Source organism: Enoplosus armatus, chromosome 23 (genome assembly GCF_043641665.1).
Source record: "Enoplosus armatus isolate fEnoArm2 chromosome 23, fEnoArm2.hap1, whole genome shotgun sequence".
NCBI classification, from domain to species: Eukaryota; Metazoa; Chordata; class Actinopteri; order Centrarchiformes; family Enoplosidae; genus Enoplosus; species Enoplosus armatus.
The window spans coordinates 11,795,114-11,939,292 of NC_092202.1; the positions used below are offsets into that span (position 1 = coordinate 11,795,114).

Below are 144,179 nucleotides of genomic sequence, written 5' to 3' on the forward strand. Positions count from 1 at the left end.
GTATGTGTGGGTGCACAATCATGTCATTTTTCAATAATCAGCCTACATTAGAACCTACAGTTACCATCAGTACTGTAAGATAGGCAGTGTGTGCATGCATTCAAGGGCTATGTCCTTGTGTATGATGGAAATGAAACTTAGTTATCAGGAGCTGGATGAATCATGTAACAGCTTCTTACAAAACTGAACTGATTGTCTGAGTGAATGCTCATTTGTTGAATTGAGGCCCAAGGCTGAACTCAAATAGAACTTGCGAACATCATGCGGAAATGTTTCCAGTGTTTGCAGTGTATCACTACCCCTGTCATATGATGTTGTTTTCATGTCTGCAGCCTTTGATTCCTGTCAAATGGTGACAGATAGCTCAAATCGCCTTTCAGCGAACCCCGTGTTCTTCTTGACTTAGTGAAACAACATCTGTTCTGCCAGCAATTTAGTTATTACACTGCTATACTTGTGTATACTTGTGTTTGTTTGTGAGTTCAAAAGAGTTCATATGGCATGTGTGTGAGGCAGAATATGACTGTGTTTTGTCAGTTCATGCAACGTTATGCACTGCAACACATGCAGTCTCACCTGTTTCCTGTTTATCCATCGATCATCCGTTCTTCATTATGAGAGGCTGCATCCTGTCTGTAGCATGTCAGTCATTTCTGTACCAGTGTATCAGTGAGCAAGTCTGTTTATCTGACAGGACCTAGGAGCAGGGACTTATACACGTATGCACCTTTTTTGAAAGAATTTTAGATTATTTAAAATATTTATATCTCACTTGCACAGTCGAACATCTCACCAGTCATAACCCGATAAAGTCAGGGAAGAGAGAGCTACATCAAAATGTAATTTGCTGCAAATTTTTTAGGAAGAACTTCTAATCATTAATGTGATCCTCTGGATAATTTGAGAGTCAGATTTGTTTTGTATCAGCCAAGCTTTATCAACGTGCGAGGACTTAAGGGTTTCTGAAACATTCCCATTTTCCAGCAAATGTTACATTTCACATATTCACGTCTTGATTAAAGTATGCTCACAGTATAGATTCACCTTCTACAGCGGCGATTGTGGAATAAATAACATAATCATGTTGGTTTCAATTGCCTCCAAAATACAGAGAACATTCTAAGGCTAATTCCTTTAGCTCTATAAATGCAGAGGAGACCTGGTGTGAAAATCTGTGTTTTGAGTGTGTGTTAGGTACAGGCCTTTGACAGCCCTCTCTCCTGACTGCTACTTCTATTATCTCATCCTCTCTCCACATGCCGCCAACATCCAATGCAATAATTAGCAATCAGTCTCGCCCCGGTGGGTCCTTTGACTGACCTGGTACACACACACACGCACACACACACACACACACACATCGTGTCTGGAGAATGTTCTTATCTGGTGTGAAGAGTCCTTGTAGGCTCCAGCTTTGTGACAATAAAGCACAACAACGCTCTGGACGTAGTTCTCCCCCCTGACAAAAGCACAGCAGAAACACAAGGTAAAGGCACAGAGGGGAGACTCATCACAATGAAATGAGATTACAGTAGCAGGAACACACAGGAATAAAGTCTGCTGGTATGAAGTGGGGACAGATAGTTGTGAGACTGAGAGTAAAACAAGGTTCAGCCAAGTACAAAAACACATTAGAATAAATCAGGATAATAGAGAAGCCGGAGCACGCACACATTTGAACAAACCTCTGAAGATAACAGAAAATGGAAGAGGCACTTTAGGTAATGAGGTTTCTGTACATGCTCATTTCTAGAATAATCAGCTTTTCCTCTCATTTAGGTGCATCAAAACTAAAAAAAAAATCAAGTGCCACGAACAATAAAACTCACACAGCCTCTTTTAGTACAGTAGACGCAGAGATAAGACCCCGGTATTTTATTTCTTCCTTTGAGCAAGATCAGCATGTAAATAGGAAATGTTTCCTGACAAGTGAGGTTTTCAGACTCTGACAGCAGATAGCGAGTAACTCTCCAGTCCAGAGTGTAGTTATGAAGGGCATTCGCCACTGCAGAGGAGGGCGGAGAAAAACACTCTCAGATGGTCAGAAGAAAAAAAACCCCCACCTGTGCTGTCTGGGAGTTTTGAAGTCAAAGAGGGCTAAATTATGAAAAATCACTGGCATTGTCCCTTAAATGTTTCTTAGCAGACTTTTCCTTGACTCAAGAACAACCACAAGTCAGTAATGGGCTAACATTACCAGCCAAGCCAGGCTAGGGCTGGCTCAGTTGGGCAGTCTGCTGGTCCACCGCTTTGGTCCAGACTAAAAAATTACATTTTGTACAGACATTCGTGGTCCCCAAAGCATGTATTCCACTGACTTTGATGGTCCCCTGACTTTTCCTCTAGTGCCACCAGCAGGATGACATTTGTGGTTCACAGTGGAATATCTCAACAATTGTTCAACTGACTGTCATGGTCAACTCTCGTGATCCCCTGACTTTTCATCCAGCACTATCATCAGGCCACCATTTCAGTTAGTTTGATCTATGTAACAGTTTTACATGGTTTTCTTTACAATGAGCATCACAGCCTCACAGAGCTGCTAGTGTGGCAAAAGACTTTTAATCTTGTTTAAAAGAAACCTGCTTTGAACAGTGGAAAATGCTCTGATGGGAAGCGTACCACTGAAACAAACAAACTTGTATTTATGGCCTTCCCTTTTCTGGATTTCAACAATCGCTGTAGCCTCTCCTGCCGTGAAATATTCTCCCAGCCGGTCTAATCAGCTTCATTCCTCATCACCAGTGAAAGACCTAAAGCCTCAACTTCTGCAGCCGCCCGCTGACTGAGTTGAATAAGTCAAAAAGAAAGAGGGGTAAGAAAATGAGAGGGCGGGCGAGAGAGCACCTGATGAAAGAAAAAGAGAGAGAGGATAAAAAGAAGGGGAAAAAAAACAGACAAGGACAGGCTGCGCCCTCCGGTGCCTTTGTCCTATTGGCCAAGGGCCTGCCCGGCGCCAGCAGCAACCGATGACATCATTGTGTGAAACATGGCGGGGGAGGGTGGGGCCTCTGCTGCCTCTTGTCACCCTGGCAACAGGTCCTCGTGTGTGTGTGTGTCTGTGTGTGTGCTTGTTAGTTATGCAGTGATTGCCTCACCTCTGGCAATAAGTCTGTCGCCAATTCTCTTTTATGCTCTCCTTCTTCTCTTTCTCTGCTTTTTCTTGCTGTCCTCCCTCCATCCGTCCATCCTGTCATCTAAAAAGTGTTTTCTAATTTCTGAACATACGAACTAGATTCATTCTCTGTTTCTGTTTCCCCTGAACTCATATCCATCTCCTCTTCTCATCTTTCCTCACTCCATTCTTCTCCTGTCCTCCTGTCTCATGTCCTTTCATCTTCTATTCTCCTTCCCTCCCCTTTTTTCCTCCTCTGATTCCCCTCATCTCTTCCTCTCTCCTCCCCTCCTCTTCACTCTTTTCAGTATTCAGCGGAGTCCATCGTAAGTGGATTGGTGGTGTGCCCACTTAAAAGGAGTGGAGGAATCACACCACTAATCCCATTGTGAGAGAACAAGAGCTGAGGCAGGCCAATGTGTGTGCAAAAGAGAGTGAGAGTCCACGAGGGAGAGACATTATTTCTATATGGAGAAAGTGTGTTTGAACAAGGAAGATATTATATAGATATAATATCCTATAGATGGCGATGACAAAAGTCAGAGAGAGAGAGAGAGATAGAGGGGTCTTTGTGTGTGTGCCCTGTTAAATCAGGCATGTAACGCCAGCTTTTACTGGAAAGTCTCTCCAGACTCCTGTGATAAGTGGCAGGCTCCTCTGATCTGTACATGAAAGACCGAGCAAGAAAGGGAGAGAGAGAGAGAGAGAGAGAGAAAAGGTGGAGAGGAGAGAAAGTGGGAGAAGGAAATGAAGAGATGAGACGGAGTGGGGGATCGGTGTGGTCTGTCCAACGAAAATGTAATTTTTCCACTTCCTGGGGAGCTTCGTGTGCTGCTTTCCTAATGACAGAGATGAGAGGAGAAGGGAAGAAAAGGACAGGGTGACCAAGGACTTTACATTCACACATTCACATTATTCTCCACACTGTCACATCTGCCCTGTCTGTTTGATAATTTGCCTTTCCAGAACAACATCTGCATAAAACAGACAGAAAAAGAAAGCAACAAGTCCCCCAAACTAAACAACAAAACATGCTGTTTCTCTTTGCCTTCCAAAACGACTCACAGGGTTTTCTGACTTAGCGCTGCGGCTGTATCTTCAGGACAGAGTTACAGTCATGACAAAAATGATTCATAAGGCTGTTTTCGGGTCTATCCGGGTTAGTTTTAGACACAAAAAGTACGCAGCTGAAGCAGCAGCAATTGAAGAGCTTTCCACTGACACCGTGTCCTGCAGCATCTGCAGACAAGGTTGATGAGAGTGGTAAGACTGAAGCAGAATAATAAAGAGGTGGGTTTGCGAAACCAAAACAATGAGCTAAAAGACACTAAAACTTCCATAGAGCGTGGCACTGCACCAGATTTTCAGCGGATGATCAATGTGGGTTCGTCTCAATGAGCGACTCCTTTCACGTGCACATTGCTCATGTGAAAATATTGGTGAGTGCAGCTTTAAGGTAAAGCTTGTGATCATGCTTAAAATGTGTATTATAATGTATTGGCCCATATTTATTAAAGGCTTTTTTATTTGCTTAACCATACTTCACCGGAAGCGCCCGTCGTTTTCTTCAAAGGTAAAGAATGTTGACACTTGGTAGGAAACGGTATATGAACTTCCCGTGTCAAAGTCACCGCTCTGACACTAGCTAAGATTTTTTGCGGCACTAAAACAACGTTACACTACTTCCATTTAAGCTCTGACAGATAATGTTCATATTTCACTCATCCGCTATTACAGCATATTCCTTGTAAAGGCAAAAAAACAAAAAAAAGGAAAGATCACAGGAAGTCTGCGCCTCTTCTGATCGCTCCTGTAATAGTCTTTCTTCTGTCCTTACCAACCTTGATCTACATGCTTGCTCCATGCCAACAGCAGTGCTTCTTTCTTCTCATCTTTTTTTTCCCCTTCATCCCCCCCTTTATCCCCCTCACACACTCATCACCCACCAGGCGCAAAACACGCTTCTCTTTCATTCCTGACGCCTCTGTTTTCTTCTCTTCACTCCCACCCTCCTTGCCCTGTGGGAGGCAGAAAGAGATTTATAGAGGCTGAAGTGATATCATTGTTAACGGTTGTCCTCTGAGCTCCCCTTTGAAACACACACAGGCAGAAATGATGGGCGATTAAACGTAGGCAGGTGACTGAGCAAGCAACGAAGGGACACAACACACACTGTAACCCCCCCCCCCCCACACACACACACACACACACATACACTCCCTCTATAGCACTCTCTTGTCTGCTGTCAAGAGGGCTTGTTCCCACACCGTTGGGAGTGTGTCTCATGACCAGCCAGCTGTGTGTTTGCGTGTTTGTGTGTTGGAGGGTGTATTGGGACACTTGGAGCTTCTCCTTAGGGATTAAACTCGTGTTTTAAGGTCAGAGAGGGTTGCACTGCTAGTGGCTGGAGGATTTGCTCAGGCACACACACACACACACACACACACACGCACACGATCAGTTACCTCAGGACAGAATTAGCCGGTGTTACAGAATGCATTAGCTTATTTCAAATGCAATATGGTGTGTGTTAGCTATTGTCTTGCCAGCTAATCCATTAAAGCAACCACAGAGGTACCGACATCTATCCTCCTAGAGCCTCGGCTGGGCCATTACTGTGTGGGTAGGTCACTGGCTGTTGTAGAAGTGCCAATCATTTAGTATCTGAGGAACTTTGTGGCCAGTGTTTTTGAGATGTCTAAAGGTCAAAAGGAATTACAAGTCAAATTTCCATCTATTGTTTTATATTAAGAACAAATTCCCAGATTTCTTTATTACAAAACAAAACCATGAGCCATATTCCAATCCTCGTGTCTTGCAGAATAGGATACAGGTCATATTATTTTGTCTGTTTATATGTATTTTTCAAGGTCTCAGTTTGGTAAAGCCTACACTACCCTATTCAACATCTGAAGTACCACTTGCATTGCTTGTGCTGTTGTTTCCCTGTTTGTCCACCGTCGCCCTGCTCCCATACCAACAGCCCTTTATCCTCACATGACCTTGACTGTTCATGTTTTACTTGGATGGTATCATTTACATCTAAATTAGCATTAGTTACAGGTATTGACTGCCCTGACTGTGAATTAAATCAACCCCATTGATCCAATCTGAGCCCACGACAGATACAATTGGGACCGTGAGAGGGATTAATGTGAAACTATTCAAAGTCCAAACAAAAGGTAATAGGCTCAGATGGATTACAATGCCAGTGTTTGAATTAATGAAATGTAGAGGGCATTGTCAGTATGACTAAGTTCTGGCTGATTCATGAAAAATGAATTTCTTCTTGCAGAAGATGAAGTACAGTCTGAAAGACTGAACGGTAGACAAGGTTATTGAAAGTCTGATGTGTCATTTATAACTCTTAACGCTTAATCTTATAATTTTCTTAAAAGGAGCATGAATCACTGCAGTCTTTAATAGTGAACTTCAATAAAAAGCCCTCGTCTCATCTCTTAAGCTGATTATTTGGGAAGTGTTTTTGCTCTGAATCGAGGAAAAGGATTTTAGAAAGGGATATAAGGGTTTGAGAGTTGTTTTTGAACATGGGTATTAATGCTGTTTTAATCCCATTGTTATGAGACATCGTGGCTTTGAGGCATCAGTGTTTCTCAGTTGACTGGTTTTGGGGTGTCGCTGTGTTTTGGTGATTCTGTTGCTGTCTAGACAGATGACATTTGACGCCGTATGCTTGTTTGTGTCAAATGCACTAATACCTTGAAGCCAATTGTTATGTGTTTGATGTTGTCTGGATATAGTTTGAGCCACAACATAGTAATGGGTGGTGTTTCATATTCTAAACAGATTACGTCTTGGAACAATGCAGTTTCTCAACAGAGACCAGATGCTGTTTGACAGGTGCGTAGCTGAGATCAAAATGAAGGCCACGTTCGAAGATGGTCGGGCAAGGGCACCAGATATAGGGAAGGGGCCAACTTAATGTCCCTGGCTCACATTCGTTTTAAGTCCAGGATCACTGTTAACGGTCCTTCTTAATGGATGTTTGCACAAAATACTGTGTTAGTATGTGGGTGTGGCCCGTCCCATGAATACTAAGTACCCATGTAATAATGTCAACATGTTGACGGGTGTCGCGGCTGGCGTGATCCCATCACAAGATGGTTTCTAGTTCTAGTTTCCTCCATAAGCACAGATACATACAACAGTCTGCATACAATCTGCACTGAACTTGAGTTTCCTTTGCATATGTACATATTCATTTAAACACTCATCCAGAGCTTGCACTACATTTGAGTAAATGTGTGTGTTTGTCTGCGGGCCTGTGTGTGAATTAGTCTGCTTCAGTCGGCTGTTCTGGCTTCTAAATGATGGTGCAGAGTCATTTCCCCTCTGTTAAGAATCAGATTCTGGGTGACACACACAGAATTCATCTAACTTCTGACACAACCCTTCTGGGCAAATATGAACGTGCAGAATATTAGCAAAAATATTATTACATTACCATCTCCAATATAAATATATGAGTACTAGTAATAACGTAATAATATAATAATAATAATTAATAACGTTAACATTTTAACATCATCATTAGAAAAAGAAAATAGTGGCTACAAGACACAGGACAAAAGTATTATAGGCAATGCAAAAAACATAATAAAAAGTGGCTGAGATGGACCCTGCACTTTGACCTCCTCTGAATCAGTGAACTCAACCCCAGAGCAAATCCTGACCTTTAAGTGGTCGGCCTACAAAAACTCTGAGGACAGCCTGAGGGCTGTTTCCAAGAAAGAGCAGACTGGTTTGTGCTGTAAAAACAAAAAAAGACATGTCATTATCTGAAAGGTGGGTCTTTTCAACCTTAGATAGTAAACCAGCATGTTCTTTTATTGTGCAGTTTCTTTTTAAAATCCAGGAATGCTCTGACATTTTCTGTTCACAGTCCGTGTTGACGGGCCGCTGTCCTGAACCCACCATGACAGGGATGTTGATCTTGTTGGTTGCTGATCGAAGTGGCGTTCACAGTGCTGCGGTTGGACGGACATCAAATCATGCTGGTATATAATTAATCTCAAGCATGTCTGACATTTTGGTACACAGGGAAATGAGGCAACAGGGTGTCAGTGTGCACACAAATTAGGAAGAAGGAAAATGGAAAACACTCGGCCAGATTCACTTTCCCCGCAGGACGCCACAGAATTGCCTTTGCTTGTCAATTTGTACTCCTGTGCATGAGTGTGAGTGGAAAGGCAACCCACTGTTGATTCTTGACAGCGTTGCCTCTGCAGTGCTTTACACTGTATTGACTGTTCAGAAGGCCCATTCAATTTTCCAATAGGTCATGTGTGCTAACACATTTCTGTGCCAAGAATTATCCTCTTTTGTATCGGTTTGATGCCATAGTTGTAGCAGCTATTGCTTTAGTCTATGTTATTATCATTTTGAAGTGTTTCTGTGGGTTCGGTGGCTGACATTGATTCAATGCAACTGTACACATACTGACAATACTTTCAGCTACTTTGCCCTCCATTAGTTGGGATCGCTTGATCGGGTTTGTATTGATTTTGGCAGTGTACGGATTGTGATTGTATTGTGTGCAATCAGATGGCTTTGCAGCTTCATGATGTGGTCTCATACACTGTTTATACTCACACATAAATGATACAGGATTTGCTGGAAACTTGAGAGTGTTACAGCACACAAAAGTGCATTTTTAAAGTCAAGCAAAATACAATTTTGGACACTCTTAGAGCAAAATGGAGGCAGCCCTCTTAACAACCAATTTCACCACCTTGTTTTTGTAGAAATTTGACTGAAAATGATTCTCGACCTCCAAGAAATTGCACTGTTCAGAGCAAGCAATGGTACGAAATAGGAAAGTGACATCAAGGCTGTGTTTCATTAACTTTAATAAATGTAAGCAGGTGCTGGTTCCAACAGGAGTTTAGCAAAATTGACCTCACCTGTCTGTCTACTGGTGGGTGGTTTATACACACAAAATGCATGCACACACTCTTTGTACGCACATTTCCCCCTCTCCTCCCCCTCTAAATGTCAGAAAGCATTGATTGTGAGATTGTGAACAGGAGCCCACAGGCGATTTCAGGTTTTGTTTGCGTCTCAACAAAGATATAAAAAAACCTGACAGTGTATTTAAAGGTCAAAACTGAGGAATGGAAGGGCTCTGCATATGTGTGTGTGTGTGTGTGTGTGTGTGGCAGAGGAGGATGGAGACATTTGGAAAGTAAGAGAAAGTAGGGTAGAATTACTTTGTTTAAATGTAGAAAAATGACATTGCATGACATATGTTTTGATGCTCCTGAGAATGAAAAGAAAGCCATATTAACATAGGAAAGTTAAACACATTTTTAATAATATAAATATTTTCTAAAATAGCTATTTAGAGGAATGATTGCAATAATATTGTAATATTGTCTTCGTCTTTGCATTTGCTGAGGGTCAAGGTAGTGATGATGCTAAGCTGGATTTCGCTGCAGCAGACAATGTTTTTTGTTTTTCTTTTGCTTTTAGCGAGTTTCAATACACTCAGCCACTAATACATTTGGACACTTAAAGTGAATCTACTTAATTCTCAAGGACAATGTCCTCTGCTGCAGGACTCAGGCCATGAAATAAATTTATTTTTACAGAAAACTGCTGGTTAGTGCTACTGAACTAAATTAGGGTCCAACCCCTTTACTCACACCGAAAGTCAAATTTTAAACGACGCCTTTTGTAACTGAGGTTAGACAAAACTCAATCAACTTCAGAAACTTTACAGAAGAAGTTAAAGCGTTTTAAACTTGCTAGATAGCTAGCTACTTACATTAACCTACAGACTTTAGCAAGGACACGAGCCAGTGCAATGATGGGGGTGAGACAGGGAGCCTAAACGTTCAACTAACGTCAAGGTTAAGAAATGGTATGGTCCACTTTAGGGGTGTCTGAAATTGTATTATAAGATTCTTCCAGGCATGAATGTGGGAAGTATATTGTCATATTTACGATTACAGGTAAGAAGGATATATAAAACTGTTGTTTCCACCTTTATTGGGGTAGTCCAAGTCTTAATTAGGGAGGTCAGACCCCCCCAAGTTCCCTCCCTAATTCGAACCATGTTAATCTGTGCTACTGCAGTAGGAGCCCCTCCTTGGTGTTGAATTTAATCTCAGTCTCAATCCACAGGCACTAATCCTGCAGATTATAGACCCTCACTCCAGCACACACACACACACGCACACACACACACACACACACACACACACACACACACACACACACTGCGCGTTATTAACAGCATCTTTATCATATGTGACAATCCCCTCTGAGGGATACTGCCCCCTCAGCGTTTGCCCACATGACACCAGCTGAGACATGTATGGACACATATTATATGTGTAATACACACATGCTCACACATTCCCATAATGTGCAATAATGTACAGTATTTCCTCCCATCATTTATCGATGCTCTCACTGACACATGCATGCCCACACACACACAGATGTACCATCAATATGCAGCATTTGAACCAAGAGTTAACTCGCTTTACGTATGATTTTGCATGGAATGAGGCATTAGTGCAACTACACACACTCACACACAAATTATTAAGGTGATTAAGTGCTTTGTATTAATCTGTCTCAGTGTCTGTCATAAGACAAACAACTGAAATATGCTGACTTTCACCACATGTCAGAGGAATGATGTTCGGATTAAACAGATACACATGTCTCTGTGCGTTGTGTAATCACATGTCATCTGTAATTATATAGACACTGAACTCATGTAATCCCTCTGACCTGGTAAAGAGATAGGCCCCAGGGATGGAAAAATACATTTTCTCAAGTACTGTAAAGTACAGTTTTTAGGTATTTTTACTGTACATGAGTACTTATGCTAATTTATACTTCTACTACACTACATTTCAGAGGAAAATATTGTACTTTTTACTCCACTGCATTTATTTGACAGGCTGGAGTTACTAGTTACTTTACAGATTAAGATTTTACAAACAAAACATGTGCTGAATTTGTAAAATATGATACTGTGCTGTAGCTCCACCTCCACCAGTTGTAGCATTTAAATGCTGCTAATGTTATGAAAGCATCAGTCATAATATTCCAATAATATGATGTATATAATTCTGCCCAACAAGTACTTTTACTTTAATACTTTAAGTACATTTGGCTGGTTACGGACTTGTACTTTCACTGATAGGCCCAGAGATAAATACAAATTGTATCATCAGTGAGAACTCCAGACTCAAACGAGCAGGATTAATAACATCTTATTAACATGAAATGTACATAATGTAGCTCAGAGGGCAGGTGGGATGAAGGATTTTGACAAATGTGGGTCTCTATGTTCTGCAGAATAAGTAAATGTTTTCCTCTTGTTACTTTTTTTTGCATTCGGGCAATACAAATGCTTTACATGTATTTGCATTGAGGACATTGCTTCACTTTTACATTGTAACTTCTTACTTGACATGATCACAATCATTATAAAGTATATGCACACGTATTTTTTGGCATGTCTGCTTTATTGTGACAGTGATAGCTGGAGAGAGACAGGAAAGGCAGGAGAGAGAGGGGATGACATGCACCAAAAAGAGAAAAAGAGAACAGTGTAATATAGTCAATAAGCTTCCTCCATTTTGGACTCTTTGGCTTTCTGCCACAGCAAAGGTCAGCACTGTCAAGACGCCTTGCCATTGGCCAACAGTGCAAATTTGTGGGTCATAGTTCACCAAAGTTATACTCGAGCAAATCCATTAATAAACACACTGTATGGTCTCCATTTGTAAATAACAAAATATAGAGGCATAACAAATGCACACTACTGACTGATGGAGAGAGACAGAAACACACATCTATTTATTATAAATGGTATTGACTCCAACAGAGACATTAATTATTAAGTGAAGATAGTAGCAACTTGGTACCAACCTTGCAACCACCAGTAACACCATAGCAACCACCTAGCAACCACTCCTAACATTCAAGCACCTGCCTATCAAAACGTCCCCACTGCTTGCTCACTCGCCAACTGACTGTCAACTCTGTTCAATCAGTAGACTTACTGTTCTTCTTCTTGAATCGTTTAGAAAGTTTAACCTCTTTTTATACATTTCTGCTAATGCCTGTGCTTACACTTATTTTGCGCTCATTTGCTTTCACCCTTCCATCCTGTTCTTCGAGGTAGCACTCCCACTGTTATTCCCTTTCATACGGTCAGCTGCTCCTTCATTCACAGCTTTGCCAGTCAGTAGCCAGCAATCACGCCGCATTTTCTTCAGAAAATGCATCCTCTAGTTATGAATGGTATTGATTCTAACAGAAAATGTAGAAATAAATTCAAATATTTCTGGATAACAGGATGAACCTCAATACAGTTTCATTTTGAGGGGTGTTATAGTCTGGCCTCTGAGCATGTGGGTATGTATATGCATGAGAGGGAGTAGCGATTTTTATAATGGAGGACTGCCAGTAGAGAGTCTGTGTGTATGTGTGTGTGTGTGTGAGATGGATGATGCCAAGGAGTCTGGATGGTTCAGCAGCGTCGTGCCATGATCCCTCTCCAGTTCTATGTGTGTGTGCATGTATGTGCATTTGGCATGGTTAATCACTGTGATACCGCTAGCTCCTCTGGCTCTCTCCGTCTCCCCTTCCTGCTTCTGTTCATCATTCCTTTACCAGCTTTCTGCTCAGCCAATCAGTGGTCATATAAAGGGGTCACCAGCCATGCATACAGACTGCTACCAACTACACAAACCAGTCAATGGACGCCCGTTCATCTTGCTGCACCAAAGCAATGTCAGCTTGTGTGAACGCTCACCTCGTGTCCTCATTTGTCATCTAGAGAAAAAGTTGACTGTAGCTGAAGCCGTCTCATTTTAGCATTACATCCTCTTTTTTCCTGTAAATCTATTTCTAACCTATTCTTTAAAGAGTGCTATTTAAATAAAGTTAATGAATAAATAAATAAAATAATACACTGCTCTTACAGCATTGCATGTCAGCACACTATGTTTGCACCTTGCATTGACAAATTACATGATTTGTGATCTGTGTCCTATCCCATGTGTTCAGGGAGAACATAAAGCGAGTCCTTAGGTTCTTCAATGGAACTGCCGTGTCTGAAATGCCAGCAGTAATCTAGTTCGTAGTGCTGCTGTTAGCCCCTAAGCTACATCATTCCTGACACCTACGCATTAGTGTATCTACAATTTATATTTGTTGAGGCTTTCTGTTAGCTAAGTTTCATTTTCAGTTTCTTGCTATTTTGACAGCAGCCCTGTCATATCATTCAGACTGGATTTACCAGTGACTGAGTGGGAGAAACATTCGCGTTAGCCGCCAAGCCGGAATCTCCAAGAGGAACAAATGGGGAATATCTGACAGCTACAATATCTCCCGCTTAGTGAAGTGTCAACAAACTGGTGGAAGAAAAAGCCACCATGACTGGCAGTTACAATTAAATAAAACCCAATATAAACACCTAAATGTAACATGATAAAATAGACAATTCAGACTATTATGGGGATGACTAACCATCTTGGAATATTGCATCTCTGTATTAATCTAAACAGCTTCACAGCTGGGGATTTTTGAACATACACTAAACTAACTTTTTACAAACTGGTCTCAAAATGAAGTAACTAGTTTATTTTTCCCACTACATGAGCCAGAATAGCAAATAATGTACCTATAGTTAGGCTTTTGTCAGTCTGCGTGTCTTAGCATGTTATAAAACATGTCTTATTTGACTGTGAGTTTTGAATGTAATTCTTTTGAATGTGTGTGACTGGGTGCCATCTTGGCTCCACAGAGCAGCGTTGGACTGGAGCCAAGATGGCAGATGGCTGCTTGTCTGCGGGGTTTGGATTCCTACAGGGCCTCTAATACAGCAAACACAGACAACTGGGTGGAGGAAGATGCTGCCCGGACAAGGATGCTGATATTTATTGTCTCTCCCCTCGTTTCCATTTTTTCCCTTCCCTTTGATTCTCTCCCTATTCATTCATTTCTAGTTTCCCCCCACCCATTCCATGTTGTCCTCTTTTTTTGTTTTCTGTTCCCATTGTTATCATAAATAAGATGCTCTCGTGCAAAACAGACAATATGAGAATAAGAGAGAATAATAATACAGGAATTTAATTTAATGTCTATCTCCCTCCCCTCTTCCCATTTCCGATGATATATTTTGTACAAATTTAAGCTAAATCTATTTCTGTAATTATACGATTAAGACAAACAATTTTAAAATATAAATTTGATGAGTTGCTATGCCAGATGGGGGAGAAGGGGTACATCACTGGCTTGTTTTTCTCTACATTTTGCATTGTCGTTGTAGTACATTTTACATTTGAACTATTTTGCTGACGCTTTGAACCGGAGCATTTTGCAGTGTGTGCGACTGCAGCACAGTAAGCTTTAAATTCTTGTATTACAATCAGTCGCTGATATGAAACATGCAAGATGAGTTCCAGGACAGAAGATTAGATTAAAACTTTGCTGAAGAAAAAAAAAAAATCAATTATCTTCTGCCAAACAAATGGATAGAAAATGAAGAAATGCTGAGCCCTGAAATAGGAATTACATCTCTGAATTTGTTTTGGGGGTTGGTATTAGAGAGTCATTTCATTCTGAGGTGAAAACTCACTATAGCAGGGAAAAATACTGCTCATGCAGCTTTAAGGAAAATTATATCTGCATCATTCATTCATTTCTGTATCCCTTTTGTCCCCTCTTTACTTTTTCCTCTTTTTCCTTAATCACTCCATATTCCTACCTCTTTTTGTCAATTATTTCTCCCCTGATTCTGACTCCAGCTCATCAACCTCTCTCTCTCCCTCTCGCTCATATCTCTGCATCCCATTCTCTTTTCCATCTCGAATTTCTCTCCTGGAGCAACAGTATGTATACACCCGGTTACCATGGCAACCAGAGGAGGCCACATGAGCGGGTGGATGAACAAAAGACCCAGAGACCCTCATCCGCAGAGAGAGAGGGAGAGAGAGAGAGAGAGAAGGAAAATCAGATTTCATTTTTAGGCGAGGGGTTTGGTGTGTGTGGAAAATGAGGAGGTGGAAGAGAAGGAAGGGAGGGGGGTTGGATAGCGTAGGTGAGGTGAGTTCATAAATGAAAGAGAGAGAGAGTGAGAGAGAGAGAGAGAGAGAGAGAGAGGGGGAAGGGAAATGTGGTTAACAAAGCAAAAAAAGGGAAAAGGTTTCTGTGAATAAAAAAAGAAAAACCTTAAAAATGCAACAGTGAATTATGTAAAACTGCAGCTGTCACACCGTCATGGCCAGGGGTGGTGTCTCACAATTAGAGATCATTTCAAAATCACTTTGAGGTGAAGACGATTGGATGTCATTTTATTACTGTTCAGATGTTTTATTGCATTGTTAGAAAGAATAGGAGGTCATTTTGAAGGCAATTTGTCTGAAAAATATGTATTTTTTAAGAATATCTTTAAGGTATTTCACTGCATGTAATGGAAAGTTTCCTGCTTCTGTATCACTGGCTGCACAATACTCATATGTAAGGCAAGTAATACCCCAGCATGGTGTACAGTATGTGATGTAGGGATATGTGAGAGAGAGGTAATAACACTGACAGGAGTCTGCAAGAGTTGAACCCACATTGTTGCCTTTGAGCCACGAGCATGTTAAACACTAGGAGAGCCTACGAGAGCAGTGGTGCCCAACCTGAGGGCTGGAACCCTCCAAAGTGTCATAAGATAAATCTGAGGGGACATGAGATGATCAAGTAAGGAAAGGGGAAGAAAAGCACAGAATTGTTACAAATGTCTGGTTTTACCCCTCTAAACATGCCTCTAAAAAGTATTCAAATGAAACAATATGTTTTTTTCTCTCTATCATAAGTGAGATGTTCTAGCGGGAAAACAGACAAAACATTGACAAAATATAATGATACACTTTTATCTTTTGGTTTCAGAACTCATGCAATTATGTTAAATGCTCATTTACACTACAGAGGTTTAATTTTCAGTGGCTCTGTTGTCTAAAAGCTGAAAAAGTGAATGTTGAAAATATTTCTCCTTACACGCTGGGGGGTAGGGACCCTTCTAGGCCTTGCCAGATAGATTTGAGGCATCACAAGATGATTAACAAGCAAGGAGAGAGGAAGACACAACAATTCTGCCACACAAAATTGACTTTTTTCAAATGTTAGCTCTAAAAACTTTAAAAGTGAAACAATATGAGAGGGAACCATCACTCTTTATGTATGATTGTCTTTTCCCACACCTACAAAAGCATTTAGGCAGGTCAGTGGTTTTCTGTCTACTGAGTTTAGCATGCAGCCTTAGAATACAGTAGGGATGCAATGCATGATGTGATAATTAAATAACACAAAGGCACTGGTTTTTATCATAAGATATAAACATGCTGTATTGTATGATATATAATTACTGCTAGAATGAATCCCTCCTTTAACAGGCCACCTCAAGGCTTCCTCCAATTACTGCAGCTATAAAGAAAACAACTAAATGTCTCATGTAACTACTTTAATCAGCATCTTCAGCTGCATTGCTTAGCTGGTAATTATGTTGCCCTTGTTGCTGCTCATTCTGAACAAGGAGCAGACATTCATTCAGTCCCACATATTAAGCTGTAACCTAGTAATAATTAGGGGGGAAAAATTAGACTGAGGAAAAATGTCAAGTTGATTTCCACTTCAAGCCTCTCTCATTATTCTTGCTCTTTTTCATTAGCAGTTTTTTTTCCCAAAAGAGGCGCAGAAATAAAAGGTGCAGCAACAACTTTGTTACTGGACTTTTTCAATTCCGGTTTTTCAGTTTCAGTTTTACAGTGTCAGTTTTTTGGGCACAGGATGTTACCTCTCTTAAGTGTCTATAGAATGACGACCCCAAACGCTCCCGTCAAGTCCATTAACCTTTGAATATATATAATTAACAGCCGAGCTGTTGGCCTATTTGTCTAAGTAAACGTATAGAGTGCTGATCCTTTGCAGAGTATACAGATAGACCCTTCAGGGCACTACTGGGGGACCCATATTCAATTATCCTGCCTATTAAAACTTGTCAGGAGTGTGTGTGTGTGTGTGTGTGTTAGCTGAAACAGGACAGCCTTATGCAAATATAATTACACCAATTAAACCACAGTGGGGCCTCAGAGGGGGGTTTTGGATGGAAAGACTGGCAGCAGTTGTGTGCGAGTGTTGGTGTGTGTGCCAGTAAGGTAAGGTGGTTATAGAGCTGGTTCTCCTGTCTGTGTGTGTGTGTGTGTGTGTGTGTGTGTGTGTGTGTGTGTGTGTTTGTACATGTATGTAAGTCGATGTGCACATGTGTGGGTGCTGACATTCTGGGAACACTGCTCTCTTCACACCCTCTCCTCCATCCCCCATCAGCACCACCATCACCCCATCCCCCAAAGCCTGCTTCCCTGTCTGTCTGTCTTCAGGGAGTTGAAGGAGCTCAGAGAAGAAGCTCGGGACAGACTCCATGTTTGGAGGAGAGGAAGGGATGAAGAAGTGGAGAAAAATGGTGTCTGGAGTACGGGAGAGTGTACAGATGAAAGAGAGACTGAATGAGTGAGCCCAGAAGCAAATCAGTTGCCACTTCACACATAGTTGGAGGGATAAAAAAGATTTTCTTGTAGCAATGACTGTGTATGACCGGTATCATGAATGAAAGGTCTTTCTTTCTTCCTCTCTTCTTGATGAGTTCCCAGGTAAGAACAATTATTCTTTACCCTTTTGACTTAATCTGCGCTGCAAGTGCAGACACAGGACATAGGAATTTGGAGCTTTGTGACAAGTCGCTTTTACCTTTTAATAGGAATGGACGTAGTGTATCAGCTTTTGAAGAGGATATCTGAGGTAGAGGTCTTCATGGGTCTGAGGAACAGAGACCTGACTCAGTGTTGGACTAATTGGTCCAAATTATACTCCAATCGGGTCAGGAAGGGTCGCTTTTTACTGCCATTATGTCTAATACCTGAGTGAATGTGAGCGCAGTGTCAGCTCTGGTCACCTGGTACGCCATAATAACCATGGGAGAAAATATTTCAGCAAATCAGTGGCCTATGTTAAAGATTTATTACTGTAAATAACAATTATCTTTTGGTGTTTGAGCCAAGGTCATTATTATATCTATTGCTCAGTTGAACAGAATATTGTTGGTGCAAATGAGGTGAAAATGAGACTTAAAATTATTTCTATAATGAGTCTTACAAGCACATAAAACATTAGTTTCTATGACTTTACATTTGTTCTTATGATTATATCATTATAGTGCTGCTATTTTCGTCCACAGCCGCTTGTAAATCAAAGTGGTCGTTCTCTACTCTACTCTTCTACCACAGAGAAGGGAGACAGGAGAGAGGCAGCTACAGACAAGCTGACAGTAAGTATGGATGGACTGTCTGTGGGAAGTGAAACAAGATCAAGAGGATATCTGAGCAAAAAAAAAACAATATAGTGTTAGAGGCAGGAGAAGGAGTTGCTGCCACATCTTGAGCAGTCAAACCAATCCAACAGTTGTATGCCATTGTTCTTCTATAGAATATTAATAAAAGCTCCATGCGTGAAACTTTATTCCTGAATGTTTCCTTATCAATTTGTGCCTTCAGAAAACTTCAGGACAAGCTGTCTCTTTGATGGAGACATCCAAGGGAGGGAATGACTGGCTGAACTGAGATAATATTTCTTGACATTTTCATTTCCTCCTGAACAGATCGCTGTTCACTAGTTTTTTGCCCAAGAGGCATCACCAGCAACCATGTCTGGCAGGTTAAATTTGCCCTTGAGAAACTACCTGTTCACACACTCAACAGAATTTTTCCTGACATTGTCTAAAAAATCTTTTCAGTCTTGTTCTCATGGGAGGTAAACTGTCATCTCAATGCAGTAGAGGCAGTTGTATCACAAACATCAGCGGCTCCTGGAAGTTGCTGTCAAGCTTTCATCTCTGTGTGTTTCCAGTATACAGTGACAACATCACACACTCGACTGCACTTTATAGAGTTGACAGCATCTGAAGCAACTCAATAAAGTGCAGGCAGCATTGAAACCGAGGAAATTAACTGTTTTTGTAATCACTGTGAGAGCAGATAACTGAGACACTTTGTTGAGTACTTCTATTAAAGGCTTGTTTACATAACTCATTTGTGGAGGCGACAAGTTATTAAAGAGCACTAACTGATATTGGTATTGTACAATATATGTTGGCTGGTAGTTGATGTTATAGTAGTGATGTTTTTTTTTAATTCTTTAATAAATGAAACACAATTACAGTAATGGCACACACCAGATTGCTCGCTCCCTCTCATGCACACATACAGTGGGAGGAGAGCTGTTAGCCAGAGTGAGGCATGGGCATCAGAATCCCTCTCCTCATGAGGGATGAACCCTTTTTTCTTAAAAGGGACTTAGAGTTCAGTAATATACCCTCTAATCTCATACAGTATTTAAAGAACATATGATTTATTTGCTCTGCCTACTTTGCCACCTCTATTTTAAGCTCTCAGACAAACTTCAGGTCCTCTCCTCTCCTCTCCTGCTAATCAGTCAGCAGATGTTTGGGAGGCACAAACGCCACTCTCTTCCTCCTCCCTCCTGTCCTCCTGTCACTCCTTCTCTCCCTTTTTAATTACCCCTGAATTTCTACTTTCTATCCCCGGTCGCAAAAGCTTAAAATGAAGGAGCTGTTGTCATGTGAGCTGACGCTCAGCTGGATTCATCCCTCTCTCCTTCCCTCCACAAACCTGCTCTCCCTTCTGACTAGATTATTAATCCATATTCATGTGCTGATTATTGAACCATATCTTTTATTAATAGACGTGATGTTAGTTTGTTCTCAACACAGCATTTTTTCATCCATCCAAGTATTTTCCCTTTCCATGGGCTTAACAACCAGCCAGCCAAGGACCAATTTAACCCCTTCTCTGTATTTCTACTCCTTATTCCACCCCCACCCCTTTCCCTCTCCTTCTACCTCTTTCCTCAGTCTCAACCCCCTTCTCTTTACTTCCGCAGGGACAAAGCAGAAGACGGAGAATGATAGAGATACAAACAGACGACCAAAAAATAAGATGAAATAACATGCGATGTTAACAATTACTGCATAAAGACAAACATTCATAACTCCACAGTGTATCTGCTGAATGAAAACCTTTCAGGATGACTGGGCTTGAGTAGCTCTGATCAAGGTTATTGAAGCAAGGGGTCCATGTAGGGTCCTGAGCAAGACAAAGAATCACATAGGAGGACAAAGAACATAGGAGAGCACATATATTGTAAACAAGAAATTAGTGGAGATGCTGGGGATTGAACCCAGGACCTCATACATGCAAAGCATGCGCTCTATCACTGAGCTACATCCCCTTGGAAGACCTTTAGTGTGTACCCCTGAGGTCCAACAAAAGTGTTGAATGCATTCCTTCGTCTTAAAACACTTGCAAAACTGATTGTTTGAATATTTCAAATCGTCCTTTGTTTACATAGATGTTTACTTGCCAGTAGTCTTCTTCATTGCCTTCTTTGGTGCATGGTTATGCTTTCTTGCACGTTTCTTTGAATGGTCAAAAACTCTACAGGGTACCTTTAACTTTCTGGTGGCAGTTTAATTAAATTGTCTTTTCTATTAAAAATAATGATATGCTACTCTACATTTCAGCCTTCAATTCATTGTATAGCATAAGCATAATTATATAGCATAGCATATAGACATAGCACAAAGGTCAAATGACGTGTTTTAATCGATCATTTGTGTAACTAACTACAGGTCCTGACACAATATGTTGCAGATCCACTTCAGTTGGGTTACCACATAAAAACTACTAATACATTTTAATGAGCTTGTACAGTACAGTAAATAGGGCAAGGAACAGTCTCACCCCAACACGCATAAAAGAGCCTACTTACACTGTATGTATTCTGTCTGTAGTGCAGTTATATCCTGTGTCACTTAATGATGTTTATGTTTATGTTCAACAACACAAAAAATGACTGTAGGCATAAATAATATACAGGACACAATTCTAACATTCAGTCTTTAACATGTCAGACTGAGGATGAACTGCAGCCACACACATATGCACAGTGAATCATTTAATCAGTGATCTATAGTGCAGTATAATCTGCGTAATCAACCACTGAATCAACTGAATGAAATAATCAGTTTCTTCCACATAATCATAATCTCTTATCCTTTCAACACTGGCTGCTGTGTAATTATTTCAATGTGATTGTACGTCTGACTGCGATGTGATTTTTATTCTGTAAAGGAGTGTGCAAGGCTTAAAATGCAGTCTTCTTTCTTCTCACTGTACTGCTGCGTTAAAACTGCCAGTGTATTTGAATGGAAAGGGTTTAAGCTCACTGACTAATTTTATTTAACACAACAAAGTCAAGTCAGCTCCAAAAACACATCAAGCGGAGCTCAATTTAGGAATTAAAGTTGTCATAGAGAAAGACTTAAACCAAAATAAGCGGCGTACATGCTGTTCCAGATGCAAACAAGGCTAAGAGTCTACATGCAAGCAGCTCTGTTAGGCTGTACTGAGCTAAATGCAAACACACAATGACACTGCAGGCTGATCCCAAGCAGGTATAATGTTTACCATGTTTAGCATGCTAACACACTAAACTAGTGCAGCTGAGGCTGATGGGAAAGTCATTATCTAGTGTATCTTTCGATGGGTCTTAAAAAAATGTTTTCAGTTGATGGGAGAACATTAATACAGGTCATTTGGAGAAAACTGCTGTTGGTATCAGACCCAGCACTGGAACTGTACAGTTTTACAGCTCTGACTCCAGTACAGCCAAAGCTTCCTTCTCCCTCAAACAATAAATGCTTTCACACTGAAAGACCTTGAACATTTTCAGCAAAGCAACTCTTGCCTCTCAAATGGGAATATTCCACATCTGCTCAGGCCGACATTGCAGCACAGAGATAAAGCAAACGGAGACACCCCAGCCAGAGTCAAAAGCTGTGGTAGTGTGCACTGTAAAGGGTTTAAATCTCTCCGCTATCAGCCACCCGCAGCAGTTTATCTCCCAGCACTGGGAACTGTGCTTACAAGAATGTTTCTGCAATAAATAATCTACCGTGAAATCTACTATAAACTTGAATGTCATTCCTCCCTGAAATGTACATTTATTCTTACTGTAAAACATGTATGGCAGTGCATCCACCCACCTCACCCCTTTACAATGACCCTCGTTATTCAGCTGGATGAGGGTCAAAACATGTTGTCAAGAACAGCTTAGCACACAACAGACCTGTCTTATCCTTTCAGAGGTCAGACTTTATCATTAAGAAACAATGACCCCAATTGCTTGACATCCTACAAATCTGTATGTAAACAGCTTGTCACCTACCACCCTCCACTCACCAAGACTAATAACACACACACACACACACACACACACACACACACACACACACTCTAGATAGTGTTTATGGGTTGAAATGTACCATGGATGGATGACTGGAGGGTGAATTATTTTTTCAAAGAATATTGTATGTGAAAACTTGTAGAAAACACAAACATAAGGAAAGCTGAAAAAACTTTGTTCATCAGCCGTAGCAGAGGGGAAGAGCAGCATGAGAGCATGACCGTATTAAGTAGTCTGTAGTAGGCAATTATCTGATAAATCAAAACCGCGCTAGAAGAAGGGTAATCCTTAGGATACATAACTGTCTGTACCAAATTTCACAGAAATCTATCCAAAGGTTGTTGAGATATTTTAGTCCGGACCAAAGTGGTGGACCGACAGAAGGACATTGCCATTTTCCTGTAAGCATTTCAATAGGAGGACAGTCTCTCTTCATCAGCCCGTATACCTCCATTATACTATGAAACAAATATTATAAGCTACTACGAAAATCAAATGTTGTCTGTCTAATTTCTTTCTTTTGTTTCCACTGATGCCAGCGCCGTGCTGTAAACGGTGAGATAACAAAAGAATAAAAAGAACATTTCCTTGTAGACGATCTTTTTGTATGTATTTGGAGTCTGTAAAACAACACTGAAATCAAACCGAGTCACTCGTTTTGCTGGTTCTTGGACCTCACCCGAGGCACCTGTGGATTAGGTGATCCACTATGTAAGCAGCTGTAAACCTCAATGTAAACATAGTGTAAGCTGGTGTTTAAATTTGCTTCCTCTTCCTCTGCACCCACACATTCACAATCCTGTTTTTCAGATTTATACGCTGTGGATCACAGAGGTTTTCTTTTTTTCTTCTTTTTTTTTTACACTAGTCACGTATTAATGTCACAGTGAGCCGAGGAGCTTCACTTTGTACCAAGCACTTGTTTCTTCAATTAGATCTCAGCGGGGTGGAGGGGTACAATGTCGTGTTTGCCCCGGGCTCTCTCCTACTCTCCCTGCTTCTCCACACAGCTAGAGTGGGTTAACAGGATTAAGGGGACATTTGCATTGGGTTGGGTGGAACGCTGAGTATGTTGGCGGTTGACTCCATCATGGTATATAGTCGGATAACGTTCAGAGAGCTCAACGTGTAGCGTATTTAGGTCAGATTTGAAAATTGCATACATTAACACACACACACACACACACACACACACACACACACAGACAAATACACCCAGAGGATGTTCACAACTTAATACCAGTAGGAATAACATCTTTATAGATAGATAGATAGATAGATAGATAGATAGATAGATAGATTCAACTCACAAGACACTGACACTGTTTGAAAGAGGGCTAAGGAGGTGATGTTGGGGGGTGTGCATCTTGATGTTGTATGTTGATCTAAGACACTGAGTCTGGATCATAAGGGAGTCGATGTTGGCATAATCTACTTAATCTGATTGAGGGCAGCGTCGTCTTCACAGGCTCAATAATTGATAGCACCATCTGCTGAGGAATCAATCTACCAGAATAAGGAATTAGGTTAGGGCAACACTGGGTAATTACATTTTACCTTTCTTTGCCATAAGGAGACTGATACTGGATAATTACATTTAACACTTTTGTCATAGTCACAGTGGGATGGACGTGCACGTAGTTCTTTAGGTTTGTGGGTGTGTCTGCTGCAAGTCTGCCCGCCAGAAAAACAACGATTCATCTGGAAATACTCCCTCAATCAAATGTAATGTGATACATTGTGTAATGCACATATGAAAGTGAGACATGCGACCTGTATGAATTTTTCATACAATTTTACATTTGCGTTCACGTGAGCATGTGAAGCTGGCCATTCCAACCATTCATCCCTCAATTTTAGCTATGAGTGCTAACTATTTAGGCATCACTTTTAGCTAACTATGCATGCTTACAGTACACACTTGTGCTCGGGTGTTATAGCTGACTCAATATGTGGGCCTTTTAGGTTTTTTTTTAAATGTAACTTCTATTTTACAAAATGAGTTGAGCTACTCCTCAGCTTTTCCATGTACCCCCTGACAACTGCCGAAGTACCCCCTGAGTGCCCCTGGTTGGGAATCACTGCATTATCAATCAAGTTTATTTGTCACATATAATCATATGAGGTACAATCACAGTGAAATGTAAAGTTAGTTAGTTAGTTAGTTAGTCCAATTTGACCAGCCATTATTGACTAGCAGTATGTGTGTCTTACTCAGCACTTCTGGATGAGACTAATGATTATATTTCAGGTCACACTAAAGAATGGCTGCACCAAAGAAGCACAGGCTAATTATAGCTGAAATGATCCCTTTAATTACACGGAGCTTTTTTTTAATAGGATATGGTGCGTCTATGTGTGCATCTGTGTGCATTCATGCATGTGTTTGCTTGTGTACGTCTATGTATGTAAATAATTGATTGGTTAACATTGTTTGAACATCTTTAATTCACATCACAGGGAAGGATAGCACACACAGCTCTCCCCCATGACTGCATGAAAGAAGTGCCTGAAAACATGTGGTAATGCTTGACAGATTGAGACACTTTTATTAACACTGAAAACATGCACAAGGCGCTGCATGTTGACGATACGAGCCGACTTTGTTTCCTCTGCCAAGCATTGTGTTGCGACACCTCAGCAGGTGCAGCTGTAGCAGGAGAAGCCTCTCAACATGTATCTATATTTCTTGGAAGCGTCAGTCATGTTGTGTTCATGTCACATTGGAAAAAGTGAAAGAACAAGTTGACACGTTAATGCAATTTGGGAATGCGGTGAGCATTTTTAACCATGAATTTAAAGACACTAGAGGGCAAATATCCTATATCTTAATTATGTTAAATCCAATATGACATGTGTGTGACATGCCTGTAATTCAGCCTGGAGGGATTAATGGCAAAATGAAGTTTCTGCATTTCTGAGATTAGTCTTTTGGCTTCTGTATGGAGGTAAAAAAGAAAAATGTAAGCATGGACATCTTTCTCCATGATAGGCTTTCTGCTTTGCTTCATTGTAGATATTGCTGATTCTTTCATTGAATCAAGTATACAACAGTTTTTTGGTGAAAGTATGGTGTAGGATACTCCAAAGGAGAAGCCTCACTCTGACCTTTTGAAATATTGTACAATTCCCCCCCTGGGGATCAATAAAGTATTCCTAAATACAACACTGTATGACTTGGAGATGCTGGGGATTGAACCCAGGACCTCATACATGCAAAGCATGCGCTCTACCACTGAGCTACATCCCCTCTACTGAGAAAAGGAACATTATATTTTGATTAATTTTATTCAGAGAGGGGGGGATTATTACAGGAGTAAAGGAGGAGGTGACATTGTTATACCAATGTATCAATGTAAGGAGGAGGTTGGGGATGGATGGGCCAACGAAAGGTTATTTTCAACTGTAAGTCAGTGTTTTTGAAAGCATGATCGAATGGTTATTATAGTAACTGAAACTCTCCAAACCTTAACAAAGTAGTTTAACCCAAACCATGATATTTCACTAAACCCAACCAAGTGGTTTAGGGCCTTGAACATTGGGTATGGGTTTGTGAGAGCTCCTCCATAGACAAGAGGTGGAGATGCTAGGGATTGAACCCAGGACCTCATACATGCGAAGCATGCGCTCTACCACTGAGCTACATCCCCTCTTATGTGACTAGTTTCTGGACAAAAAGACACAAATTCATGGATCATTTGGGGTGGAATGAAACTAATCAAATGCTTTAACTTGAGCGTTGATCCAAATCTCCAGGCTTACCTGGGCCCAGTACTGCAGTTCAGACCCACTGCCTGAATCCCTTCCATCTCTGCCCTCAATAAGACAGCAGAATCCATTGTTGGGGGATTAGTGGAAAAGGTTTTGGGCCGTTTGTTCCATTTCCTCCTCAGCAGAGGTGAGGGATGGGGGGTAAATCAGTTGGCAACCAGCCAGCTGCGATACAAACACCAAGTAGTGAGTATCACACAGGGTGGGGATTGACTCCACGCTCGCCTTGTAATCCATTTTAGACATTCTGGGTGAAATACTCACTTTCTGCACAGGATTTCTTCTCCATGATTGTATGAGGTGCCTTAGATTGACAGCTTGATTGATAGATTCAGACAGATGGAGGGAGGGGGAAGTGTGCGCAGATGCAGCAGAAGAGGTGGAAAGTGTGATGGGAAACAGGGAGGTCGGGGTGAGAGAGGCGAAGAGACTGCAGGGAGAGAGAAATAGGGATACAGAAAATCAGGGTACACTATATCTTGGGTTTAATTAGGGAAATGAAAGCTGTTAACTAAATGAGTGTTTCTCTGTGTGTGTGTGTGTGTGTGTGTGTGAGTGCATGTGGCCCCTCTGCTCCTCAGGGCAAAAGTCCCCTGCCTTTTGTGACCCCTCCCCTCTCTCCCTCACACACACACTCACACACTTACACAGGCTGTTACTGATTAAGTGGCAGAACAGAATTAAACACCATGACTGCATGCATTACTTACCCAGCAAGAACATCAGTCACATATTTGCTAGATTTAATGGCAGAACAGACTTCACAAAAAACAATATTTCCACAAGTCGCTGCTCCCCCGTCTGCCCTTATGTCCAAGGACAACGTCACGTGTGTCTGTGTGTGCGTGTTTGCGTGCGTGATTCTGAGCCATATAATTACATTTGCTGGAGGTGGTGGCTTGTCTGTCCCTCTCCATCACTCCTCTGTCTGATTTTCTTTTCTATCCTCCTCTTCACCCATAACAATCAGCTCAACCAGTGGTCCCCAACCATTAGTCACACACTCATGCAGACACACATGCGCCAATACACACACATATAAAACCTTTGGCCTGACCCATGTGTCGAATCTTACAAACTGTACAATCAAAAAGAAACATTTATGCAGACTTGTGACAATGCATGGACAGGCATGCACAGTGACACACACATTAACCGAAGTAGTGCAGGGTCACGGATTGCAGCCTCCTTACATCAGGGTCTGAATATTAATGTGAGGGGACAGATAAGCAGCCGTGGCAATCCCTTTAAGGCCATACTCCTCTCTGATTGGTGCTTCTGGCTAATTTATGCCAATCTGTGTGCCCAGTTTATGCAAATAGTGTGTTTCAATTTGCAGTAGTGTGTGTGGAGTGGATTGAAGGCTTCAATCAGTATGACTGTGTCTGTGCACCTCGCCCTGTCTTTGTGTCTGCTTATCAGACCACCCCATTTATAAATCTCCATTTACTGTGAAATACGTTGTATCTTCTGTACCTGTCCAGAAGGGGGCAGCAGTTGAGTTCAGTCATACTTTCTGAATCAAAGTGTCAACTCTCTCCTAATTTGTTTATTCATTCTAATCAGTGACTGACCCAGACGTGGATCTGGACCTCCACACTGACATTGATAAATATACCAGCCACCTAAAGGTCAGGGGTGAAGGCCTGGTGGGGTTTTCTAAAGTGCCCTCATCTCCAACGGCCGCTACTGATGAAGACATTCATTGTGATTCTGAGTGACGTTTACTCGTTCAAAAGTCATTGGCTGCGTAAAGATGAGACACGCACAGTGTGAGCTTAATCAGGCTCGATTAGAGACGGCGCCGCTCACTTCTTTGCTCCATTTGGCTTTTCTTTATCATCACTCTCTCACCTCTGACCCCTGTCCTCCTCCTCCTTCCCCCTCCTCGTCGACCAAATCCTTTAATCCAGGCCCCTCTGTGACCCCTCCCTTTTGTCCCGGAATCGGGGTACATGTCTGCACCCCCGCCCCGTGAAATTGGTCAGGCCAGCACTGCCAGCCGTCCCGCTCTCCTCCAGGGGGAAAGAGAGAGGGAGCGGGAAGAGATATTTCCAGTATTGCAGTTATGGCTGCTACACAATTAATCAAAAACATATTAAAATTACAACACAGGCTTGAGCAATTCCAAAGCTCTGGGTTGTTTTTCAAATAACTGTGTGTCATCACCAGTTTAAATCACATCGATTTATATTTTTGAAGCACTGAAGTAAGTAAATGTCAAGACAAACTAACAGCACATGGCAGGAAACAGTCTCTCTGTGGATTATTAGTGTGGTTAAGGCCTGCAGACCATTGACCTCACATCTTCTGTTTAATCATCTTTACTTCAGACGCTCCGCCCCCCGTGATGTCAGATGACTGACAGGTGGATTAAAGAAGCCAGCCCACAAGAGCTAAATAGAGCAGAGAGAACATTCCTGATCAAATGTACATTCTTTATTTGATATCTTAAATGTGTAATGAATGAATAATATCGAAAACAGACATTACAGTCTACCACCTGTACTTTTCATTCATAATCTCCGGAAGAAAAAAAAAATTGGAAGGGTTCATAGGAAGGGTCATTCAGTTCAGTCTGGGGAAACCTTGTGTAAAGTACTCGATCAGACTCAGTGACTGATACTATTCAGAAATAAGGGGATAAATCAAGCAGCTCATATTATATATACAGGGTTACAGGATACGAAACCCCAGAGTTTTAAAAATCTGATGTTATATTGGCCAATAGACATTATTAACACAAACTCATAAGATAAACCAAACAGGATCTCTAAAATTTTAATGAGCGGGACATTTTAGAGTTAATACAGTACATCTGCAAAAGGCTAATATTGGCAGATATATTGGCCCGCATGATATATCAGTCTAGCTCTATGACATACTGCACTATATATATGTACCACTTTCCCAATCAATAAAGTATTTCTGATTCTGATTCTGATTCTCAGTATAGTGAGGATAAAATATCCAGTAACCTCATTTGTCTGTAGCGTGGCTTGTTTTCAACAAATCACACTCTAAATAGGCTAATCTCAGTTTGAATTCCGTAGAGGAAGCTGCATGCATCTTCCAGGTTTCAGGACTATTGTAATGACAGGTTTCACTTTAACCACAGGCTTTTAACTCATTGTATGACAGGCAGACAGTCCCACTGCGGGATAATAGTCCAGTGGTCACAGTGAAAACTAGGATTACTCCCTGACCCCACCGCCTGTCATTTCCACACGCGAAATTAATTAAATTAATTTAACAACTTCCTCAGAAGTTTGATATTAATTACTTGATCAAGGCAAAATAGGTCTGCACCTGTCGGCCGTTACGTCATCGTACCTGTTGTGTCCCCTCGCGCTGCCTTATCCGGAGGGCGGGGCGCGAGAAGGTTGGCTTCTACTCAGTCAGCGCTCGAGCTTAATACAGCAACGTATCCACGAGCCGGTCACTGGTCTCCATATCACTGTGCACCCGTACCAGCTAGCGCTCGTGCCCCAGCGACACAGCGCGCGCTCGGAATTTTGTTTTTCCTCACGGACGTAAACGTGTTTTTCTTTCTTAATGTCCTCAGATCATTTTAAACTGAAGGCGAGCGGGGTTTTCTGTTTGTTGTAGCAGCGGGACAGGCTCGGCGACACCGGGGCACAGAGCGGGGATAAGAGCGAGGCTTCGGCTCGTTATAACCCGGGACACTGGACATTATTCCTGCACGAGAGGACGGTACTTTGGATTACTTTGACGCACAGTTTGTGACTGGAGTACACCACGAATATAAACTACGACAATGTACCTTCTGGCTCTCAGCATGAAGGCTCTCCTTTAGTGGATAATACAGCCCGAACGTTTGCGCGGAGCGGATGCGTGCACTTCTGCGCGCTTTGTGCAGATTGTAGCTAAGGGGAGAGCAGGAACCTGTAGCAGGATAACAGAATAACATTTTGTTAGGAAGCATTTATTTCATTTAGAAATAACCATCAACTTATTCATGACTGTTTCGGACCGTTCTCTGCGCCTTTGTGAACTCAAGAGAAAACCTGTGAATCCCGGATCCAGATCAGGATGCATCGCAGCTGAAAGCACGACTCAGGGACTTTGGTGTTGAAATCAGATCGGATCGGACATCCACCCCCCTCCTGGACCAGGACAGGAGCCGAATCATGATGAGTTCTGGCTTTGATATGTTGACCCTGCTCCCGGTGATATGCCTGCTCTCGGGAGCCTCCTGGGCAGCGACCCTGGGCGGGCTGGGAGGTGAGTGCAACCGGCAAGGCGGAGGAAAACAAACACTCACGAGGGCGACAGTAGTGACGATCAAAGCTGAAATGATATTTCGAAAAGGTTTTTTGGGGTGGACTTTCTTAACATTGATAGGATAGGTTGTATTATGAATCAGGCAATGTGTTTAGTATCTATTAGCAAATTTAAAAAGTACTTCATCATCCAGAGCATCCTTGCTGCTGCTGATGATGATAACAGCCATCAAACAATAACATGCATGAGGCTGGAGCAACATCTGCAGCTTCAGCATGGTTTGCAATGTTGGCTCATATCAATTAACCATGTGCACTGCCGAAAGAGTTTCTCCAAAATGAAGTGTGATAAGCTTCGGCAGTGTTTGGCCAAAGTTAAACCTGCATGTGTGTCCGCGCCGTCAACCTCTGCTCTGCACTGCTGTTTTACGCACTCGGGGCGCGGTGCCAAGGCGCTGCCTTGTGCCTTTATTGTGGCTTGATAAATGGTGATGCTGGCGAAGCAAGCAGGTGCCAGACTTGTTCTAGTCAACGCCAACAACAAGTGCCTAGACTGGGCAGAAACACCGGGGCTGCTGGCTCATCCAGACACGTAGCAGCTTTCAAACTTAAAGGGGCAGTTCGGTCAAATGCGCTTCCCGCTGGAGGGATTGACGCATGTAGGGAATTTGTCTTTTCATTTTGCCCTCATCCAGAGGAAGGCAGAGGTCAGGATCAGTGGCTCCGTAAGCAGTGATTCAGCATCTTTGCTCAGGGACACTTCAGCAGAGTGGGTGCGGTGGCTTGAAAGGGTTCCGACTGTGGAGCTCCACAGTGACCCCCAAAATAACCCCCTTAGTTTTCTTGAAAAGTGGTTGCAGTGCATCACATTCACAGCCATGTTCAAAAAATGTTAAGTGGGGAAAATAATGAAGGGCCAAAGAGAACCAGACACAGATTCTGATGGCTATAAGAGTGCCCAGCTCTCTAACAAGCTCCCCCTTTGTGCTGGGACTGTCAGGGTCAGCAGCACAGATTCACAAGCCTTCCTGTTTTCTGGAAACTGACTGACAGTTAAAATGGAAAACATGAAATGTGAGGAGACATCCATCACAGCAAAATAATAAGAAGCTTATGTGGCAATAGTCATACAGAGCTATTTTGTGACCCTTTGGAGATTGGATGGCAGTTTGCGAGAGAGTGTCTATGCACGTTTTGAATGTATTCTCTTTGTTTGCAGGGTAATAACTCTATCTGTGCCATCTCTCCAGTTGACCCTGTTGTTTTTCCTCCTGCATTTGTATTTTCTTCTTTCATATCCTTTTCATTATGTTGTGTTCATGATTTGCTCATGGTCCTTTCTCCCTCTCGCTAACATGTGATGGTGTTTACACCCAGATGCAGCGAGGTGGAAAAGATTTAGAGGTTGTGTCACTGCGTGTCCATTGACCATTAGCCTGTTCTCCGGTCACCTGACTATTAATGGGCTTTGATCCACCACTGCACTCTGTAGCAGAGCTCATTGTGCTCTAACCCTGTTGTATTTCCAATCTGTGATTGACCTACATCTAAATTCTTGCCCACTGTTGATTCAGGGTCATTTGCTGAATGAATGCAGTGTCTGTAAGTTAGCTCCCTGTCTCTGTGTGTCATTATGCAACTTTGGCCTGTGGCATGCTGGCCTCACGACAGATACAGTTGGAACGAGCGCCAGCAAACAGAGAGAGAGAGAGAGAGAGAGAGAGACTCTGAGATGTGATGCCCCACAGAGCAGTCTTCTTATTTTCACAAAACAATTTTAGATTAAGATATGCATCATTATTTTGTATTTGTTGCTGCACCATGGTCTTGCTGTTAGAATATTTTGCTGTAGTTAAATCAGACACATCAAAGGTGGCCTGCTAAGTGTGAACATGCACCACTCTTATCACATTTACAGTGTTAGAAGTATCCTCACCAGGGTGTGTGTCTGTGTGTGTTATGATAACTGAAGAGAGACTCTTATGTAAGACAGTGTAGATGTTATGAGCAACTGGTCAGGTGATGTGTGTGTGTGTGTGTGTGTGTGTTTGTCTGTGTGTGTTAAGCTTGGTTTTGCATGCACAGTAATATTCAAGCGACAACCTGCACAGCTGAGTGTTGAAGCAAATGCGCACTGCCTTCAGATGCAGTTCTGCTAAAAACAAAGACAAAGCACGTAACGTAGACACTGACATGGTCACTAGAGGAAGAATCCTGATGAGTTTGGTGATGCCCTGTCTTTACAGCTAGCGCCACCAACAGGCCAAATCTTGTTCAGTCTTGTTTGTGATCGGGTTATCTCTAAAACTATTTAGAATTTCTGCCAGCCTCAGCTGTACTTTAAAATGAATGTTCTGAAGATAAAATCTTTTGATATAGGTGACAACACAGGCCTTCCTCTGGCATCATCCTCTGGGCCAAACTTTGAAACGAAGTAAAAAATGGTAAATTTGTCTCTCCATTTTCCATTCATCAATACATTGTGTTTTCTGGTGTGACAATTTTCAAGATATCTTTTTTAAAGCCAGTTTGGTCCATATTATCCATCTGTCTTGCATCATGATGATTTTATTTCTCACTGCCTCATTGCTGTTATGATAAATCTGTGTCTGTTGTGCTTGTAAGATGTAATATGAAATGGTAGGGTGGCTAATTAGGCTGATGTGGAATTGTTCCAACTCTCTGGTTAAGTGTTTGGGGGAAAGTCATAAAACTGCTTGGCTGAAATTACCCGCTGCATAATGAAGTTACCACCAGAGTGTGGGGTTTTCATTTAAAGAAATCACAAACAAGCCTGTTTAGGTCATCACAGTTGTGCTTTTACAGACAATTTAGCATTTGCTTCAGCAATGGTGAACTATATTCATGGACTACACATTTGTATTTGTAATGTTGAGTTTGAAATCTAGAGTTCTGATATAATTGCTATAATGTCCATAGAAATGGAAATAATCATTAAATGGCACTGTATTTAAACACTTAACAAAACTCCACTTGGCTTTACATTACATTTCTGTGTGTGTGTGTCTGGATCAGAGAGTGCCCCCTCTGCCAACTCCAGTCAGTTTCACTGCAGCCGTTTTAATGCCCCTCACATGAAACTCATTAGGGTGTCGGCACACAAGGGAGGGCCAGGCTCCCAGCGGTGCACCGACTGCATGGATCAGAGTCCATTTACAGTGAGGGAGAGAAGAGCTATGTCTAATTTGATTAGCTTGGTTTGTCGGAAACTATGCCGGTTTATAGGCATTATGTCGCCCATAAGGCCACCCAGTGCCCATCCACCGTACCACCTGGCAGATCAGTTCGCCTGCCTGCTCACCAAAACTGTACTCTTTTCTTTGTTTTCAGTCAACAGGAGCTTATCAGAATCTCTATTCAAACATTTCTCACTCCAGTAGCTTTCAGTGATAGAAGATACTCTATTGTAGTTTTCTGTTTTTGTGCCAACATTTGCACTTGGCTAGCGGTGAACTATGTGTGTGCGTGGGTGGATGGATGGGAGTCCCGTGTAACAAAGACTAATCAAAGCAGGCTGGAAAATACAGTTGGCGCCTTGATTTCACTACATACTGTTGTGTAGTGGGTGGGGCTAGGGGTTCTGTGTTTCTGAGGTCTGGTCTGGTTTTCTGTGCTTAAATTTTACTTGCCAGGTGAAACTGTTGCTTCCCACTAAATGACACTAGTAGGGAAACAAGGAAGCATCCAACTCTGTTTAAGAACTGATGACAATGTTTATGGCCGTCAAGCTTAAATTAATTCCACAGTTCAGCTGGATCACCTTTTGCCTTGAGGTGTAACACTAAAGGGGTTTGTGTATTTGATATTCATCTGAAAGGCGTAAGCATATGAGAAGGTAAATTCAGAAAAGAATACGTTTCAGATGAAGTGTCGATCAGGATTTCCTTCAGGAAATTGTTTAGCTCCGATTGTAAGCCTCAAGCATCTTGTCTTGTGATCAATTTCATAAGCAGATGGCGGCCTAAACAATAGTCACATTCTCTATTTCATAAAAATGTATGCATCTTTCATGATGTTATTGGAGGTGGCCCACCTCCACCATAACTTGGTTGATCATTTAGTTTTAATAGAGTGATTATATGCTTTGTTTCATTCATAAATTATAGTTCATATTACCCTGTGTACAGTGTAGCTAAGGCAATTTATGTTTCATGTGCATGTCAAATTTTACACAGTCAGGGTTCTGAACCTACTGGTTTTACATGATACTGGTGACACATGATATGGTGGCTGTTATACAGGGAATGTCGTCAAAGATGTCTCGTTTGGAGGGATGGTCAGGCTCATGATGTGCAAAGTCGTCATCACTACATGTTTTCATATCTGAGAAATGCCGTGGGATTAGGCCAGGAGGACTTTGCCTGTGAGAATACATGTGGACTATAGTAGATTATGTGTTTGGATTGAGGCTGCATTGTTGTCTCCCACCAGGGAATGTGAAGTGGTTATCCAAAGACAAGAGAACAGTGTCTTTTGTAGCCCTCACCCCCACTTTCTTCTAAGTGTAGTTGATCGGGCCTGGTGGAGTTGAGTGGTAACACGGGAATGGAGCAGAAATGCTTTTGGCGCTTCTTTTAATTTCATCTGATGAGCTCTAGCTCTTTGCTGGCCGTAGCTTGAGTGCATAACGGCTGCATTTTCAACTGTCCTATCTATATCTCTCTTTGGCTTTGTCAGAAATACCTCAAGTGGTTTAAAAGTTTCCACCTCAGTTAGTCCCTGACTCAAAACTCAAAAGCATCTCTACCTGTTGCTATTTCCTCTCTTGAGCTACATCTCTTTTATTTTTCTGTCTCCTCTTTTCTCTCTCTGCAACAGGCAGGTGTTAGCAGGTTTTTTTTAGCCAAGTTATACATTCAAGAAACAGAGCTTTTTAGTATGACTTACTCAGGGTTAGCAGAATGAAATTTGTGAAAAAAGTGTCTTAAATTCAGCAAAATATGAGTGAGATATTTAGCCAAAAAAGTATTTAATTGAACTGAAACCAAAATGAGTTCAATATGAAGGAGAGGAAGGGAGGAAGTGAATGAAAGAAGGATGAGAGGAGTAAATTCTCAGCTGTCATCGGCCACCTACAGAAAATATTTTCCCTCACTCCTTACATTCGTCAGCAAAGTTCATTAGCTTCTCATGCGCTTTTGCTCATAATGCACTCTCTATGAAGCTCTGAGTCTGAGAATTACATTAGCGGGGCGCACGTACATAGTTGTTCGTGCACTCTCCCACGTTGTTTGTGAACGGTCAGCCCACACAGGCACTCCTGTGACGGGAGCTTGTCAGAGTAAAGGTCAAACCGAGTCAGATGTCAAAGGCCACACACACTCACACACACACAGTCGACGCAAGCAGATTCCCTTTGTTGCATTCCCGGGAGGATTTCATGATTGGGATTCTTGGTGGCTTTTTTCCCCGCTCAGTCCTAATTCTGCATCTCTTGCTCTGATACGTTCATCCCCACCTAGTGTGACCTCTGTGAACGATTTAAACACAAGGCACTTGAAGGTCAACGACATGGTTGGCTGATATTGTAGGTGGAATCTTTGTCCCCCTTCATTCATTCATTACTCCTTCCTGCCTTGTTCCCACTCCCTCATTCATAAAAATCTTGTGAAATGTGCTCCGTCATGAGGTGAAACACAGCTTTTTAAAAGGCTGTTTCTGCAGTTAAAGTGCAGTATTGTGTCTAGCATTCAGTGTGTATTACCAACAGAGGGCTTTAGGAGAAATGATTGCCGTTCACAGTATATATCATCAACTCATTGGGATTCACACCTGCTTTCTGCCCTCATCTCCTTCTCTCTAGCCCTCTGTTGCGTGAAAATCCCATCTGATAGAAAGTACGCTGAAACCAATTATAATGCACAGAGAACAGTTTTTAGCATTTAGACACATAGGGTACACTTAAGCTGAAGAGTTTGATTTCTTTTTCTACCCCTTGTTCTATTTAATTTCAAGTTAAAGTGAAGCGTCGTTAGAATTTTAATCAGACCTGGACAATCCCGGAGGCATTATGAATTAAAAACTTTACTTCATGTGAGGAAATCTGGAGTTTGAAAACTGTGCTGTCCAGTATTGCTGACTGTAGTCTAGGACCGTCGTCAATCAATATTGATTTAGTTGTTCACCAACTCAAGGTGAAGTAAAGGAGAACAAGAAGGGACAGAGAGACCCCAGAAAAGAGGGCTGAAAAGGCTGGAGGAGAGGACAGGGTGAAATTAAAGGAAAAGGAAAAACATCAAAACAGATCTGATAAGCTTTGGGAAAAGAGACAGAAACTAATAGTTATTGATGAAATGAAACAGAGAGAAAGAGAGTAATTGATCTGTCTCAAAACCAACCAGACAGACAGGAGGTGATGGGAGTCACCGGTTTAAGACAAGGTCAGAGGTCACACAGGGTCACCTTGTTCATGTTGAGGCACTGACAGCATCCACTTAACCTGTTGGCTTTTTCAAGGTCACACACACACACACACACACACACAATGAGAAGATCCTCAGAGAGTTGGTGGCTGTTTACTGAGACTGATTGGAAGTCTGGAATCAACAAATGTCATCAATCGATTGGTCTGTCACTCCATCTGTGTGTCCGTCTGCTGCCTGTCTGTGTACCGGGATGCATGTGTGTGTTTCTTCAGGTCAGTGAGTGCATCCATTAATGGAAAGACTGCAATGTGAAGACACATTTTTTGTCTTTCTTTGCTGAAATCACCTTTTGTCATGAAACCTTCCATTACTACATTCGTAATAATCGTTCATAATTGAAGCAGTCGAGATTGTAAGGTGATTTGTTTACATTTAAGGCCAGTGCGCGTTGCTCTTTGTACAGGACCTGTGTCAGCATTAAGGCAAAGGGAGGAGTGTGAGAGGGGAAGGAAGGAAACACACACAGCTCTCTTTTCCCCTCTCTCCTCTCGTGAGTAGAATACTAGCCTGTACTTCCTTTGGCCCTTTCCTCCTAGACAGACACACACACACACATACACACACACACACACACACACAAACAAGCACACACTTCATCTCACTCTGCTTGTTTTTGGTCACTGATCTCCAGCAGCCACAATCAGACATAAAGCTATGTGAACAGTGTGTTGTTGTCTCAGTGTTTTGTGTCAGAGGAGGTTGTTTTAAAAGCTGGACACCTCCTTTTGCGGTGAAACTCCTCACACCAGCGCTGCACTAGCAGTAGCGAGCAGTCAGCTTATTCCAGATTTGTGCCTCTCGGCATTTTTTTACTCTCAGTGACAGTTGGAAGCTGGAAGAAGCCAGCGTGTGCAGACTGCTGAGTTTGAGTGCAGGAGAAATGTCTTGTAAATTCCAGCTTTACTACTTTCCTACGGCAGTGATATTTATTCAAATTCACCAATAAAGGTAAACAGTGATGTGACTGGGGAAAAGCCAAGTACTATTCCAGCATAGGAAAACTGTGCAAAAAACACAGAGCTTGGAAGGAATGGAAATTGAATAGGAGACCAGCAGCTAATATTTGCCCCATGTCCCTCTAGCAGTTTAATCTGGCCATGTCTGAGTTCATCAAAAGGCCAGTTTGAAGTTTCCTGAAGTGCACAAGCTAGTACACCTAGCTTTGTTTATGCTGCCTATTACTATGACAATTACTATAAATTGCTTCTTCCACCCTCCGTATCTTTATAGATGTCATTAGCCAGGTGATCGCAGAGTAGATATATGGGACACACAGATAATTACACACACTCAGCTGCTCTGAAATTTCCCCCTTCACGTCAGAACGGAACCATCAGGTTGAACTGGTTCACATTTGTAAACATGACACACTTTGGTCCAACCAGTTTCCAGAAGAAATAGAAACGCACCATTGGTGGTATTTAGTGAATTTACAGTTCAATGAAGCTAGGAAGTAAGTGTGTGTATTCATACACACATATACACACACACACACACACACACACACACACACACACACACACCACAGGGTGTTTGGTGTGTCATGCAGAGCAACTTACCACTCCTGCTAGGATCAAGGTAACACACCTGGTCATAAAGGCAGCACAGCGACTCCCGTCTGGAACACACACACACTCACACACACACACTCACACACACACACACACACACACACACACACACACACACTATAGTCTTCAAAGAGAAGCTGAGTAATGGATCTATTAAATAAAAAAGAGAAATTGATGAGGCTGTCTGAGGCTGCTGTGTGTTTGTGCATGTGTGCATGTGTGTGTATAATAGACCAAGATATCTATTTCCTGTCTGTATATTGTGCTCGTTCTCTCTTTGGCAGCCTAGTAAATCAAACCACCTCTCTTCACTCCTTCTCTCTCACTCTTTTTGTGTGTTTTTTGGCAGTCTTGGTTGGCACACAACCATAAGGCCCATTTCTTTCTTACACACACACACACACACACACACACACACACACACACAAAGACAGCTTGACAGTAAGGGCTACCCCGCTGTTCCTACTTTGTGTTTATTGATTGTTAGTGTCTTCCGCTGCAGAGAGAGTTTCTTTGGTAATATTGTATGTGTGTGTGTGTGTGTGTGTGTGTGTGCTTGTGTGTGTGTTCATTGGTCAGTTTAAAAGCAAATATTGACTGTGTTGTTTTCTCTCTCTCCATGTTGTCTCCATGACTTGTTGATCTCTAGTTCTCCTCTTTTGTTTTTTTTTATCATCCTCTTCCTGCATATTGACCTTCTGTCTCTTCAATTTCTTTTTAATTTGGTGTGTGTGTGTGTGCAGTTTAGGAAAGCAGAGTAACACTGGGAACCTTAATGGCAGGAAACAGGCTTGAGCAAAACACAAAGGAAAAATTGTCAGCAGTCCCGCTCACACACACACACACACACACACACACACACACATACACACACACACACACACACACACACACACACACACACACTCACATACTTCCTACTCTGTTTTCTCTTATCTTTTGAAAAAAGTTTGAATGTTCTAAATGTTGTATTACCTGCATATGCTACTAGTTTTGGAGTGTGTGTCCTCATGTATATGAGTGTGTGTGTGTGGACAAATCTCTCATTAAATTCCCCCCTCTGTCTTTCTCTCTCACCGCAGTCCCCTCTCTCTTTCCCTTACCGCCCCTCGGCCTCCCTCCTCTGCTGTCTTTATTGTGGTTTCTTTTTAATTGGAGTCTGAGGTGGTAATTACAGGGAGGGAGGGAGACTGGGAGAGGAGGAGGAGGAAGGAGGCAGGAGGGGGGAAGAAAGACGGAGGGAAGACGAGAAGGAGGAGGAGGAGGAAGAAACAGCAGGGTTGTGATGAAAGAGCTGCAGGGGTGGGGGGGTTTGAGAGGAAGAGTTGTTGAAAACTGACCAAAGGTTTTTAAATGATCCTCGTGTACTTCTACTACACTATCTACTGTATGTTGATTAGGTGCACTTTCTGCTCATTTTGTAATAGTTTTCAAAGTGTCTAAGTTAGTTGGGCCCTATTGCACTGCTGCATATTCTGTGTCTGTGAATTATGATTTACATTGTTTAGAATTTATTATCTGAGTTTCTTCGGCCCAAATTCAAGGCCATCTGGACTGTTGAAACGGGCTGACGCACTGTTTCACACAGACAGAAAAATACACAGTAGATCTCCCTGAGGCCTGTGTGCTTTTGAAATAAAGCACTGGAATCCTCTCCTTTTTTTATTTCTTTCTTTCACTTATTTTGTCCCTTTCTTTGTCTCACTTGATCTTTCTCTCAGCAGACACTGGCTTCAGCATTTTCCTGAATCCTCTTATCTTTCTGTTTGTCCATATCTTCCGTTGTAGCATTCATAAGAAACTTTCTTTTTAGCAGTGTGTGTAAGTCTGTGTGTGTATATGCGTTTATCTTCATGTGTGTATGTAAGGTAGAAATGCTGAAGGCCTCAGCATTTTGCTTTCCTGGAGGGTGTAACCTGTGTTAAATGAGATACAGTAGCTGCCCCTCCTCTCCTGCTGTCTGGGACACACACACACACACACACACACACACACACACACACACACACACACACACACACACACACACAACATTGTTGAAAGCCAGCCGTGCTGTAAGGATACATTAATGCTGATCCACATTATCATAATTGAGGTGTCTGCTGAGCCTGTATGTGTATTTTGTGCGTGTGTGTGTGTGCGTCCAGGGGGAATACAGAAAGAGAGAGAGAGAGGGTCTTTAGAGCCAGACAGACACCATACTTTCATCTTTTAGCTCAGCATTACAATGGAAGACAGGCTGCCTAAAATGTGTGGTTGTGAGTGTGCGTGTGTGTGTGTGTGTAACATCACTAAGGCAGGAAAAAGCTCCTAAAAGCATTATCACACTGATCTAGAAAGCATGTCGAAATTACAAAGCACTACACAGGCGCTTCATAGACAGAGACGGTGGCATCGCTGTATGAGCACATTGACTGAGCTTTTGTCTGAATGGAGGAGAGTGCAGATCAAAGCTCAGACAATCAACAATCATAAAAAAATGACAGAAAACATAGTAGTTGTTGGGTTCTCTGACTTGAAATAAATGGAATACATGGTAAAGTACTATATATACTCTATAGAAAAAGACATTCAGCATATCCAAATTCTTAAGAGGATGTGACCTGTGAAGTCAGACACAATATGAAACAATTCCATTATGAAACTACATCCAATTATGGTTTAAAGTTATGAGTTTCTGATGTGACATCATACTGCAGAGTGTCCAGTCAGATGGCATCATGACATCACAGCGTCCAGCGTCTTGGGCGATCTCATCAGCTTAAGTGCTTTTATATAACGGCCCCCGTGTCCACATGGGACAGAGTGGAAATGAGATCCCAGCAGGCCAGATTAGATTAATATCATGCTGCCTGATATGTTACAAAGGCACAGAGGAAACATGTGCAAATGCACGTAGGTTTAGACACACAAATGCATGTTTACTGAAATGAATAAAACATTTCATCTCGTCTGATGTAAGTGAAGTAAACTAAACCTAAATGTATACTGTGTATGTGTAAGTGAGTGAACCATTCAATGAAAACCGTGTATCTCCAAAAGAGAAAACTGAAGAATAAAGTGTTCCTTTATGGATTGAGAAAACCCTCATACTTCTTGAGCTAAATTAACCATTTTGTGTCTTAAAATGAATAGAAAGTTGATGTTTGGAGATACATGGTTTTCACAAGCCAGCAACAATTTGGTAAAAGTTATCAGAGATAAATTACATTATGAAACTGCACAATCACGTAAACACTAAAAATGCTAACTTAGGTTGTTGATTAGTTTACTGTTTAAAAGTTAAGTGTAGTCCTGAAATGATGATTTGTCTCACAAAAATTAATTTTCAACACTTTTGATAATGAATTAATCCTTTAAGTTATTTATTAAGCTAAAATGCCAGATGTGTCCAGATTCTCATATGTGTAGATGTGCTGCTTTCTCACATTTATATTATTCTTATCTTTGGGTTTTGAACTGTTAGTTAACAAGTTTAAGACATCCCCTTGATTGTGCAGAGCTTTTTTCAGTATTGCCTGACATTTTATAGACTAAATGATAATCAATTAATTGTAAACAATCACCAGATAAGTTGTAGATAAGAGTGTATTAAGTATAACCTGCATCTAAGTTGTCCAACTGTACACATACGCGTATATTTTGCTTCCTGTTTGCTTTTGACTGAAGTCACCTGTTTCCATGAAATCACTGTTGGAATACAGACTCAGTCTGCCTGCACAGTCCAATCATTCAAACTTGGCCTTTACGCAGGTTTGAACAAATGCCTGCATCCGTTTAAATTTAGTTCATGAAGGCCTTCAGGCACTGAACTAACAGGTATTGAATGGCCAGCAATCTGTTAATGCAATTGTTTGTGAGTGTGTGTGTGTGTGGGTGTGTTATTGTGTAGAGCCTGGCTATAGCACTAATAGGGAATTGAAAGAAAGGACTTAATGCATTAAAGACACTAAGAGGTGATGTGGACTTAATCCCACCCAAACATATGGGTTAGCTCAAACTGTGCACGGGTGTGTATGTGTGTGCTTAAGAGGGAAGAGGGAATAAGCTTATAGTTTGGGACCTAATGTGAGTTACTTTGATAATGAGTTTGTCTAAGGCTTGTGTGTGTTTGTGTGTGTTTGTGTGTGTGTACTTTTATGATATCATGCGCTTGGTGGGTGGCTACTTTACGAACCACTGGCAGGGTGTTAATGTACTGCTTATGATTGTCTTCGTGCATCCATGTGCATCCTATTCTCACAAAAGCACCTGCACACATCCAGCTTTGTGCTTTCAGGACCTGCTGTGTGTTTATTAGCTGAGGAAGCGTGTGTGTGAGAATAGGAAGTCGGTCTTAGTCAGGTGACCTAGTTACACACGTCAGAAAACACACAACAGTAGGCCGAGCCTGTTAGCCTGGTAGACTGGCTCATTTATGATAAGGCAGGTTGTGTTATTTGCCTCATGTTTTCAATGTTGATGAATGATTAACAGTATTAATGGCTTATTCATGGAGTCCGGGGAACTGTTATGTACCTACGTGTGCAAATAATCTCCACAACACACAGTAATGAGCCACGTATACTGTGCTGTATAACAGGATTTTGAACTGCAAAACTAAAAAGGTTTCTAAATGTCCTCTGTTTCAACAGGTAGAGTGACTTGATGAAGCGAGTGATTTCAGTCAGCGGAGATCAATCCTTGCATGTGAACAGAATGATGTAGATATAAAATAACTGAGAGCAGCTTTACTGAGGGATATTGTGGAAAAACGTCTAGTAAGTTGTTTTATGTGCTCATAACAGCGAAAGAGTAACACTTCAGTCAAGAACTAAGAGTAAGAAATAGAGGTTTTCCACATTTAAACGTGTGAAAATATTTATGGAGTAATGTGTGACACTGCTCATTCAATTTTTCTAAGCATCACCCTTTCTCCCACAGTCTGCCTATCTGTACTAAGCAACAGCACCTTGGGAAAAGTTGGCACACAGTTGTTTTCTAGCATGCAGCTCTTTTTCCCCCCCATCCCTTGGTGGCATTCATACAGCATATTCCTGTGTGTGCATTCTAGCATATGGGTTTCTGTTTGTGGTATCGAGTACAATGCACCGTCAGCTGACCCCAACCCTGCCCATGAGTGTTTTTTCTTTTTTTTTCACACTAACACACTCACAGAATACACGCATACATACAGTCAGTGGTGGTGATGACAGTTGAAGGTGAAGAGCAGGGCATACAGAGTGCTACACTCCATTTAGTTTTAAAGGGAGAAGGCCTTGGAAGGCCTAGAAGAGGCTAACATGCACACTGAAGGTTGGCCAGGAATGTAATAGATAAATTGGCAGTTTAGCTGCAGTCTTTTTAAATCTGAAGTAAAAGTAAACCACAGTTAGTGTTTTTAAAGTTGTATAAGGTCAGTTATAGAGGTGAGTTTTTGTGCTGGGACAGTGAGGTAAAGTTGGCCATCTTAAAATATTAAGAAAGTGAGCAGAAGTTCAGCTCCCTGCCCCTTTGGTTCCAGACTGTCAGACAGACTGGTTCTGTTTCTTCATTATACTGTATGTACTCCATGTTTATTTTAGTCAGCCTGACTGCTTTGCATTATGAATGGGCAGTGAGTTTGCATGCCGTCATTGTTGTCAAGTACGATTCATTCCTTTAAACTTTAACACTCCAATTTAGGTTACTTTTAAAATCTGCAAGTTTGTGGCAGATAAAGGTAATGAAAACGATGACAGCGATGGCTGAGCATCAATAGTCATGCTTCTAACATAATCCCACACTGCAATAAAGTCTGACTTTTTCATATATATGTGTATATATATATATGTGTGTGTATGTGTGTGTGTGTGTATATATATATATGTGTGTGTGTGTAAAGAGAGAGCTAATGGAGTACTCAATTATTCACTCCTAACCTTTTTACCGTCTGTTATTTCAGTGGATCGCTTTAGACAAGCTTGGAGTGTGTGTTTTGTATGTGTGTGTGTGTGTGTGTGTGTGTGTGTGTGTGTGCCTTCACCAGAGCCATACATGCTGTATGATGAGTATTTGCATGCTGCTGGGTTCTGATGTAGTGTGTGAAGAGTCCTTATGAAGCCAGGAGCCCACACTATGGACTTAACTTAATGAGGTCTGACGTTCATATGTTTTTTCCCCAGTGTTTTTGTCTTTGTGCCTTTGCTTATCTGTGTATGTGTTTGTGTGTGTTAGCTGATGGCTTGTCAGTAGGCCAACCCAGCCATTGTGATGCAGTCACTGCTGTTACATTGGCCTCGCAGCTATCAACCACTGATAAAGATGTCAAATAGCAAGCACTACTAATGTTATGAAAATAACTTGGTAGACCAGGGAGGAAGCAGTCGGCCTGAGCTACACAGACGTTTTATTTTAGCCACTCAACTGAAACTGAATTCTAAGTCACTTCCTCAGAGGAGTTTATAGTCTAGTATATTAATATGTTGTGAGAGTCTGCCCCTGATATTAATTCTCCTTAAATGTGCAAAACATAGTTTAAAAGCTGATATACATTATATAACAGTTCTTCCCCCAGTCATTTGCACATATACATACATACAAAAGCTGATCAGCAGGTTGAGGTGCAGCTAAAAGTCATTACACGGACAAAGCCTTCCTTGTTAGGTCAACCACACACACACACACACACACACACACATACGCACAGACACACAGATCTTAGTATTTGCCAGGAATGAGCTATGGGTCATTAATCTTGCTTTGCTCGGAGCAAACTAGCCAAATTCACCCTCACACACACACTGAGCGTTCATGTATATACACACTCATATGCACACACACACACATGGACAAGCACACAAGCTGGCAGGCGCAAGAAATAAACTGTGCAAAGCTTCCTTTCTGTTTTCTTTTAAAATCCCCCCATCTTGTGTTTCACTTGTAAATCAACGCTGTCCGTCTGACGTCTCATTCCTGTGTCTTTCTAAAGGGAGGATGTGTGAGGCTCCTCCCTCCAGGTGTGTTCCCACACATACAGGTGCAACCATGTGTGTGCGTGCATGTGTGCTGTAAGGCATAAATAAATAGACTAAGACAGGGTGGTGCAGCTCCATTGGAATTCCATTGGTTTTGTTTTGGTCACTCGTCTTTTGAATGTGCATGAGTATTTGTTCATGTGTTTGTGTGTTATGCAATTGTGTTCCACACAAACACACAAAAACAAATCCGACCTGCCAGATGATTGTTTGGGTGGTGAACAGGGATTTTATGCTGTGGAGTGACTGCAGTGAACAAGAGGATTTGAGGCCTTTTAGTGATTATGAAGGCAGGGGGTACAGAGGATTAAAATAGTTGTTTCCCTCTTATTGCTGCTGCTGAACAGAAGCTGTTCTTCCAACCACACACCAATATTATGTTGTTTTTTGTACTTATTTAGACTTCATTAGAGCCTGACCGATACACCGGCATGGCTGATATTATTAGCTGATTTTATTTTATGGCAGATATTGTACCGGCATATATATATATGTCAGCCAACAAGCAGTGGTGGAGCAAGTATTCAAATCATTTACTTAAATAAATAAGAGAAAAGACTCAATTACAAATAAAAGATGAGTCAGAGCGGGAGGAAAAAGTGAGAAGAGAGAGAGCGGGAGAGAGAGAAAGAAAGAGGCTAAGAGGACATTTTCTCATCACCGGTAGAAAATGAAAGTGAGATGGGAAGAGAGCAGAAAGATGAGAAACAAGGGCAGGAAGTCAAGATGAGCTGTCAAGTCCTGTAGACCGATGGCAGCCCGAGAGGAGGAGAGATAAAAAGAGGAGCCCCCCCTTTCCTCTGTCTGTCTCTCTCCCTCCCTCGCGCTCTTGCTGTGTGACCCGCTCTGTCTCTCCCTGTGGGTTTAATCAAGCAGACAGTTGGTTCGACCCGTTCCGGGGGGGATTTATCATCAGTAGGCATTAATCTGCGTGACAGGGGCTTATTAGATGAGAGCGACCACCCCTGCTGGCTCACACAGTGGATGGAGCCGGCACTGACAGGGAGAGGTGGCTGAGGGGAAAGTCACACTGTAGGGGGGGGGCAGAGGAAAGAGAGATAGTGATTTAACTTTAAGAATCTACCTATTTCCTCAGAGGAAGATGAAAGTGACAGAAAGAAAGAAAGGAGTTCATTTTTATTTACTTTGACAGCAGAGATCTGCGGTCTTTGTTGGAAGGTCAACATCAATTAGATGTGCCGTGGTAGCCGGTGTTCTCCATGTCAACATTACTACAGTACACTGCTGTGTGTGTGTGTTTGAGAGGCATGCACTTAGTACACGTTCTTTTTATGGATTGTAAAGTACACATTTTGTTGTGTGTGTGTTTCTGCTCCCTAGCCCGACACACACTGTCCTCACACATGAATGACTGATCTTTAAAGCTGATTACGTAATGACACAGCAGCTCTGCAGAGTTTTTGTTCCAGCACAGCGTCTCCTTAGGCTGAGAGAGGACGTAATGAGACTCATCCTTTCAATTCTTTATAAAGTTCTGGTTGCAGCTTTTTTTTCCTCCATTTTTTTTACCCAGCTGCAGTTTTGCAGCGAGTTCCTCTCACCCATCTGGAGTTATGGGTTGTAGTTTTGCTGCAGAAGGAAGCTGAAAGGTAATGTAATTCACCTGTGTTGTGACGCTGCCCTGTGCTGACTCACGTGTGCAAACGAAGCAGTGCGCACATCGGGCCAATCAGAGAAGGAACAGAGTGATCTTGTGGCACCATAGTGACAGCATGCAAAACAGGTTAATGAGCAATACAACATGCTGGTTGGCGCAGCTATAGAGGCAATACCCTGCTCTGCAGCGTGCTTATATTTCTATAAACTGGCTACATTCTTACATTTATGTTGAAGTACATTTATAGCAGGCTTCATTTGATAGCTTCAATATTTAGCTAATGTGCTCTGCAGTTTCATGTAGTGAACAGGTGATGATTTAGTGTTATCTCAAGGACACTTCCACAGGGCACATCGCTGCTGATGGACACAACATACATGTAGTATGAAAGTGGGACACAGCCTCAGATTGTTGGATCTTGTTGGGGCTGTACTCAGCCTGAGAGGAAGACTGCAGACACTACTCAGGGCAGCAAAACAATGACGAAGATTCATTTATTCTTTAAATGTTTCAGTGCAATACATATATAGTCATACACAACAGTGCAATACATACACATATATACAGTGGCTTGCAAAAGTATTCAGCCCCCTTGAACTTTTCCACATTTTGTCACGTTACGACCACAAATCTAAATATATTTTATTGGAATTTTATGTGAAAGACCAACACAAAGTGGCACACAATTGTGAAGTAGAAAGAAAATTATATATGATTTTAAAAAAAAATTACAAATAAAAAACTGAAAAGTACGGTGTGCAAAAGTATTCAGCCCCCTTTTCTCTGAGTGTAACCAATTGCCTTCAGAAGTTGCCTGATGATTGCTGAATGATCGAATGTTGACCTAATGACTAAATAGAGTCCACCTGTGTGTAATCTAATCTGAGTAGAAATACAGCTGTTCTGTGACGGCCTCAGAGGTTTGTTAAGAGAATATTGGGGAGCAAACAGCATCATGATGTCCAAGGAACACACCAGACAGGTCAGGGATAAAGTTGTGGAGAAGTTTAAAGCAGGGTTAGGCTATAAAAAGATTTCCCAAGCTTTGAACATCTCACGGAGCGCTGTTCAATCCATCATCCGGAAATGGAAATTGTATGGCACAACTGCAAACCTACCAAGACACGGCCGTCCACCTAAACTTACAGGCCGAACAAGGAGAGCACTGATCAGAGATGCAGCCAAGAGGCCCATGGTGACTCTCGACGAACTGCAGAGATCCACAGCTCAGGTGGGGGAATCTGTCCACAGGACAACTATTAGTCGTGCGCTGCACAAATCTGGCCTTTATGGAAGAGTGGCAAGAAGAAAGCCATTGTTAAAAGAAAACCATAAGAAGTCCCGTTTGCAGTTTGCCAGAAGCCATATGGGAGACACAGCAAACATGTGGAAGAAGGTGCTCTGGTCAGATGAGACCAAAATTGAACTTTTTGGCCTAAATGCAAAACGCTATGTGTGGCGGAAAACTAACACTGCACATCACTCTAAACACACCATCCCCACTGTCAAACATGGTGGTGGCAGCATCATGCTCTGGGGGTGCTTCTCTTCAGCAGGGACAGGGAAGATGGTCAGAGTTGATGGGAAGATGGATGGAGCCAAATACAGGGCAATCTTGGAAGAAAACCTGTTGGAGTCTGCAAAAGACTTGAGACTGGGGCGGAGGTTCACCTTCCAGCAGGACAACGACCCTAAACATAAAGCCAGGGCTACAATGGAATGGTTTAAAACAAAACATATTCATGTATTAGAATGGCCCAGTCAAAGTCCAGACCTAAATCCAATCGAGAATCTGTGGCAAGATCTGAAAACTGCCGTTCACAAACGCTCTCCACCTAATCTGACTGAGCTTGAGCTGTTTTGCAAGGAAGAATGGGCAAAAATTTCAGTCTCTCGATGTGCAAAGCTGGTAGAGACATACCCCAAAAGACTTGCAGCTGTAATTGCAGCAAAAGGCGGTTCCACAAAGTATTGACTCAGGGGGGCTGAATACTTTTGCACACCGTACTTTTCAGTTTTTTATTTGTAAATTTTTTTTTTAATCATGTATAATTTTCTTTCTACTTCACAATTGTGCGCCACTTTGTGTTGGTCTTTCACATAAAATTCCAATAAAATATATTTCTGTTTGTGGTCGTAACGTGACAAAATGTGGAAAAGTTCAAGGGGGCTGAATACTTTTGCAAGCCACTGTATATATATATATATATATATATATACACACACACACACACACACATTGTTATTGTATATATTGTTTTACTTATTTTTCACTTAAATACTGTAAATGTGTACATTTTTTATTTTCTCTTTCTTATTTTTATATTTTGTACATACTTTTAGCTCTAAATTATGCTGCTTTCTACTCTTAAATGGGAGCACCGGTACTGTACAATTTCCCCCCGGGGATCAATAAAGTATTTCTGATTCTGATTCTGATTCTGATTAATCAATTTTTTATTTACAGGCCACAATATAGTATTCTCTACAACATAACATAAACTAGAACTGAATATCTATCAAAGGTAAGGCAGTAAAGACAGTTTACTAAAGGTGCAAATACAACATTATTATAAAATATCAGTGAAACTAAATGTGATTTTAAGTAGGGTTAGTGCAATAATCATCAATCAGTTATTTTGTTGGATTACCATTATTATGGATAGCATGATAACTAATTTCATCATAATGTGTCGATATATTGTACACTAATGCAAGTGGAGAGCAAACAAATACATTAATACATGGATCTACTTTATGGAAAGTAGATGACTGCCGTCACTCTCCCGCTGATTGAAGGTGTAAGCAGAGTTTATGAGGGTGATGCATTCAAAGGAGGTCAAATCCAACTGCAGGGTGTGTGTTAGTCAGCGGGCAGTTAGGAGGAAACACATGGAGGATGTTGCCACTGTAAAAGTTGCATTCCAGGAAAAGACTTAGGGCTAATGCAATTAGCTACCTTACACTACAGTACCACCACAGCCGTAAAGTGTCTGTCTCCGTCCTTCTCTCTCTTCCTTATCTTGTTTCTGGGCACTGCAATGAGCTGGCAGGTTGTGGCTGATGATTGACCCACCCCGCGCTGACCCAATTTTAGTGTTTCACAACACACACACACACACACACACACACACACACACACACATGCACTCAAGAATCAGTTGTAGAGCAGGTCCTGCAGGTGTGTGTGATTGGCAGGAAAGAGTGAGGGGGTGGATGGCACCCGGGGATACGGGTTCTCCATAACAGCCTAAAGGCAAGTGTACAGTGTGTATGTATGGGAGTGTGTCTCCTTATCCTGGTGAGTGTCATTTGTTAACGTTAAATCTTCACTTTTTCCATGTGTGTGTCTATATCATACTTAGGGTTATTAAAATCAGGGATTTTCTAAATGTTTATTGACTATTAAACCGGCTTAAAATTGTTTAAAATACTATACAAAATCTGGGAGAAAATCAGATTTTAAAAATACAATTTGCAATGCAGCCATTTTGTAGTTTAACTTCCTCTGTTTTGTACTTACTTAGAGGGACTCTGGTGCATAATCAGCAGCTCATTTGTGTTTTCTCCCCATTTCTCTCCTTCTTATTACTGGAAGGTTTTGAGAGCTGTGCTCATCCCAAGGGGACCTCATTTAATCTTGTAAACTGTAGTGGTCAGCATCTTCTTGCAGCAGGAAACAGAACAACTTTTGGGTGCACTGGCACGCTGAAATGTTTTAACCACTGTGCTTCTTTTTTGAAACGCAAGTCGTTCTGTGAAATCAAAACACATTGAGGCTTAATTTCTGGGTTTGAGTGTGTGTCCTTGCACACATCAACACTCCTCCGCTATTATGACGTTTCTCAGAAGAGCTAGACCAAATGAGTTACAAGAGGAGGACAAAAGAGCAGTCAAACTTGATTCTGTCTCTTCCTCAGTCTACTGGATGTCCTCTGGCTGTTTGCACTGAGTTTATTGGCAATGGTACCTTTTTAAAAAATTGGTAATTTCTCAATCTGTGCCAATTTTTATATTTCTATCTTTGGTGCTCTTTTCTGTAATTTATTTGCATATTACTGCACTTCCCCTCTTCACCACCTGTACTTCAAATTTAGTTCTACTTCCTGTTGCATGCGGAACTAATCCAAAGATGAACACCTCAGTTTTTTTGGTGTGTTTCTTTGTTCGTGTTTTTGACTTATTTATGGCACAACATGAACAGCAGAGAGCATTTACAGAGCATTTACATACAAACTGATTTTGCATAAACCAATGCGAGAGCTTTTCCTTCACTACCCAAAACAGTGTATGTGTGTGTGTGTGTGTGTGTATGTACGTGTGTGTGTCCATTGTATTGGAGAGGGGGTCAGGAAGGAAAGCCCCGCCTCTTTATTTCCCCTTGTCGCCCAGAGTGACGATGACGTCACAGAGGAGCCTGGAGCTGCAGGGCATCGTGGGAAATGACCTTTAGACCTCAGCACACGGAGATGCATGCAGGCACAAACACATTCACAAACTGTGTGTGTGTGTGTGTGTCCCGAGACAGGTAGAAAAAGAGAGGGAGGTATATGAAATCAGGTTAGGGGGCTGGACTCGAGGGACTGTGAAGCTCATCTCGAGACACTGGAATATTCTACCCATGTCAGCAATTTGTCACTCTGTGTGTGTGTGTGTGTGTTTGAGAGAGAGAGAAGGGGTGAGGGGATAGATAAATGGACTGAGGCAACCCCTCTGACATGATTAACGACGAGACATTCTGTGTTCAAGTCTTTAGTCGTGTGTGTGTGTGTGTGTGTGTGTGTGTTGATGCTAACCTCAATCTGTATGTGTCAAGGTTCTATTAACATTAATCGAAGCTCATGAAAATAAACTCTGCTGCTGTGCACAGCAAGCAACATCTACTGTGTATCCGCTGTAACTGAGCTTGTGCAGTGTATTTGGGGGGGGGGGGGGGGGGCACTCTTTAATATACAGTGTTTTTAAATGTCATCAAAGAGCCAAGTATGCAGAAGAAGATATGAGCATATAGCTGTCAGTTTGTATACAAGGTCTGAGTGTGGGGGAGGGAAATAGCTTATGGGTAATGCAGTCTTTAGGGATCCAGCATTACTGCTCCAGGGGTGAAACCCACCATCCATCTAACACCTGTGTATGTGTGTGTGAGTGCAGACACTGTGTTTAGCTGTTTGCCTCTATCTTCCTTGCTTCCTCTCAACAGCTGATATTTTCTAAATGTCAAACCTACATTATCTTGTCCCTGCAGGCAAGTAGGATTCATTTAGTCTAATGTATATGTGTGTGTGTGTGTGTGTGTCACATTAGTATCTCACATAGCAGGGAAGGTGAAAGCAGCCGTGTCCTAAAGGGCGTCAGAGACAAACAGCTAAGTGTCAGTGGTATTTTCCAGCTCTCACTGTCAGATTCTTGTCTTGAACTTGCAAACATTTATCCAAGATAGGAAGCAGTGCACACAGAGCTTGTGCAGAGCACCCAGGCAGTACATGGAGAATCCCTGACTCTTCATCCTACATGTGGGAGTGGAGAGTATTGATTTTTGGTCAGGCATGAATTGTATGAGAGAGAGAGCGAGAGGGAGCGAGAGATAATGTCCATCTATTGATTAATTGGATTACTGGGATTTATAGCTTGAGTAATACCTTTGCATTTCGAACATGTAGGAGGACAAGTTTCAGTTCATTACTTACTGAAATACACAGGTGACTGTTTTTGGATTCAGTCTGAATACCAGTCCAAACCCCCCCCCCCCCAAAAAAAAGATATTCAATTTATAATCACGTAAAAAAGAAAAGCAGCAATTCTTCACATTGGAGAAGCTGGAACCAGAGCATTTTGGCATTTTTTTCTGGAAAAACTAACTTAGATGATACATTCAAAAATTAGTTGGATGGATTTACTGTCTGTGAACTAACTGATTAATTATTTCAGCTCTACAATAGTTAATAGTTGTGAATGATATTGTTGTAAATGTGTTTGTCACACAGAAACTGTATGTTTATATGTTAATTGAAGGAAAAGAAGGGTCGAAATCAAATGCTATTGGTCAAGCTACAAAAGCAATGGATCCTACATTCCCCATAATGCAACCAAAACATATCTTTGATGCGCCCTTCCTGTCTAGTACTTTAACGCAGCTTTCTGTTATCGTCGTCTCCGAGCCAAAGCCGAGATAACCCTGATGACATCATCTCTGTGACCAGTAAACTGGCCTTTATATATATAAAAAAAAACCAGTTTTCCTCTTAGTTGACTTGAGGTTGTGGTAGTCAAGAGAGGCAATGCAGTGAGAAATATAAAGCAACATCTAACCTAAGCATGAGGTACACAAACACACCAACATCAGTATTGAGTTTTTTTGTTGTTCTCTTCCACTTCTCCACCTGAAGTGGCTTTAGGGATTCCTGGTTTCCTGTTCCATGCTGGAGGCAATTTCAGACTGGCATCGAATCAGGATGAGTGACAAGTATGTTTTAGAGCAGGAAGCTGACAAGGGTGCAACTCACAATATACTTCTCTTTGCAGAGCCAAGGTCTGCACACTGAAGCTCAAACTGCACCTCCACCGTAGAGGCTGTTTTCCCCTGCAGGGACGTGTAAATCCTGAAGTAAACTTAATACCTACAATCCATGTAACTCAGTCTACAGCTTGTTTCCTGTTATCTGTGAGTGTAAGTAGCTGGTGTGACAACACTTCACAAGTATTGCTCTTGTTTTCAAGTCGATTAAAAAAGAAAACATTGACCAACAGTGGCCTACAGCCACTCATCAGCCGCTGAAGCTTCAACAGGCCTCAGAGTTGCAGAGTCGGGGCTGCTAGCTGGCTGAACTTCGTCTCACCCCTCATCCTGCCTCACTTTAAATGTTTCATATAAACAATCTGCCTTGACTTCTGCCTCACCCTTAAACTCCCTTACTCCTCCTCTGTGTTAAAATGTTCTAACTGCCTTTAACATCAGAGACTTGAGTCCAGAAAAACACCATACTTCATGTTTAATGTCTCACTGGAACCTAATGGTGTGTGCATGGAGAATGTGTGTGTGGGTCTACCCATATGTTTGAGATTTCTGCTGTGTGTGTGTGTGTGCTCCTGCTCACTGACAGTGCAGTGAATCAGCACAGGAGCTTCAGCCATGTGGAAATGATACACATCATTTATTTAGCATGAACTGTCCCTGTGTGTGTGTGTGTGTGTGTGTGTTTGGAGTTTGAGGTACTACAAGACCAACAAGCTTTCATCATTGTATTTAAAATGTCTATAACGTGTGTTTGCGATGTGTGTGTGTGTGTGTGTGTGTGTTATGTAAGAATGAGTTGCTTTCTCACCCGTCTAAGATTACCTTCCTTAGAAGAGATGGCTTAACAAAGATACTCATTACTGTCACATACCAACATTTCCAGGCATATGCCCACAGAAAGATGTGTGACTTGTGACAGCACAATATCTAATGATGGAGATCATTCTAATGTACACACACACACACACACACACACAAACACACACACACACACACACACACACACACACACACACAAACACACAAACACACACACACACACACACACGCACACACACGCACACACAAAGGCCTCCATGTCAGCATTTTCTGATGTGTGACAGATGTGTGACTGACAACAGCATAATGGCAAGGATCGCGCTCATGCACACACACACACTTGGACTTGCACTTCAGCTTGCAATGGAATGGTCACTGCTTTGATTGGTTGGCTGTTGTAGAGGTTGTGTCCCATATGAGAGTCCAGTAACCTAAACGTGTTCTGATTCGTTTATACTTCTATGGATAGTAGATAGTAATGCTCAAAGTTTTGGAACTACATTCCCCCAAAAGATAGGGGGTTGTAAATAGGAAGTATAATGTTTTTTTTAGCCTATTTTTGTTTAGATTTTGGAAAATTAGCACCATTAAAGTATGCTGAATTAGCTATTAGCACTTCCTTTTTGCTATGTATCCATGGATGTACAGACAACTATGATGATTCTCAGTCAAATTCTGCAGTTATAATGAGCATTTTTTCAATGATTTCTAAGCAAATTTATGGACGTTTATTGCTAATTGGGTGGGCGCTAAGGTTTTTAAAGCACCTTAACTGCCTCCATGAGCTGTTTGTCACAGCCACTACTGCAGCTCTAACTGCTGGCCAAACAGCAATAACCCTACGCTGTATCTCTACCATTTACACCTCGATTCATTTGTTTATCAATTTAACTCTAAATGATCCATCTCTAAAGATGAAGAGCACCTCTGAGGTCTGTCATGTTATAGTGCGGATGCAGCAGCCTTTGACCATGGTAGACAATGAATAAGTGAGAGACACATTTGAGGGCGTTCATCCCTTGTGACTCTGCAGTGATCTATTGTTTGTGACACATAATCACATACACATACACACACCCTGATCTCTTTTAACAAATGTTTTATTCATGCGTGAGTGTGTGTGTGTGTGTGTAAGGGGTGTGGCTCTTAGGTAATTCAACTCAACAACAGACCCAAGGCAGACAATGGTTTGGGGTCAGATATTCATAACGTAGCATACAAGCACACACACTAATTCTGATATTTGTTCCCCTCTTAGACATGAAAGTATATTTGTTTTGCTTTTCTCTCTCTCTCTCTCTCGCTCTCGCTCTCTCTCTCTCTCTCGCTTTAGCCCAGGGATTACATGACAAGGTCTAAGTTTAATAACATTTTGGTTTATGAAAATCCATTTCTGCGTATGTCCAGCCAAATTAAAGGCTGTGTTTCATTAACTTCCTGGAAAGCTGACATTTTGGAAATGCCACGTTTTCATTCGACAACACATCAGTCACCTGTAACAGCCATTCATGATTGGTAGTAACTTCCCCATATGAATCCTAATCCTATAACAAGACTTATACCCTAGAATAAAGACAAATGGCTGAACCAGAGATGCACGATGCTCCATGTGCTCTTTCAGTTTGGTCTCTTGATCTTGAGAGTTGCCTGCAGGACAGATAAAGCTATCAGCTCTGCAGACACACAGAGGACCTCAGCACCCATTTCACAAGAACAGAGCACTTAACCCATCGACCTTTACTGCTATATATCACCTTAGACACCATACGCACACACACACTGAACCGCTGCAGCCCTCTCTATAAAAGGAGGCTCAGAAAATGGCCCCAGCTTCACTACAAGGCTGTATCTGTCCACCTTGCACTTTCCATCTCTTTCTCTGTCTCTCTCTCTTGCAGGTCAGTGAGTTCATGCCTTATTGCAAAGAGAGAGAGGAGGATTGCTATCAAAGCAATACGACAGAAAATCAGGTACACAAAATAACAGGAACACCCAGAAATGTATGGAGTCACAGTAATGGTCTCTTAATAGTCTTTATTACTGGCCTGTTTCATTGGATTGCAGTATATTGCCAGTTGCTCATATTAGTTATATACATAAAAGGGACATTTTGGCGTAATCAGAAGTGTTTCTCAGTCGGAGTCACTCTCTATCCCTTTCCCTCTCACTCGCTCTGTCCCTCCTTTCCCTCTCTATAGTACCTTTTTATTTATTCAGATTCCCCAGTGCCTCTTCCTCTCTTTCACTCTCTCCCTCTCTCTCCTTCCTCCCCCCCGTGGAGGTCCTCTTGTGTGATTTGGTGCTATGTTAAATAGCTTCTGAAACTGCACACACACACACACACACACACGCTCAGAGAGAGCGAGGTAGTGAACTGCTAACAAATGCAATTTGAGCGAGCATCAAAACAAACTATGATCCAGCCGACCTTGATAAGGCAGCCAAGTATGAAGGGAAAGAAGGATAGCAGCCAAAAAAAGAGGGGGAAAGAGGAGAGGAAGCGCTGGATTTTGTATATCTACGAGGAAGCTTCTCTCTTTATCATTCTCTGTCTTTCGGCCTCTCTGTTTTGGAAACTCTCCATGTTTTCATCGTGTTGTTTGGCGAGACAGGTTTCTGTGCAGCTGCAAGGTCATCGTCCTTCCTCTACCACCACACACATACACACACACACACACACACACACACACAATGACACTGATTCCAAAGTGTTATCAGTTGCTGTGGCGCTTAAAGTGTGTGAAAGGATCAGACTGCGTGGAGAGAGGGGTCATAGGTCAAAGAGGGTGTCATGTTTTTGTCAGTGTCTGGTGAGAACCACTCTAGTAGAACCTCTAATATAAATCCACGACAGCCACTTGGGGAAGTGTGTGTTTGTAGGATTTTGGCCCCGACATGCACTAGTTTAAAAGCTTGGACTCCATAGTGCAGGAAGAGGCAGTTATTTTGGTAATGTGAGACAGAGAGACATGCAGACAGACACCAGGAGCATTTAGAGTCACGTGAATCTCTGTAACAATGCGTCCATTATTCTTTACACTGAGCGTAACTGAGAAGAGAGTAGCGGAGAACCAGGGTGAAGAGGGAGGTGCTAAGAGCACCTCTCCCCTCTCAGGATGAGCCATTACGGGACACAGAGTTCCAGCAGAGCCTCTTGTACAAACTATTGTACCTGGAGCAAGTCCAGGGAATGAGGAAGAAAGACGAAACGAGAGAAAGATTTGCTTTTATTATCGTGTGTTAATAGATTTTTGAGGGTTATTCAATCTGCATTTCATTCAAATTTAAACACTGACTTGGGCATTTGTTCAGATGGCAGCAATGACGTCTTTAAGAAATTTGGCATAAACGCCGCTCCTCTCAAAACCACACACACAGACACACACACACACACACACACACACACACACACACACACACACACACACGTCCCCTCGGGGTTAGTCAGTTGCCAGTGGTTAAATGTTGGGTGCTTTGATGTCTGGTCTCTGGTCAATGTCCAAACACACTGGCTACTTTGTTCTGGCCCCAGACATCATGAACACAAAGGGTGTATTGGAGGAAGCTTGGAGATATGTCATTGCCAACACATCCATCAGGTTTTAAAGAGAGGTTTATTGTGATTGTTACTGCTCAGTATCCCGAGGAATTACCTCCATATTGGATGATTCTGCACTTTACAATTTACGTCCAATGCTGACATTGAAATGATATCATATTGACTTGGGAAGCCGTTGACAGTGATGATCGACTTTTCCCACATTAGTTTGAATTGCTTTTACATAGTTGAGTTGGAGCTAACAGATCAGCTGCTAACAGTTGTGCTTCAGTCTGGCTTTCATGCAGGAGACCAGAGTTTGTCTTGTCACAGTCCTGCAAGTAACTTTTGCATCTTTATTGACAGTAACTACCCTTTTTCCCAAACCTTAACCATACCATAAACATAGTGTTTTATCCATAACCACAATCTTTCCCTAATCATACTGGCATTGAACTTCTCCAGGGTTTATCAACATCCTCTTATGGTAATAGGGTTGTGTTGTGATGGAAACAAATGTTGTCTATAGAAGCGGACGTTCATGAGAACATTTAGCAGTGTGATTAGGGGGTTAGGCTGTGGTATCTAGGATGTGGGGTCACCTGGTATGCGAGTGTGTGTTTCTGCGGTTGTCTCCAGCTGGCTGTGTGGATGGAAGATATTTTGTTTTACCAGATGGGAGGTAGACCTCTGTGGTTTCTACTAATGTTAACGAGACATGTGCAGGGCTGGTGCGTGCCCCTGCATTTTTCTTTTCATTTAAATCGTTCCATGTAGACTTTATATGCCTCTCCCTGTATGTTTAATTGCTGTCACACGCTTATTTATCATGCGCTTTTGTCATTAGTCATTAGTGTTGATGTTGAAACAACTCTTCCCACTTGCTCTTGACACCTCCACACCCCAATCCTTTGCGCTCGACTCCAGTCCACACAATCAAATCACTATTAATGACGGGACCTTTAACCTCTGATTCTTGCCTCGGGGCCACGAATGCTGACATCAAGAGGAGTACCGTAGTGGAGAGGGGAGGGTGGATGAGGCACAGAGCTGAACAAGAGAGGACAGAAAAGGAGATGATGACGAAAAGCTTTTAAACTAATGCATTGTCAACAAAATCAGTGTCCCAAATCACTCTCCTCTCCTCTGCTCTCCTCTCAGCCCTCCAAGCCAGCAGGCTGCTAATTGACGTATCTATTATTGATTAGCTCAGTCTCCCTTCCCTATTAGCCTCTATTACTCTCTGGTCCACAAATGGACAAGCTGCTAGCTTGGTGCTAAAAAGTGTTCTCTGTGTATCTATTCACTGTCTCCAAACCTTTTCTTCAGTATATCTCCTCTGTCTTCAATGTATGTCCTTACAGCCAATCTATGTAAAATGTATGAAACACATAGATTTGCCTGAGACAACCAGAAGTTAAAGTTAAAATGTGTGTGTGGGTGGCGGTAAGGGAGTAACAGCACACAGGAAGCCTTGTTGTGTAGGTGTTGTATCAACATTGTCGTTATCAGCAACTGACAGGAAATTGTCTTTGTTAATTATTAAACCTTTGTGTCCACATTTAAGGCCAGTCATGGGATTATTTCTCTATGACACACACACACTCCCACTCGCTACCCGTCTTAGTCATCACTTGACTTACATTGTCCGTTCACCTCATCCATGTCACCAAAATGAGACTGCCTTGTCACACTGTGGAGACATCGTGTGGTGTAGTTTCAGTTCATCTTTACTCTGAACCTTTGGTTTCAAACAAACATGGCTGACAGTGTGATTTGCTGTGGTCCAAGTGGTTTTTCAGAGTAATGGCCAGCCTCTTGAGAACGATGTCAAGAAAATCTTGTCCTTTTGGTGAATTGTTCAGCATTAAAGTGGTCAAATTTAAATGTATTAAACATCAACAAAATCAAAGCTCCCCACAGCCTCAATCTGATGTTTGCAACTTCCAAAGGTTACCTGTAAAGTAACTTAAAACGTTTGTCTTTTTCCATTTTAGTCACAGAAAAAAGCACATTGTGATGTGCAGAAGTAGTGGTTAAAAACTAAACTGAACTGTGTGTGTTGATGTGTGTGCATATGGGTTTAGGTCCTATTGATCCTCCAGCTCAAATGGCATGAAAACTCTGACCCTTGGCTTGCGACCCCCATAGGTCATCAGTGACATGCATGTGACACTGACCAGCTGTTGCTTCAGTACTTGCATATGGAATCAGTCCTTTATGTGTGTGTGTGTGTGTGTGTGTGTGTGCGCGCGCCACCACATGCAGATGTTAGCTAGAACTGTGTGGTTTCTGCTGTTTTAATGAGAAATGTGTGGGGTCTCCGTGTGGTTGTGTGTGCAGCAGATTAAGACATGTAGTTAAGTTTTAAGGCAAAAAGAACTGCAGAAGAAATGAAAGCATTGCATGGATTTTCCAATTACACAGGGGATATAGTGCACTGTATACTGTGTGGTAGCACACGCTCACATGTAGTTGCGATAAACCAGCCTGTATCAATGTGTGTTTGTGTGTGTGTTTGTATTTCTGTGTGCCACTGTGTGTACCGGCCTGAATCTAATAGTGAGCACAAACTGAAACCCACAATTTAGAGCTGCCACCCGCCAAACACATCAGGTGAAAAACATCTGTATGTGTGTGTATGTGTGCGTGTATGCATACGTGTCTGTTCTATTGGCGTGTTGGTGTGTGTGTGTGTACTTAAAAGTCCCTGCGGTGTTGGCACAAGCGGGTTAATCTCACGCCATTTGGGTTTTGCCCAGATACCTCTCTCTGTTTCTGTTTCTGCCCGTTTAACTCTGTCTCTTTCCCTTTTTCGCTCTCTTGTTGTTTATACCAAAGGGAGAACATCTGTGGCAACAATATTACACAAGTGAACACACAACACAAGCTGTGTGGCCGCTCAGGCCGAATGGATAAAATCTTCCTCCTACAGTAAATTCTCTGGAGAAGTGAGTTTGATGTAGCTTATTACACGCAGTGATGTTGATAGTTAAATAGCACCATCTTTTGAAGCTTTCAGCACTTTGAACACTACCTACATGATTGATCTCTGTAGAGGAATTCTCTTCTCTTTATCCCTCCACGGGAAGGTCAAAGGTCAGGCTCAGGCTTGAACTTCAGCACAGTGGATGCTGCTGACAATAAACTCTTGTCCTGCAGCTGAATTTCATTATTACTAACCAACTGTTATCAACCAGACACAGGAAATATACAGAAATAGATTTGTGGCAACTAATGCAAAGAGTTGTTCTAGTGTAACAGATGTTATGGCTGCCCCAGCTCTGTTTGGCTTTAAAGACACACAGATTGTCTCACTGTTTAGTCTGAATCCACTGGCCAGAACTTAAACACAGCCACACAGGTGAGCATTTGTGTCTGTGAAAGACTTTATTATACAGTAGCAAAGGTTTCCAGCCAGATATACTGGTCGTTTTGTTGTGTTGAAATTTCATTATGCAAGCATTTTTTCAAAACTAATCTTCAGTCAATGCAAGCCTTTAGAGGTTAATACTGTGGATATACTGAATATAAATAGATATATTTTAAGTATCTCATCCATCCTCTCTTTTCCTCTTTCTCTCTCTTCCCTTATACAACAATGACTTGCCTGATATTCCTTTATATTAAAAGTATATTATGCTGAGATATTTATATTATGCAACAGGATGGCTTTATTATATCTAGCAGTACAGTCTTACTTACAGTAAGATAAAAATAACAGGATTGTGTTGATTCAATGACTCATTCATACAGAAACTCTCCCTCACATACACACTGGGCTTTATGTACACACACTTCATGTGTGAGGGCTGGTGAATGCTGCAGGCACCAGCATCTAAACCAACACACACACACGCACACACACACACACACACACACACACACACACACACACAAACACCGCTCCCACATTCACACATGCACATGTTAATCCTGCAGGGCATGGGCGAATTTAGGGCAAGCCTGATTAGTAGTGCTACTGCTTATCACCCAGAGCCAGAGAGAGAGAGAGAGAGAGAGAGACAGACAGACAGAGAGGGAGAGAGAGAGAGAGAGAGAGAGAGAGAGAGAGAGATATCAGGGAAGTGGAAGAGGTAGTGGGAGGTTGGAAACTGGAAGAAGGGGGTGAGAGAATTGAAGGTATGTGGATTTACACAATGGAATTTATTTTTCAGTGTCATTAAAATTACAATTTTATTCATCTAAAATCATCCAAATATAAACACACACCCCGGGAGGAAACAGGGAATAATAAAAAGACACAGAAGAAGAAGAGTAGCGGAGCATTAAGTGAAGAAGTGACCTGCTCCCCTTCATCTTTCTTTGTGTCTCTCCCTGTGTCCTTGTGTCATTTGCTGTCTGATGCCTTATTTCCTTCCTCCTACATCGTCTCCAGTCTTCCCCTGTTCTTCTCTCTCAACCTGTTTTTCTTTAAACTTGGTAATCCTCCACTTCCCTCAGGACTTTTGCTGTGTGTGTGTGTGTGTGTGTGTGTGTGTGTGTGTTGCTGCTCCCAGTGAAGCAGAATCTCAAAGGAGAGGCCAGCGTTGTGTGTCGGGGTCATTTGGTGTTTTTGATGTCTTCACCTCTGAGTGAAGGGGATAGGAAGGCCATATATGCACCACAAAGTGGTTACCACTCTCTATTAGGCACTTTTTAAATAAAAAAAGGGTTTATGAGGTGTGACTAAAGGCTGTATTCTTGTTTAATAAATAATTTATAAGTGCATTGTAGATAATAAGAACCACTTTTTCTACTATTATTATTAAGATAACCACCTACCAAGTAGATTTTTCACAATCTGGCAACCCAAAACTTGTTCTTTTGTAACACTTTAAAAAGGGTGCCTTATTAGAAAGTGGTCCCCTAAAGTACATCATGTTGTATCATAACTGCTGTTGCCATTAATTACTTAAATTAAAAGCCACCTTCAATGTTGAAACTCTTAAGTCCCTTAATTCACCTTTAATGGTGTTAAAAACTGTGTGGTTTGTCAGTGTACTGTTTACTGTCTAGTGAGAAATCAGCTCAGTCACGCACGCACAGATACTCTGCTCTGATAGGACAAACTGGTTTTTCATTTAGACATTTCATTTCAGGGGCAAAATTGTTTTTTGTATTTCATTAAAGTGACCATAAAAGGTTTTTACAAACTATTACATTTGACTTGATGAAATTTGCAGACACACTTGCACACAGGCGATCCTTTACTGTGGCTCTAATAAACCTAACTCGAAGAGAAAATAAGCTGTTAGAAGGACCTTGCTGCAAGACTCTGTAATGTTTATATATACCCAGCTGTGAGTCAAGAGTGACCTCGCTGTTTTATATGGTAGCTTTATTTTGTACGCTGTCATATATTTGTCATATTACACTATATTGTTTATAATTTAGCTGTGACATTGATGCTCTCATCTCTAATGCAGCTCCTTTTGAGATATGATGGCTCTTACTGACAACGCAATTTAGATTTCAGAAATTTGTAAACAATCTGTAAGAAAGCTGAAGCATTGCTCTTAAGTGGGCTACTGCAGTATGCCTCTTCAGATATTGCTCACTGTTGCATGATGACAAGTAAATGAGCCAAACCGCAGCTGCAAACACTTGAAATTAATTTTTCAACTTCAAGCGTGTCCTCCTTACATTTAAGAACAAATGTCACGCAGATATTATGTATTAGCCTTTGCAGCATTCAGTTGCACTGGTATGTAGCGACTGATGCCAACCAGCGCTAAATGATGACCAGTCTCTGTAGATCTGACGAGCTCACAGCTTTGATGCTTTGACTCTTTTGTGAGGCCCTTTTTATCGGCTGAGAAAAGGCTGAAATTGACCATGACCACTACAAGAGGGGGCTTGTCTTTCTCTATTCACTTACTCTCTCTTGATCTCTGTCACACACATGCACACATATGATAAACGAGAACGTGTGATGCTCTGTCAAACCAAGAGATTTCGTCTAAACAGCAGATGCAGGTCGAGCTATTTATCTTTTTGTGTTTTTTTTTATTCATACACTGAAGCACCCTTTGCTGGACTCTCTTACTTTAACACACTCTAGAAACAGCTCTTGAGACAGGATATGCCTGAATAGCTGACTTGTGTCATCAATCAAAGCAAAGACAATGAACCACTTAGGAACAATAAGAAGGGGTTAACCAAACATATACACACACACACACACACACACACACACACACACACACACACACACACACACATAAAGGACTGTGCACAATATTAGTAACCAAGTGTTTTTCTTGTTGTAAATCAAATTCAAATTAAGCTACTGTTTGTCGTAAACATCAGCATGTCTGTGCATCAGACAGAAAACATTCAGTGGAAATCAATTTCATTTTAAACATAATAATACTTTGTTTTTAGTGATACCTCCAGGAATACGTTAGTAAAAAGCACGTATATCTCAAAACCAGAACTTCTATCATTAAAGTGAGAACATAAAAAAGCTTTAATGATGATCAGCCATGTTTTGTGTAGGAATAATGGTCTAATTTTTCAACTGAAATACTAAAACAAGGTAAAAGAAGTTCTATTTTAAAGTTAAGCTCTACACCTGTGTATAAATGACAGAAGGGTTGTCTCCCTTTGGAGGATGCCGGTTGTCTGCCATCACTCATCATAATGCATGCTGAAGTGTTAGCATGGAGCAGAGGAGCCTGCTAATGGATGTGCCGTCTAATGGGACAATCTGCCAAAAGCTGGTGTATTCTTTTAACCTGTGGAGCACATCTGTCTGTCTGCTGCTGAACAATTCAGAGGAAACAGCAGCTGGAAAATGACGTTGAGCTGAGTGGACGATAGCGCTGTAAATGTGTGTGTTTCTGCAGAGTGTGGGACTGTGTTGATCATGCAGCTGTGTCCTGTCTCACCGCAGGGGCTGTGTGTGTGTGTGTGTGTGTGTGTGTGCGAAGAGACTGTGGGGGCAGGAGCATGTGTATGCCTCTCTGCATCTCTTCTCTCCATCCCGTCAGTTTTGATTGACAGATGAAGGAGGGAGGTGTATAATTTATCACTTCCTGGTAGGTCCAGTCCCACAATGCCCTGCAGCCAGAGACCAGGGTTGGTCCCCCAGAGCAAAAGCCAGTTTATTAAACCCTTAATGGACACGCCACACACACACACACACACACACACACACACACACACACACACACACACACACACAGACTCTGTTGGTCTCTCTCCCTGGCTGCCTCTCAGTCATGTTTAATGTATAATGAATGAATGATTCATGGCAGGGGAGAGGATTTTGTATTTTAGGACTACTTATTCATTTATACTCACACCAGTCGCTTTTTTAAAAATATATCCTGGGTGTGATTTTTTTTTTTTCCCCCCAGCATGTATAAGGTCGCCAGGTTTTCCAGAAACAACATCTGGATCATTTTTAACAGGAAGTTCCTCATTTTCTGGTAAATCCTGCATTTTGTCTCTTGTCCCAGTTCCATCCGTGTTTTGTCACAGCATTTATAAAGCACTCTAACAACCACTGCTCTATTTTTAATATCTATTTATCTGGGGATTAAGCGAAGGTCTGTGTGGGATGCCTGCTCTTTTACACCTGGCTCCAGATTCATACTTAAAGCTGCTAATCTATATTTTTATATTAAAAATAGGTCAAATGACTGTGTGTAATGTGGAAAGGGTCTCTCTAAGTGACAAATGAGACGAAAGAGAATTATCACCCAAACATGCAGATCCCCTTAGCTTTATGGAGCTTTGTAGCCTCCTTCAGCTAATTTCTTTTGGCTTTCCGGCCTGCAACTTGTTCATTGTTTTGGTTCAGTCTAACCTCTTTTTCAGCCACAGCAGGCAGCTGTTTTCAGTGAAATAGGTCTGATAAACTTAGATAAAGCTCTGTACACTACCTGTCTAGCACCAAACAGCAGACAGACAAAGTATTTAGCTGGCAGAGAGTCAGATATTTCCCTCAGGAGTTGGCGGAGAGCTAAAAAAGAGGTTTGGACTTACATTCACCATGGACAGGCTTTGTTAATTCAGCGTACAAAGGGACCATCAGATTTATGTTATTCTATAGCTTTATATACACAAAAACCTGGCCTGCTGTTCTTTGTTGCAACATGTCAACATGCAACATCCTTTTGATAATGTTACCACCACACATGCACATCTCCACATAGACACACATCACACACGAATGGGCGCTGTATTGAGCACGCCACAAAGACACAGGAGGTGATATTTGATACATGGTGAGCGGAGGCCTTTACCCAACCTGCAGAGCACCCTCTCTCCCCGTGTGACACATGACAAATCAAATATATGCAGAGAGTGCTTCTAACAAACAGCTACGTATGTTGTCATAAAGATAAAAGACAGGAGCAGGACAAGAAATAGTGTGTTAAATTTCTTGCATCAGAAAGCATCTTTTTTTTGCCTGTACGTGTATGGTAAGAGGTGTGGGTGTGTGTGCGCGACTGTGTGTGAGGAGGGCAGATGGTGTAGCTCTAGGAATCATCTCTCTACATTAGGGTGCACAGCAGGTGGCGGCACCGTGTGCATATATATGTGTGTGTGTGTGTGTGTGTGTGTGTGTGTGTGTGTGTGTGTGTGTGTGTGTGTGTGTGTGTGCCGGCGAGGACCAGTGTACAAGGACATCTACCCAGACCTTGCCTTTGGCCTGTGTCACTAACACTCATGTCTCCTTTGCTGTGTGTGTGTGTGTGTGTGTGTGTGTGTGTGTGTGTGTGTGTGTGTGTGTGTGTGTCGGACCAGCAGAAGGACATAGGCTGTAAAGTGAATTTGAAGAAGTGATGTCTTTCGGTGATGCGAGGCTGCAGGGTGATGAAAGGATGGGTGGATGACAGAGCAGATGAAGAGAAGTAGCAAAAGTGACAAAAGACGAAGACAGAGAGAATGAGACTGAGAGGTCCCTAATGTTTTTGTTGCCTCTCTTCTCATCTCCTCCAGCTTTCAGTTGAAGTCAGCTTTGATTGACAGATTGAGGAGGGAAGTGTTTATTTTATTAGCTCGGGGTGTAAAAGTGGCAGAAAGATGCTAAATTACAAAAACTTTTAATCAAGGGCAACACAGATAAACTTTGCAGATACACACATTTTATCAGCAGCTTTATTTGAGGAACAGTTAAACAAATGTGTGTGTGTGTGTCTGCTTCTGTCTGTCGTATGCATCTGCTTTAACAGCTCCCTCCTCACATTGGCTGATTTTCAGGAAGCGCAAGCAAATCAGAGCGCGGCTCGCTATTTGACTGCCTGGAGGCTTTTCAGCTGAACAGATGGCTTCTTAGTGAATGAGAAACGACGTTCATGCGAAATGTTATGGGAAACAGACACCAACTGACTGGACGATGGGCGTCTGGATGGAGAGAAAATGCCTGTGATTCAGTTACAGGCACATGTCAGCGTGCTGGGATCGTTTTTTTTTCTTTTCACAGAACAACACAGACAGGCTTTAAGTGGAAAACCATGTCAGCGCAGAGTGCCATTTATCAGAATATCCTGACATAGTCCTCCGAGTCCCATCCACCAGAGCAGGAACAGAGGAGAGTTGTACTCGTTTAAATCTTTTAGTCAACAGCTGCCAAATTCCATTTGTGATCCTCAAAGGATTTTCCTCAAATTATATTCTCTTTCATGTCATTTGGGAAATCTAACAAGTTCTAATAGTAGTTAACTGTCTTCCTTTCAGCAATTATCTTGATGAATATGAATAAATAAATCCTGTTTGTACTTATGTCAAACTTCTGTTCCTATCTGTTTTGCTGTTGAACACACTCCTCTATTAATGCGTTGCATTGCCACCTCCTCACCTGTACCAGAATAATACAGGGTGTGTGCATGAGTGCTTTTATTTGTTCTCTCCTTTCTTCTCCCTTTCTCTGAATTCCCATATTATCAGTTTGAAAAGCCCATTACGGAGAGGAATGCTGCTTGTTCTCAGTTCATTATCTGACGCCTGCACATTAAGTAGAGGAGAGTGTGTGTGTGTGAGTGTTTGAGCCTGTGTGTTTATAGAGGATGATATGGCTACTTAAGAGATGAAGGTTAAAATATCTTAACGCAGTCCCCCTCGCATACAAATGAAAAGCAACACAGCGTTTAAAGTTGTATTCGCTGATTTCTGAGGACCAAGCGGCAGTAAAGCACTCCTCAAGTTCTTTATGTTAGTTAAGAGTTAGCACATACCCAGCAGACTCATAGCAACATGAACATCACATAAGAGAACACAGGATCCCTTAAAGCAATGTGACCAAGATATGTACTGAGCAGAACATTTTACAGATGAAAAATAAACTGATCTTAGACCCTGTTTCTACTTCAAACATATCTTTGATATTTCTGTTCTTACATTTCTTTTTGAAGGTTGATTTATCGTTGTAGCTCTAGACTTTAGTGGTCAGGTGTTGGTCTTTCTTCACCAGCCATGTATCATTTCGCCCTGTTATGATATGTTAGATTAACATCAAATACACGTTTCCAGGTGTATGCAGTTGATGACTAACACGGTATCTAAGTCGTGAGTCTGCATCTGCTTGTGTTTGCACAAACTGGGGCGTAGGCTTTGTTATTGTCATTAGTCATGTCTCATTAATTGTTTGAGGTTGCCATAATGTGTAATGAGTAACATGTAATATATTCTTTTGCTCTTGTTGGTTTGTTTGAGTTTAAATTAACATCACAGGCTTTATTCATTAGCATTAGTCTTTAATCTATCCCCTGATGAGTTAATCTGTGGCGCGATGAGTTCCTTTCTTTGTAGTGTGTGCTGAGGTCGTGTGTGTGTGTGTGTGTGTGTGTGTGTGTGTGTGTTTGATTGGGATGTAGTACGGCTGGGAAACCAATCGCTGCTTCCACCTTCCTCAAAAACAAAAGGTCAACAAAGGTCAGCCGGCTAAATCCTTCACTCACTCACACAGAGCTAGCCTATGTACACACAAACACACACTCTCTCACCAGCGCTCCAGAGAAGTTCAGTACACGGCTGCGTTTTCTTTCCTCCCAGCAGCTGGGACATGAACACACACGCACACAGACGCACACACACACACACACGCACACTCATATGCTTTGTCCTGTAGTGGATGATAGAGTAGGAGGGAGAGTGACTGAGAGAGCAAACAAGAGCTGGAACAAAATCCAAAAGCTTTTGGGATTTGATCCATGTGATAGTTTTGAGATTAAAGAGACAAATATAGCTGAGATTACACATCATGTATTATGTAAAAGATGAATGCATTATTTATTGTATATCATGATTATGCATTATTTAGTTGATTGTATTTCTCCCCGGCAGTGGATTTGACTCTGAATGAATATATGTAGGAAACATTAGAATAGAGGCACATAGATAGAAATCCAGACAGAAAAGAGAGTCAAGAAACAGTCAAGTTGATGCTTGTTGTATATATGACTGTTAAGAGAGGAAGAGGGGGAAAAAAGTTACAAAAAGAGAGTGAAAAAGAGTGATGAAGACTGCGAGGGATTAAAGGAGTTAATCTGTAGCGCTGATTGTGTGAAAAGCAGGGTGAAACAAGGGTTACCCTCATCCCTCCATCCCTCATCTCTTTATCTCTTTAAACCTCTTGCTGGGAATATGGTGTTTGATTTATCTCATCCTGTCAACCATTTATTCGTACATTTACACAGGTAAAGGAGGCACTACCCTTAATAAGCTTTGGATCTTGCCACGCAGTTTTCCTGTAAAGCTCAGTTGCTTCCGACTCTCCGTGAGCATCTTTTAGAAATACTGTTGGATTGACAGACAGTGACAGGCATGGTTTTAACTTCATCTGAATCTTGAAAATCTCACCCCCCCCCCACCCTTTTTTTTGGTCCACAGACATCATTCTTAGTCCAGATGACTTCAGGGATGTGGCCAACTTCAGTACCTTCTTACTGGACCACTCATCAGGCATGCTGTACCTGGGTGCCAGGGATGCCATACTGGCTGTGGATACCAACAAACTGAGCCAACAACCACGAAAGGTAGGAAGGGGGTGTGTGTGTGTGTGTGTGTGTGTGTTGAGTGAGAGGTCATTATATTCACATTATGTTATTAACAGCGCTGATTTACTAATGAACTGATTTGAACTGATGGACTGTCTTCTTGTAAGAATTATCTCACCACATATGTTTAAGTTGCCTTCGACAAATTGAACCAACCAGGAACATATAGTTAAAGGAATAGTTTAACATTTCAGTAATTCACTTTTTTGTCAAGAAGATCGATACCATGCTAAATCTGAAGCTAGAGCAAGCAGGTTATTAGCTTAATTAATGAGCTTTAGACGTGCTGGTTGGCAAATGTTTTTGGACAAAGCCAGGATAGCTGTTTCCCCCTGCTTCCTGTTTTCCAGTCTATGCTAAGCTAAGCTAATTGTCTCCTAGCCTGTGTCTTCCTACTTACTGCACAGACATGAGAGAGGTATGGATATTCTCATCTAACCCATCAAGAAAATGATTAAACATTTCCCCAAAATCTTCAATTATTCCTTTAAGGGTTCTCAATACTGATGATTGATCACAGGGAAAATAACCAAAGGAGAAAGTTTCAGCCTGAGCCTTCAGATGACATTATTTACCTCCACTAGTGAGACTCCCACCTAGTTTCTCTCTCAGCAATAGATTGTGACGATCTGAATTTCCAACCATAATAACCATAAAATATGGACATACTTGACTTTTGGACTGATTCAAAATGCGAAGTGATATCTGCAGGGCCAATTTTCTGATTTTAGAGAAGTGTTTAGTGTCTGCAGATATTAGGACTCTAGGGAGCTAATTCACCAATATATCTATATCTATTCATATATATATAAAACAGGAACTAAACACTGACTACTAATCAGCTACTAATGAGCAAGTGGCAACGACTTATCCAATGTGTCTCTTTTCTCTTGTTCCAGATTGTTTGGGATGTGCCGGAGGACAAGAGGAGGTCTTGTGTGGCAAAGGGAAAGACAGAGGTGAGAGCTGTGTGAGTGTGTGTGTGTGTGTGTGTGTGTGTGTGTGTGTGTGTGTGAGAGTGAGAGTGTGTTTTCCCCTCATATACCTTCTTCTTTTGTCTAAGGGTTACCCTAACCCAACACACATGAATGCCTGTATGTGAAGTAATTTAAAGTGACTCGCAGTATTTAGCATTGTCTTCCGTCAATCCTGTTGTAATGATGCTGTACGTCCAGGAATATCCTGGAAAGCACAACAACCATTAAAATGATGCTTTAGTTCCTGCAGGAAGAGGTTGTTTGGCTCAATGGTGTTACAGATAATATATTTTGTACTATCTAAATGTCCTGAAACAACACTGAGCCTCTGTAATATTTCTCACAAATCTCTTATTGAATCAAATTTTTGTTCTTCAAATGTGAATCTTTGAGATTCAGTCATTGAATATTAAATTATTTATACACAGTTTTACTAAAATTGCTGAAAGCTAAACCTAAATATATTTGATAAGGGACTGGAAGGATCAAATCCAAACCCTGGCGTAGTAATATTCCTCATCTTATGTATCTTATATTAAGTGTAATCTATTGGATTTAAGTGGCCTCAGACTTTTGAAATGTGTGATTTCATGGGCCTATATTTTGTGCTCCAGCATGGATGTGTATTTGTGTGTGTGTGTGTGTGTGTGTGTGTGTGTGTGTCACAACCCCATGCTGTTAGGCATCGGATGGGAAGTTCTGGGATTTGTGCCAAGACCTCATCAGGGGTATGTGTGGGTGTGTGTGTAGAGGCAGAAAGAGAGTTAGAGTAAGAGAGGGTGTATGTGAAGTCACAGATGTCCAGTTACCGTCTATGGAAACTGATTAAATAGAGCGTACTGTACACTCAAGCTGTACGTCTCATTATGCTTCGACTACAAGAGGACATCAACCAAACTGCTTACAGTAAACAAACTGCACACTGGAACTATATTTGTTGAGTAATGTCTTACTGATTCATTGGTTTTGACCGTTTACTGGGCAGTACCAGACTGAAATAGAGCTTCAGCGTCATGATACAGATTCTGAGATTACTCCAATGACCTGATAATGCTCAGAAAATGCCTGGAAAAATGCCTTTAGTCCAGCGAAATGAGGTCAAATCAAAAGATAAACAAAACTAATGGAAGGTCAGTGTATTAACAGAAGGGAAGTGCAATTAGTTTTGACCCATTTAAACAATCATCATCCTCAGCACAGTTTTCTGCTTTCCACTGTATGGAGAAAAAGAGGTGAAAGGCTGATAAAGGCAGGAAAGAGAAGGGTTGTGTTTTTTTTTTCTGAGAAAACATTGATTACAAGATTACATGTGAGTCAGGAGGATTAAGAAGGAGAGAGGGAAGGAAACAGGAAGGGAACAGATGAAAGATGGGAGTGAGCAAGGAGGGATGAGGGGCATTGTTACAAGACAGAGAGAAAGAGAAATGGATGAAGATTAGAGAGACAGGACAATAGACTCAACAAGAAACTACCTTGAAGTTGACCCAGAGAGACATGGCTTGTGTGTGTGCGTGTGTGTGTGTGTGTGTGTGTGTGTGTGTGTGTGTGAATCATGCAAAAACGACTCAGGAACAAATCAGGGCAAGTTAGCAGGGTTACTCAATGCCCCGCTGCTATCAGCAGGATGTTGCTAAACACAGGAAATCAGGGATGTTGTAACAAATAAAATAATATTTCACTGGAGTTCAGTGTCAACATTGCGTTTATCATAAGGCAGAACAAAACATCATAAATGTGTAGTCTTTTGTAAGACTAAAAGGGTAGTTTAACACTATTCTACTGAGCTCAAGTGTGTTAACTATCCACCAAATCCCAGCCTGCAAGAAATCTAATATTAAATGTCCTGAAGTTCATTCACATGTCAACAACTGCTGACTCATCAGTGGTTATTATTTGGTGTTGACTGGAGATGTGTTTACCTGTCATAGAATACATACAAGTGTTACATGAGGGTGATGGGTCTGGACTGATAGATGCACTCTCAGAGTGAAATGAATGCTGACAATTTTGCTGTGGTTCAGAAAAACAGAGTGAAAGTTAACACACAGAAAATTGATTGGCAAGAATTGTGTGCTGTGGGTTTGTCTGACCTTTCTGTTGAAAACAGCTGCCTGCTGCGGCTAGCAGTGAGAGGGATCCAGAATAGTGAATGTTGTGGGCCGGAAAACCAAAACAATGAGCTAAAAGACGCTAAAAGGCTACGTAGGGGGTTTGCCATGATGAACTGCACCTTACACATTGTCATAGTTTGTGATTACGAGATTACATTTGATTGATTATAGCAGCTTTAAGAAAAAAGCAACCATGCACACACACACTTGTAATTCTCTGTAATTGTTGCAAAAATTGCTCTCAGTAAGTAAGTGTAAGTTAGCATGAACGCTTTCAGGTGTTTTGGTGGCAGGACATTTAATTTCCACAGTGAGCTCTAAAGTCACGGAAGCTTTTAACATAAGGAAGCATACTCATAATGTAACTCTCCAACACACTCTCATAGAATAGAATTAAACAGAATAGAACCATTCGACTCACCCCATGCCAGATTGTGAATGAAGCTTATTAGTATGAATGAGGTTCATTTGGACCAATGAAATAGCTAATCCCCAGCTGATCCCATTGTTGCCAGTCTGAGCTCTCCTGCTCTCTGACTCTCTGGCTCTCTGTTTGTCTCACGTGGAGCTGTACCAGTGTGAGGGCCGGTGGTGTTTGTGGTGGGGGCTGATTTGGGTGACATGATCCAGGCATCAGAGAGGATCAGGTGCCTGGGACTAAGGTGACTCAGACCTGGAGCTCCTCCGTAATGGCACGCAAAGACACACATACACAAGCTTACTAAAAAATTGCCTGCGTCATGGTTCCATGGTGACAGGGGAGGGACAATGGGGGTGTTTTTCCATGACAGCTGCCAGCTAAATATGCGTGTGTAAAGAGAGGAGAGATTAAAAAAAAGATGAGATTTATGAGACCTGCAAAGGAGCACACAAGTGTGTTTTTTGTGTATTATTTATGCATGAAAGTGAGTGGTCTTGAGTTGCAGTTTGTATGCCTGTGTTAGTGTGAGTCAGTATGGGTGGTCTCTGCTGGTAGCAGTGGGGGTCTCAAGTGTCTGTCCCAGCAGTGGGGGTCTCCAATTTCCAATCAGAATCATTGATACTCCAGCTGTTCTCAGAATCCACTCCAACCTTTCTCCTAAGCTCAGTGTGGTTATATACGGGACCACTTCTGTTCATGGACAAAAACAGACATGGTTTCGGGGCTAAAACTAGATTTGTTACACCTACCAAGTTATCTAGCTATAAATAAATAGTCCTTTCTCTGAGAGATATAATATGTGAAAATATATGATTATCTTCAGAGGTCTTTCATATTTATGCAGTCACATATTGCATATATTTGATTGAATGTCAATTTAAATAAATAAGATATATATTTTATATTTTATCACGTATCAAGTTCATAATTTTTATGGTAACAGAAAGTGAACCTCCTCTTTCACATAAAATGTTTCATGATCCTGAAACTGAGCCAGACTGTTGGTTATCTAATGCAATTTTTTTTTTCCTAATTTCTTAAAAGGAATCTGGATGTAAAAACTCTTTTGGCTTGTCTTTATTTCTGGGTGTTTGTCTCCCCCTGCAGGTTGACTGCCACAACTACATCCGTCTGCTGGAGTTTCTGGGCGACGGACACATCTATGTGTGCGGCACCTACGCCTTCGACCCCCAGTGTGCCTTCCTGGTTAGTTAGTATGCATGTGTGTGTGTGTGTGTGTGTGTGTGTGAGGCTGTCCTCCTGTTAGTCCGTGTCTGCATGTGTGGATTTATACTTAAGTGCTTACATGCGTTTCCCTGTACATGAGTGTCTGTGTGTGTTTACATCTGCAGTATATATGTTAAGAGCTGTAAATGAATCACTGTGACAGGTTCCCACACTCATTCACACCCATGTCCTTCACCAAAGGGACAGGCAGAAGGGCGCACACACACACACACACACACACACACACACACACACACACACACACACACGCTGTTATCCTACCATTGCAGTAGAAGTTATTCACATTTACACTTTTTTTTGTCTTTTTCAGACTCCACTCACACACTTTTCCTCAGCAATTATTAGAAAAATGGTATTGTTCCAGTCAACCAACAAAAGCTTTTAGATGTTTTGTTGTGAGTGACATTTAATAGAAGGTACTTTGAGCACTAAAGCAGTCACTAAAGCTTTTAGCATAGAAGAACATAATTAGAGTCAATTATATTTTAAGCAAACGACCTGTGGAGATCAAATTGAAACCAGAGATATTTGGGAGGAATTTAGAGGATAATAAAACACAAGACAGCTGTGAAAAAAAAGAATAATCTACATAATTACCATTATGAATTTGGCAATTCAGTGATGTCCTTGTAGTTCTAACTTCCTGTCGTCTTCCAGGAGCTCGCCTCCTTCACCCTGGAGAAAGCCGAGGATGGAGGGGTGAAGATGGAGACGGGGAAGGGAAAGTGTCCCTTTGAGCCCAGTCAGCACTACACAGCTGTTATGGCAGGTGGGACAGTACCTCTGAATGTTTGACTGATTGATTGATGAATCGATGTGTTTGTATTAGGATATCAACCTAATCCAAGGTATATTATTTTTAGGCTCTTTCTGTATTTCAGTTTGCATTATATAAATAAAACTCACTTCATTATCTGTCTTTTGTCTAGGGGGTACCCTATACACAGCAGCCACCAGTAACTTCCTGGGAACGCTGTTCGACATCTCCCGGGCAACAGGCCCTGAGCAGGAGCGCATCCGAACTGAGCGATCCATCAACTGGCTGAGTGGTGAGACCCACATGCATGCTCGTAAACCCCCATATCCACATATATTGACATGCACAGACACTGCAACACAAACATACTTTCACTTGAAGTTAGCGTGATCATACTTTCCCACAGGAAGAAGTCCAATTTTGTGTGTGTTTGTGTGTGTGTCTTTCTCAGACCCAGAGTTTGTGAGCTCTGCCTTCATAGAACAATCTGCAGACAGCAACCCGACAGGAGACGATGACAAAATCTACTTCTTCTTCACCGAAGTGGCCAAAGAGTATGACCTCTACACCAAAGTCAAAGTGCCCAGGGTGGCACGAGTCTGCAAGGTAACCCAACGCCTTGATTGAATGATTGATTGACTGACTGATTCGTTGCTTCGTGTGAATTCACTGCTGGGCTCAATCTTTCTCCCGCTGTCTGTTCAGTCCGATGTGGGAGGGATGAAGACTCTGCAGCGACGTTGGACCACCTTCCTCAAGGCCGAGCTGGTGTGTGAGGACAAACCCAGCGGTCAGCGCTACAACATCCTAACTGATGTTTTCACCACGCAACACACACCCGGCGACCCCAGCAGCACACACTTCTACGGACTGTTCACCTCCCAGTGGTAAGCTGAAGAACGAGCAGGGGTGAAAGGAAAACAAGAGCTTCTCTCTTATGTGATATTGGAATATTGAGTGTGTATATTATTTTTCTGTAGTCATCGTCATTGAAAAAGCAGAGAGATATAGAGAGACTAGGCTAGTTGTCTCTCCCTGTTTCCAGTCTTTACGCTAAGCTAAGCTAAGCTAAGCATCTCCTTGCTGGAGCTTCATATTTGCCGTCCAGCAGGAACATGGTATCGATGTTCTCATCTCACTTTCGTCAAGCAACGGTGCTTTCCCAAGTGCATTCCCCAAAATGCCAAACTATTCCTTTGATATTGAACATCTTCAGAAACAAACTCTTGATATGACTTTTTGCATTTTTTCCCCTGCAAAAGTAGCAACAGCATGGCTTAATCTTAACCATTCTTTGCTTTTTCTTAGGGAGCGTGAAGAGCTATCAGCAGTGTGTGTTTTCAGTCTGGCTGACATCATCAAAGTGATGGACGGCCCCTTTAAAGAGCTGAAGAAGACCTGCGAGAACTGGATCAACCCTGAACCTGTCCCCACACCAAGGCCTGGCCAGGTACTGAGCCGAACAACCACATAACTACTGCATATGTGCCATCACCACCTCTACTTTACACGATGCCTTTCATTACATTCTACTATATTAATATAAATGGGTTTTTTTCTCCTTCCCTCCACTATTTTTAGTGTTTGAGCGATGCTTTGAAGGCTGAGGGTTTCGAATCTTCCCTGAAACTTCCTGATAAGGTGTTGACATTTGTGAGGGACCACCCCCTGATGGAGAACAGTGTTACTGCGGCGCCCCTGTTGGTCCGGAAGGGAATCAGATACACCAAGCTGGCTGTAACGCAGACGGGCAGCGGAGAGGAGCGGAGAGGAGCAGTGCTGCACCTTGGAACAGGTGAGGAGAGACCGGGATAACAAGAAAGAAGAGGATAAAAAAGAACAGAAAATGTAAAGAGATCAATTCAATCTGGCTGTCGAATCTGGCTGAGTTATTGCAGATTAAAGTTGTAAAAGTCGACTGAGATAGAAAAACAAATTAATCTTAATTTAAGGTGTTCAGATGGCTTATGAGTTGATAAAAAAATTCATTTCAAAAATCATTTTCTGGGGACTGTTTCTCTCTAGACATAAAAATAAACTAAATTAAATGTAGCAAATAAAACAAAAATAAATTAACTTTTTAACAAAACACATCTTCGTGTGTGTTGCAGACCGTGGGGAGCTCCACCGGGTGGCAGTAGTGGGCCAGAACACCACCTTACTGCAGGAGATTCCTCTGTTCACCTCACAGGAGCCTGTCAACAATATATTACTGCACCAGGTACAGCGTTTGCACATTTATTCACACACATGCCGCACAAACACACAGACATGAGCATATGTTGATCTGCAGTGCCCAGAAATATCTGTTCTGTTCTGTTCTGTTCTGTTCTGTGATGGTTCCCTGTGCTTCCAGGGCCGGGCTCTGGTGGGCAGCCCCCTGTCTCTGGCTCGTGTCCAGGCTGAAGGCTGCGCTCTGTATCCCAGCTGTGAGGTGTGTGCCAGAGCCAGAGGACTGGGCTGTGTGTGGAGCAAAGTGCAAGAAGCCTGCAGGCCCACAACAGACGAGTGAGTACTACAGGAATATCACAATGAGCTGGAAGACTTCCAAAAATGAAAAACAAAGGCAGACGGCAGCAGTATTGGGTCAGAAAATGGTTTAGTCGTGTGTAAAACTGACCCATTTTTCTTTATAGTGTGTTCATTAATAATTTTGTGTATTTTGTTTCAAACCTTTAAAAAAAAGATTCTCTTTCCACCTCCGCACACTTTTTTTTAGTTAAAACATTAAAGTAATGTCGTACGTAAGCAATGTATTAATGTAAGAAAGTCGTCTGTCACATCATAATGGTTTTACTACTGCAAGCAAAATGTAAACCAATAATTTATAAATAAAAAAAAGTTAGCAGCAAAAAGTCCTAAAAGTTTATTAATCACTTAATCATTAATTAATTAATAATTGATCATTTAAATAGATATTTAGAAAAGCAGGCACCAGATCTCTGTTGCTACTAAAACTATGATGCAAAAGTGTGACTCCATTTTGTGTGTGTGTCCAGGCCTGGTCCAGGTGATGTGATAGACAATGCCTTGAGAACGTGTGATACTGAAGTGGGTAAGTATATCTCATTTCTATACTTTAATTTGGAAATCACATCCTATGTAAATGTTCTTCCTGTGTCATATGATTGCAAACAAAAAATACACCTCCATGTCTGTTTCTCTGTTGTTTAACTCTCTTCTGTCTCCTACAGGGCGCTGCACCCCCTCCATCAGGGAGCTGCGAGTTTCAGTGGGTCTGCGCCTCCTGTTGCCATGTGTCCAGCTGTCTCCCAGGCCCTGTAGCTGGGAGCATCCTCCCCACAGACTCACCAGGCAGCACCACTCCGACCTGGAGGTGACTGTCACAAAGGACAGCCTGGGGAAGTACATCTGCACATGCCAGGTACACAGGCAAAACATATAGAAACTCATAAGGGCTCACAGGAGCAAATTTAACCTAAATTTACATGGCTGATATGCAAATCTTAGTCTTTTCCCACTAATATTTTATTCTGTTTTCTTTTTATTTATAAAATATATGTTATTCTTGTTAACTGTCAGCTCAAAAAACGATCAAAACACCTCATCCTCTTATTCTTATTCTCTTGTTCTCTGTCATGTCGCTCTATTCCAGGAGGCGGGACCAGGTATCAGAGACCCCACCCCCTGCCGCAGAGCAGCCTATCAGCTGACACTAGAAGGCCCCAGTGCTGGAGGAAACGTGGCGACAGCAGGAGGCCGTCACGTCCTGGCCATCTACATCCTTTTCTTCTGCGGGGGCTTACTGTTAGGTGTGTTTCTCGTGTACTTCGTGACCCGTCGGCGCAGCATTGGCCGCCAGGGTCACCACCTGCCAGATAATTCGCTGTCGTCAGAGAAGGGACGCGACTTGCTGGGCTCCTCAGCCACGCCACAGTCCCCTAGCAGCGCCAGCCTGCTGTCCGAGGGATTCAGGCTGACGGAAAAACGTAACGGGACAGCCACCACGACCACGACTACAACTCTCCTCAGCAACCAGGGTAATGGTGGTCACATTGGCAACAGCTGCAGCGGCACCCTGATCCACAGCAACTCCAGCAATGGCCATGGGAATTCACTGTACGCCAACTGTAACACCAGTAGCAGCGGGCTGAAGTTTGCTGAAATTTTAGCTGCAGACATGCTGGATGGAAGGACGGGGGAGAGGGGGACGCCCGAAGGGGTAAAGAGGGAGTCGGTGGAGGGGGACGAGGTGGATGAGGGGCTGGGGGACGGGGTAGGGGAAGGGATAAAAGGACTAGAGGAGGAGTTGGCTAGCTTTCCTATGTTTAAATCACCAGCCCCACTGGCGCAGTGCGAAGAAAGTTCGATATGAAAAGCTCATATAAATATATTGATTGCATCATTTTGCATCCTCCAAACGAACTGTGAGTACGGCTGGTAGAGATGCAAAATGGCTGCTGCCAAATGCCTTTGAATGGGAGCTGTGGCATGAAGAGAGACTACAGAGATATATGAGATATATATTGAAAGTTTACGTCTAAGCATGTGAGAGAGGCGTGTGGACAGAAAACATATTAGAGTGTTGTGATTCACTCAGGATGAGAGCCACAGTGAAATAAATGTGTCGGATGTAAATATAAAATGTAAATATAAGCAGTCAGAACATGACTGTGGACATGGAGAGCAGAGCGTGATATCGCACAATTTAAATGTTACGAAGAATCAAAGATGAAATGTCTACATGTGTAGACATGGAAAAGCCATATTGTCTTTCTCCTTAACTTCTGTTGTTGTTTGCTCTCTCATTCTCTTCTCCTGATGGCACTGCAAAAGAAAAGTGCACTTTGAATCTCTCAGCACCTCCCTCTCTCTCACTATTTCTATTTCTCTCTCTGACACACCACTCAAATCCCAGACCTTGATGGGTCCAAAGGCACCAAAGGACTGCTGAGCCATAGACTGCCCAGTCAGACTGCAGCGGTCCTGGGTTTCAAACCGAGAGATGTCACTGTCAGAGACTAAAGAACCATAAATTCACTGCTGAGCCGTCAGATGGACTACAGTGACCATGACGGGGCTGTCCGTGCCTACACTGCCGCAGAGGTCAGGAGGGTGATAGAGTCGATGGTCACCTATCAGATCTGTGTCAGTGTGGAAAGCTCAAGATGCAAGTAACTGACAGCTGGCCAGATTTGTCACTGTTCACATTCACATCACTGAGACAGAAGGCAGATGATTTTCAAAGGATGTGAAATTCATCTCAGACAGAAAGCCACCTTCACCTCGTTTCGTGATTGTGGATTTAAACATGAAAGTGTATTGTTTTTGTCATGTTGTTTTGTAATAAAGCCTAAAAAAAAGTTGCTGTTAACCTGGTGTCACTCTTTCCCTACTGTCTGGTGAAAATCTGGATGTGGCTTATGCTTCTTTTACCTTCCCAGAAATGGACCAAACCTGTAAGTAGCTACGAGTGAGTGTGTGAGATATGAAATACATTGATAATACCCATATTTTGCCCACATGCACTTGTAGTTTAATCTCTGACCATACAGCTGATGCAGGAATAGTTCAATTATCACTGAAGTTTAGAAGTAGTTTGACATTTTGGGAAACACTTTTTTGCCAAGAGTAAGATGAGAGGATCGATACCACCCTGTACGATAAATATGGCACTACAGCCGGCAGCTGCTTTGCTTAGCTTAGCTTAGCTTAAAGACTACAGGTGGAATCAGCCTGGCTCTGTCCAAAGGTAACAACATCCACCCATCAGCACCTCTAAAGTTCACTAATTAGCCGTTTCCCGTATACAGACTTAATGAGTTGTCCAAATCATGACTTCATCTCAACCATCAAGCAGTTTGCCAGGCTTTCTGTAGCCAAACAGCCTGAAGTCCCCCTCGTAGAGCTCGTACAGCTTCCTCCTGTCCTCTTGGGGCACTTTTCTGAACCAGTCCAACACCGAACCAGGAGAAGTCATGTTTTCATAGGAAGGAGGGAATTTAATTTCGTCCTCCAGCTTTAAGATCATCATCAGCTGCTCATCCATCCAACAAAATCATACCTGAGAAGTAAAACAGGTGAAATATAGTTCAGTATAAACATTGAATTCATTGGTCATTTGTGGACGTTAATGGAGCATTCCAATAATTTTACACATCAAGATCAGCTTATCATCATCATGAGAAGTACCATTCAGCCTGTGAAAACAGTTTTACAGTCAATGTTTCTGGGTCTTGATGCATTATAGGAAGTCCAGGGATTTGGGAGCTTGACCCATCCTAGGGACTAAAAGTCAGGACATTTCGGCCTCTGCTGCATCTGTTTTTCCCCCTAACTTCATGAAAACGCACTTCTAAATCACTTTACTACTCCTTTAAAATGCTACAAGGAAAGTCACAAGTTGAAAAGTACCTCTAGAGTTATGTTGTTTGTAAATTCTGTCTAAAAGCTGTTTCAAAGCTTGCTCCACTGCACCAGAGTATGATTCTGCTGCTGAAATAATACATCCTGTAATTTTAATGCATTTTTTTGTTGTTTAAAGATATTGAGCATTAAAAAAAATAGAATCAGCCTGTAAAAATCCACCATGTGTGTATTTGTAGAATATTTCCTCCTCAGGTCAATAAACCCTCCAAATGTTCAGAAACAACACAGAGGACATGACCTTTTAAAAGCAAGAATGGCCTTACAGTATGAGGCAGGGGTGGCACAGGCGGTGCATCTGCCTCCAGTGGGGTTCAAAGGGCTGCTTCTTCTCTGTCTGCGGGTCCAGCAGGTACTGAATAAAGTTGTAAAACGAGGGTAGCACGCCGGATGCAAACGCCACGTCCACTGTCTGTGGTGGATCAGGCTGGTTGCCGTACAGGCGCAGAAAGTCCCGGGCAAAGTTTTGATAGTAGTACTCATTGTACCGCTGGAACTTGTCTCGGTAGGCGGAGATGAGACGGACAAATGGGTCCCGGACAAACAGGAACTTGGTGTAGTACTTCAGCTTTGCCTGTAGTCAACAAATAAGTATATATCAACCCTCTGTCACACCGTCTGATTGAATCAATTACTCTTACATGTCTGTTAGTACTGTTAGTGGGTACACTTTCTGCTTGTAACTTCACGGACACTCCTGATGTCATTGTATGAACTGACCTTCATCTCTGTTCTTGGGAAGCTGTTTAGGAGAGTGAGCTTGTTAGGGATGTGGACCAAGTCAGCAGATATGGACATGGGGTCATGATATGGCTCGCTCTGGTTCAGGACAAACATAACCCTCTTCCAGTTGGTACACGCCACCTGCGTAGATAAGAACAGGACTAAGTCTACGGCCATGCTAGCAGCTCTGTGATGGTGTACTCAGGCAAAGTAGACCTTTGCAACATACTGATGTTAAATGGGTGTAATGTTGACCAACTTAGATAAGCATTTTCTGACTGTCCACATTGTGTACTGTAAGTGTGTTTTTTTGTGTTCGTGCCTGACTGAAAGGAGCAAATACCAACAGCTTTCACTTGGACCAGGACCAGGACTACCCTTCGCGCTTGAAAAAAAAGGGCAGCCTTTTATAGTATCCACCCTTGGGTGCCACCACAAACAGGGGTTCTCATGAATGATCTATTCTACATATCAAAACGCAGCAAAACATTATATACATAATAACAAAATATCTACTCATCAGATTTATGAAATCTCAGTGAACCCATTTATAGTCTATACATCAAAACACACAACAGAACTAGCAAACATATACCTGACACTTAGAAATTCCTAAGAAAAGATACATCTGTCCTACATATTTACCACTATATAAACTTATTGAAGCTGTTCACTCTTCTTTTTTTTTTTTTCTCTTTTTGTGACCGGAAGGATAGTTGCTGCTTCATCCTCAAAGTTGTCAACATTGACACCACCATGGACGTATAAAGAGAACTGGATACAGTGTTGGAAGCAGAGCCCCGTTCATTGTTATGAAAGTTGCTCAGTGACAATTGAAGCCAAAAAGTTCAAAGTACAGCAGCGGATGTACTTTGAACGTGCCAGCTCAGAGCAATTTGTATTTGGGGTGCTACAGCTTACTTTATTTTAAAAATGTGCAACTCCAGCTGCTGCAGTGAATTCACAGCAGATGAGCGTCTTTACATGAGCCTACAGTACCTATTGTCTTGTGTTTGGATATCCTGTAGTGTTGCACCATTTGCACTCTTTAAAAACGTACACATGTGCCTGGTTGTAAAATGCATAACTGATCTGAACTCTGGGCTTATGTTTTATATTTTGGGATTGCAAACAAATTGTGTGTGTGTGTGTGTGTGTGTCACAATCCCGGCCTGTCAGCTTTCATTCTGAGTTCCCTGTTTTTATGTGCTTTACTTACCATGTTTCTTTGTGCTCCTAAGATCACCACTTCCTGGTTTACCAGCCTTCCTGCTCTGCCTGCTCCGTTTGCTTTTTTGCCTGCTACACCCTGGAGTGTTTCCGCCAGCCACGTCCATGCCAACCCTCTCCAACCCCCCCCCCCCCCCCAGAACTTTGCAATACATCTTTTTTTTACACTACTCCAACTTGTCTGAGCCTGTGCTTGGGTCCAACCTCACTGATCGTAACACAAAGAAGGCACCAGACACCAATAGTTCCCATGTATTGACTTTATTTGCTCAATTTCATGTGCAATAGTTGAATTTCATCATTTATCAACAACTAATGCATCTCTTCCCAATATTTATACAGCATATCTTAACAATACCCAAGTAATATATGCCAGAATGTAGAGTGAACATTGTGTGTATTCAGTTTTTGTAATTGCATGGAAACTGTGAAAATAAACCAACCAACCAAGAAAATCTGTCCTACATATTTACCACTATATAAACCTAGCTCCTTTGATAGGGGTTTCAAATCTTGATTGGTTCCAACTCTCACTGTCCAGAGTGTTTTTTTTTTTTGTAGTTTTGGCATTTGTTGTTTTCAGGGAAAATGCATTCTTTACTATGAACACCAGGGGTCAGTATTTGATCATACCAAATATTAAACCTGTTGACAGTGCAGAACACATTGACTTGTGTATGATGTCTTATTTGAATTATTCCTGTATGTGTCCTTTATGTATTAGTCAGGGACAGTGCACCTGAGTGTGTCCAGAATGTTTCACTTGTTGATTACAGTTAGACACATTACATTTATATCACACTTAATAAGAATGGCATGGTGATACAATCAATAGAATGAATAAAACAATTTACCAATGACAAAGTCCTCAGTCTGTTGACCCTCACACAACTTAAAGGTTACAAAACATGTGTCCCTTTGAATTGTCCACGTGATAACAAACTCTCTCTTTTCCTTCCCTTTCTTTTCTTTTCTCATCTTTTCTCGTCTTTTCATTTCTTTTCTTGTCTTTTAGTTGTGTATATATGTAGGCTTCAGTACATCAATCACACTCAACAGTGGAATTTAGGATGCAGTGATACGCATGATGTCAGCAGGCCTACTGTAACATCCTTGGTAGTTGAGTGTATGTGCACATACAGTTTGTAACCTGTATAGCAAGTATTTTGGAATAATGTAAAATGTATAATAAATTGTACTTTAAACAGTGAATGGTAGATTAAATACACTGTAGACTATTCAATCAATTGGTCACAATAAACTGACCTATCATCCTAATCACTGCCAGTCTATATCAGAGGAAAGCATCACTGCATACAAACTTATCAGCTAAATGACCACTTACTTTAATGAATGATAGGACCACATAGCACATCCATTCACCAGTCTTATCAAAAAAGGATGTACACACACACACACACACACACACACACACAGAAGGATGGAGATACAGACTGAGACCGTTCATTCTCTAACAATCAATCAGGGAAATTGGCAGACCCGTTGTGCTGCTACACCGGGGGTCCTGATTTCACAGCCAGCCTCCGTCACTACTGCGTCAGCACTGATGAGCTCAGCGTTACCGGTAAGGGGGGGGGGGGGGGGGGGGTTGAACAGAGGGTGAGAGAGAGACAGAGAAAACAAGGGGAGAGAGAGACAGAGAGAGAGGGAGAAGAAACGGGGTGTTGCCGCCTCCTAGACACACTCACGCATCACAGAGTAACAGCAGCAGGGTGAGGACAGAGCATCCCTCCATCGCTCTCTCTGGGAAAACAAGGCTGCTTTTTCTATTATTGAAGCCGTACACAAGCCTGTACATTATTAAACATAATCAAAGCCGAGATACTGCGGAGATACGCTGCAACCTCGACACCAGGAGAGCAGAGTTCGCCGGAGAAAAGGGAGCCCGGAGTGGAAGCGGACGGACCGTTTCAGCACCTTAGACAGCGACCATGGCTCCAATGGTGGCGGACGGAGGTCAGCTCGGTGAGTCCAAACTCTGACCGGCTCCATTCATTTAGCGGGGGACAGGCGCGGATGTGTGAGGCTGCTGGTGGTTCATCTTCAAGAAGTTACTCATTACGCGTGACTCACCGCAAAAGTGTTAGCGTCATTATTCGCCAGTGGCTAATTTGTTACTTTCTGATATAAAAAAATAATGACAGCACAGGTCCTTTAGAGAAGCCTATTGTATGAAAAAAAAAAAATACTGAAGTGAAAGTGAGTGGCTTTGTCCACTGTGTTGCCTAACCCTTTCACTCGATAAAACATCGTGTTTGGGGAGACTTCCAGCCTCCATTTTGCAGCTAGCTTAAGGGCGACAGCTAATTATCAGGAAAACTAACCAGTAGGGTGTGGTGACATGTTTTTGTTTTTTTTGTTTGTTTGTTTTTTACGATATTATTACTATTAACTAAGTTCATTTATTATTACAATTCGGCTTTGAGTAGTTGTTACTGTTGCACAGGTGAAGCCTGGAAAGCACCTGTTTGTTTTCTTCATTTCCTCTCGGTCCAGCAGCTCCCTCACCGCCCTCCCGTTGCCTCATCCATCTGTCTGTTGTTGTTGTTGTTGTTGTTGCCTTGTCCGCCCAGGACGTGAGGCTGAAATATTAATGAAAAGAAACGGGAGAAAACTGTATGTACAAGTGCTGTGAACTAACATCGAAATGAGCTTACTCGCTACCTCATTGCTCGCCCATGGATAAATCTCAATGAGAGGCAGTCCTTTCAGATGAGTGATACATTTTAAAGGATGCTTTGTCTACAGTTATTACGACAAAACTTTATATATATATATATATATATATATATATAGGCATAATAACCTCTAGAATAAAACCATAGGAGATACCAATCACATACAGGCCTATATGATCAGAAATGGCAGCAAATAAGTGAAGTGACTGTTAAGTCCTGTATGTCAATTTTAGAAAATAATTAGGAAAATACATATTGTTTACATATATTGTTTGCTGTGTGCATCAGTATCACCAAGGCAACAAGGCAGTTATATGGAAAATGTAAATAAATTATCTCAAATGTTGCAGTTCCCATTACTTGATGATCTAATACATATGAACTACAGTAGATTTGACCAGATGAAAAAGATTCAAAAGACATTGATTACCCCACCCACGCCACCCCCACCAACCTCTCTCTCTCTCTCTCTCTCTCTCTCTCTCTTTTTGTATGGGTGTTAACCGGAGTGCTTTTCCACTAGGCCGCCCTCTTAACTGCAGGAAATGGTCTGTGTCTCCCCCATTGAAATAGACCTATTAACTCTGACTGCATGAGAAGGCAGCATGATTGCTGTTGAGTCACAGTTCAACACCACAAAACAAAGAACTGAAGCATTCAGTGGCAAATATCCCTGTAATATGTCTCCATAGTCACCGTCATAGTGATACTATAGGAGACAAAAGTACCATTGACAGGAATTAGGACCCCAAAGTACCACTGCTGTTGGAAAGAAAGCATGATTGAAATGCACTGGCCATTTTCCTCACTAATTTTGAGCAAATCTTCTCCTGCTGTAGGAGGAATATAAATGAGTATAACACACGGCCTATCACACATTTCTGGGCCGTAGCGCCATTGTTGCTATCAGAGTGAGCCACCCTGCCTGTACAGTGGTGAGGAATAGGATGCTTTCCACAATGTTACATTTAATCTGTAAGAATCGGTTTTGTTATGTTACATGAGCTGCTGTTTTTTCTCTGTATCGACCAGAATGATCCTGACGTTTCCTTTTTAAAGTCTTGTCGTCATCAAAAAATCTTCCCTCGCCTCTTTACATTGTAGGTCTGCATATCATCGACTCCTCTCCAGTTATGATGTTGTTACTTCTCTATTTTTCTGCCTCTGTGGTCAGCCATTTTTATAAACTTGCCATCGAGAAATCAACCAGTCACGTGATGATGTTATGTAGGTTTCTCAGCAGTTCATTACTTCCACCAGCTGTTTCCTGTTTATTTACCGTAGCCATGTTTGGAATATGAAGAGAGTATTGATGGTACTTCATCGGGGTTGAACAGATTGCCTTGTTTTCATCTTCCTCTTAGTCAAGACTGCAGCCTGCGTCAGTCAGACACACAAAATGGATTCAATTGCCTCAGTACAATAATAAAATATGTTGAGGTTGCACAAGCTGAACACTTGTTTTATATGTGATTATTTTACTGTTGCTTGTGTTTGTTGGGGTGTGCAGTCAGACATTTTTAATGAAAGTTATTTTTCCCCTCTTCGCTCCTCTCTCTGTCCTCCTCCATAGTGGCAGTGCCAGTAGGTGTTGCTGTGGTGAGTGTCTTTGGCCTTGTCTTCACTGTGTCAGCCTTTGCTTGGATCTGTTGCCAGCGTAAAAACACCAAATCCCAGAAGACACCTCCCTACAAGTTTGTGCACATGCTCAAAGGGGTCGACATCTACCCGGAGAGCCTCAGTGGCAAGAAGAAGTTCGCTGCGCCTGCCACCACGACAATCAATGACACCAGCAAAACTGACGTTAACGGAAACTGCCACACTGCGTCGCTAATGAGTCCGACCGGCACCAGTAAACTGGCCTCAAGTCCAAACGATTCCAGACTGGCTCTGCATCTGGATCTGGAGAAGCGGGATCTGAATGGAAACTTCACCACCAAACCGTTTCATCACCACCACCAGAAGGTGCGGAGCTCCCCAGACCTGGAGCTGCCCTCTCCACATGCAGGGTTCACCCAACCTGGGGTGATTGACCGCCGTGACCTCCCTTCACCATCCAGCACCCTCTCAAGCCAGGCGCCCACCCCGGCTGTGGACAAGCCCCAGGGAGAGGAACGGGAAGGTGGGCTAGGGACCCTCCACTTCTCCCTGGAGTACCAGCCAGAGAAGAAGGCATTCATTGTCCATATCAAGGTACTGTATGTGTTTAGGTGTATGTGTCTTTACATTCAGTTTTTTGACAGAAATTTGAATAAAAATGGTTTCACACAGTCTTGACTGATTGATTTTACTTTTTGTTCCAGGAAGCCCATGGCCTGACCCCAACTGATGAGCAGTCGCTGACCTCTGACCCTTATATCAAGCTGACCCTGTTGCCGGAGAAAAAGCATCGGGTGAAGACCAGAGTCCTGAGGAAGACTCTGGACCCTGCCTTTGACGAGACCTTCAGCTTCTACGGGATCCCGCTGGCGCGAGTGTCGGAGTTGGCCCTTCACTTCATGGTGCTGAGCTTTGATAGGTTCTCCCGTGATGAGGTCATCGGAGAGACCCTTGTACCCTTGTCTGGGATCGACTTAACAGAGGGGCGTGTCCTGATGAGCCGAGAGATCATCAAGAGGAATATCAAGGTAAGATCTGGAACAATTGGGATGTCTCATCCCTTTAAATTCTTGATTTATATTTGGTTTTATTAGTTTTCTTTGAGTGCTATCGTAATTAGATTTATGGCACATCAAATATCTTTAAATGATTTCACAGCATGTAACACACTATATTTATTTTATATAACAAACAGTTCCTCAAACAAAAATCACGAAATCACTTCAAATTCCAAAACTGTTCCAATAGTGACTCATCATTTCCCTCATTATGAACACTGGTGCTCGTCCCTGAAAGCACTGCAACAGGGAGGTTCTTCCACTATTACAATATTAATCAGTATATAAATCAATTTCCTCCTGAAATCCATTTACTTATTAATATATAATGACATTTAAATCATGGAGCTTTCTCTAACTCACCTAACTACAAATTAATCATATTATGTTTCTTGAAACACGGCAAATCTTTCACACTGCTTTCAAGTGTTCATTTAACTCTAATGGCATAATCTGCATCTTTAATGAAAGTTATCAATGTGGATTTCAATAATATATTTTGCAAATGCATTGAAGCAATTTACTTTCGTCTGTAGTTAGGCAGAAAATGGTTAATGTTGAATAAAGCCAGTGGAGAAAGCAGATAGGAAGTGTATCCCTCTGTGGAGACAGAGACAAGATCTGTTGCACCATTATGGATTTGAAAGCTGATACTGAGGCCTGGTGTTGTTCTTAAATGGACTGCTGTGAGTTTGGATACGTTTTTTGCTTTTTGCAGTTCATTATCTTTTTCTTTTACTAAATTCACGAAGATTATTCTGAAATCCTGAAAATATGTCATTTAAGTGATCAATGCATTTAACAGCTGGAATAAATGATGATGATATGACATGTTTCCTGTCAGAATACCTGCCACTTAGTAAACAAGGCTTAGACCAGCAATAATCTGAATTATGGTATTTATGATATTAATTAGTGTATAATTTAGTGAAGATCTTCATAGCCAAACAGCATCAGAGAATTAAAACAGTAATGCAGGGATGGCCGATTTGAAAGGGAATAGGCTACCACATGGACGTTTTTACATTCCCAGTAGTGTATTGAATAGATAGAGTGATATCCACACCACACCGTTATCGATATGTGGGCTAGTGGTCAATAGAGTTCTGCTCCAGATTGCCTGTTCCAAATGTGAGGACCACAAATGTACTGTAGCTCATTTCCAGTAGGGCGTTTTCCCTTTTAGAGGAATGCTATGTACTGTAGTATCAGCACCAGTTGTTGAGGTGTGGGCTGAGATAGTGTGCCAGATATATATATTTCCTGAAAATACATTCAGTGTGCTGGTGAATTTAAAGGATGGAGTGTAAGATGATATCTCTATTCTTATCACAGGTCTGTGGTCTAGTATTCAGCAGTGCTCTATAGATGGGGTTGGCTGTACATTTGCAGGTGGAATGTGAGATGATATCAATGTAATTAAAGATATAATATTGTGCTCTGCAGAGCTCTGATAAAATGGAAGTACTGAGCCAACCAAGTGGGAGTGGATATGTTCACGCACATCTGTCCCTTCCTAGGAGAAATGTGAGCTATCTGTAAGATTTTTAAAGATCTCTGATACGATATCGTACTCCAGAGAAGGGCTGGGAAATGCGACTCAGATTCTGAGAAATCTAAAAGGTTTCATTCCCTCTCAGCAGAGCTCCCTCTGCATTTTTTATCATCAAGAGGATAATATTTCTTAAACTATGCTGAGACTAACCATATTTTTCAATTCCATTTCTCATTGGGGTCCCGGGAGAGACAGGCCTGCTATATGGAGGAGTCTGCTGTGTCTTTTTTGGTGCAATCAATCAAAAATGTGTTTTAGAATCCTTGATATCGCTTTGCAGCAGGATTCTTCTGTTGAATTTGATGTTGGCAAGTGAAAACTATAGTTATTTGCTTTTCTTTATTTAAAGAGAACATATTGGCACTAGTTGTTCTACATTAGAAAGAGAATCCTGTTATGTGCAAATACATGCAAATACAAATTTATTCATAATTACATCCAGTATTTCATATCTCCATGTGGTTATGTGTATGACATGCAATGAGACTTGTTTTAAAATGAATTCTCTCAGTATGAGCCGTCGATATCGTTCCCTCTGACTAGGAGCATCCCTTTGCAAACAGGGTGGTGGCTCTCTTTGTCTGCATGGCATAGATTTTGTCTCACTGCTTTGTGCGGGTACTTGTGTGTGTGTATGTGTGTGTATGCATGTGTAAGCGCACAGCAGTTCATGGAATCGATATAGCACATTATAAGCAGCGTAGGCATCACGCTGTTAGGCAACAAAAACAATAGAATAGAGTAAAATATCTTTTTAATGTTTATAATGATAATATGAAATAATAAATGTACAATGTTCCCAGAGGAGTGATATAGAAATCGGCGGCACACCTGCATTTGTGTTTCCAGAGACCTAAACATCAGGTCAAGGGTAGAAGTTGTCTGTGGCTGTGTGCTACTTCTCATTGCCATGGCAACCATGAGCTGAGGCATGACATCCTGTTAGGTGTGATCACAGCATCCAAGGCATCAACTCTCTTGGGTGTGGACACAGACGTGGACGTGTGTGTGTTTTCCACAAATTGTAGAACAGTAATGCAGCGAAAGCAGTAATGAGGAGCTGATTAGGGAGCTTCTCACTTACACGTTTGTCCTAGTTAAGAAATGATAACACACCCCCTAAGCTGGTGATGATTATTTAGTTGACAGCCATTTAATCGTCTGACATTTGCAGTACAAGCAGCAGCAGGTTTCAGCACAACATTGTTGATAATAGCCAATTATGTGCTATTAAGTTATTTGTATTTACATAGATTTGTCAATTGCCACACCCTAAAACATCTTACTGAATATGCCTTCATTTGTCCATTTTACCTAGTAAACCTTGTGTGATAAAAGATGTGAATACAGGAGGCAATGGTTTTGGCCTTACTCAACAATACATTACCACTGTATTAACAACAATATATTAGGACAGAGCTCTTCTTTGCATACAGCCTCTGAGTTGGTTGAGGTTGAGTGGAAGGTTCTCTGGAAGCTGAAGTCTGAACGTCTCTTCTTCTCCTTCTCCTTTTCACACCTGCCATCTCTTCTTGCATCACCTTTTTGTTTTATTTTTCTGTTCCTACTCTGTCCCCCCACCACCTCTCACCCATTCACCCCTCCCCCGTCTCCCCACAGAAGTCCTCAGGCCGAGGCGAGTTACTGCTCTCCCTGTGTTACCAGTCCACCACCAACACTCTGACCGTGGTCGTCCTCAAAGCTCGCCACCTGCCCAAGGCTGAAAACAATGGACCTACAGGTACACACAGTTTTAGCTGAATGTTTCAAGACACAATCCATGGCATCGCTGCTTACACAGACCAACACAAATGCATGTGTACATGAACGTCCTTCACGTAACAATAAACAGAAGAGACCGAAATCCTTTTGCTCTTCCAGCCCAGACTACTTTGGATGCTGTGATAGTTGCCATAATGACAACGCCACCGCACTAAAGTAATCTGATCAGGATGTGATAGAGAGCACTTTAGTGACAAGCACGCACACACACACACACACACACACACACACACACAGTGTGTTTGCACAGGCAGCCTCTTTTGTCCTCATCACTAACATCCATCATTTCCACTCTATTGATTGCTGTATTGATCTGGCTCAGGAATAATATGCCACTCTGTAGCCGCTGCAGGGATGGATATTCACCATGCCTTTTTTTTTTGCTTCTGTCCTGACTTTGTTCTTCTGCTCTTGTCATTCTCCTTGTGTAGATCCGTACGTCAAGGTGAACATGTACCAAGGGAAGAAGCGCGTGTGCAAGAAGAAGACCCACGTGAAGAAGTGCTCCCCCAACCCGGTCTTCAATGAGCTCTTTGTCTTTGATCTGCCCTCCGAAGAGGGCCTGAGGGACACCAGCGTGGAGCTGCTGCTGATGGACTCAGACACAAGCAACTCGCGCTGCCCTAACACCGTCCTCGGGCGCCTGGTGCTGGGGACATCGGTGGCGGGCACCCCCGGCGAGCACTGGAGAGAGATCTGCGACCACCCGCGTCGCCAGATTGCCAAGTGGCACGCCATGTCGGAGGATTAGAATGCCGGGGTCCTGGTGGATTCTGTCGTCCATATCCGATCTGGTCCGACCACGAGAGGGATGGAATGAGAATGGGCGGATTTAACATCCCGCTAGCCAGTACCCATTGGACTTTTGGTGAAGGCGGGTGGGAAACAAGGGGGAGGGGACTTTGATGTTGTGGGGAGGGCCATTTGAAGCGATGTCATCATTCAATCAATCATTCAATCACTTATCTTTGAAGTTATTGGGGTTCAGCGGGGGAGGGCGGGGCATGACAAAGGGAACCTCATAGCTTTGAATGATCCCAAAGACTGTCACTGAAAATCACCTGGTAACATGCAACATCATCTCCATGGCAACAATCAATTGTCACTGTAACCGTGTGCAGTGCAGAATGTCTTAAATGTCGCTATTACTCTTCTTCTTTTCTTCCTCTTCTCCTTCTTCTTCTCTTTCTTCAGCTCTTCCTCCTATAGATAGTAACCTAGTCCATCGTATGAAAACCAGAATGAACCACATCTGACAACGCTGTAAAAAATGTGGATTATTAAAGTTTATTTTATAACGACAATGTTTTTCTTCATAAAGATGTAGATTGTTTTTATTTATGTTTTTGTTTTGTACTCTTATAGTTGATTTGTTGAACATGTTTTGTAAGTATAAGTGGTATTTCATATATCATTACTTAAGTACAAGAAAGCCTAAATTAGGTGGTTTGAGAAAAGACTGAGACTGAGTGCATTGGGGACAGTTAACTGTGGATGCATTTGTGTGTGTGTGTGTGTGTGTGTGTGTGTGTGTTTCGATATGAGAGCGCTTGTGCTGATGCGACTGTGTGTGTGTGTGTGTGTGTGTGTGTGTGTGTGTGTGTGTGTTAGCTCTGAAGGGTTGTGAGCCACATAATGTTTACTGTAGGTGTTGTGTCCCCCTTACTGTGAGCACAAAGACAGCTGAAGTGTAAATGTATGTACCTTACTATAAAATATGGCAAGTTCTGAGAAAAAATTGAGTTTGTAGTCTTTATTTCACGGATCAGTGAAGTTAATTGTGTGAGTGTGTCTGTGTCTGTGTGTACATTATTACCACTAAGAGCCTTTTAGCTCTTTTGGGATTTGGGAAGTTATGGTTGAGCTCAGTTTTTGTTTTATATTGTCACAAATGACAGCTTCATTCCACAGAAAATCACTCATAAGATCGCTCTGTCCAAAGTAAAAGGCTCTTCTAAAATTATAATACTACAGTACATAGTATGTGCATGGGTGTGTGTGTGGGTCCTCACCTCCAGCACCCTGGGGATGACATCATCAGGCCCCTTTCCAAGTCTGATGATGTAATAACTGCTTAGTGGCTAAGTGCCCCAGGATGAAGTCATCATGTCTGAATTTAATATCAGCTAAGTGGTTCGGTGAGGGAGGAAAGCTGGCTCAGCATGCTTCCCCCCCTCACACACATTTCTTTCTTTCTTTCTTTCTTTCTTTCTTTCTTTCTTTCATGAAAATACAGATTAAAAAGCTCTTTACAACTCCTCTTCATATTCTGCCTCTGTTCTCCCTCTTTCCTCTGTTGTCTAATCTTACACTGAGTTACATCATGTGTTTGGTGGTGAAGCCTCTGGAGAAGGAGGATGTTCTGTCACTCTGCTCTTCCTCTGAGGTTCTGACCTGCGAGGTCGATCTCTGAGGCTGGTTTCTATTTTAAACCCCTGCTGTCATCTTTGAGGCAATAAAATGGACCTGCGCAACGTGCAGCATCACTACCACCCCCATGTTCCTCACCTCCTCTGGCTAACCAATTACAATTAATTCAATTAAGCCAGTAAATGCTGATGCTCCAATGTGACAACTTATTGTCCTGTATATGTACAGTGATTTGTTCAAGGACATTTTGGCAGACTGGAAAGGTGAACATCTCTCATCTCTGAAGGCAGAATAGTTTTACTGGTTGTGTTGAACCTAATTATGCAGTTTTAAAGAGCCACTGCTGCTGTTTTCAGCAAAACAAAAAACCCTGATAAACCAACTGTACGCTACCTGAGCCGCACCAAACAGCTGACAGACAGAGTTAGCAGCTAAAGAGCAAGATATTTCTCTCAGAAGATGGTGGGGACTAAAACAGAGCTAGACAGAGAGTGAATACTTTACTTACATTAACCAGTATAGGACAAAAACATGACTTCATATGACTGCTAATGAAGCTCCATGAAGTGTAAATAGGCAACAGTTTGCTAATGCATTCGCCAACTTTATAAGGTTATATGTCAAGCTTGTTCTTATTTAACATTATTATTCGCCATTCATGTTTGTCACCATCAAGTCCCCAACACACTTTTCCCTCCTCTTTCCCTTTAAAATTGTTCAGACGTTGTGATTGACTTGTAAACAATTCCTCCCAAGCATTTGTTCAAACAGGCCCTGAATTCTACTATTATGTCTGTCTGTCTGTCCGTCTTCTGTTTTACTAAGCCCATAATTGTTGGTGTGTACCCAGTTTTATGTTGCGAGAACCAGGCAACAGATTATATAAAAGAGTGAAGGATGAAATGTTGGTGTTAAAAGAAGTAGAAAAAACCCCCACAATAATATCTCCCCCAAACAAAAGATGAACAAAATGATAGGGAGGCAGCAAGATTTTTCAAAAGATCTCTAGGTTTTCTTTTGATAGCAAATGTCAGTTTCATTATGCCCAAACAATGGCCGTTCCGAGAAGCAGGGTTACATTTTTCTTTGCTTTTTTCCCACATTGATTTAAGAGTCAGACAGCCAGTGCAAGGGCAACCGCCTCTTCAGCCTTTCTGAACCACTCAGACATCTTTACACACAAAAACATGTAGACACACATACACACAAAGTCAGACCTGTAAATTCATATGTCCTTCATAGTTATTTCATAGCGACTCCAGTGCAGACTCAGAAACTTACGCAGCACTGTATGTGGATAAACAGCATTTGTTAGCATGCTAAGTGCGTGTGTGTGTGTGTGTGTGTGTGTGTGTGTGTGTGTGCATTGACGGTATAGGCCCAGTACAGCAGTTAACAGTTAGTTAGTCCTTTAGGATCGAATCAAAGAGCACCGTCTGTGATGTGCAGAACTAGACCTTTGCTCTCATCAATACAATCTTCAGTGATACTGTAGACACACACACACACACACACACACACACACACACACACACACACACACACACACACACTCTCTTAAACACATACCCCCATGTACATCAATATGTAACCCATCTAGAACCTAAAATCTGCCCCAGTGAGGTCCAGTCAATCTGATTCAGAGAGACAGGTACAGAAAACAAATCACTGTGAGCCTATGAGCAGAGTGTGTGTCTGCCTAGAATACAGAGAAAGCTGTGTGTGTGTGTGTGTGTGTGTGTGTGTGTGTGTGTGTGTGTGCGTGTGTGTGTGAATGCATATCATTGTGCACAAGAGAGAGATTTGTCCTCATTAGGGAACTTCTGGGAGAGCACATGCACAAAATTAGATATCTCTGTTCTTATTAATGCCCCTCATCACCACGGTTGAGCAACATTCCTCTTACTCTAAATCATGCTGCTCTTTTTATGCTGCTCCAGCCTCATGTTTTTGGTGATAAAAAGAAAAAAGGCATCACTATCAATTACCAAAAAGCTCCAATAGGCTAGATTTTGGTGAATTACAGACTCTACAGACAATTACAGAATTCAAAGAGAGAGGAAATGTTACATCTGAAATGGGTTGCACCAGCTATTCATAAATCTTTTTATATAAAGCTTTTTATGTAAAATCCTTCCTAAATTCTTCCTTAACTACTAGCTAGTGGTTTACTAAAGTGGATTGACCAATAAAACGTATAAATGTCTTTTCTAGTAAAGATTTTAGTAATGTGCAAATCAGTCACCGGAAACTGTTCAATCAAAGGCAATTATCAGTGTCGCGATGTTTTACACTTAACTGCCAGTCCTTCTAAATGGCGGTATTACATGGAGAAATATGTGTTTTGGAGTTAGTGGTATGCATTTTGGGAGTGGGAAATATCAGATTTTGCTAAATTAAATTATGCTTTCGTCATTTAGCCTGATGCTACAGTATTAGCATAACATACTTATACTTTGAGTTTGTGAATTGTAATTTAAAATCATAACCAGTTTGCATCTGATTAAGTGTCAGATATGTCGAGCATAATTCCTCTTTTACTCTTCAGTCTAAACAGGTCATGTATTAGTCAGTTAGTTCAGTTCAGTTAGCTACACATTTGCACTTCTTGGCAGTAATTAGGTTTTTCTTTTTCTTTTTCTTTCCAGCGAAGCGTTAACACATATAATTAGGCTAACTCTGAACATACTTGAACTTACGGCTCCCAGGTCACTTAAGTGCACCACAGAATAGATTGTGAACCAGACCTGAGGCTTGAAGTGCTAAGTATGCACAACACTCCCCCGATGCACACCTTGACAAAGATCAATCAGCAGAGGGGAGTGATGGAATGACGGCAAAGTTTTCAAAGCGAGACTGCAGGAGTGGAGGAGGAAGTGGATAGATGGCTGGAGGGAGGAGGAGGTGAGACAAGAGTCAGACAGCCTGACAGGGATGGAGGGAGGTGTGGAGAGGGGTGACATAGCAGCATGTTGAAGTAGAGGCAAAGGCAACTGAAATGAGAGAGACAAGCACGTGATAAGTTAGTTTGGGACATGCTGAGATGACTCGGTGAATAGCCGATGTGTGTGGGTTCGCAGACAGTCGTCTAAGTGGATTTCCGAGGGTCATTAGCGGATAATGAAACGGCGGCAAAGGACTGGAATGAGGAGGCTGGAACTTTGAATGATTGAGACCTAAACCAGATGACTTCAGCAGAATACACAAAAGTACTATTCAACAACTCGAAAAGGGCGAAGGACAGAAAGAGTGCTGCATGATGTCCTTGTGTGACCAAGTGAGGGAAAAAAATAACTGCCGATTACAACACAAGAATATAAGCAACAAAGAGGCTCCTTAGCAACCATCAATTAGTCATACTTTCAGCTTAATTTTACAATCGACTGATATATATACAAATGTATGCACGGAGGATGTTGTGATGAATCAAAAACTCATCAACACACTATCAATTATGATCTTGTTCCTTAACATCATCAAACCCAATAGAACATCAGATTCACATGTCTTTGTTATAATGTATCTTTATTATCAATTATATAGTGTTTAATCTTTATTGTAATAGTTATTGTTGTCTTTATTTGCGCCATAAAGTAATACGTTCTCTAAATATGATTTCTAAAAAGCATCTGTTACCAAATAAAAACAGTTTTCCCATCTGTTTCTCCTTTTGCTTCCCAAATATCGAGGTGCCAATCTGTAGAGTGTCTTCTGTTTTGTCACCAAAACATCTTGGCTATGCAAGATATACTGAAAAGCATGATTTGTTTGTGCATGTACAGTATTTTTCAGGTATCAAATATTTCATTTCATGTAACATTTCGTCTCAAGGTTGCTCTATTGTGAAGACAGCAGAGCAGAGACAGAAGGCGCGACTAACACCGTAGAGGAGGGACATGTTTATATAAGCTGTATCTTTACCAGAGGCACACTGTACCAATGCACAGAGGGAGAGAGAGGACAAACGGCAAAGGAAGAGCAGGAGAGAGGGAGCGAGATGAAGCGGGAGAAGGAGAAAGCATATAGTGTGGTGACAAAACTTCAAAGGAGCCAATGAATTATTAATGCAGACAGCAGCCTTACATAAGCCTCCGTAGTAGAAAGTGTTTGGCTGCCTTAGATGCAGCTAAACACTGGTCTCAAATGATCATTGCTCACACACACACACACACGCAAAGGGGAGTGAGAGGTTATCTTGGGTGTGTACTATAAGACAGCAACTGAAGATAGTAGAATCACTTCTTTGCTTCACAACAGTGTGTCTTGTGTAATGCTAGAAATGGCTCGAACAGATATAGTTACGCCTATCCCTGCGTTTTCACCCTGAGCTCAATAGGACAGCAAAACCAAAAGACAGTATCATTTCACTCTTTACCGTGGCAACTGGGACATTGCATCCGTTCATTGTCTATACCCACATATCCTGTTGATTTTGTGGGGCGCCAAATCTTATCTCACCATGCATTATGAGGGTTGCCAGAGTAATTGTATGTGAAATGACATTATGCATTATTCCTTATAGCAAGTTTTACCAATCAAGTGAAATGCATTTGGGCCATACACAAAGCTGGCTTGAGGGAAGAGCCCCGAGCTTCAGTTACTGGCAGATTACATACTTACATCTGGGCGTTGCAAGCTCCAGGGTATGTTTCCTCTTTTCTCAGAATATACATGTGTACATATATCATGTTTCTCTTCCTTGTTGAGCAGCGTGCAGTACATTTCCTCTACGCAACAATAGTTATGCAACAAGCAATCAAACAGCAGTATTTTTCATGACATGGCATTTTAGTAATTTTCCTATTCTGACAGGGTATACCCCGGACAGGTTGCCAGTCTATCAGAGGGTTGTCTACATAAACAGGCAGCCATTAGAGTCACCAAACCACTTGACCTGCACTTGACATTCATGTTTTTGGACTGTGGGAGGAATAAATCTACACAAGCACGAGAATAAGAGGCAATCTGAAACCCAGGAAAATGGCACACTGTTATAAGCATGCTAAGGCTTTAATATACTGCATTTCAAAAGAAAGCTTTGGGGAAAGATCACTTTCCCACAGTGTCAAAGTCCCAGACATTCGTAATTCTGACGTCACCATATTCCTTGAACTGTCCTTGGATGCTGTTCTGTATATCAGTGCAATGATGTCATTCTGTCTTTCAGACTTACTATTGCACGAACCAGCACCTCCACATCACCACCATGAGCTCCAGGTTGTTCCGGGAGGTTCTTTTGAGAGTTTCCATCAGGCTTTCCTCCTGTCCCCTATCTACATATGAGCCTACGCTTAATGAAAATGCTTTACATCTACAGAGTCTAATCTCCAAAGTCTTCCTCTGTTGCTAACCTCAATAACTTCCACTTCCGCTCTCTTTATTGAAATCACAACAGGCTCAATATAAAGGTGTCTCTGTTCACATTTATAATGACTTAGATGTTTTGCCCTGAGCTCAGCTACCTCCACTGTAAGATTCAACCCACTCTGAGTCAAATTCATTATTGTTTTAACTCCAGGGCCATCCTAATTTGAGCGTGTGCTCCTCCTTAAAACCATCTGTATCTGTGCATGTCTGTCTGCCTGTCTGGAGAAATCTGTCCCCAGTGCACTCTGGGATGGAGGGGGATGAGTCATTGTGGAAATGACCTTCACAACAGACAATTAAACAAGTTTCGCTGAGACCTTTACGTTTGGCACACACACACACACACACACATGCACACACTCACGCACACAGGGGAGCATTCAACATGAACTGCATACATACTTCTGCACACACACACACACACACACACACACACACACTCATATTATACAAGCAACTTTAGTGCATGTTCCAAGCAGCCCTGATCATTGACTCTAAAGTGACAATAACATTAAACATCTGCCTCAGTCCTCGTGCATACAACACACATAAACACACACACTAATTACCTCCTTTTAATGGGAACTGAAGGCTGCCTATTAGTCAGCTTGTGAGAGCACAGAGAAATAGATTAGTTAGGGGTTGAAGCCAGTAGAGTAAAAAAGGCTGCCATTGGTTAATGAGTAGCCTTGGTGGAGTTACAGTAGCTGAGCATGCACGTCAAACAGAATGTCACAGCACATTAAAAGGTTTGTTTTAGACTATTTCTTTAACTGTTTTTTTTCTTTGCAACATTTCATTAGTCAGCATGATGACCCCTAAATGGAACTGCTTAATTTGTACATACGGTAATCTGGGGTAGGCAGACATGTATTGTGGAGGACTGAAAGTCTGCAGGCTTTCATTCCAAACAGCAGGCAGTCTCGCTGATTAACAGCCCTGCAGGGAGGAATCAATCAGCTGCTTTTGTGTTTGGTTGAAGGGAAAATCTACAGCAATCTATTAGCAGTTCCTGTTTGCAATGTACCCATGGATGTATACTTTTTACTGAATTACTTTGATACATAAGAAAATGTAAAATTCAGGATGATTCTCTGACTAGTTAAGATGCGTTCAGACCGAAATATCTGTGTGTTCAGATTTGACTGAGTTATGACTCTAAGAAGGAGCATGATTTTTTTTAGGCAAATTCTGGTAATCAGGTAATAAAGGTTTTAAAGTACCTTAACTGCCTCCATAAGCTGTGTGTCACAGCCACTGCTGCAGCTCCAACTGCTGAACGTAATGGTGAGCGGGCCAAATCAGCAGGCCAAACTACATTAACTAAACTGTTGTTTTTAGAACAGCGGCATGCATCGGTTCCTTTCACCGCACCCTGCACCGCCCCTTCAACTCTCTTGCGTCCCCCCAGGGAGGTGTGCCTCACAGTTTGAAAACCCAAGGGTCTAAGGCTTATAAGAGATGTTGTTTGTTAAAGGCAGCTAAAAAATATTGAATAAACAACAACATTAGTTCATTTAAAGTGAGGTGATGTTCTTCGTTGGACTCGTGAACATTTTACACACACAAGTCATGTTTTCATGTTGTGCCAGTTCTTCACAACATTTGAAGTTGAAAATGATCTGTTCTCAGCTTTTCAAATAGAATTGATAAGAGATGTTGTGCAGCACTGTAAACAAGCCTGACCAATAGCAATGATGGTTAAAAAAATCCAGAAAAAACATATTTGTAGAGGTTGTTAATTAATTGCACCCTCCACCCCTCCAACCAATCAAGACACAACCTGGGGCATTTTAACCAATGAAGACTCAAGTGGAGGATCCATATGGGTTGCCATGGCAACAGCATGAAGGCCACAGGTGTCTATCCTTGAGAAAGGCGGCAAGCAAGATAGACAACAAGATCCTGTTGGGTTTACGAGACAGAGCCTATAAAGTTACAACCACCTGGGGGCTGGAGTGTGTGTGTGTGTGTGTGATTTAGCCATACACACACAAAGTTAAAAACAGGTTCGCTGATCTCTTGCCTTGACATCACCTTTGCTGTCATGGTAACAGAGCGCTGTAGTGGTTCCAAGGTAGGAGGGCGGTGTGGAGCAGGAGAGACAGAGAGAGGGGAAAACAAATGGAGGAAGAGAAATTGTAAGAGAGGGAGGAGGAATGTCGGGCAGGAGGCAGGAGATTGATGGAGCGGGGAAACAGAGATGGGAAGGAGAGACTGAGGGGGTGGATCACTCGTCCAGCCTGAGCGGTCTCGCTCTGTCGGTCTGGAGAGGGGGCAGAAGAAATGGAAAGGAGATAGCGTGAGATAACGTGCATGAAAGGAAAAGGTTGGCACGACTGCACTGATAACTTTTTGCTTTCACTGACAATCCACAGTTTTTGCAGAACAATACAGACCCAGAGTAGTTGTGTTTGTGTTTAAAAAGAAATTAGAAACACACAGTATATATACAATGGAAAAATAGACAGGAAGGTCTAAATGCAGTGTCGGTACTCACAGTACATGTTTAGCATGTAAATCATCAATAAATTATGGCACAAACTATTGAACTATTAAATCCATGTTAGTCAAAGCCTGGTTAGAATCCTGTTAGTTTCAAGTTCTGGCAAGTTCTTCCTCAGCAGCATCAATCACAGCTTTACCAGCACCAGAAGCCATCTTGAAATCAGAAACAGTACAAGGACTTCAGGTAACTGGAAAACATTTACCACAGCCAACAAAGTGTGTTTGTTTGAGAATACCAAGATTTGTATAATCTTATGATCATTATTATCTGAACTGTGCAAAATTTCAATGAAGTCAGACTCTTGAACACTGAGTTGTAGCCATTTCAATTCAACAGGTGTAATGTTAACGTCAAATTTGGCTCACCTGTTGTTAAAATTTGGTGTAATTGTTCATTGTATTTATAGCTGTTATGTCAATGAGACCTCTTCTGCAAGACTCTGGGAACCAAGCACAGGAGAACCATGTGGCAAATAAAAACATGGTGCCTTTTTTTTTGGGCTCATCCAATTACATTCTAATCTCTACCATCTAGTTTTCTTTTTGCAATGTTTCTTATTACCATGGTTTTTGAAGATGTATAACACTTGTTAGAGAGTGAAAATCTGCAACATGTACATTGCAGTCTTTTCATATTACATATTCTGCTTTTGTTAGCATCTGTCAGTGCAAATAGTTTTCATACTGCACCACATAGCTCAAGGTTTTCCTGCAGGCCCCTGAATCATCGTTAGCTTCAGGCTATGTTATTGACTTGTTTCATCTCGTCACTTAGACTGAAGCAAGGTGCCGTAACTCTCTTCATGCTTAGTCCATTGAATTTGGTCTGTTTTTACTCTTGAGTATTCTTCTGGCCCCTCTTCAGAACTGCTGTCACTGTATCATCCAATTTTATACCAACATGAGACACCAAATGTACCAAAATCTGCCATTTGCCTACTGCAGATTTATGTCATGGTATCTGATTTGCACACTATACTGTAATAGTCTCCCAGCATTCAATGTTCAGAGAGTGCAACATAAAAAGAACAAATTAACATGAAGGTTTTACATCCAACAAAGTCTGAACATTAGATGTTATGGCATAATAAATCAGCCTGTGTTTTGTTAGCAGATGAAATCATATTGTATTGTTTTGCAATATATAACATGATGGGATTTAAAATAAAATAGGTATAAATACAAAGTCCTTGTTAAGAAAGACGACACTACATCTATGCCCTGGTTCTGGCTGGCACTTCCGTAGTTAGAATAGGTGGCCGGTGTAGAAAATCTACTGAACTGTGTATCTACATGTGTTTCTAACATATTTGGAGAAATGTGTGAATGTGCTCAGTAGAAGTCTTTGAATTCTTCAGAATCAGTTGCTCTAGATGTTTATTCTCAGATTGAATCTCCAGTCTGACAGACCCTCATCATCTTCATCGCCTTGTGTTTCCACAGCTGCTTGCAGAGACAGAGGGAAGGTGTGGCTAATGGTCTGCGGAGAGGAAGGCAGAGGAAGATCAAAAGAGCAGGCAAATCTGAACACGGAGGATTGTGTGAGTGTGTGAGATCGGTGCGAATTTCATGTGTTGTTAACAGACGTTTTACAGCCCGAGGCGACAGATGAAGGGAGTGAAAAACTTCCTTTTGATGGCTCCCATACCACCACTACTGCCCCCCCCCTCCCCCCTCAGTTTTTCCTCCATCACCATCTCTCTCAGTGTGTTTCTTCACTTTTATTTATCCCTCTCTTTCAACCACTCTCTCCCTGTGCAATTCCCAGAGCATCCTCTCTTCCCGCTCTCAGATGCAGCTCTTCTTACCAGCCGTCCACCCTGCTCTCTCTGCCCTTCTCGCCACGTTCCCTGTGGTCAGTAGGGGCCTGCCATGGAGAACCATCAGTCACACACACATACACACACACACACACACACACACACACACACACACACACACACACACACACACACACACACACACACACAACCTTGATCTCTGACCCTGCTCTCTTTCCCACCAACATCAACTCCTGCCATGTTGTAAAACCACAGAGTTCATATATCCTCTATTGATTGCCACTCACTCCTCATCCTTCTTTCCCATGTCAGTCTTTTCATTACGTTTTTTTCTATCTGACTCTCTGTTTGATTTAAACTCACGTGCACTCATATACACTGTATCTTTTATTTTCACTGAAGGAAAATAAATGACTAGATGAATAATTGAGGGATGTATTGGCAACACGGACATTAGATGCTACAACATGACAAGACACTTCCCTGCATGACAATTGATGTACACACATATGCACACACACACACACACACACACACACACACACACACACACACACATATATGCAATCTCTGTTGTCACAAATGACCTTAAGAAGGATGTGGAACCCCTTACGGTAATCATTGCAGAGTCTCACACACACACGTGCGCACACACATACACACACACACACACACACACACACACACACACACACACACACACACACACAGACAGACACTGCTCCGCACATATTACATTCTGTCCATGTTTAAGGCTTAGCTCAGTGTAATCACCACTTTAACCTTTTGCTGACTCCCTGTCTCTCATTGTGAGTGCATGTGTGTGTGTGTGTGTGTGTGTGTATGTCTTCAGCTGTCTATAATTGTGTATTTTCAATCCACATTAGCCCATGTAAAAAATAGAAAGAGTGTGCTGTGGGTCCGTTTGGTATAGTCTACTACAGTAACAGTATAAGCAGTAACACTTTCCACTGACTGATACAGATCAAAAGGTCATAACAGTTAATTCAAGATACTGAATAGTTAATTAGCTCATGTCTGCCATTAGTGTCTGTAATGATATGCCATCACAGGAAGACCTTCATTGATTTTCATGATGGATGCCCTTAATGGTCACTTCTATTTACATTGAAACAGTGATACCCGTTTGAATGTATTATTTGTTTATTCTTGTAGTCTTTTTTTATTTTTAACAAAGTTGTATTCCCTATTTGGATTAAATTAAGCTGGCAAGTATTAAAACTTTTTGGAGTCAACTTAATATTAGTCGTTTGTTAAAGACAGGGACATTTTTCTGGTGTTGTTGGGTTTTACTTTGCTTTCTACAACATTTCCAATTTCTGTTTCCACACTTTCATTTGTGTTATACAAATGAGTTGTCAGCATGTGAATGCAGATAGCTTGGAATGGCTGCTGCAGTACTGATGGTTGCCACCACTGAAAGCAGGCAAATTAATGCAAGGTCTTTGTTGGTGATGCTTGAATCAATCAGCCATTTTAATTAAATTAAATTGGACAAGTTAGATAATATCATTACACAATACTTCATCACAACAACAATAACAATCAAGACTTCAATAGAAATAATTAGCTTTTAACTCTGTTAAAAAGCCTTCTTTTACTTTTTAGTTCAAACTGTTATAGTTGAGTCAAGCTTAATGTTATTTCTGTGTCAATATCTCTGTAAAAAACAAACCGCTATAAACAATTTATATAAGGAAGGGAATCTTTTTGGCCATACAGAATTGCTGCTTTAAGTTAGTCCTTAAAGGACTTAACTTCCCGTGTTTCCCGCGCAGTGCAATGCACAGTCACTGCCATCAGACTGATCGCAGGGAGGACGGATATTGTGGAGGTCATAAATGGATCAGAGAACACTTTATAACTTCAGTTATAAAAGGCTCTTTGGAGTTCACGGGTGCCGGGCTCAGTGGATTAGCAGCTGAAGAATGCCATTGCAGTTGGTGTTGAAGAGGCTGTTTGCAACAGGCTGTTTGAGCCACAATTTCATTTGCATAACATTCAAAGTGAACAAGATCGGGCACTTTCAAACTTTCAGCTCAAGCAGCTGAGGCACAAAAAAATCTTACTCTCAAATTTCTCCCAAAACCAAAATCCTCAGTCTGCACGAATGTAAATTGAGGCTAGAAATTGATTGTTCTTTTGAGGTCCCAGTAACCCTCCCTCTGACACCACTAATCCATCCTCCACCACTTCTTGTTCTCCGGATTTAGCAGAGGCAACCTGGATTTGAGGGGGTAAGTCTGGGGCCGAGAACCCCAGAGATGGGCTGCTGTTGTGGGCTTAGAGGAGGGTCGCAGAGGTGGGTTGTCTGGAGCGCAAATGACATTGACAGTACACACATGATCTGGCAGACTGGGCAGAGAAAGTGACAGACAGACAGGCCGACAGATTGTAGATGTGTGAATGTGCTGAAGCTGCACCCCAGAGGTGTTGAAAAGATAGCAGTCTGCATTTTCCTTCCAAATTCAAATGCAATGGAATGGGCCCTCAGTCAACCTCTATTTCCAGATGCAGTCTTATGGAATTAAGTATGACACTTTTAAAGCCATTTTAAATACTAAAAATGAAATAAATTTCCAACTTGACTTTGCATTGAATCCAGCACTGCATCAAGAGGGAGTGCAGGGATGGAGAGCATAAGATCTAGAGTTAAAGCAGCAAAGCAGGGTCTAATGATTTTCCATGTCGATGGCAGCACAACCTACACATTTACTGACATTGGAAGAGATAGACAAACACAGACAGCAGGCTGACAAACACTCACAAACACACACACACACATGCAGAGTTGATCGTTAGGGCTTAGCCTCCGTAATGATCTTTTGTCTTCATCTGCTGCTGCTGCTTAATTGCTCACTGGAGGCAAGAAGGAAGGTTATTGACCAGTTTGAAACAGTGTCACTCATTTCAATCACATCGCTCGCTAAGAAAGCAAACGTTTTGGCCACTGCAAGATGAAAACATCCCTTCGTGGTGTTCTGAAGAAATTGTCGTGGATATCTACAGAAAAACTATGTCATGATGGTGGTCATACCTTTGTCGATGCCTTTCAGATCAACATGAACAGCGTAGGGTATGACACCAGGTCACAAGAAAATTAAGTGAATTTTGAGAGCGTGTTGTTTCTTCTAATTGAGATATTTGCTGTTGAATGAGGATATGTGGGTAGATACTGTAACACAAGCTGGGGTTAATCAAACGTGTAATCAGATATCAGTTAAGAACAAAAAAGCTTTTAACAAGGGAGTGGAAGAATATTACTCATTGGGATTTGTTGTATGAAGTAACGACTAAACATTATTTTTTTTTAGGGAAAGGAGGGACAATAGGAGTTTGATTTAAATGAAATGACTGTGGATGGATGGTTTCCATAGAAAAGCTCAGGGAAGCAGCTTAACAGTTAGCAGTTAACTGCTCTTAACCAGATATACATTTGCCTAATCAACCAGTTAGTCCTCATCACTGAAGTCTTTTCTCTTATAAAACTGAAAAGTACAGTTTGAAAATAAAAAATCAGCTAAAACATGCTTTATCTCTTTTTAAAACAATATTTTTTTTCAAGAGCAGTGCACAGCGGCTTCCTTGAGCTTTTCTGTGGAACCATCTCCACCTGGATTGTCTCCCAGGCAGCAGATCAGTCCAAAACAGGGCTAAACTTAACTTGACAAAAGGCTTTAAGAATATTTGTTGCATTTGTGGTCTAGGAGCTGTGGCTTTAGTTTATTTGTGTTGACAATTTAGGAATTTGATTATGTGTCTTGACAGCATCACCTAAATTTGTATGATTGAGTGTAAATCCAAAAAAGTGTGGCAGTTGTTCGTCATCCCATCTTCCTCTGCCAATAAACTTCAGTCATAAAACGTCTTCAATTTCCTCCAGTTGCCTTCTCTTGTTTACTCCCCAAGTAGGGTTTGCAGTAAAGGAGAGAACATTGTACTAATTTCACCTCATAGGATTCAAATTGCTTGTGAATTGCATAAACAAGCTGAAAATACAGGAAAACATAACGTAAAAGCCAAAACGAGAGATGTTAGTTTTCTCTCCAGCCAGGCTTAAGAATATTTATTTATTTCCATTCAGCTTTATTTTCCAGCAGCAGAAGCTCAGAGGAAGGAAGATAAAATGCTGATCTAACACGCAGCCTTTTGGGGGAAAGCATCCCAAACTCCCTGTCAAGCTTTCACCGAAAACTGCTGTTTTCACAGCCTGAGATCAAACAGCTGACATAAATTCAATAAAAAAAACTGTTTTATGATCAAGGACTTCATATCAAAGCATTGAGCCTTGAAAGGCCACAGAAAATTGCTAGATGTTGTTAATGAAGCATAAACAGTTTAGACTGAGCAAAGTCTAAATTCCTAACAGCACAGATACTGTAGCAGGTTTTATTGAGTTATTCGAAGGATAAATACTTGGATTAAAGTACCAGTCTGTCCAGTCTGTTTATACTTCTTTCAATAGAGAGAGAAATGGCAGGAATGACCAGCCATACCTGCAATACAAGGATGAAATTCACAACATTATACAGGCTATGCACCTGACACTGCTATCAAATACTAATCTTACCAAAAATACAACTTGAAGTGAAACAAAATAAGAGGAAACTCTCTGGTGAGCACAGAGTGCTGCACCGACAAAATTGAACAATGTGGTCAGTTCTACAGAGCATCAAACATTTATGGGTTTAATTCAGTTCAGAGTACCTTTGATTGGTGTCATGTTCAAGGACATGTTAAAAGAGAAGGAAATTGAAACCACTCCGGGATTCCCAAGTGAAGGACTGAAGCCAGAACCATCAGGAAACCTTGATGACTCTTCTTTAAACGGCCCTTAAGTGTCTCAGAACAATTTATTTTACATTCATTATTATTTTCATTTACATTATAGTTTACATTTAAGTTTGAACACTTCTTTTGCACAGACACCTCCAAGCTGCAAGGAACAAATAGACCTATGCAGTTGGGGTTAAGTGTAAGCTCAATTAATTGTCAGCTTATTTTGGAAACTATTTGGGAAGAGTCTGGTTGAATTTGGCTGCTGGGATTTAAAGTTGGGAGGTAAATTGGAGTCTTAAATTGATTTTAACTTTGCTGCAGAAACTCAATTTCAGCACTAGATAAAGTCAAACAGAGTCGTTGATTATTTCTCTTAGGGTCAACTTTGTTTTCATATATTGCCACGTTTCTGATAATTTCCTTTTCTAACCTTTAAGGCCATTCCTCCACTATATAAACAAGGCTAAAGTTAATATACAAAAACAAATTGATTATTTTTTCTTTACACAGAAACAGAGCAAACATAAAGAGGGTCCAATAAAAAGTTCCGCGAGTTTTGTTTGGAAACTAGATGCTGCCGAGAGTTAGTTTACTCTTGTGTCTGTACACGAAATATCTACAGCCAGCAGCCAGTTAGCTCAGCTTAGCATGAAGACTGGAAACAGAAAACAAAATACACTCCCCTGGTGTGAGTCAAACAGGTTCATGTCTATACACCCAGCTCATCCATGCAGTCATATGCACAACACACAGCTGGTGTATCACAGCCTGATGCTCAGTAGTCTCATGTGGTGAGTCACAGCAGTCACTCACCGCCTCCATGTTGTCTGCTTCCTCCTATGTCGTATATTCATTTGATTGGATTAGGCTTGGTTGTCATCATTTCTGCACAGACAAACCAGGAAACACACATGGAGGGAGAAATACAGAGTAAGGGAGGGCTATATTTAAAACCCTTCTCATAGCCGTCCAAACCGGACTACTGTGGCTGTGGAATCACCAGACACTTACTATGCCACACAAGAGATTATACATTAACAGACATACACCAATGCTGGCAGATTCAATCTAGAAAATCAGTAACAAGCAAGCAATTTTAAAAAATGATATTGATACTTTGTGTGTATGAGTGAGAAAAGAAATATTCCCTTGGAGGGATGTGAGTAGTAGCTAATAGCTGTTAGTTATAATGTTTGCAGCTTGAATGTTGTAAATATGAATATTTGATCGTCATAATCCCCAAGTCACTGTGTCTACTGATTCATATTTTGTTTTTCCAGAACAGCGAACTTCAAATTATTGCAGATCTAAAACATTTTCTGTCTTGGATAATTCATTTTGAGGAATTCACAAACATGGTGAATTATGCAATGATTTAACAACATCCTATCAGATATAAAGCATTGTTCAAAATGTTGCAGAATCTGTGATGTGCATGTGCTTAAATAGATATACTGTAATATGGAAGCTCATTTCCGCCAGAAAAAGATAAAAAAAAAGTAGATGTTTTGCGGTTGCAGACTAAAAATTAAAGGGTTAGCTATGGCGATTACAGACTAGAAAAATGGCAACAGTGAATGACAAACAAGGACTCTATACAAAATGTGAACCACAAATGATAATGACCTATCACATGGCACATGTGGTAATTTATGGTCTAATTCAGAGTGCAGCAGTGCAATTGTCACGATCTGTGTCAACAAGCACTGATCCTAAAAACTGGTGGTCGTTTTGTCCATTAGGGCTTTACTCCAGATTTCAGAGCAGTTATGCCATAATGACTATACATACACATGTGTATGTATAAGACGGTGAAGGGTAACATGTGCCAACAAGGACTAAACTGGGAGAGGGATTTGCGGGAATGGTAAGAATGCCATGAAGGAGAATGGAGCTCCACTCATCACCCAGAGGGCTCTTCACAGGAGCAGCATGAATGATCCTTCCATCAGTCATTCACCTCCTCCCTCCGCCTCTGTCTCTTTACTCTCCGATGCTTTCCCTAATAGACTGTGAAGAAGAGCCTATTGCAATGATACTCATGCTTGAGAAGTCAGTGTTAATTAAGATACTGGTGTCTGTGTATGTAACTCTGAGAACGTTAGAAGGGCAAAATGATGATTGGACAGGCTGGTGTAGGATGAAAAAATAGAAAGAAAAACATCTGTACATTGTAACTTTTCAAGATTACCTAATAATCTTTACAGCTTGCTAACATCTTGGTTTTAGATTAAAGATTAAGATATGTATAAGTCAGGATTTGGTTCATGTTAAAGTAAAGTCATTGTAAAGGTGAGGCACACTCACATTGTGGGGACTCGCCATCCTTATGGGGACAAAATGCAAGTCCCCATAATATAAATCATAAACTTTTAGGGTGGAGATTTTGTTTAAAGTTAGGATAAGGGTTAGGTTTAGGCAAGTAGTTGTTATGGTTAGGGATTTTATTCGTTTAAAATATTCTAGATGTCAGGACAAACAAAATAGATTAAAAAAACCTGAGCAAGACCCCAGCTCTACTGATCAGCTTGACGATAGTTGTTATCCCTGTATGCGTGTGTGTGTGTGTGTGTGTGTGTGTGTGTGTGTGTGTGCGTGTGTGTGTATTTGCATAGTTCAGAGTCAGCATTTCTGACAAGAAGTTGATTTTTCAAGGTGGAAGAGGATGACTAATCTACAGTGCAGTCAAAGAGTATTAGGATATTGAGCCATTTGTTGTTGTGTTGGCTTTTAAATGAAGCAATGACTGAGATTCAAATGCTGACTATCTGTTTTAATTCAACAGTGTTCACGTTAGATTAACAGTGCAGGAATTGTAGCCCTTTTATGTACAGTACCTCCATTTTAGGAGACAAAAATAAATTAAGATAACTTCATCTTAAATAAATGAATAGCATAAGAGAATATATGTACCGGTCAGTGATACAGTTGCATACAGCTGACCTCACAAAAGGTCAGATTTCTTTGAGTTGTATCCCTTCCATCAAAGTCTGCATTCAGATGACACTCAGGTGGACTTGAGCTTCTCATCGGAGGCTCGTTCAGTTAACTCAGCTTGCAGCCATATTTATAACAGGTTAACATGTTATAAATATGGCTGTGCCTCAAGTTCCCAGCAGATCATTGCTTACTAAGTAGTATTGTGATGGTGGTAAACATGGCATCAGAACTAAGTGAAAGTGTCCGAAGTAAAATTGTTATTCTGAGTAAAGAGACAAAACCAACAGTAAAACAAGATGGTGGGAATAGTCTGGGGGTGTTTTGCCTACTCTGGAATTGGACACCTGCACCAAATCGACTACACCCTGACCAAGGAGAAGCACCACCCCATTCTTCAGAGACATGCTATACCCTCTGGTTTGCATCTTTGTGGAGGGGATAATGACCTCAAACACACCTCAAAGTTTTGCAAGAACTACTTGACGACCAAAGAAGACCAAGAAGTCTTGACTGTCATGGACCCCATTGAACTATTTATGGGGCCAAGTCAAGCTTTCTGTGACATCACAAGAAGCCCTTTGGAACATTGTCAAATCATGCTGGGATAACATGGGTCATCAGGTTTTGCACAAACTTGTGGAGTCCATGCCAGCTGGAGTGCATGCTGTCATTAAAGCAAAAGGGGGACGATTTTCTGAAATTCCTGTACATTTTTCAAAGGTTCAACTTTTTACTCAAACTGGTAAGCTGATACTGTCATTTGTAATGAAAAAAATATTATTACATTCGAAACAATTGCAAAATAGAACAGACTTTTGGACCCATGCAATGATCATGTCATGCAACTGCTGAATTAGGGTGCTGGCACCTTTTTTGGTCCAATTCATTACATGTTCTTGTTGCACTTTGTAGTAGTATTCCAATAAGCCACTGCACCAGCGTGATATATTGCTTTCAATTTGCTACATCTGTGAAGAGCACTGGGCCCTGTACTGAAGCCATCTTCACTTCCTTTATTTCTTCAGTGGATAAAACACGTGATGAGTTGTATTGAGGTTAGGTGACAGAACGGTCAGTCGGGAATATTTCACTGTCTGGTCTTAAGAGGTCCTTGGTCGCCTTATCTGTAATTATAGATTCACTGTTCTGCTGCATAATCCTAAAATAGGGGCTCTATGTACAAAAAGTGCTGTAGTAACTGCTTTAATGTTGTCCTGGAGCTGTTTCTGGTTAATATGTGAGAGTTATGTTTGAAAACTCAAATTTGTATTGCAGACTGCAGACTTACAGTAATATGGGAAGTATCTGTTGGTTAGGGTGGAGTTCAAACTGGGATAATTCAGTGTTTTACAGTGAAGGCCGGATGTTATTTAGCAGCTCACCTTGACTCTGAAGTGCTGTGGGAAACTCTGATCAAATTAAATCATGATCAAGTGTCATGTTAACCTAAAGTGGCAAACTAAAATCAAGTCTGTCGGTGTGAGTGTCTGTCTCACACAGTTTTGCTGCTTCCAGCGAGAGAGAGAGAGAGAGAGAGAGAGAGAGAGAGAGAGAGAGAGAGAAGAAGAAGAACGAGAGAAATGTCCATCATCATGGAAACAGAAGGAAATGACTGCTCATTGTTCTCTCCTCTCTAATCACTCGAACACAGTAATCCTGTGTCCTCCCTTTTAGCAGTGGGTGCACCCCAACTGTCTTCTGCAGAGTTTCGGTAATTCAATGTTTACACAGTGAGGAAATGTTAGAATATCATAAGATAAGTAGCCCTTCAGTGTTGACTTCTGGGAAAACTCTGAAGCTAAGTGCCACAGTAAACAGCGTGAAAATTGCATCTTGAAGTCCAGATGGGCTGTAATTCTGGCACCTCATTTGTGATGTCATCAGGGCCTCATGCTTCATTTGCTTTGGAGATTGGATTCTTTCAGCCAGTTCAGTAATTAGATATTTTAGTGGCTTTGGGGAGTTTCTTTCGAGTAATCCAAATGCTCACATTCGTTTTGATTGTTATCTTGTTATATATTCAAAATCTGCTTGAGGTTAATAAAATGATACTTATAAATAACATGGTGTACCTTTGAAGCTCTTCTGTGTTGCTGTGTTCTGCAGTGGATTTTGATGTGACACTAATGCTCTCTGATAGATTGCTATATTTAGAACCAGGTGACATGCACTACGTTCATCCAGTGTATTACTGTTGCTCAAAAGAGACATTAGACTGTAGAAATCCATTGGTAGAGCGCGTGCTTTACATGCACAAGGTCTGTGGTTCAATTCCCAACTTCTCCAGGCTCACAGTGTTGATTCAGAAGTTGCAAGGTGTAAGTTTAAGTGTCATGCTCTTCGCACTTCTCTTGTGTTCATGCATTCTTTCACTTCACGGAGATACATATTAAGGCTGGTGGTAGCTGTTCAACACCTCAGGTCTACCTGTGGGGTAGACCTGTGTGTGCCTGTATTGTTCAAACCCACAGAACTAGGGGAGATCCAAACATTTCCTAAAATACCAAATACTGTATGTTAAGGTGGATTTTAGAGGGAAAGTGTTCAAAATAATGCCAAAATATGTTGTGTTTTGTGCTGTTTTTTATCCTGTGATTTTCATTGCAAACTAGCGTAGGCTATAAATGCTGTGGTAGTGGCATTAGTCTATGCTGTATACTTGTCCCTACGAAAATATACATTGAATAAATAAATAACTAAATAAAATACATTTCCAATTGATAGAGTGGTGCATCTTAAAAATATGGAATCTTGGGTTTGAATATTTAAGTTACTCAGTGTAAAGATCATATAGCTTCAGTGAAAATCTAGAACAAGCTGATACAGAATATATACTGTATATAACGTCAGACAATGTGGAATAATTGGATTTTTACTAAACTTAAAGGTACTCAAGGAGAGTCAAAAGGGTAAAACCTTATGTTAAAAGGTTGAATGAGAGCTTCGTATCTGTAGGCTCTCAATTTAATTTCAATTTTGCGTGACATGTTTTTAAGACATTTGTGTTGCCACAGCATGTAAAAATATAACTATAGTCTCTTTCACTCTCATTGGCGTGTAAATGCTGATATTTGTGTAGTTTAATGTAAGCAAGTAGCTGTTGAGAATATCCTCTCCTCTCAAAAATGCATACATCAATAATCATATATCATACATTTCTTCCATTGTGGCTGTATTTAATATTCTACTCTTGTCTCTCGTGTTTGTATGTATACAAACACAAAAGCCGACTGCTTGATATGGAGACATTGGAGGACATGTCGTGTGCATTTTCTTGCAAGTTTGCAAGTCTACAGAACTGTATACTGCACAGTACAGCTGCACCTTCTGTGATTCAGATACACGCCAATAATACTGTGTGTTGGGTTGCCTTAATGTGGTGTATATGTGCAGCACATTTGCAGGTCAAAGTGTAATCTTCCAACGTTCACCTGCATCTCTTCCTCTTATTACAGTCCACGCTGGCGTGTGTGTGTGTGTCCACCTGTAGCTCTTTTCCCTATCTTCTATGATTGATGGAATGAGCCAAGGAGCAGAGACAGAAAGTGGGAGGCAGATGTATTTATTGAGGCAAATAAAAGAGACAGAGGAAGCGAGAGAGATAGAGAGAGAGAGAGAGAGATGAGCTGTCAGAGGTTCTTGAATGGCACAGCAATTTCCACCTGCAAAAACAAGGCTTTTGAATCCCTGCTGCACTGTCTCAGACAGAGTGAAAAGATTCTCTCTGTGGTGGCGTCTGGCATGCTGTTATTGCCTTCACTTGCTGCACTTTGAGCCTGCTAATGGATCAGCACCAAAGGCCATACATGTACACACAGACGCACACACTTCTCGGAAGTCACATTGTTGTGTTTCTCAAGTGACATCAAAGCATAGTTCTATTATTCAGGTCGTTCAGTGAGTTAGGTGGAAAAAGGTCACAGCAACAGATAGTATGCATGCACATAATACACCAACACACACCTTTTCTGAACCCCAAGTGCTCTCAAATGTTCTTAAAGTGGAAACAAAATAGAAGGAAAGTTTTAATATTTGTAATATATTTGTAAAGTTGTAATATTTTAAAGGCAGAAGCAGCGTGAGCAGCTTGTTAAAACTGATCAGAGAGTCAAAAGGAAAATCAGTGCCTCACGGAAGTTATAGAGGGATCTGGTGTCAACAATATTGCATCCGTTTTCTCAAAGAAGGCAAAGCAGCAGAGATAGCTGGGTTATATATTACACCTTTTGGAAAAACCTGAGATAACACAACGCCCACTAATGGCTTTACAAATGAAGGAAAGACAAACATTCATCCGCAGGCTGCAATAAAAAGTGGATGAGTAGCTCAAATGGACAAACAATAAGTGAAGGGATGTCACAGTGGGGCTGGAGGAGAACGGGGGGAAGAGAGGACAGAAGAACGAGGTGATTGTGAAATGTGAAAACAGAGCAGGAAGAAGGGATGGACCAGTCTTAGTAGTGATGGTGCTGGACTTTGCTCTTCTCTGGCACGGCCGGTCAAAAGCCGAGTGAATACGTTACCTGGTCCACCAGTTTATAAGTCATCCCCTTAAACCTCACCGGAGAGGAAAGAGGGAGAGGAGGGGAACAGGGGAGAAGGGATGACTGAGAGGGAGAAAGAAGCAACAGGAGAACAAACAGAGGAGCGTAAAGAACAAAAAGAAGCAACAAAGTCAAGTGGAGCTCTGGGGTTTTCCAACATTACTGCAACATATTCAACACATTTATAGTGGTGTGGTCCAGCAGCTGCAGGGATGTGGATGGATACCAAAACGGAGGTGGAGGAAGCCAGCAGGAGTCGTGCCAGCCTCACCCGGCGTGTGTTGAGCGGCCTGTTGTTGTGTACTGGGGACATGGAGCACTTGGATAAGTGCATGCAGGGTAGGAGAATTCTAACAAATAAAATGTTTTCTTACTTCTAATCTGGAAGTATAAAATGTAATATATTGTGTGACCTTTATAAAATATGCTTGGAAAATCCATAATTCATCCATCTGAGCCTTCTCGTAATGCGATTAATTATAAAACTTTTCAAAAAAAGAGGAAGTTCCCAAACCCTTGGAATGTGTTAAACTGCCATGATCATAAATAAATGAGGCTCAAATGCTTACACTGCCATTAAAATATGCAGATGTAATCATCACACAATTCCCACAGTGAAGGCTGCTGCACTCTTCCTCCAACGTGAAACATAACATCATTAAACTCCCATCTTTTATAAAACCCTGTACTGGCATCAAGAAATCCATCTGAGAAACAAGTTTCGAGCTGCAGTTTGCCTCTTCAGCTCCTGCAGCTGGAAATATACATTTTTCCCAGATGGTTTGGTCGGGGAAAAGCTATCAAGGAAAATGTGCAAAATGTTGTCTTTCTGTGTCCTCAGACAAGTTGTTTGTGCTGCAGCTGGCGGTCTGGGGCCTGAGAGGGGTGACCAGGGTGATTCTAGCCAACAACCCGCTGAGTGGTGCTCTCATCCTGGCTGCACTGTACTGGGCCTCCCCCTGGCAGGGCCTGCTGGGAACTCTGGGTGTACTGGCCTCTACGCTAACAGCTGTTATCATCGGGCAAGACAGGTGGAATGATGTGAATATTTATAGAAACATGCACACAAACAGTGGAAGCTCAAAAAACATACTGTATTTAATGATCTGGGTGTCCACACAACAGAAGAATGTCCCTTTTAAATAATCGAACCCTCCATAAAAACCTGTCTGTTGCTTGGAAGCCGAGCCTGAAACACAAGCCTGTAATTTGCTCAACCTTACGACTAAAGTTGATTGAGGGCTCTACTTAAAATTCATGAGAATAGCAGCTCCATGACTGATAGCCGTGCGCTCACCCACACCCACTGCCTGGCGATTCTTATTTTAGTTCCTGTCCCAATATTTATGCCACGCACATTATAATATGCTAATACGCAACCTTGTTTTAAGGTTTCAAAAATAATTCCAGCTGAACTGGGTTGCCTAATGTTTTCAAGTCTGACATGTTGAATAAATGTAGTGTCACCCTGGGGCTCCTGCTCATTAAAACTGAACAGTTTGCTTCACGAGGACCCATAAAAAGCTACACTAATGTGTGTTTTGATTATTTTTATGATCTTACTGTACATCACTGTGTTACAGACATGTTGCCCTCTTTTTGTCTCCTAAATAGAAAATGCAAGATGTAATTGTTATATATGAATTGTCCTGTTCTGTGTTTGTGTGTAGTGCTGAGGTGTCAGGAGGTCTCCATGGTTTTAACGGCATGTTGGTGTCTCTGCTGATGGGAGTGTTCAGCTCGGCTGGAGACTGGTACTGGTGGCTGCTGCTGCCTGTCTGCTTGGGGTCAGCCACATGGTAAGACACACACACACACACACACACACACACACACACGCCGCTCGTACTGTAGCTCAATAGTCATGGCGGTGAGCAACAGCTCTCCCAAATCAAACAACAAATGTATTTTTATTTCCTTCTAAGACCATTATAAGAATGATTCATTTGACTGTTTTCTGATCTGCCGCTGCTGCTTTGAACTATGTGGTTTAAGTTAGGGAATGATTGTGTCATGGTTAAAAGTAGCCCCTGTCTCTTTCACTGTGTGGGAGACAGTTCCATGTAGCTTCCATAGAAACTGGATGGTTTAGCAAATGTATGTCTGGTTAACTTCCCCTCCTCCCATGAAGTGCAGCACACAGTCAGTTCCCTGAGCTTTTCTATGGGAACCACCAACTCTACTTGAAGTCTATTTTGTATTTGGACCTACACAGTCACATTGGGCTCTGTGAAATTATTATGGATATTTTCAATGTTTTTTGACTCTTTATACGAAAAACGAATTGATAATGCAATTCACTATTAGCTGCAGCCGTATTCATCTTGCTTGAAAAATGTATCATATCTAATCATTCATTAATCATGAGTTTGAGTTGTGAGTCACTGTAAGAAACAGTAGAAATCCCTCCTGTCTCCAAGGGAACCAGAAGACACTATTGCTAATGTCAATCAACCTGCACACAACACTTTTTACTGACTGAAAGCTAAAGAAGATATGTCAGTGGCTCTCCTCTCAACACAACATCCAATGGCATATATCAGGAGTGCCTCCACTTCACCCACAACGTACAGTATGTGAGAAATGGATGCCACAGTGAAGCCATTTTAGAAGGGCTCTACATTTAGTGTAACTGTGAACACTGCACATGTCTACAAAAAGCATGTATCCATCCATTACAACGTGGAAACGATGTCCATTTCATTAACAATCATAAGCGCCCCCTCTCTCTCTCCCCACGCTGCCATCTCCAGTGTCTTTCTGTTCAGTGGGCTTTCCTCACTGTTGGCCCGCTGGGATTTGCCTGCTGCTGTGTTTCCCTTCAACATCATTATTGTCCTCTACCTCCTTTGTACCGGTCAAGACAACCCCTATTTCCCGCACCACCCTTCTACGCCAGCAGGGGCGCTGGAGCCCAATGGCACCGAGCTCATTGCAGTTGAGGTAAGGCGATCCAACATGGAGTGCTGCAGGGATGACGTATTTTCATAGGCCAACCCCAGAGTTAGCATCGCCCTGGTTCCCTCTACAAAAAGCCAGTGGGGTTTTTCCATTGGATTTTGGATTATTGCAGAAGAATAAGCTCTATGGCAAACAGAAGTTTGTGAATGGTCATTTATCCTTTTCTACGTAAGACAGCATGTAGAAAGGGAGTTTATGCAACTGCTACATTCATATTCACATTTGCATGCTGATATATTGCATCCTTTGTTAGGTAAACATGGCCACACTCAAATCTCACCAGCACCTCAGTTCATCAATCAGTTTGTCAGTTGATGGATTTGAAAGCTTATGAACTTATAGACTTAACGGCTGTAAATCATTTGCAGTTAATGGTTATTAAAACAAGTAATGATAATGCACGTTTCTATTAGTTCTCTGCTCCGATGGGAAAGAAAGAACACTTTGAGGCTCAATTTCGTATTTTCTCTTCATCAGCATTTCATCATGAGGGTATCTGTCAGAGTAACATTTGCGGTGATATTTGAACAGAGACAGCCTATCAAGTCATGATCACAGGAACAGGTGCAGATCATCAGTAGTCTCAAAGGGAACTATTAAAAGTGACAGGATGTGTGATGAAGATGAGGACTTTAAAACAGACCAAGCTAGTTATCCTCTGTGTGTCTGCCATGCTGCAGCCCGGTCTCCAGAGTGAAATAACTGAGCACAATATGTATAAGACCAGCCAGCTATGACTCACCAGTTACTTAGCAACAGTCACGGCTGGAGCTCCTGTTCAGAAATTATAATCAACCCAAACTGTTTTAATTAACAATTCTTGGTGATTGAAACTCATAGTGGAGGCGACGCGGTTGCATCCGATATGAAGTGTTTATGTCATCTTATTCAGTGTCTGTGGACTGAGATTGTGCATCATATTCAGAACTCGTGATGGTGGAACAGGTTTGAATATTATGAGTTTCTGTCAAGTTTGCAGCAGAGGATGAGTTGGGGGATTTTATAGCTGCTGTTGCCTTAGTACAGCCAGGGAGAAATGCTACTGAAAGTCATCTTCATTAGTATGCAAGCTGTTGCACAGGATACCTTGTAAAGAAAATAAATAGTTTGCCTCGACAACTGAATTCTAATGAAATGCAGTTGCCTTGAGCTGCTCCTCACGAGACTTTGGCAAAAGAATCCAGACTCTCACCAGCTGCTGCAGTCGGCTTCTGATCTCTGTGAGCCAGCTGGCATTTCAGCGACTGAGTTTTGATCTCCACGCTTTTGTTTGGAAACAGGCAGAACAGATTATGTGATGCGGATCAGAAAAGCTCTATCTCCTTCCAAATGTAATGAGTGGACATAAAGATTACTTGTTGGCGTTTGTGTGTATGCATTGACAACTTACACAGTACAACAGTATGTGCTGATTATATGGACAACAAAACTTCACATGCAGATACAACTACTTTGTATTTGTAAATTATCTCACTTAAACATATACGGATATACACATAGAAACACTAAATAGTCTAAATATCCAAAATTAATATACAATGTTTTAGCAGAATAACACATTATATTTTATTATGTCCAAGACATCATTTAAATCTGCAACAATCAATATTTTCATATTACTGTAACAAGGGCTCAAATAAGTGTAATGTGGAAGAAGTCACTCATAGTGATTCGCGCACAGAGAATTGTCCCTCAACTCTACAGTTACTCTCAGCTCTACACAGCAATAGCATCATTCAGCTAATTGTTTTGGTTTTATGGCCCACAACTTTACTGTGTGGCCCCCTCTCACCGCTCTCAGCAACCCCATTTCCAGATGTTTTTGTGGAAAAAGATTTGATGAATCCACTGTACACCAGCCACCGAACACCAAACAATAAACTTTAGTAAAAGTTAGCGACCAGCTGGTGAACGCAGTGCGCCATTTAGCAGCAAAAAAGAAAGATTTATCCCTCAGGAGTTGGTGGAGACTAAACCAGAGTTATAAGGTGAGTGAATATCGGACTTTTGAATTTGTTGCCAGAAACACAACTCTGATTCTCCATGATTTAAATCTGAATCAGAATCAGTTTAATTCCACCCAGGGATCTTTGCTGCATCAAAGCTGAATGTAATATTCATTATATTTATACATTAGTCTAAACACTAGATGTTACTCTTTATATGGCGGACAAACATATTAATCCCCAGGATAACGGTACCTTGCTTCCTTGTTTCTTCGTAGCACTGAAGATGGAGACAATACCTAACTAGACCTGTCAGAGGGCCTCTTGGTATGAAACTACCTAACGCTGACTAAAGTTGCTGGATTTATTCACCACAAGGCGCTTGTTTCTTTTAAAAGTAAGAGCCAGAAGTGGAGAAGGCTGCTGTATATCAGTGTATTTCTGCACACGATGATCTGCAAACTGACTGTGAAAACTAGATTAGCTACGCCGACTAAACCCTCTCAGCGCTGTTAGGTGTCCTGAATATAGAGTCAAGATTTACACACGATTCTATTAACAAGCATCAGGCCCTGTGGCACAGTATGTTCCTGAAACACTCAATAATTACTTTCTATAAGTTTCAGCCCCTCCAACTCAGATTATTTCTCTCTCTCTCTCTCTCTCTCTCTCTCTCTTCCCATCCCTCAGTCTATTATCCTTCCTTTTTGATATTCAACTCGTATCTTTTCCTTCCTCTTTCCCTCCATCTGTCTGTCTTCCCGCCTTATAAATGCCGTCCTTTTCATTTCATAAGTTCCCTTTGGTTGGTTACTTGCGAGATCTGAACCCTCTAAATCCTTCTTTCATCTCTCTGCTTCCCTTCTCCCCCGTCCCTATCCATTCCTCTGCACCGCTATGCAAATCTCCCTCCTCCTTCTTCCACATCGTTCTTCATCACTGTTTCAATCCCCTCTGTCTTTTTCATCCTCCTCTGCTCTCCTTCCTCATAATTCACTTTACAATAAACAATTAGTTCATGTGACCATATTTTCAAGGGCAGCACAATAAAGTCATTTATTTTTAGATGTGAAACATTCTCATCCCCTCATTCACCCCTCCGTCCTCCTCGTCTTCTATAATTTTTCCTCTTTTCATCCCGTTTTTCTCTTCTATCGCTCTCCTCCTTCCTTTTCTTCCACCCATCTCCATTTCCTCCTTCCGTCTCTCCTCTGGTTATCTCCAGAGATGGCGATGACGTCAGTCCTATTTATATTTAATGTCTTCAGCTTTCACTCTGCTGAGGATGGCTCTCTGGCTGCACTACCACGACAGCATATTTAATCTTTCTGCGCACACACACACACACACACACACATGCATACACACACATATAGAGGCACGCACATACGCACAAAGAGTTGTGTGGCAGCAGTATAATTAAAGACCATTTATGACTTGTAAATATCAGCGACAGGCAGGTGCGCCCATCACGTCGCCATGGAAACTCTTCACTTCTCACTGACTGTTGGGAATGCAGCATTTGTGTGTGTTCGAGTGTTTAACTAGGCAAAGAAAAGAATGGCTGAATTTGACTGGGAATAGGGCTGCCACACATTTTGTCATGTTTTTGTGAGTGTTTCCACTCTTGGAATTTTATACTTGTATACGAAACGTGTGTATAATCATTTGCATCATGCTACATGGTGTAAAAATCCTCCCCTAACTCCTCTCTCTTGTTCAGGTGATTCGTGGCATATTTCTTGGTGTGGGTCAGATCTTTGCCTGTGGAGCTCTGGGGCCCTCCCTCCTCATCCTGGGAGCTGTTCTGCTCTACTCCCCCCTGCTGGCCGTCCATGCTCTGCTGGGATCAGCTGTAGGAACGTTGGCCGGTGCGTCTCCATCTGCGTGTTTGCATGTCTGTGTGGGAGGAGTGGGAGAGTTGGTAAAGTGGGAATATTATTGTATTCTTTTGTAGGTCACACTGTACTGTAGATGGTGATGTAATTCGAGCCAAGTCCTTGTAACATTAGAAGAGGAAAAGCTTCAATTCTGTGTTCCACATTCCCACAGAGTTGACACAGATTGTAACCCTGACCTCATACCAGGCTATGGTTGGTGTTTTTTTAGGTTGAGCTACTCAGGGTTGAAGATCTTACTTACAGTGAAACTCCAAAAGTTCACAGATAAATATCAGTTTACTCATCAGCTGCTCAACACTTAAGCCACAGAGGCGCCCCCTTCTTTTAATCTGGGATGGAGTTCCCCAACTTGGAACTCCATATATCATCTACAGCCACCTACCCATTGCAAATATGCATTAACATTCGTCTTAGATAAACCTTCCATTTATTAAACCATCAGTCAGGACCTCGAATAGATGGCAGGCTTTGCTCCCTGCATGGCAAATGTTGAATTACAGTACGTTTTAACGAGGTTAAAGTCGGGTGAGGTTTATGAATCCCCCTGGCAGTAAGACAGAATGTCAGCAGCGCACATGGATATGAAACAGTAAGACAGGCTCCAAAAGAAACGGAGCAATTAGCTGGGGCAGTGATAACCACTGGCTTATATACAAACACACAGGCCTGCGGCTGTGTGTGCCTTTTACATCCCCCTCACTGTGACTCTATTCAGGGAGAGAGAGGGAGAATGAGAAACGCTAGGAGTTTAAAAGACTTCAGCCCCCTTCTTCCGTCTGCTGCTATAAGTACAATAGAGTGTTGTAAAAATGTGTGTGCGTGTGTTTTTGTGTGTTTTTGTAACTATGAGTCATGCTTTAAAAAACAGAGGAGTGGGAGTGAGCCCGTACATACACTCATTTGCACAAACCCGCGGACACATGCTAACGGTGGCAGGTACACACGCACACACACACACACACACACACACACACACACACACACACACACACTGCTGCAATAAAAAACAACAGTGTGACAAGAAAGCAATCAAAGAGATGTGACTCTAATGAGATTGTGTAGGCAACCGAGCCCGGAGTAAACAGCCTGCAGCTAAATGCATAAATGCAACATAGCAAACAGGGTCTCTGTCAATTGTACACTCTCTGTTGTTGCTGGTGTTGTTTGGTGTTATTTGATGCATCTTTTACCATGAACCGTGAACCGGCTGCCCTGAATAAACGTAAATGCACTCACACACACCCACGCACAGAAACAAATGAAGCTGTGGCACACAGTGAGAGAGTTAAGAGTGTGAATAAATGCTACAAGGTCAGATTCAAAACTTAATCCTGCCTGACAGAGACCCAGAGGGGGGAAGAAGGATCAGTGTCAGGAGAAAAAGAAGAAAGTGTCAGATGGAGATGGAGGGGAGAAAAAGGGTTGAGAAGGGAAAAAAGCAGGGGGCAAAGCAAAAAAAGAGAAAGAGGCTAATAAATTCACCAGAGAAGAAATGATCAAGAAGTCTGAAAATGTGTGTATGCCTGTGTGTATTGAATTGACATCATCCTCTTCAACACTTAAGACAACAAGTTGTGGCCCTAGCACTGCCTTTCTTCTTCTGTCTCACCTCAATGAACAGCCCTTCTCTTCTTTTGCTCCATCTCCTTTAATCCTTTCTTCTTATCAGCTTTCAAAAAACCTCTTATTCTTTTCACTTGCATCATTGCTCAGTTGTAAAAGGTGAGGCTGTCGTGGTTCCAATAAGCAACTTTTTGGTAAAAGCTGGCCAATTCAGAGCTATAGCCTTGGCCTATTTACCCCTTTTCCACGTAAGCTAGCATGGCATACAAATGTATTGTGACCTCTGCTATCAATATACTTCTATCTTCACTCTCTACTATTAAATCTAAGCCTGTTTATGAGAGACACTGTTGGCAAACCATAGAGGTGTAACATTATTTCTATCTGAGGCTAACTTGCTATAACCAAAGCAACCATGTAGCTATAACATTGCTGGGTTATTTGGTGATAACTGGCAAAATAAAGTTACTGCTGATGTCACATAGGTTCTCCCGTGGCTTCAGTTCACGGCAAGGTAAGCGACGATAGACACGATTGGCTGCAAAGTGTTGTCAGCTTTCACACCCTACACATGTCTGTGCGCGTATCCCGCACCAAACAAGCCAGCAGTATGAATATGACAGATGTGTGAGCTTCCTTTCATATATAACAGAGGGGGAACGGCCACTGAGAGTAACATTCCCAGCTGTCAGTTTGCACCCCCCCCCCCTGCTACGATAGGGATAGCAGGTTGGAAATCAGAGGACTTACCTGTGGTTGGGAAAGCCTGCTTTTGTTTACTTCTGTGAGAAATTGAGGAACCATTTCAGAAAGTGACTGCACAACATGTATAAGCTACAACAGAAAGCTTTAAAGGGGGGCTGGGCCTTAGGGAACGGTCAGTTTATCATCATCATCCTCTTCATCCTTTGCTCTTTACCTTTACTATCATCATCTCCATTAGTTTATTATTTCCATCATTATTACCATTATTGATCTCTGTATTATAATCATTATTTCTGTCATTTTCATTGACATCGCCTTTATTATCTTCACTTTGATGATCATTGTTTCCATTCACCACCATCAGAATAGCTTTCGAGTTAAGTAACATTGCTGTAGTCACCGCATCATTCATCTCCATCTTTGGTGTTTAATCATTTTTTTCAAGGATGTTTAGGGATGCGTGGAGGCTGATGAGAGGTGGGGAAATCACTGTTCCTGCTCTCTATGAGCAATTAGCCTCTTAATCAGCACGTCTTAAAGCCTACTTTGACTGCGAGAAGGAGCGAGAACGATAGATAGACACAGTAGCATGGGTCAAATTGAGAGAGGAAAGAGATATGAAGTTCGCCTGGGACAGGCAGAGTATGAGGCCATATTTAGAGCTGTCACTCAAAGCATTGTGGTGTAAACTATTCCCATAAGGGGTTTCCGGAGGAAGAGATCAAGGGCTGTATGTAGGCCAGAGCCTCTACCTCCTGCAGCATTCACGCTATAGGAGAATAATTGTAGAAATGCTTTAAAGTGGGATCAAATACAGGAGGGAAGAGAATGTGAGGCAGTTGGAGAAGTCAACTGGTGTTCACTGCTTAACGCTGAGTGCTTTAAGTAGCTTTGTATGTATGATGTGAAACCACACATGAAAGGTATTTTCAAGAATATCAGATCTGCCATCTCTGGTTTAACATACTGTAGATGCAGCATCAGAAAGGAGGAAGAAGCAGAGGGCTCTCAGTCTGCCCCCGTGTTCAGGAAACAATTAATAAAGATGTTTATTTAGACTTAGACTTAGGATGGTGAACATTACCCGCCAAACATCAGCATGTTAACATTGTCGTTGTGACCATGTTAGTATGCTACTAGCTCAAAGCACCATTGTGCCTTGGTCCGGCCTCACAAAGCCACTAGCATGACTGTAGACTTTTAGTCTTGCTATTGAAAATCGGCCTATACAACATCTGAAATTGCAGCAACAAACAGTTCCCTCTTCAGCCCATGCTGCTGATATCTGGACAGTGCTAACAAATGAGCCCACATACAGAGCAATCAATTTGGCTGCATCCACAAACAGTTTCCCCACTCGAGGCCAGCAAAGGACAGAATGATGGATTCACCAGCTGAATGAAGAGCAAAGGCCCAAATACAAAGTTAGCCATTACCCACAAACACTGCAAAACAAGACATTATGTACAGTTCACTCCAACCTATTACACTGTCCTCCGTTTAGTCTGCAGCTAGTCACTGTGGTTTGATGCAGGCAGCAACTGGAAAAGAGGGGAGGAAAGGAGATATTGGGTTTGATATGATAAGAGCTCTCTGACTCATTCTATTAGCATTGACAACATCACGCTGGGAGTGACTTACACACCCACATACATAGACACACACATAATAGAAAAACAGTAAAAATTTTAGTATCCTCTGGGGCCCCCCTCCCACATTGCCATTAGTCTTTAATGTGATGAAGGAAGCAAGGAAGGGATCGAGGGAAGTACTGTGAACGAGAAACAAAGGGGGAACGGTGACAATGAAGAGGAAGATGGAGAGGACGATAATGAAGTGTGGAATGAGGAAGAGACAAGAGGGAGGCGTTTGAAAACAGACTGCGGGTGAGGGAAGCTGTGAGGGAGGAGAAAGAAACAGAGAGTGGAAAGAGGGAGTGGATGGCCGAGTAGCCCAGCAGACACAGAGAGAGGAGGCGGCACTGGGGTGTGGTCAGTCTGCTTCAGCACCACACTGCTGAACTGCAGCCCACAATGACTGGTAATAAGGAAATCTATCACAGCACACCCCGAGGGTCATTTATCTACAGACGAGCTCCCAAAATTTACTGTTACTGCAGATGAATTCTTTTGGACAACCCTGCAGTATTAATACAGGGGAGATGCAGGGTGGAGCAGCTGCAGCAATGGCTAGCAATATGTATGACAACTTGCATTTATGCTGTCGTCATTTATCTTGTCTTGTCTTCTAGCATGGATGCTCATGCATTCTCAGCTTGGCTACTATGCATTATCAAAAGTGCTAATGACAAAGCTGTGATATGACAACGCAACCCGGCTATTGGGCAAAGTCCTTCCCACTCTGCCAGGAACACATTCAGTTTAGTGCACGTGTGTGTAAATAATAAATAGCTGCTACAGCAGACAGCAGGTTACTGGTGGTCACTCTTCTGCACAGTCAGACAGGGTTCAGTAAATGTTTTATGACATTACTCTTGCTCAGGAAGGTAAAAATACACTATTTCTGCTGCAGGGTTCATGCCCCCAAAAACATAAGCACTGCATGTATCAATGAAATAGTCAGCAAGCAGTTTTAAAGTTCATTCCTTTCCACAGCTGAGCGGTGGCAGCTGCTCTGGGTGGGGCTACAGGACTGATGGCCTCTGCTTACTCACACACACACACACACACAGATGCAGTGTTGTCCCTTCTGGCTTGGTGTGCAGCGAGTAGCAGAAATGCTCATGAGGGCAAGTAATTCCAATGTGTCTCTTTCTGAGGCAGTGTTGTGCCTCAGAAAGGTGACGGTGAAGGAGCTGAAGGCTTGCTCACTCAAAGGATTTTTATTCTTTGCTTGTCTTCAAGTGTCATCTCTGCAGAAGGAACTTGGATGCATGACTTTGCTGACTTTGTCATCCAAGGATAAGATATATTCATTTTTGTCATCTTATACTGTAGGCCAGATCATTTACTCACTAGTCAAGTTTCCATCTAAATGTGAATGAATGCTGGTTTCCTGGTGGATGGAAACCCACTTATTGAGGAGCAACTTAACAACTCTTGAAAATGTTATTTTTGCTGACCGGTTATTTAACTTCTCACCTTGCCGCAGTGACGTGGACAAGAACTCCAGGGTGTGTCAGTGCGTGGTGACATCACTGTTGGGTGTGGTTATAGGTGCAACACTTCTGCCCACACCCATGAGTGACGCTGAATGTGGTAAAAACACAAGCTTGAAACCTTCAACCAGAGAGGGCAAAGCAAAAACAATGTACTGGTTTCAAATATTTAAAAGTAAAGCAAATCATTCTGCTGCTTGCTGATCCTGAATGACGCTTGCTGGCCTTTGCAGCTGGACTCTGTGGCCCTCCTCCTCCTGATGTCAACCTGACTTTATTGTTAATCTCCCTCACGTGTGGGTTGAAAGACTCGGTGCAGCTGCAGCCGAAGACCAGCAGAGAAAAAGGTCAATGCTCTTGGCCTCAGTGAGATTTATGTGGGTCAGCATGCCCCCTGTGCAGTCTGCATATACAGTAGCTTCAGCTTCCCAGTGTAGTGTTTGTTTAGTATGGACGTGAGTCAGAGGTGAGACACTGACCTGGTGTTCACCCCCCTGCTGCATCTATTCTCTGTGGTGGGACCACAAAGAGAGTGGATGATGGAATCAGGACTGAAAAATGTAAATAATATATGACCGAAAAAACATATTGATTCTGAAGTTAAATTGTAAAGACTTCTTAAAATGTCATTATTATGCAAATGCAAGGGGAATAGCATGACAATGAAGTAAATTAAAAGTCTCCTTAGAGATCCACCAAAGCTTTCTCTTCTCTCATGTCTCCTTTTCTCATTACTCGTCTCATTACAGTAAAAGACTTAAAAAACCTAAACTATTTGTTTTAGTGTACAGCAACTCAGGCTCACTGGAGAGGAGACATGCAGGGTCTCTGTCAGCACTTCCCCTACCCAGCCCTGCTCACCACCATCACATGACCGTTCCATAGGGGGGGGGGGGAATCATGAATACAAGTGACAAGGCAGACAAATTACATCTCAGCTCCTCCTTAGTGCTGCATCATATTCTGTTCCACAAGACTCCAAACTAATAGCTTGCTATTGTAACCTGTAAACAAAACCGTCATCTTCCATGTGGGACCAGATATTATTTTTCCTTTTTTGTAGATGCGGGGGAATAGAAAGGGAAAAGTCAACACGTTTCCTTATTAGGTTACATGCAAAGATTTGAACTGAAGGCAACCATGCATCAGTTTGTGTGTAGCACCACCACATGGGTAATTCTAGTACAGCAGATTCAACTGACACATACTGTATCAGTGTGTGTGTGTGTGTGTGTGTGTTTTACCGTGTATTTCTGCCTGTTTCCCAGTAGCAGTGACTCATTGTTTTTTGTATGTGTGTGTGTGTGTGTGTGTGTGTGTGTGTGTGTGTGTGGCAGGTTTATCCATGGCAGTGCGTCATGGTTCTCTGTACTCAGGTCTGTCGGGGTTTAATGGAGCTCTGGGCTGCATGGCTGTTGGAGGACTCTTCTTCACCTTCAGCTGGAGGACCCACCTCTTTGCCATCGCCAGCGGTGACACACACACACACACATACACACACACACACACAGTTGCTGCCTGTTGTTCAAAGTGCATAATGACAGTATTAATGATATAATACATGACGTAAAGCTTTACCAACACAATTGAAGTACAAAGGATGTAAAACACAACTACTAAATGTTATTTTCCAGCAAAAAACAAAATTGGCCACATGTTCTCACATTTTTTATTTATGTTTGTCTGTGTACACTGAGATCAGTTTAAGAATCATAATCATGTTTCACTCACTTTTGGTAATAATATGTTGTACAGTATAGTTGTCAAAACTGTGCAAACCACCTGCTTTTTAGAGAATAATGGGGAAACACTGTGAGGAATGCTCACCCCACTCCTTCTTCAAGCCCCACGACTTTGTCATACTTGCTAAAATGGGAGCATCATTTTGGCAGAAAAACAAGAACTATATAAGCATCATTTTCAGATTTTGTAATAACGTCTGCTTTAGATGAGTTAACCTTACTTGTATTCTGCAGGAATGTTAGAATAGACAGACCTAATGGAAAGAAATCCAAATCTCTTTTCTTGTCATTTTTCTTGCCATTACGGTACTCAGCCACTGGAGGGCGACAGAAACAAACAAGCTGCTTCAATATGCTCTGTCCATGGTGCTGAAACACTCACTGCAACACAGTGCATATCAAATAGGCAATAATAGGATAGACTAGCTCAAACGGACACCCTTTTAAATCCTACAACCATAGCCTTTAGCCCAGATCATTTTGAACTCAATTGAATTAAAATATTTTATCTTAATACTCTTAGTATTTACACGTTTTCCACATTCTTTCAGACTCAATAATGGGACTCAATGCAGGCCCATAGCTGTTGTCTGTGGATTTTACTCATGCCATTACATTCAGCTCCATGCTTTAAAACCTTAAACACTGACTCACTTACTATCAGTTTCCAGTGCTCTCCTCTGTCATTTAGGCTGCAGTCAATCAAATCTGCTTGTGTGAAAGTCATCTTGCTGAAAGTTATTTCTCTGAGTCCTTGGAGTCATTGAGAGGTAGCATAAAAGCAAAGTGGAGTAAACAGGATACACCTCCTGCTCATTGTACAGGAGATGTATTCTGCTTACACCCCTTTGCTTCTACTCTGTTTGCAATTCCTCTGCGTTTATCTGCACAAATGGCTGTAATTGCAGAGAAGAGGTTAATCATTTTGTATAATTTTAAATCATTTTGTCAGTTTAAAGCTTGATTTAATTGATCTATTTAGACTGTCCCCCTCTCTGCCTCTGCTTTCATACTTGGATACAGATACACTGACAAAATTATGCACACAATCTGTCTCACTCCCACAACACATCTGACTCACAGCTCTTGCAGCTGGAGCACCATGAACATTAGTGCTGACCAGTTTGGCAGGCAGCTAATCGACTCACATTTGGTAAATGTTCTGAACTGGCGCTTCCAGCGAGTCTCCTTTCAGGACCAACTGCAGTCACACTGAATTCCTGGATCCTGGAGAAAGATACAGAGTGAGTGTGCTGGGGATATATTTAGCCTAACCTCTTCTCTTCTACCTGCAGCCTTCCTCTCTGCATATGCTGACATCGCTCTGAGCAATCTGCTGGGAACTGTGAGTACACACACCTCGGGCCATGTGCGTATGAAGCAGAAACACTGAGACTTCGTCATTTTTCTTTCCATTTTTTTAAGCCTGGGATGACTCAATTTTAGCTTCAGATTTTCTTTCGTTTTGAATACTCTGTAGAGATTCCAATTGATGGGAACTAGATATGTCAAAAAAGTTTTTATGGCAGAAAAACAAGTTTTAAGTTGAGTGCAGCAGGCACTCAACAGTGATGTCCAGTTGAAATAAAAAGCAGGATTTTCAACCAGTGTTTCAACGCTCTGGTGTTAAATATTTAATTCAGATTGGTCAATCAAACAGCTTCACATAAAAGGGAGTTGGGCTGTCTCTCCACAGTGAAGAGGATTGGTCCATTTTATTTTGCTGATTCTCGCCTAGTACTCTCTAGGCAAAAAAATAAAACACTGCACATAAACCGGAGTTACCGTACAGTGGATTTTATTGTCTTTTAGTTTTTTTTCTCTTTTTTCTTTGTCTCATCCCACTTGTCAAACATCCCAAAAATATAACATGCATCTTCCAGTAACACATAAAACCTAAAGAAATATATATAGTATAATAATATATATATAGCTATAATATTATACATACTTCAAACAACCCATTCATGTGAAAACAATCGTGTTTGTTTTGTGATTTGTGTCAGTAATTATGTAATACACAGGAAAGTAGTTAGTGCAAAAAAACATACATGACCTTAAAATGTCTGGCTCACATCTTATCTTTTATGCCTCCTTCAACATAACAGAAAGAGTAAACTAATGCTGAAAACTAAAAGCTTGTTCTGACTCGCTCCACTCTCTCTTATTCATTATTAAAAACCTTCGTTTTCCCTAGGTTGGCCTCCCAGCATGCAGTTGGGCAGCTACTCTGACAGCCACGCTGATGTTGCTGCTGACCGGCAGTTTAGCAGTGTACCGCATCCCTATTGGTCAAGTCATGGCCCCTGAACACAACCTGCGCTCCCACAACCAATGGGAAGCTGGGAACACCGAAGATAGGGAGAGCACCGATGTGTAACTCTAGGACACACACACACACACACACACACACACACACACACACACACACACACACACACAGAGTACTGTATCAGTAACTTCTGAGTTGTATGGGCTGGACTAAACATGTATACATTTTTATTACAAACATTTTATAAACAAAGGCTTAGATGTACACTCCCATTTCATAGACTTATGAGTGAGTGTAAAAAAGTGGATTCAACACTTTGATATTGTCCACAAGGTGGCAATGTATGTTCAGCAATAAAATGTTGTTTATAAGTCTCTGTATTCAAACCCAAGCATTTCTATTAAATGTGTCAAAATGTCAACCTAGATGTGGTCGTGTTATTCCAGTATGTGTTTCTGTTTTTTACTCAGCATGACATGTAAAAAGAGCCAAAGAAGCAGCCGATTTAAAGGGAAAGAAAACTTCTTTTAATAGGCATGAAATCAACAAGTCAGTTCATAAAATCATTTGTTGTTAAAATGACAGTTTAACTGTTATCGTCAATAAAAACACAGACTGAATTCAGTGGTAATCATATATTTTATCCTATTTTTGTCATTATCCTGCATAGACATACAACATGGCACTCCACTGGAACTCATTGTAAACTGTACATGTACCTCAATACAGAGTACACACAGACGACAGGTGATGTGTTTCTCAGATGGACGGAGGGGTCAGCTGCTTAGGCCAGGAAGTTCAAGGCAACTGTTTGCATCTTGAATTATTAGTATTATTACTTTTCACATTATTATTATCAAATCCTCTTTGAAAAAGTGAAGATGTTTAGTCGTGGTTCATTATTAGACTTTTTTTCACAGTGCTTCATGTTGCCTGTGTATATTTTTTTGATGTAGATTTCCCGTCGACATCTATATTCCCCAAACACACACATTGTCCACATTCACACACAAACTATACCCCAGTCTAATGTTAAAAATAAAAATATTAAAAGATTATTAAAAAGTATTATTATTTTCTTTTTTTCATATAGGACGGATGAAGTGACACTCTGCCACAAACAATGAGGTCTTTCTAAAACCCCTCTTTACATCATGCATTTCTATCTCAGTGCTTGTAGGATTTTTTGTCTACATAGTTGTTTGGGACTAAATTATTTTCTCATGAACTACATCCCAGACAATGGTGATGAGCTTGGTAACGTACAAAAGTGCCTCTCAGTCTGTGATTGATCAAGCATAATAAGAAGGGAAAAAAAGAAAAAGTAGAAATATAAATACGTGCACAAACAGTACTTGTGTCTTTTAAGCTGCATTACAAAAAATGAACATTCGTAGTTCTATGTACTTTCAGTTGGAGATTTGATTGTGAGTGCTGTTGTGCTTCTTTTAGCATGACTCTGTGTGTGTGTGTGTGTGTGTATCTGCTTGTATGCTTGTGTTCATTATGTTTCACAATAAAGGCAGAATGACACAGCTGTCTTAATAGGTATGTTTGCACACACACATATACCATACATACTCATACCATACATACAGTATGTGACAATGAAATGAGGGAGAGGTATCTATTATATCCAATAGAACCCAATGTAAACTTCAGATAAGTGTGTATGTGTCTGTGTTTAATGTATTTTATCTGTCCGCATGATTGTTTTCATGCACGGAAATCGGAATAAATAACTTGTTTTTCTGATGAATCTTAGCGTGCATGCACTTGCATTTTGTTGTTTATGTTTTTTCCTTCTACTTTACAGCTATAAATGTTGAGAAAAGTCCAATAAAAAATCTTCACTAATGTCGCCATGTTAGAGCATTCCATTGAAATGATAAATGTTTGTGTCGATGTCAGTGTACATGTAATCCTACCTCGTGAACAGCCACACAATGTTTTGTTCGTCATGCATGTAAACATTCATCTAAACTAAGCAAGTGTAAACAGTGACGCTGTGCCTGGGTTCAGTCTGGCGTTAACAGACTCTACTTCACCAACAGGACACGAGCTAGAAAACAACATCCTCGCTTTTCAGAAAAAAGAATTCTCGTTTATGAACGAAGCGGATGGAGCAGAGCACAAGATCGCCTGCAGCAACTTAAACGTGGGAGGAGGGGATTATTTTAGGTCAGCTTGCTTTCTTGCAGAGAGTTAGATAAAAATGTGTGGTTTCTACACTTTGGTTTTGTAGGTTTAAGATTTCCCCCTATACAGGTAGGTCAGGGGCCACATCCCTGCCTGTAAATACTCAAAAGAAGCCTTAAGGGCCCTTTGCCAAGGTCTTTTTTCAAGTGATCATTTAATGAATTATTACCCTATATGCCACAGCACTGCTGTTAGCAAACAGTTCCCCACTTACACATAAAGCTGGTACAGAGCAACGTTATCATTCATTTGGAGTCGAGTGTGTGGCTCCCTGGCAAATTATAACTAAATAAGTTTTTGGTCAAATATTTGGTACAATATTGACTATAGCCGCTTTAACAGAAAAGATACATCATGTGTAAGTGACACATGTCCCACAGAGGAAAACGTTGGCGCTGCTGTGATCTACTGTTCTGCTCCCATCTCAAACTATTCTGTTGTTGACTTCCTTGTAACGTTGACTAAATCTTGTCATCCGTGGCCAGGGGTGGAATCCGAAAAAGATTAGCACAGCTCTGCTGAAGGTTTAAACTCAAAGCTTATTTTATATGTTGTAAATCCCTCAGAAATCTCTGGGTTCATCCTCATTACTGCCACACAGACTCAAAGGAATCCAGGATTGTCCCTTCAAAAAAAGTTCTGGTCCTGCTTCTTTGCAAAGCTTAGCGGTCTCTACGCTGTACTGTACATACTGTCTTTCTCTGTGTGTAAGTGTGTGTCTACTGTATGGGTGCGAGTGTCTGTGCGTGACCATGTGAGTGAATGTGTGTTTATGTTCAGAGCAGCCTCCCCAGCACCACTCCCTCTCTGCTCCTGGCTTCTCCTCGGAGAATCTCCAGGAAGCCCAGTTTTGTCAAAAACTCCAGCCTCTGACGGTCTGTCGGCTGCACCTCGCAGAACACACCCTGAGAACCTACACACAGGGAAAAAGAAAGGATAACACGTTTTTCAAGATAGTTAAATGAAGATCTTGTTCTCCAGCTGCATACACAAATGCTCAAACGAACACTCTAAAGAAAAGTCAGAGGTGTGTATAGAACAATGCCTGTTGGAGAAAATTTAAGAATTTCAACATTCAGGATTAATATCAGCTCCCCAGCAGGCAGGCAAATACATATTTTAAAACTACTAAATTTAATGGTATGAAAACATCTACAGGCAGCTTGGAGTATGTTAAGTGGTATTACGAGACTGATTCAACCCTCCGTGTTTCTCTGCTCTTCTGTTTAGCCTTGAGCCGGTGAGCACTAATGCGAATGTCGACAAGAGAGTCCTCCAGATGTGGTATTCACACACTGTGCAGAGGTACGTGAATGTCTTCCACAACATTTCAGATATACCTTCATTCTATCAGCGCTGAGGGTTGATGGAGCTTTTAGTAGTGGAAGTAACACATACACACTCATACAATGACTGGACACCCTGTCCTCACCGTTGGCCTTGAGTGCAGTGAGGAGGGCGGTGAGCAGGGTGCGGCTGACGCTGATGTCCACCAGCTCAGGCAGGGCGTCCAGTCGCAGCTGAGAGGGGAAGTGATAGAGGAGAGAGTCTGGGTACTCTCCCTGGTCCTCCTCCATCAGCTGGATCAAGTCCTACACAAAGCAGAGACACATGGACATTCTCACAATGATGATAGGTTATGTTCTGGAAGTTCACTTCATCCTATTCATTGCTGAGTGGTGGACATTTTTGCTTGTCAGTGCTTGTTTGATGGAGGGTTGTGGGAAAGGGTATGCCATGCATATTCCTATGTGGTTGTGGTTTCCAACAACCGCCACTAAATGATACAAATGGGCAATGCCTGACTGATGGGACAAGCTCCCCATTGAAATGTATTTTTCTAAATGAAACATTTATTGTAAGTCACTTTGGAAGCGTCAAAAGCATCAGCTAAATAAGTGTCATATAAAAACTCATCAGACCAGAGTACTTTCATGTTACCCAGCAACCTAACAACAACCTGTGATTAGTCCAATGTACTTGCTGTCTGAGGAGCTGGTGAGCAGTTTTTCCTGGATCAGAATTTGCTAGCAGGGAGATTTTCTCTCCCAAGTTTCCAAGTCATAAAAAAGATACAATAAAGGGAAGTCAGATTTATGAGGAAGGAAAGTATAAGTAAGAAAAAACTTACGGTAATAACTAATTACATAAAACACTGGTGTTATGTTCCCATGTCTAATAAAGCAGGAACAGACGCCATTCAAATGCTTACCAGCTCTTTGATAAACAGTAAATCCCTGGACTGGAAAACTCTTTCTACCTCCGCACACCTGGCTGCAGTGTCAATGATAGTCATCCAAAGTAGGTCTGTCGGTGTGCACCATGACGCACAGCACTCCGCGTGTCATGGTGGGCAGATAAATCCTCCACAGATGTCAGGGAGTGACTGTCCCTGTTGCTCACCACCGGCTCTGTTTGGCTCTTTGCCTCAGATCCCTCAGCTGTTGGTCATGATGGGCAACAGCGACACTACAGCCGAGTGGTTATCTCCTCCCAATTTCAACAAAGATATTCTCAGGTAAGTGCTCCATATTATTCACATTTGTAGTACCACTACCATAACTACCATCTATTCTTACTGTTTACGACTATACCACTGTTGCACTACATGCACCTGGCAACACAATTGCCAAATCTGCTTTCTATGTCCTTGTATGTCTATGTGGTTCACTGCTGATACAGAAACTAGAACCCCATAGTAACATGGAGAGGTGGAGATAGACTACTGTTGGTGGTATTTACAGTCCAATCTGTGTATGTGTGTGTGTGTGTGTGTGTGTGTGTGTGTGTGTGTGTGTGTGTGTGTGTGTGTGTGTGTTTTTATGGTTTGTTTACCTGTATTACCCCCACGTCCCAGCGGGTTATTAATCCATCACAGACTGACCCAGATGGTGTAACTGCAGGTACCGATATGTCCCAACATTTGTGTGCATAATTTCACCTGTGTGTCTATAGCTCTTTGTGTGTGTGTGTGTGTGTGTGTGTGTGTGTGTGTGTGTGTGTGCCCTTCAGAGTGACAGAATAGTTCTGATTAAAAAGGATGTTTCATGACTTCTTGGCTTCTTCTTCTCCACATATTCACCTGTGTGTTGGGATGTGTGTTGCCCCCTTTGGGTGGGTACTTGTCCCTCATGGCAGGCAGCCAGCTGGCCTGGCACCGCTTGGCAAAGGAGCGAACATCCAAGATGCCCAACACGCAGCCGCACACACCCAGCTCATCCTCCAGAATGAAGCTGTACTCGGGGCACAGCGCCAGGCACGGTCCGAGACATCTATAAAAGACATTACTATTAAAAATATGTGAATGTAGTATTCTAATAATCCACTGCGGGAATGTTTTCCAAAGCAGAAGATTACTTTGTCTCCTCTTTCTTTCTCTCTCTCTCTCAAACACACACCTGTCTCCTATGACATCTGGGTGAGCAGAACTGGACTCTTGGCCCCCCTGAGTCCTCAGGTGGAGTTGGCGCACCATCCGATACAACTCCACCTTCACACACACAAAATGAAAAAATAATGTGAAAAATATCAGCGTTTTGAAAGATGGCTGTGATTTCATGCCCCAGTCTATTAGGCCATATGTTTCCCCACACCAGTGTGAAAATGCTGAGCTAGATCTTAAATGCACCTCTTTGACTTCCATCATTGTCATTGGTGTATGTGTGAAACAATAACATGTGTGGGTGGGACTCCTCCTACCTTGTCCTTGCTGTGGTAGGGCCTGATGTCATAGAGACGAGAGGTAGGGAAGAGAGGAGGAGGATGAGTGAAGATTTCACTGCTGTTGCCTATTGGGAGAAGCATCTACAAACACACATACACATTAGGCAGTTATAAAATGATTGTTGATTTTACAGAATCCATGAGAAATGTTATACACCTACCTGCACTTCCCCAGACACGCCCCCTTTGAACACCCATGGCTCAGACTCCATTCCCAGTAGATCTGCCCCTGTGGTCTTCCCACACCCTAACACGGACGAGAATCAAACGTCAGTCTGGTGACATCATGTGGTTAGAGCCAATGAAAAGCCACAAAAGTTGATGGAAAACGATTGCACAGTTAACTCAGCTTTAAATATTCACGCCAGCATAAAAGTTCAGTGTTTTACAGCCTCACAGCTCCTAAAGTAATGTTGGTGGTAATTCACTTTTTTTTCAGTTTTTTATGCGGGTGCCATAAATATTTGAAGCATAACTGGAGGTTCAGTCCTCACTTCACCGTTATCTGCTGAGCTCCAGCAAGCTAGTGCTGACAAATAATGATGGGATGTTGTTCAGGCAGATTATACTTTAGATAGAAATGGTTTGTGCAGTAGAGGCTACTTGCAGTTAGTTGTTTCAGGCATAGACAGGGAGACAAAGGGTTTAAAAGTCATGCCTACTCACAGTGGAAGCAGTTCCTCCAGGTGCCCAGGGTGGAGCTGTCACTCAACACTCGTCCATCTGAGTGAGATAGGTGAGTGGGTGGGGTTAGATTGTAGTATATAGTATGGTATACTATAACAAAGAATATAAGAGCATAGTATAGCATACAGTGGCATACTACTGGTATATGCTACACTATACTATACTAGGAAAAGTATTATTAAGTAGTATAGCATAACTACTACTAGTATTATAGTGTATTATAGAGTAGAATAAAATAATATACTACATACTGGTATACCATTTGATACGATCCTACGCTATGCTATACTAGACTATACTGCTATTATCATACTATACTATAGGCAAAGTATTATAGGGTAGTATAGCACTTAGCATATGACAAGTATATTATACAATACAGTACTAGCAGAGTATTACAGGGTAGTATAGTATAGTATACTGCTGGTTAGCTATACTATACTATACTAAGATCTTTTATGATATGCTATTCTATGCTATGCTATACTTTAACATAGTTTAGTATAATATAGTACTATAATACTATACTATATTATACTATACTATACTTTACTGTAGCAGAGCATGGCACAGTACATTCTAGTATAGATCAAAGAATAGCATAGTACAGTATTGTACAGCAAAGAGTTAATGTGACAATAGTAACAGCACAGTATACAGTAGTGCAGTAAAGTAAAATACATTATATTATTCCGTATTCCCATAGTTTCCTGCCTCTATCTCTTTTTGTACTCACCCAGCCAGCATATGAATGCTTTAGCCACCAGAGCTGTATTCCTTAGGTCCCACACATAAGGATAAAGGTCATAGAGCACCGCCCTGTTGGCCCCACCCACCACGCTGCAGTGGAGCTGTGCTATGTCTTCACACAGGGACAGGAACCCAGAGGCCCGGCCACGCCACTCATCAATCTGAGGACGTGCATACACGTACAAATGGTGACATGCTTCTCATCACTCACAATCAATCATCACCAGCAAGAAATCTACACAAGACACACACTGACCTTCTGAGGCGGCGCCTTCTTGCTGTTAGCGCTGACCAGGTGGCAGTTTGCTTTCAGCCAGGTCAGGTCCTGCAGCAGTTTCTGGGCAGATGGGCCATGCTCGTGCGGCAGGTAATGAAGACCAACCAGCAGCCGCACCTGGGACTCACTTAGCAGGCCCTTCCCACCACAGAGTCCCCGACCCTGGGCCTTCTGTCCCCTGCCTCCGCCTGATGGTGCTCCAGGCCTGGATCCTGGAGGTTGCTGATTGGGTTGACCAGGCTGGTTTGACTTCTTCTTCTCCAACTCTCGTACCTCCCTCTCCCCTTTGACCTTAGTGGGTGACGACGGGGGCGAGCTGGAGTTCAGGGGGAAAACAGGAAGCTTGGCCACAGATGAGGTTCCTCTGAAGGTGGAAGAGCAGTCGGACCTATCGGGAGTTTTGCAGCGAGATGTTGGAGCAGAGGAGCGCTGGTCTGCTCGTGTGCTCTGCCGGCCTGTAATGATAAAAAACAAACAAACACAGATTATGTTTTAAAGTAAAAATATAACACTTTGGTCAAAAAATGTTTTTGTTGTACAACCTTCAAAATTACAGTTTGTGCTTAACAGTGCACAGAAATAATGCAGATGATGTAAAAAATTGATTTGATTGGTCCACTCAAAGGTCATGAAAGTGGATGAGCAGGTGAAGAGTCCAGTCTAAAGTCAGCACACACACACACACACACACACACACACACACACACACACACACACACACACACACACAGCACAGTACCAAATTACAATGTTTTACCTGCTTGTAGTGGTTGGTTGAGTTCCTCCATCCAATCACGTAGTGCAGCGGACAGAGCTCTATCAGGACAGTATTCACACTCCTCATCTAGAGAGTATACAACAATTATGTAATTATATATGAGGAAACTACACATTCATACAGTACACAGTGCAGAAAACCACTCTCAAGTCCCTTTACATAATCAGCCTGTGGTGGTCATAGCATTCCAGTTGGACATGTTTTGGTGGACAAACCTACCCACACATACCTCTTTGTGGTGTGCAATATTAATGCACGAGTAGAAAAGAAGAAACACACCTTTGTGTGAGTGGAGAAACAGAACAGAGAAAATATACTTTTACACTGAAACATGACATTTGGAATTGTTGCTTTGCCAACATACTCCGGAAATACTGCAATATTATGTCATGTGTCTATTTGGAAAATTGCCTGTGGGAATTAAGACACTGGCAAAGGCTGTTTTGCAGAGAATTAAACATGACAAGGAAAATTTAAGAACTGATACTGAGATCAACTTCAGCTCGATGCTTAAATGCTAAACATAAAAACTCTTTTACATGTCTAATCTCAACTCTGATCCTAACTCAAACCTGTCATTCTTCCAGCTCCATAAAAATCCTGTTTTATATTATTTTAGTCAAATTTGAAACGTACTAGAAATCATGAAGTTAGTTCCCTCTCACACAAAAAGACTGAATCCAGTAATTACTTCTAATGCTACCAACACCCCATCCCCCTCCCTCCCATGTAATCATTAAAATTCCTCTTCCATTTCCATCCACATCACAGCCTGCCCTTCATCTCTTTTCTCATCCCCTCCCTTAAAGCCCATTTCTCCTCCAGCCCTCCGCCTTGTTTCACCTCCACAGAGAGACCTTCCTTTGTCCTTCCTTCTTCTCCTTTCTTCCTCCATCACAACCCTCTCCCCACTCGGTCTTCAGAATAACATCGGACGTTACAGTGGTTCTCTCTCCTACATTTTCCCACACAACTGTTTCCTTGTTTTCTTTCTCTGGCGGTGTTCTTGTGTATTTCACTGTCATAATACATTTAAATGCAATAAATACAAACCAAGCGTCAAATTAAGGTGAGGCAAGAACTATTACAGCTCCACTATCAACACAAAGTCTTACAGTACACTTCAAATATAAAACCTCAGGAGTATATCCACTTTGTGTGAAATAGACGGACTAAATGAATCGTGAAGCTAAGATCTCTCAATTATTTCTGAAAATAGATCCACTTTGCTGTGAGATGAAGCAGATGAAGACTGATGATGTTGGTGAATTGTGCAAAGTATTAGGGAGATATTTTTATTCTGTGTAACTGTAGCTGAAAGTCTAATAAGTAACTTTGTCCAGAACAACAGATGGAGCTTTAATTCCTACAAGTTCATTTATTTGTTAAGTAATATCACACAAATTTCTGCCTGGTGGTTAAAATTGCATTAGTTACCAAGCAACATCGGCTTATTAAACTGTTCTCCAGGAAGCAATGAGACTAACTGTACATGGCTCAGGTCTGGCAGAGCCAATATCAGTTTATTAACTCGGGACATCTCCTGTCTCATCACTGCTGCTTCCAACTGCTCATTAATCCTTTTGCTTTTCTGCGCCTCCACCGATCCCCTCACCTTTCCTCTCCTCTTTTCCGGCTCTGTACCAGCTTCCCAGTGAATGGAGAGGGATGTAGTTGGCTTCAAACTCGCAGTTGGGGTTGAGTAACAGGCCTCTCAGGTGGCTCCTCAGCTGAGGCTCTCGGCCCTTAAAAGGCCCCAGGAAGAGACGTCTGGAGTCGTAGTCATTAGCGTGCAGGTTGTCCCAGATGAGCGGGGGCCGCTGAAGGACAGACTCCACCTCGGCCAGGCAGTCCACAGACAGTTTCCTCGAGATGACCTTACTGCCTGCGGGACCCACAATGAAGGGAAAAGGTTGACAAGTGGAAGCCTAAAGTTTTGAGAAACAGGTCTGAGACCACAGGAGACTGAAATAAATATGTTGTTCTCTCCCTGTTCCTAAGGCACTTTCAGACCCATCAGTGTCTTTTGGAGAGATTTCCCTTTATTTTTGGTTCTCTTACCCAAGAAAGAATAACGCCATTAAAATCTCAACATTCACCAAAGGACCTCACTAAGGCTACTTGAAGATGTATGACTGCAAACTTTATAAAATCAAAACTGAAACAACCCTCAATTTTTGCTAAAAGGTTTGCTACTCATTTGCTCATTTCAAGTATGAAGATGGTTATTAACATCTGACAACCATCAGGTACTCATGCTCTGAGAGCCTACCGAAGCATAACGAAACAAACTGACTGCTGCAAGAGGAAAATGTTTTCTCTGAATAGGTGGACCATCAGGTTTCACAAGATGCTTACTTGTTCATGACACTGTGACTGTGCATGTTTTCTTGAATAGCTTTGTTGCATGTTTTACATGCGGTCTTTGTTCAGATAGGCCTCCCGGACGTACTTCTGCTGTCCTAATTCAAATGAAGGCAGGTGTTGCCAATGCTCCAGCACACATGGAATAAACAAACCCCAACGACTGAAAAACTGGTTAAGTATACAGTGTGTACAATATATGTGCTCAGGAAGGTTTGCTTTGCCTACCCTGTAATGTTGACTAGGGAAAGTGCAAAATTAGCATAAAAGCTGTAGTTCACAATGTAGTTTACATTACTGATAAAAAATATTTAACTATCATGTTACAACAATGAAGCGGC

At 41.8% G+C, this 144,179-nt stretch overlaps 4 protein-coding genes, 3 non-coding genes and 1 pseudogene across 7 annotated transcripts in view; 3 read left to right on the top strand and 5 right to left on the bottom strand.

Annotated features, from left to right (window-relative positions):
* Nucleotides 1-20,380: 20,380 nt before the first annotated feature.
* Nucleotides 20,381-20,452, bottom strand: trnaa-ugc (transfer RNA alanine (anticodon UGC)). Its single transcript has one exon. It is a non-coding gene; the product is annotated as a tRNA-Ala (tRNA).
* Nucleotides 20,453-25,646: 5,194 nt separating this feature from the next.
* Nucleotides 25,647-25,718, bottom strand: trnaa-ugc (transfer RNA alanine (anticodon UGC)). Its single transcript has one exon. It is a non-coding gene; the product is annotated as a tRNA-Ala (tRNA).
* A 328-nt stretch (nucleotides 25,719-26,046) lies between these two features.
* Nucleotides 26,047-26,118, bottom strand: trnaa-cgc (transfer RNA alanine (anticodon CGC)). Its single transcript has one exon. It is a non-coding gene; the product is annotated as a tRNA-Ala (tRNA).
* A 4,272-nt stretch (nucleotides 26,119-30,390) lies between these two features.
* On the top strand, nucleotides 30,391-80,821 carry sema4f (sema domain, immunoglobulin domain (Ig), transmembrane domain (TM) and short cytoplasmic domain, (semaphorin) 4F). Its single transcript, XM_070929914.1, has 15 exons — nucleotides 30,391-30,484; nucleotides 69,829-69,974; nucleotides 70,895-70,954; nucleotides 74,612-74,710; nucleotides 75,410-75,521; nucleotides 75,682-75,801; nucleotides 75,961-76,115; nucleotides 76,215-76,396; nucleotides 76,818-76,959; nucleotides 77,091-77,304; nucleotides 77,621-77,730; nucleotides 77,866-78,017; nucleotides 78,509-78,564; nucleotides 78,704-78,894; nucleotides 79,126-80,821. The coding sequence occupies exons 1-15, from the start codon at nucleotides 30,391-30,393 to the stop codon at nucleotides 79,843-79,845; spliced, it is 2,553 nt and encodes an 850-aa protein (XP_070786015.1). The 3' UTR covers nucleotides 79,846-80,821.
* A 205-nt stretch (nucleotides 80,822-81,026) lies between these two features.
* LOC139306295 (carbohydrate sulfotransferase 12-like) lies at nucleotides 81,027-82,796 on the bottom strand (annotated as a pseudogene).
* Nucleotides 82,797-85,801: 3,005 nt separating this feature from the next.
* Nucleotides 85,802-93,293, top strand: syt4 (synaptotagmin IV). Its single transcript, XM_070930079.1, has 5 exons — nucleotides 85,802-85,835; nucleotides 88,122-88,741; nucleotides 88,852-89,175; nucleotides 92,381-92,501; nucleotides 92,974-93,293. Exons 1-5 carry the CDS (start codon nucleotides 85,802-85,804, stop codon nucleotides 93,291-93,293), a joined length of 1,419 nt encoding a protein of 472 aa, XP_070786180.1.
* A 23,771-nt stretch (nucleotides 93,294-117,064) lies between these two features.
* Nucleotides 117,065-133,168, top strand: LOC139306164 (urea transporter 1). Its single transcript, XM_070930122.1, has 8 exons — nucleotides 117,065-117,191; nucleotides 117,694-117,883; nucleotides 118,523-118,651; nucleotides 119,606-119,795; nucleotides 123,483-123,630; nucleotides 130,384-130,518; nucleotides 132,084-132,133; nucleotides 132,986-133,168. Exons 1-8 carry the CDS (start codon nucleotides 117,065-117,067, stop codon nucleotides 133,166-133,168), a joined length of 1,152 nt encoding a protein of 383 aa, XP_070786223.1.
* A 2,867-nt stretch (nucleotides 133,169-136,035) lies between these two features.
* LOC139305897 (protein O-GlcNAcase) overlaps nucleotides 136,036-144,179 on the bottom strand; it is a 15,306-nt gene continuing 7,162 nt past the window's right edge. The window contains exons 7-17 of the mRNA XM_070929847.1: nucleotides 143,090-143,359; nucleotides 141,454-141,540; nucleotides 140,676-141,151; nucleotides 140,406-140,580; nucleotides 139,649-139,705; nucleotides 139,144-139,229; nucleotides 138,959-139,063; nucleotides 138,658-138,749; nucleotides 138,342-138,531; nucleotides 136,692-136,851; nucleotides 136,036-136,172 (exon numbers count right to left, since the gene is read on the bottom strand). Coding sequence (XP_070785948.1) covers nucleotides 136,036-136,172; nucleotides 136,692-136,851; nucleotides 138,342-138,531; nucleotides 138,658-138,749; nucleotides 138,959-139,063; nucleotides 139,144-139,229; nucleotides 139,649-139,705; nucleotides 140,406-140,580; nucleotides 140,676-141,151; nucleotides 141,454-141,540; nucleotides 143,090-143,359 — 1,835 coding nt within the window. The remainder of the gene's footprint in view (nucleotides 136,173-136,691; nucleotides 136,852-138,341; nucleotides 138,532-138,657; nucleotides 138,750-138,958; nucleotides 139,064-139,143; nucleotides 139,230-139,648; nucleotides 139,706-140,405; nucleotides 140,581-140,675; nucleotides 141,152-141,453; nucleotides 141,541-143,089; nucleotides 143,360-144,179) is intronic.

Coding starts and splice junctions, on each gene's coding strand:
- LOC139306164 (XM_070930122.1), top strand. CDS start 117,065: ATGTGGATGGATACCAAAACGGAGGTGGAGGAAGCCAGCAGGAGTCGT. Junction 123,631..130,383: donor AGCTGTAGGAACGTTGGCCG/GTGCGTCTCCAT, acceptor TGTGTGTGGCAG/GTTTATCCATGGCAGTGCGT. Junction 130,519..132,083: donor CCTCTTTGCCATCGCCAGCG/GTGACACACACA, acceptor TTCTACCTGCAG/CCTTCCTCTCTGCATATGCT.
- syt4 (XM_070930079.1), top strand. CDS start 85,802: ATGGCTCCAATGGTGGCGGACGGAGGTCAGCTCG. Junction 88,742..88,851: donor CATTCATTGTCCATATCAAG/GTACTGTATGTG, acceptor TTTTTGTTCCAG/GAAGCCCATGGCCTGACCCC. Junction 89,176..92,380: donor TCATCAAGAGGAATATCAAG/GTAAGATCTGGA, acceptor GTCTCCCCACAG/AAGTCCTCAGGCCGAGGCGA.
- sema4f (XM_070929914.1), top strand. CDS start 30,391: ATGATGAGTTCTGGCTTTGATATGTTGACCCTGCTCCCGGTGATATGC. Junction 76,960..77,090: donor CCACACCAAGGCCTGGCCAG/GTACTGAGCCGA, acceptor CACTATTTTTAG/TGTTTGAGCGATGCTTTGAA. Junction 77,731..77,865: donor ACAATATATTACTGCACCAG/GTACAGCGTTTG, acceptor CTGTGCTTCCAG/GGCCGGGCTCTGGTGGGCAG.